The sequence below is a fragment of the Nipponia nippon genome, unplaced genomic scaffold, assembly GCF_047370975.1.
Source record: "Nipponia nippon isolate SJK-2023a ecotype South Korea unplaced genomic scaffold, ASM4737097v1 scaffold_34, whole genome shotgun sequence".
Classification (NCBI taxonomy): Eukaryota; Metazoa; Chordata; class Aves; order Pelecaniformes; family Threskiornithidae; genus Nipponia; species Nipponia nippon.
In genome coordinates, this window is record NW_028262352.1 from 352,987 (window position 1) to 497,165 (window position 144,179).

Below are 144,179 nucleotides of genomic sequence, written 5' to 3' on the forward strand. Positions count from 1 at the left end.
CCGACCCTTCTTGTAGATGGGTCTTTATTTGCCTTTATTTCATTGTGTAACACCTTTCTTCTGCCACTGAGATCTGTGTAAGTTTTGTGACCATAGTGCCAAGCATCTGCTGGCCACTGATGTCAAGAAAGAGACTCCTATTGTCTTCCATGTGTTTTGGATTAAATCTGAAACCACCCTGCTGGACTAAGCAGGTGTAGCGTGGCCTAGTGGATAGACTACTGGTTTCGGATTGAAGAGATCAAGGTCAATTTTTGACTGCAGTAGGTTTGCTGGCACATTCGGGGCAAATATTTTAATCATTGTGAGTGTTATCTTCCCCAGTCAAGGAATTATTAGGGCAGATGAGGTGAGTGTAGAGTTTCCTTTCCTTCCTTGCTCCAGCACTGCCTGTTTTGGAATCTTTTTGGATCACGTGGACAGAATAATATGCTGTCATTCATTTTTCTTCATTGTCCAGTTATGGCTATGTCTTTTCCTGTTTTCTGAACTCCCCAAAGATGTACTTTGAGAATATGCTGCTAAGAGGTAACCGTTTTTCACTTAGTGCTTCAGCTGGTGTTAAATATGGATTTGACCAGTTGTTCAGCAGTGGCTGTGGATTTCTGTTCTTACACAGGGAACCTATTCTGTTATACACCAACAAACACACCATAGAAAGACAGTCAATGCATCATCAGAAGAGGTACTGGGGGAATCAGACTCATAGATTATGGGAAACAGGACAGGTCAACAAGACAGACCTCATTGTTACCTGTGCTAAACAGGACAGGTGTGTCTCTAGGGGCAGTTCAGAAAAGGAGTTCAGGGGGTTTGACAGAAACTAATGGTAAGATGAAAAGAATGAAGTGTGGAAGTCCCATTGTTTTTCTCGCTGAGTAAACAAGTTGTTTTCTTACCGGTTTTATGTGACTGCCATGCCAGAATCTGATGATACTGAATATTTTTACTTAATATTAGTTCTGTTGCATCCAGCAGGATCACTGTCAGTAGAGTAAATGTGAGCACATGGTTTCTACTGTAATTTATATGCAACAATAAGATTGAGTTTACTGCTGACTGCCATTGAAGTAAGAATATACAGGATAATAATGACAATGTTATCTTTACTTGACAGCACACATAAGTCATTACTACTTAATAAATAGTATTACCCATCTCCCATTAAGTGCTCTTCCCCATATGAGCAAAGTTGCTCATGTATGTAAATAAATCAGTTCCTTAACTGATAGGGAGTTGCTTAGAAAAACAGAAAGTCCGTGTGTACTCTAAAGATAACAAGCTGAAAGTTGTGAATAAACAAGTTTGGTTAATCTGAATCTGACAACCACTTTTCCAACTGTCAGTGCTCTTAATAGAGTGTTCAAATAAGAAATTATCATATTGTCAGGGGTGCTAAAAGCAGTATTTATAAATGGGTGGGAAATTTTCAAGCTTTGTAGCCTGGGAAAGTATTCATGGGAAGTATCACTATGTGTTTGCTCTGTTATTCTGTGTTCTCTAGACATTCACTTCTGGAGACTGAGTCTTCTGATTTGACCCACTAGAGTTGTTTGTATGCTTTTGATGTATAACAGAATGACAATGCATTTGTTTCAGTGTGGAAATACATTGTTGGTTCTTGAGATCTGATGGTTCTAAGCAAATGTGAAGTGTGACTTCTAGTAACTTCCTTCAGTAGCTGTGAATTTGAGAACAGGTCGGGACTCTGCTATCCTCATTATGGAGAATCATGGGCATACAAGACCACGAAAAAATTATCCCAAATTTGAAAACATTTGGGAAAATTTACCAAGTCAAAAAAACCCTTAAGTAGCTTTTTTATCTGTATTAGTTTACCAACTGACGATAAAATATATGATGTCTGTGAGTTCAGGGAGATATTGCTTAAGTGTGTCATATTGGCAAAGTAGATGAGTCTGTATTTACCATTGATTTTTCATCATGTTCTCATGCTTGACTCTGAAGCTGCTCTTTATCTGGAATGATATTTCACGAGATTGCACTAGGAAAGAGGAGTGGCACAGAGGAGAAGCTAGGTTGTGCCTGAAATATTTGTATCTACAAAGTTTGCTTTGCTTCAGACTTGTTGCTAATGACTAACCAATCCCTCTTTTCTTCCTCAGCCCCGTGATTTTTGTTGCACAATTATCAGATCTTTTCTCTTGATTTTAGCTGTTTCCTTTTTGCTTTCTTCCTTCTTTCATGTTATTTCTTGTCTTCTCCTTTTAAAGGTCATCTTTATTGGATGCTTTTTCCCATTCCCAGAAATGAACCAAGGGTAAATTATGTACAGCTGGCTGGGCATGTAGGTGTAGAAGGTGGTACCCTGTTAGATCCTCTGATGTTCTGGATCAGTATTGTGAATTAAGGAAATTGACAGCAACTAAAATGAAATGGAAAAAAAAATACTGTTTTATATTAAATAAAACTGAGATTGAATTTACATAATATCAAAACTATAAACCAACAGTTTTTCCTCAATACTAGACTGGAATTAAATCTTCAAATTAAATAATTAGATTAAATAAAAAATAGTCCGTCCTCACGCATTCTAGAAGATCTCAGGGTTTTGGGGTCTATTACCCAGCTAAAGATGTGGACTAAAGCCAGTCTAATTGATGACTTGTAATTGGTATAACTAGGATTAATTTTGTATCAAGAGGGTCCCCGAATACCATATCTGTTTTCAGTCAGATGGATTAGTATTCTGGCATCTCTTTCACTACAAAACTAGCTGTTGATTTATAACCTGAAAATAACATATTATCTAAAATCTAAATCACAAGTTAGAACCAATTATAAAGCTTCCTTCTTAATTGTAATTCCTGTGTTGTGACTTTTCTTCTTATTCCAAGCATGGTGGTATAGTAAAGACATTTCTGATAACAGGTCTTCTCCAAAGTACTGAAGATGGCTTCAGGACTCTTAGGACTGGAAGTCTAGGACAATGAATGTGTTCACAAGATAATATTTAGGCATGCTTTTCCTGGTATATTCCTCAGGTACATTTCAGGAGAGTATTAGCATTCCAAAGACAAAGAACTGCACTTTCACGTTCTTTATGAATGAATGTAATAAAGGACAAACATCTCACAGAAACGGATCAGAGGGCTATGTAGCATTGTGAGAAATATAGTTCTTCCCAGACTTCTGCTCAGACAATACAATATAGCTTTGAAATACAATTCCTATAGTGCAATACTTGTGTTCTTGTTATTTCTTACACAAATCTCCAATTTTTAGATTTCATTGTGGTGATAAATCCAAAAGTGATGGCTATCTTCCGTTTTGCCACCTTTCACTTCTATGAAAAATATAGTCTTGAGTAAGTTTTAGAGTAATTTTTGAATGAATAGTAGTTAGAAAAACCATGCCCTCAATCTACAGTCTCTCTCGCCTGTAGCTGAAATGCTTTGCATTTTCATCTTTATCAGTATAAGTAACTTTAATATGCATTTATTTCCTTTAAATGCATATAAAGATCTATAGTCTGATAAACCTGTCCTCTTTTCCTTACCTACCATTTTCCATCATGTTAAAAAAATTCTTTTACAATGGGTTTTGCTTGTAAACACTAGGAAAATAGTGATAACATAAAACAAATATGAAACAGTATTTGAAGAATACTAAAATGCTATTTTTGCACAAAGGAAATGTAACTTTTATTTCTTTCTAGATTTATGAGCTGTTGGCCTTCACCTGATGTTAAGTGCTTCTCTAAAATAATGAAAACCAGACAGTGTAACGGCCATTGAAGTTGGAACATACTTTCCCCTGTGTGATTAATTCTCATCATTAGAAATCATGCCCTTCAGTAAATTTCATGCTGCTAACACAAATGTATGATCCTATCATTTTGTGTTGGGATTTGGCATTTTTTTTGTGTGTCTGCTTATACCAGTATCTCTAAGAATAGATTAAATCATATCAAGATTAGGATAAAGAGAGACAGCTGGGTAGTATATGTAATTAATTTGAGCAATAGACTTATGGAAACGAAGAGACGCTTGTTTTCTTTAGGCTCATGTGTCCAGCACAGATAGAGATTGTTTCTGAAATTGAAGAATTCTTGTGGCTTTAAGCTTTAGCTTTGTTTTCTTTTCAGTCTAGAAAGAGTCTAACAAATATGACTGAGTATATTAGAGGGATTATGAGACATGATTGCCTTCAGTTACAAGAAACTGAACTTGATGTCCCAGCATGTCCCGTCCAGGTCTGTATGTTCCTAGTCTAAGCAGAACAGCCTGCTCTCTTCCTAGTCTCTGTACATTTGCCCTTCACAGTATCCGTAACTGAGTTGGATAATGTATAGCTACTACTCACTGACAAGTTCCAGAGGAGGGAATGAATGCAAAAAGAGCTAGAATTGCATTAGGATAGATGTTAGGCTGTCGTGGCTATTTGTGTTCAGTCTAAAAATCTCACATCCCTTTTCAACCAAAATGTTCAACCATCCTTAACATCCCAGGGAAATTTTAATAAGACCAGTAGCAGCATATTATCTAGATTCCTCCTGTATCTTATAGCTGGATTCATATCTAAACAGAAGAATATTGGAGATCAGTTATGCCGGGCTGTGATTCTGGCAATGTAGGAGCCACTGGTTAAAACATGGGATGTAAATATGATGGGTAGCTTTTTTAGGACAGAGGTAGTCTTCCTGAAAGTCAGTGTGGCTAAGTAGTTTACCTTACTGGAGACAGGAGGAAGATGGTACTTGCATTTTCTTTACCTGTCACCATGTGAACCACTTATTTGGAAAAGGAGATGAAGATGAGTAAGAACAACAAACCTATGGTAGTGGTGGAAGACATCACTCAATAAAAACAACTTGGAATATTGTAGACAAATAGAAGAGACTAGCTGTTTTTCTGGAGATCTGGTTTAGTCTGGGAGAAATGACTGCTCAGTGCAGGAGTAACTGAACGTAAATCATAGAATCATTTAGGTTGGAAAAGACCCTTAAGATCATCAAGTCCAACCATTAACCTAACACTGCCAAGTCCACCACTAAACCATGTCCCTAAGAGCCACGTCTACACGTCTTTTAAATACCTCCAGGGATGGGGACTCAACCACTTCCCTGGGCAGCCTGTTCCAGTGCCTGACTACCCTTTCGGTGAAGAAGTTTTTCCTAATATCCAACCTAAACTTCCCCTGGCACAACTTGAGGCCATTTCCTCTCGTCCTATCCCTTGTTACTTGGCAGAAGAGACCGACCCCCACCTCACTACAACGTCCTTTCAGGTAGTTGTAGAGAGCAATAAGGTCTCCCCTCAGCCTCCTCTTCTCCACACTAAACAACCCCAGCTCCCTGAGCTGCTCCTCATAAGACTTGTGCTCTAGACCCTTCACCAACTTCGTTGCCCTTCTTTGGGCACGCTCTAGTACCTCAATGTCCTTCTTGTAGTGAGGGGCCCAAAAGTGAACACAGTATTCGAGGTGAGACCTCACCAGTGCCAAGTACAAGGGCACTATCACCTCCCTGGTCCTGCTGGCCACACTGTTTCTGATACAAGCAGGATGCCATTGGCCCTCTTGGGCACCTGAGCACACTGCTGGCTCATGTTCAGCTGGCTGTCGACCAACACCCCCAGGTCCTTTTCTGCCAGGCAGCTTTCCAGCCACTCTTCCCCAAGCCTGTAGGGTTGCATGGGGTCGTGATGACCCAAGTGTGACCTGTTCTAGAAAGAAGGGAAAAAGAAAAGATGTAGTAGTTCCTGTCAAAATGTGTTTTATCAAATGGGAGTGAGTGGAAGAGCTGACTTCAGAAGGCTTGCTGGAGAAAACATCTGATAATGTCAACGTCCCCCACTGAGTTAGTCACCTTGCACTTCCTTTATACTCAGTGGAGGGACAGATAACACTTCTGGGGCTTAAGTCATCTTACCCTAAAGCAGATGTCTAGAAATAGGTAAGCTGAATCACTCCACCTGGGAGCTGAGGACAGCTATCAGATGTTGCAGACATCTCAAGGGACATGAATCCCAGCCTTAAGGTCTTGGTTCTAGCTCAGTGTCTTGCACAAAGAGTTATTTGCCTGGGCAGTTTCAGTTGTTCATGTGATTTGGCAGGGCATGAAACAAACAGCTTGAGACATAAAATGCCCTTCAAAACTGAGTACAATGGGAAGCTTTGCTATATGAACAGCATGTAAATGAATATACAGCGGCCTTGGACTACAGAAAGCAAGCTTCAGCATTGCTACTGCTCACAACATGGTAAAGTTAGGCTGTTACTGAGGGACTAAGTAAATTTTTGGGAGTTTATTATTGATGAGACATGGATTCCTATTGATAAGTTCTGCTGACATTTCATTAGCTCCATGACAGGTCCAGTTATGACTCCGGGACACCTGAGTTAGTTCTGATACAGATACTTGGGTGCAGTACTGCCACTGCACTTCAGGGCTGAGACTGGGTAAGCGACGGGATGGGAATGTTGCCAACTTTCTTGGGTGAGTACAGACTTTTTAGAGTAGAAACTTCTGCTTCAAAGTTCCCAAGTCCAAACCATGCAAGGATATGCAATGATTATGATTTGAAGAAGATGGAGAGCTCTCTGAACATGGGCATAATGTAGTGATGCCAACTCACTCTGCTAAAGAAGCCAAAATGGTCTAAACGGTGACCGGTTTCCTGAAACAACTCTCACAAGTGTCTACAGCAGTAAACCTGATGTTGCTGGATGCATGCAGCTAGGATACCAGATATAATCCCCAAATTGTTGTCATTACCAATTGTGTGACATGCCACTGAAGTGAACTTGTAAGCTTTGGTTCAAGTGGATTACATGGCTTTTAGTTTCATTAAGTAATGTCTGAGTTATACAGTGTTTTCCCTTTCTCCAGGTACTTCCTATTATTGTTAAATCCCCTTACCACTTACTCATTTGCCGGTTATCTTTGAGCTTATACTGTTTTGTCTAGGAGCTAAAGAACAATATAAATAAGAAAAAAAGACAGCATCTAATAAGGCTGAGATAAATCGTGTTTAATCTCTGTTTAAGGTTTATTTTGATAAATGTCTAAGAGTATGGGTTTGGATGGCTGTTTAATGTTTGCACTGCAAGTGGAGTGCAAAGTGAATGTATTTCCAGCTCATTAGGCACATAACAATGTTACTTTTGTAAGTATTCATTCATCCATTCAAAAGTAAGCAGATCTGAGAGCAGATTGTGTGAGTATAAGCCAAATAAACCAAGAATATTTCTGATGTTCACCATGAGACGTGTTTTACGCTACCATGACATTTGATCAAGGTGTGATAACTGCACAGATAAGAAGCATGGGTGTAGGTGTGGGTGTTTGTATAGAAGCAATTTATAAGATGATCAGAGGAGAGGCAAACTGTCCAATATATTTTTAGCCTGTGCTTTCTAAGCAGTGACTGGTGTCACCGGCAAAATTTGGAGTTTTTTGATCGTGGGTCGGTCTACACGACACTGGGCCTGCTGGTGACGGACGGGGTATACCTGTCTCAAAGGGGGAAAAGGATCTTTGAGCAGGAGTTAGCAGGGTTCATTGAAAGAACTTTAAACTAGATTTGAAGGGGGAAAGGGATAAAACCAGGCTCGCTAGTGATAAGCCATGAGACAGCACACCAGTGTTTGAGGGATGGTGTGCTAGCGAGGTCCTTCAGTCTGCTCCACGATGTGCTGAGTACACTGGAGCGCATTTGAAATGTCTCTATACTAATGTGCACAGCATGAGAAATAAACAAGAGGAGCTAGAAGCTTTGGCCCGGTCCCAGAGCTACGACATCATTGGCATAAGCGAAACCTGGTGGGATGAATCCTGTGACTGGTGTGCCATGATGGATGGGTACAGGCTCTTCAGGAGGGATAGGCAGGGCAGATGAGGCAGGGGGGTGGCGCTGTATGTAAGGGAGGGGTTGGATTTTATGGCGCTTGCAGTTGGCGATGACACAGTTAGGAGCCTCTGGGTAAGGATGAAGGGGAAAACAAATAAAGCGGATGTTGTTGTGGGAGTCTACTATCGAGCACCCAGCCAGGACAATGACACCAATGAATTATTCTACAAGGAATTAAGGGATAACTCTAGATCAGCTGCCCTTGTCCTTATGGGTGATTTTAACTTCCCAGACATCAACTGGGAACATCATAAGTGGACACAAACAGGTCCAGGAAATTCCTGAAGCACACTGAAGATGATAACTTCTTGGTGCAGGGAGCCGACTAGGAAAGGTGCCCTCCTAGATTTCTTGTCTGTAAACAGAGAGGGACTTGTGGGCAAAGTGGTGATTGGTGGCTGTCTTGGTCACAGTGACCATGAAGTAGTTGAGTTTCAAATCGTTGGCGATGATAGGAGAAAAACTGCCAGCAAAACTTCGACCCTGGATACGGGGAGAGCGGACTTCAGGCTGCTGAAGGAGCTAGTTAGTAAGGTCCCCTGGGAATCTGCTTTTGAAGGTACTGGGGTCCAGGAATGCTGGTCACTTTTTAAGAGCCATCTCATAAGAGCGCAGGAGCAGGCAATTCCAAAGTGTCAGAAGTCAAGCAAGCGGGGCAGAAGGCTGGCTTGGCTGAACAGGGATCTTCTTCTAGAGCTTAGGCGGAAAAGGAAAGTGTACGGACATTGGAAGCAAGCACAGGCGACACGGGAGGACTACAGAGATGCTGTTTGCCACTGTAGGGAGAAAATTCGTGCAGCCAAAGCTCGATTAGAGTTCAAGCTGGCCAGCACTGTGAAGGACAACAAAAAGGGCTTTTTTAAATATGTTAACAGCAAAAGGAGAATCAGAGATAACATTGGTCTGTTACTTGATGAGTTCGGTCACCTCACAAATAGGGACGTAGACAAAGCAAAGATGTTTAATGCAGCCTTCGCCTCTGTCTTCAACACTGATGATGGGCCCTGGGGCCCCCGGAGCCCTGTGTTGGAAGACCATGACTGGGGGGATGATAAACTGGCAACAACAGACAAGGAGAAGGAAAAGGTACTCAAGAACTATTTTGCCTCAGTCTTCAGTGGCAACCTCTCTTCCCACACCTCTCGAGTGGATGGACTGCAAGGCAGAGACTGGGGGAGCAAAGTCCCTCCCACTGTAAAAGATCAGGTTCGAGAACACTTGAGGAACCTGAACATACATAAGTCTATGAGACCTGACAAGATGCATCCCAGGGTCCTGAGGGAATTGGCTGATGTAGTTGCCAAGCCACTCTCCATGATATTTGAAAAGTCATGGCAGTCAGGTGAAGTCCCCGGTGACTGGAAAAAGGGAAGCATTGCACCCATTTTTTAAAAAGGGTAGAAAGGAGGACCCTGGGAGCTACCGACCTGTCAGCCTCATCTCTGTGCCTGGGAAAATCATGGAACAGGTCCTCCTAGAAGCTATGCTAAGGCACATGGAGGACAGGGAGGTGATTCGAGACAGCCAGCATGGCTTCACCAAGGGCAAATCTTGCCTGACTAACCTAGTGGCCTTCTGTGATGGAGTGACTGCATCAGTGGACGAGGGAAGAGCTACAGATGTCATCTATCTGGACTCCTGTAAGGCCTTTGACATGGTCCCCCACAACATCCTTCTCTCTAAATTGGAGAGAAATGGATTTGATGGATGGACTGTTCCGTGGATAAGGAATTGGCTGGATGGTCACATCCAGAGAGTAGCGGTCCACAGCTCAATGTCCGGATGGAGATCAGTGACGAGTGATGTCCCTCTCAGGGGATACCATATTGGTCCGTATTGGGACCAGTACTGTTTAATATCTTCATCAATGACATAGGCAGTGGGGTCGAGTGCACCCTCAGCAAATTTGCAGATGACACCAAGCTGAGTGGTGCAGTCGACACGCCTGAGGGACAGGGATGCCATTCAGAGGGACCTGGACAAGCTCGAGAAGTGGGCCTGTGTGAACCTCATGAGGTTCAACAAGGCCAAGTGCAAGGTCCTGCACCTGGGTCAGGGCAACCCCTAGTATCAGCACAGGCTGGGGGATGAAGGGATTGAGAGCAGCCCTGCCGAGAAGGACTTGGGGGTACTGGTGGAGGAAAAACTGGACATGAGCCGGCAACGTGCGCTCACAGCCCAGAAGGCCAACTGTATCCTGGGCTGCATCAAAAGAAGTGTGGCCAGCAGGTCGAGGGAGGTGATTCTGCCCCTCTCCTCTGCACTGGTGACACCCTACCTGGAGTACTGCATCCAGCTCTCGAGTCCTTAGCACAGGAAGTACATGGACCTGTTGGAGAGGGTCCAGAGGAGGGCCACAAAAATGATCAGAGGGCTGGAACACATCTCCTATGAAGAAAGGCTGAGAGAGTTGAGGTTGCTTAGCCTGGAGAAGAGAGGGTTCCAGGGAGACCTTATTGCGGCCTTTCGATACTTAAAGGGGGCTTATAAGAAAGATGGGGACAGACTTTTTAGCAGGGCCTGTAGCGATAGGGCAAGGGGTAATGGTTTTAAACTAAAAGAGGGTAGATTCAGTCTAGATATAAGGAACAAATTTTTCACGATGAGGGTAGTGAAACACTGGAACAGGTTGCCCAGAGAGGCTGTAGATGCCCCATCCCTGGAAACATTCAAGGTCAGGTTGGACGGGGCTCTGAGCAACCTGATCTAGTTGTAGATGTCCCTGCTCATTGCAGGGGGGATGGACTAGATGACCTTTAAATGTCCCTTCCAATCAAGCCATTATATGATTTTATGATTCTGTGATAAACTCCCAGCCGACCCTGAACTTGTTCGAGACTTGCTGCTCCAGCTGGATGCACATAAACCTATGGGACCCCATGGGATTCATCCCAGGGTACTGAAAGAGCTGGTCGATGTTATCGCGGGACCTCTCTCCATTATTTTTGGGAGTCTGGAGAGGTCCCAGTCGACTGGAAGCTGGCAAATGTCCCAATTTTCAAGAAGGGTAAGAAGGAAGACCCTGGTAATTACAGGCCTGTCAGTCTCACCTCTGTGCCTGGTAAAATTATGGAGAAGGTTATTCTGGGAGTTATTGAAAAACACTTGAGAGACAATGCAGCCATTGGACATAGCCAGCACGGATTCATGAGGGGAAAGTCCTGCTTGACCAACTTAATTTCCTTTTATGACAAGGTCACCCATCTAGTTGACCCAGGGAAGCCAGTAGATGTGGGGTTTTTTTTATTTTAGCAAAGCTTTTGATACTGTCCCTCACAGTATCCTTCTGGAAAAAATGTCCAGCTGTGGTGGGTTGACCCCGGCTGGATTCCAGGTGCCCACCAAAGCTGCTCTATCACTCCCCCTCCTCAACTGGACAGGGGAGAGAAAATATAACGAAAGGCTCGTGGGTTGTAATAAGGACAGGGAGATCACTCAGCAATTTTACCGTCACAGGCAAAACAGACTCGACTTGGGGAAATTAATTTAATTTATTACCAATCAAATCAGAGTAGGATAATAAGAATTAAAAACTAAATCTTAAAACACCTTCCCCCCACCCCTCCCTTCTTCCCGGGATCAACTTCACTCCCAGTTTTCTCTGCCTCCTCCTCCCCGAGCGGCACAGGGGGATGGTGAATGGGGGTTGCGGTCAGTTCATCACACGTTTCTGCCGTTCATTCCTCCTCAGGGGGAGGACTCCTCACACTCTTCCCCTGCTCCAGCGTGGGGTCCCTCCCATGGGAGGCAGTTCTCCACAAACTTCTCCAACGTGAGTCCTTCCCATGGGCTGCAGTTCTTCATGAACTACTACAGTGTGGACTCCTCTCCACAGGGTCACAGGTCTTGCCAGGAGCCTCCTCCAGCACGGGCTCCCCACGGGGTCAACAGCCTCCTTCGAGCACATCCACCTGCTCCGGTGTGGGGTCCTCCATGGGCTGCAGGTGGATATCTGCTCCACCGTGGACCTCCGTGGGCTGCAGGGGGACAACCTGCCTCACCATGGTCTTTGCCACGGGCTGCAGGGGAATCTCTGCTCTGGCACCTGGAGCACCTCCTCCCCCTCCTTCTTCACTGACCTTGGTGTCTGCAGAGTTGTTTCTCTTACATACTCTCACTCCTCTCTCCGCTGCTGTTGTTGTGCAGAAGGTTTTTTTCCCCTTCTTAAATATGTTATCACAGAGGCGCTACCACCATCGCTTATTGGCTCAGCCTTGGCCAGCAGCTCTGTCAGACACAGGGGAAGCTTCTAGCAGCTTCTCACAGAAGCCACTCTTGTAGCCCCCCCCGCTACCAAAACCTTTCCACGTAAACCCAATACACCAGCACACAGCTAGACAAGTCCATAATATGTTGGGTGAGCAATTGGCTTATGGGTCAGGCTCAAAGGGTTATAGTAAATGGAGTTACATCAGGATGGTGGCCAGTCACCAGTGGGGTTCCCCAGGGCTCAATTTTAGGGCCAGTGCTCTTTAATGTTTTTATAAATGATCTGGGCGCAGGAGTCGAATGTACATTAAGTAAGTTTGCTGACGATGCTAAACTAGGAGGAGCTTTGGACTCCCTCGAGGGTAGAGAGGCCTTACAGAGAGATCTGGATAGACTAGAGAGCTGGGCAATCACCAACCATATGAAATTTAAGAAGAGCAAGTGCCGGATTCTCCACCTGGGACGGGGCAATCCTGGTTATACATACAAATTGGGGGACGAGAAGCTGGAGAGCAGCCCCGCAGAAAGAGATCTGGGGATTTAGGTTGATGGCAAGTTGAATACGAGTCAACAGTGTGCCCTGGCAGCCAAAAGGGCCAACCGTGTCCTGGGGTGCATTGTGCACAGCATAGCTAGCCAGTCGAGGGAGGTGATTGTCCCACTCTACACTGGTGCGGCCCCACCTTGAGTACTGTGCGCAGTTTTGGGCACCTCAATATAAGAAGGACATCAAACTATCAGAGTGTGTGCAGAGCAGGGCATCCAAGATGGTGAAATGCCTCGAGGGCAAGACTTTCAAGGAGAGGCTGAGGCCACTTGGTTTGTTCAGCTTGGAGAAGAGAAGGCTGAGGGGTGACTTCATCACAGTCTACAACTTCCTCAAGGGGGGCAGCGGAGGGGGAGGTGCTGATCTCCTCTCTCTGGTGACCAGCAATAGGACACATGGAAATGGAATGAAGCTGCATCAGGGGAAGTTCAGATTGGACATTAGGAAAAGGTTCTTCACTGAGAGGGTGATTGGTCACTGGAACAGGCTCCCCAGGGAAGTGGTCATGGCACCAAGCCTGTCAGAGTTCAAGGAGCGTCTGGACAGTGCTCTTAGTCCTATGGTTTAGTTTTAGGTAGTCCTGCGAGGAGCAGGGATTTGGACTCTATGGTCCTTATGGGTCCCTTCCAATTTGAGATATTCTATGATTCTATGATTATTGACAACCGTGTTCCTCTGGCACAACAGAGTCCTCCACAATAAAGGCCATTTTTTTTGTCTGTGAGAGGATGATGTATCTCCGAAGCTGGTCTGAGACTGGCAAATGAATCCCTCCTAAAACTCAGACTGTCAGAAGTACATGGTACACTTCACTCGCCTTCTCTCAGATCAATGAACAGCAAGGCGTACGTTTATCTTTTAAACCTAATTTTAGGTTTTAATTCTAGATACTCCACTAAAATGCTTCTCCCTCTGGAGGGAGGTTGCAATAACAAATGTGTGCCAACCATTATTCATGTTTATCAGTATGCTACTGGAAGACAGCTGGGGACTATGCCAATGAGGAGAGTGTAAAAACCTTACTAGTGAGAAAGCCACTGGGATTTGTTCTGTTATTTAGAGGGAATTCAATAGGTTTGCAGTGGATTACTTTTGTTGGTAGGATTTTCAAGAAGAGCACCTGTCCATGCACTCAGAACTGAATATCTCACTCCATCCTAGTAGAAGGCAAGTTTCCAGCTTGCATGGCTGCAGAGATAATCTTCTGAAACTCTAATTAAAATTACAAAATCTGTCTGAATCTGACAACAGCCTGAAACTCAGAGATATGAACTTTTGTGATCCAATTAATTTGGCCTCAATATGTCCAACTACTATTTAATCACAGATTACTTTTGGTAGATAGGTGTATGTGAGAAAGACGACAAACTAAAGACAAACTACAACAGTGGCCAATATGAGTGCTGCCAGAAAAGAAAGTCAGAGGAAAGAAGACACTAGAGGTAGAGGGGTGAAAGAAGGAAGGAAGGAGATCAAGGAAGAAGAAAAGCAGAAGCTGTAATGTAGTTGATGACAGCATGCTGTACAAATAACAAACAATTGCTTGGACAATATATAAAGGACAGACTTAACTTTTCTCCACCCCTTGCCGTGATCTCTCTGCCATCTTTTACCGATGAGTACGCAGTCCCATGTGACTTGTGGGCAAATATGGAGTCCAGAGTTCATTCTCTGCCTTGTGAATTGCATTTTCACAATGCACTGCAGTCCCTGACCCCACCGGGAATTCCTGCCATGGGCCCTGCACTCCCACAAGTACTGCAATTCCTCCGGCTCTGCAAAGGCAGGCTGATAAGGGTGTGAGAGAGACACCACTGGCATCTCAAATACGCTAACAGAACTACTCCTCATCTGTAATTCCTGCAGCCTCGAGCATGCTCTCCCAGCAGGTATCACTCCGAAATTCGCATGCTGCCCTTTCTAATGGGACCAGGTTTCTGTCTACTTGCCTTGTCCCTGAGGGGACCATCTCCTGTGAGGACTTTGATTTCCGCCTCAAACTTCTTCCTGAGGTTCTTACAGTGATTTTGCAGGATATGGGCTCCAACTCCCTTCCTCTGATCTTCTGTTCAAATGGACTTCATCACCATTTCTTTGTCTTCTCTTTCAGGATACAGCTTTCCTTATTTTCCTGTCTCAGCTTTGTTCCCACAGAGACATAACTTTTCTTCTGATCTCCTCCTGTTTTTTCCCCACATGTCATAAAATTAGAGCCTGGAACTCATTGAAGATAGTATCATCAGTGTTGCAAATTTAATAAAATTCAAAAAGGGACTGTATAAACATACATAATTTATATGGACATCAAAACCACTCAAAGTTATCAAAGTGAACAGCAAAACAAACACATGAAGCTCATTTCCAAAACAAAGTCCACACAAACTCTCAAGACATAGCAACTCTGATGTTTCAGGGTTTAAACTGATCTCTAACTAACTGAGATTAGGATGAGACCTAAAGCAGAGGGCAGATAATCCCGCATCTGCCTAATGCGAAGTTTCTCGTACCTTCCTCTGTCTGTTAAATTTCAAAGACAGGATACTGCACTAAACGGATTTGGTCTTTTGTCCCACCAACACTATATTGTTCTGAAAGGATGCTTTGGGCTTCTTCTTGCTCATCCCTGATTTTTTTGTGGGATCCTTGAACTCCATGACTTCCCCTTGCCTTCCTCCTCCACCCCTCCCCATCCCCTCTAATCTCCCCAGGGGTTTCTATATTAGTCTGAGTGGCTGGATAGGTCTCAGCCTCCATCTGGGTGTATTAAACTTAATTTATCCTCTTAACTCAGCAACAACTTCCTCACCGAATCCTCTCCTCAGCTTTGCCTTCACCCCATGACTTGGCTACCACTTCAGCCCCGTCCCTCCCAGGCAAAAAAAGAGGAAACCGTGAACCAAAGTGTCAATGCTGATGCCCCCTGGAGGGAAGAGAAGCTGAGTTGGGGTCCGTAGAGGGCAGGGCTGGGCTGGGGGAGGCCAGGCTGCATCCTGAGGGGTCTTCGCTGAGGAAGGGGTGACACACGGCCCCAAGGTGCCCTGGGGGGACCCCGAGTGTCTCCCCTGCAGGGCAGGGACAACCCTGGGGGCCGAGGGTGCCTCGGCGGAGAGGCCGCGGGCAGGGCCGGCCTGCCAAGGGCACGGGGGTCACCCGGCAGAGAACGCCCCGACCCCGAACAGGGCCGGGTCGGGGCTGGGGGCTGCGGAGCGGCGGTCGGTGGCGCCTCGCGGGGGAGGTGCCGAGCCGTACCCAGCGCCGCCGCGGCTGCCCCACGGGCTGCGGTAATCCCATCAAAGGGCCGGACCCAGCCTCCTCCCCCCTTCCATTCCCGTCCCTGCCCGGTGCGGGTAAAAGCCCCGCCGCTCCGCGCCGGCCCCAGCCCCGCTCCCCGCCCAAGCTGCCGCCCAGAGGGGACGCGCGGCGGCGCCCCTCGCCTGCGACCACCGGACCCCATCTCCCCCGCTCGGGCGGCGGCGGGGTAACGCAGTGCACATGGAGATGCCGGGCCGCTGCCACCGCCGCTGCCGCCGCCGCCTCGCCTCGCTGCTGCTCCTGGCTTCGTGCATTGGGTGCGCGGCGGTGCCGCGGAGAAGCATCCCCCGCCGGCAAGGTAGGGCGGACGGCGGTGCCCGGCGGGTGCGCAGGCTGTTCCTAGGGTGGGGAGATGCCCTTTCAGTGCCGCGCTTGCACCAAGCAAAGTTTCGCGTCCCTTTAAAACTGGCGTTTGCCGCAGAGCAGGGAGACGCCAGCGGGGCCGGGCGGGAGCTCCGCCGGCCGGGCAGCGGTGGCGGGACACTGCTCGCCGCCAGCCGCTTCTCGGGCGGCTGCTGGCGTTTGGGGTCAGGTCGTGGCGCTGTCGTGTGAAATGAACTTGTCCGTGAGCTCAGGACGGACAGAGCCCCGCAGCAGGGGCCGCTCCCCGCCCTTCCCTGCAAGCCCCTGCTTTGTCCTCCCATCTGCGGGTGGGAGAGGATGCCCAGGCAATGTCAAGGAATGTGCCATTGGAAGCGGTGAAGTTGCAGAATCAGTGTAAGATCCATTTTCTCTGGCATTTTCCACCCAATGCCGATGGGTTCACTCAAGTTACAGACCAAGACCCAACAGCTGCTGCAGAAGTAATCGGCAAAATTTTTATCCATTTTCCCTGGAGCCCGTAACCTGTGGTGCTGCTTGAGCAGAGTTAGGAGCCAGGTGAACCTCTGTGCCAGTCAGAGGTTTTCTGTCAGCAAGGCTGTGCTTTGGCTGTGACATTTATTTGTATGGTAGTGAATAATGTAAGACATAGAGTAGTAAACGTGAAAGAAAATGGCTAGGGAAGCAATAATTTCATTTTAAAACTTTAGTTATTCTGTACCAAGCATGATGTGGGGTGCTTCAAGGTCCTGCTTCTGTCTGGCTGAATGTTAGCAGTGACCTGCGGGAGAGTTCCCACTGCTGTTGGCAGGGTTTTGCATGTCAGTCGAGGTGGTACATGGTCCTTAGTGGTTGAAAGTTAAAAACTTGGACTCTGAGCAGCTTATGAAACAGTAAGGTAAAATGTAAATGGTGAGATGGGACACAGTGCATAGTGAAGTTTGGCGTTCTGCATAACTTAAAAATTGTGGTGCTAAGAGAAAATACTGATGCCCAAGACTGTCTCAAACACTGGGACTATCCTAGAGTCTTTGAGGCCAACCCCGATTTTTATCACTGACTTCACTGGGATCAGATCAATGGAAAATATAACAAGTTTAGTAAATTTTGCCTCAGCTGACAAAGCATTTGCAGGATCAGATCCTTTTTGTATATATTCCACAGTGTTAAAAGATTTGTATTGCTGTTTTTTAGAATCAGTATTGTGCATTCTCTTGCTCTTGTGAGAAAAAAAATGCCTGTGCAGTTGGAAACTTAATACTCCATCCAAAGGGTTGACTGGGGGAAGCAGTCAGCCCCACGCATTACAACGGCCATTGGTAAGAAAAAAAGAAGGTTAATTGTCGTAGGTGATTCCCTTCTGAGGGGAACAGAGGGCCCGATATGCCGACCAGACCTATCCCATAGGGAAGTCTGCTGCCTCCCTGGGGCAAGGATAAGAAACGTTACCAGGAAGCTCCCTAGGCTGGTAAAAGCTTCTGATTATTACCCACTAGTGGTTGTTCAAGTCGGCAGTGATGAGGTAGCTGATAGTGGCATCAAGACAATCAAAAGGGACTTTAGAGAACTAGGGCGATTGCTTGAAGGATCAGGAGCACAGACAGTGTTTTCCTCCATCCCATCAGTAGCCGGGAGGCACATGGAAAGGAACAGGAAGACCCACCTCATCAACACATGGCTCAGAGGCTGGTGCCAGCGGCGGAATTTTGGGTTTTTTGACCATGGGGCAGTTTACATGGCACCAGGCCTGCTGGAGACAGATGGGGTTCACCTGTCACAAAGGGGGAAAAGGATCCTGGCCCAGGAGTTAGCTGGCCTCGTTGAGAGAGCTTTAAACTAGATGCGAAGGGGGAAGGGGATGAAACCAGGCTTGTTAGGGATGAGCCTAGGGGTGGCATGCCTGTGTTGGAGAAGAGATCTATAGCCCAACTGAAGTGCATTTACAGCAATGCACGCATCATGGGCAATAAACAGGAGGAGCTGGAAGCCATTGCGCGGCAGGAAAACTATGATGTGGTCGCCATCAAGGAAACATGGTGGGATGACTCACACAACTGGAGTGCTGCAATGGATGGCTACAAGCTCTTCAGAAGGGACAGGCTAGGAAGAAGAGGTGGTGGGGTAGCCTTGTACGTTAGAGAGTGTTTTGACTGTCTAGAGCTCAACGACAGTAATGATAAGGTTGAGTGCTTATGGGTTAAGATCAGAGGGAAGGCTAACAAGGCAGACATCCTGGTGGGAGTCTGTTATAGACCACCCAACCAGGACGAGGAAACAGACGAAGTATTCCACAAGCGGTTGGCTGAAGTCTCACAATCCCTAGCCCTTGTTCTCATGGGAGACTTCAACTTACCAGATATCTGCTGGAAATACAACACAGCAGAGAGGAAGCAGTCTCGGAGGTTCCTGGAGTGTGTGGAAGATGATAACTTCCTGACACAGCTGGTAAGCGAGCCAACCAGGGGAGGTGCCCTGCTGGACCTGCTGTTTACTAACAGAGAAGGCCTGGTGGGCGATGTGGTGGTCGGAGGCTGTCTTGGGCTCAGCGACCATGACATGATAGAGTTTTCAATTCTAGGAGAAGTAAGGAAGGGGGTCAGCAAAACCACTGCCTTGGACTTTAGAAGGGCAGACTTTGGATTGTTTAGGAGTCTGGTTATCAGAGTCCCTTGGGAGGCAGTCCTGAAGGGCAAAGGAGTCCAGGAAGGCTGGACGTTATTCAAGGAGGAAGTCTCAAAGGCGCAGGAGCAGGCTGTCCCCATGTGCCGCAAGTCGAGCAGGCGGGGGAGAAGACTGGCCTGGCTGGACAGAGAGCTTTGGCTAGAACTCAAGAAAAAGAGAGCCTACCGCCTTTGGAAGAAGGGGCAGGTGACTCAGGAGGACTACAAGGATGTTGTGAGGATATGCAGGGAGAAGATCAGAAAGGCGAAGGCGCAGCTGGAACTTAAACTGGCCACCGCCGTTAAAGACAACAAAAAAAGTTTTTATAAATATGTTAGTGACAAAAGGAGGGCCAGGGAGAATCTCCCTCCTTTGTTGGATGCAGAAGGTAACCTTGCCACAAAGGATGAGGAGAAGGCAGAGGTACTTAATGCCTTCTTTGCCTCAGTCTTTAATAGTCAGACTGGTCATCCTCAGGGTATTCAGATCCCTGAGCTGGGAGATGGAGATAGGATGCAGAATGAAGCCCCGGTTGTCGAAGAGGTGGCAGTCACTGACCTGCTCCTCCACCTGGATGTTCACAAGTCCATGGGGCCAGATGGGATCCACCCGAGGATACTGAGGGAGCTGGCAGAGGAGCTTGCCAAGCCATTCTCCATCATTATCAGCAGTCTTGGTCAACCGGGGAGGTCCCAGATGACTGGAAGTTAGCTAATGTGACACCCATCTACAAGAAGGGTCAGAAGGAGGATCCGGGGAACTACAGGCCTGTCAGCCTGACCTCGGTGCCGGGGAAGGTCATGGAACAAATCATCCTGAGTGCCATTATGCAGCAAGTGCGGGACAACTGAGGGATCAGGCTCAGCCAGCATGGGTTCATGAAAGGGAGATCCTGTTTCACTAACCTGATCTCCTTCTATGACAAGGTGACCCGCTTAGTGGATGAGGGGAAGGCTGTGGATGTTGTCTACTTGGACTTTAGTAAGGCCTTTGACACTGTCTCCCACAGCATTCTCCTGGAGAAGCTGGCTGCTCACAGCTTGGATAAGTGCACTCTGCGCTGCGTTAAAAACTGGCTGGACGGCCGAGCCCAGAGAGTGGTGGTGAATGGAGTCAAATCCAGTTGGCGGCCGGTCACAAGTGGTGTTCCCCAGGGCTCAATGTTGGGGCCGATTCTGTTCAATATCTTCATTGATGATCTGGATGAGGGGACTGAGTGCACCCTCAGGAAGTTTGCAGATGACACCAAGTTGGGTGGAAGTGTTGATCTGCTGGAGGGTAGGAAGGCCCTACAGAGGGACCTGGACAGGCTGGATCATTGGGCCGGGGCCAACTGCATGAGATTCAACAAGGCTAAGTGCCGCATCCTGCACTGGGGTCACAACAACCCCATGCAACGCTACGGGCCTGGGGAGGAGTGGCTGGAGAGCTGCCTGGTGGAAAAGGACCTGGGGGTGCTGGTTGACAGCCGCCTGAACACGAGCCAGCAGTGTGCTCAGGTGGCCAAGAAGGCCAATGGCATCCTGGCCTGTATCAGGAATAGTGTGGCCAGCAGGACCAGGGAGGTGATAGTGCCCCTGTACTCAGCCCTGGTGAGGCCGCACCTCGAGTACTGTGTTCACTTTTGGGCCCCTCACTACAAGAAGGACATTGAGGTGCTGGAGTGTGTCCAAAGAAGGGCAACGAAGTTGGTGAAGGGTCTGGAGAACAAGTCTTATGAGGAGCGGCTGAGGGAACTGGTGGTGTTTAGCCTGGAGAAGAGGAGGCTGAGGGGAGACCTTATTGCTCTCTACAACTACTTGAAAGGAGGTTGTAGCGAGGTGGGGGGTCGGTCTCTTCTCCCTAGTAACAAGTGATAGGACGAGAGGAAACGGCTTCAAGCTGCACCAGGGGAAGTTTAGGTTGGATATTAGGAAAAACTTCTTCACCGAAAGGGTGGTCAAACATTGGAACAGGTTGCCCAGGGAAGTGGTTGAGTCTCCATCCCTGGAGGTATTTAAAGGACGGATAGATGTGGTGCTCGAAGACATGGTATAGTGATGGACTTGGCAGTGCTAGGTTGATGGTTGGACTCAATGATCTTAAGGGTCTTTTCCAACCTTAACGATTCTATGATTCTGTGTTTCTATGAAATACAACCTGAGCTTAAAGCCCTTACTGGACAGATGGCTAATTTTACTGGTCTGACCTTGTCTCTTAGGGATCTAGTCCTATGATCCTTATTTATCATAATAGCTACCATTAAGTACTTGAGGAAATTAGACAGACAGTAGTTGTGAATGAGATGATTAGTAGCTTATGTTAAAATACCAGATATGTGAAGTTGGGGATGGAAATGTGTAAATATCTTTTAAAGATTCCTCTACCGTATTGGCATACTTGTTTCCCCTAATCACAGCAGAATGACAGACCTAGTGGAAATGTATTCCTGTGCATTGAATGAAACCATTTTAAAACTTGGAAATAAATTATTTGTAGTACTGTGGTGGAGATAAATTAATATGCTAACATTGTGTTTACCTTACTTTTGTTAGCTACACATTTTATGTTCATTTTTTTTATAACATGTTATTTCAGGTTCACTGACTGATTCAATCATTGCTTTTCTATTTCTTTGTTGTATAAGAAGTAGCCAGTTTTATATGGGAACATTTTTTTCAAAATCTGTGCAAAGATTTGAAAATTCACTTGTAGCAAGATTTGAAGAGGGAAATCCCCCAGAGAGCTTGTGTGCAGCAGTATATAATTTAAATCCCATCTGCATTCTGCCAAGGGCTATTGGAATTGCAGGCTTCCAAGAATCCTGCAGCTGGGTCCCTACTGTGAAATGTTGCTGTCAAAATACTGAGAACAGGTATAGTTCCAGGTAGCTCACATCTCTGCCTTGTTCTGCAGCATATCACATGCTGGGTGGTTAAGTGTGAAAAGGAACTATCATTTACTCACACATCCAAAAGTAGTGAGTGAAGAAGAGATACGATAGTAATAAGTTCTTTAAAATTTCTTTTCCCTTTCACTTTGCCCTTTTAATAGCAATAGAAGTGGGACTTGTACAGGAATTGTAACTGAGGTGAAAGAAAAATATTGTATTAAGAGAGAAGTGATAAAACCAGTTCATCTTCAATAATGGGAGCTGACTGGCAGGTCCTGTGGGTCAAAAGAAAAAAGATAGTCAAATGCATCTCCATTTTTCCAAGTCTTTCATTCAGGGCTCAGCTTACAAAGATCAATTTTGTAATCCCAAGAAAGCAGCAGAGTGAGAAATCTGTCTGCGAAGTTAAAAATAAAATATATAGTAAAATAGCTTCAAATGCAACTTGTTAAATTAAACTGCAGGGAAAAAAACTGTTGTGCTCAAATTCAAAACATCCTGATGACTGCTAAACTCATTTGAACATTTATTTACAGTTACATGATACATTCACTGGAAACAAGGAAATGGGACGACAGACACTTTGGGAAGGGCTTAAAACAAATCCTTAGACACTGTGTGGTGAATAGCATAGTTGGGAACAGATTAGTCTGGGATTCTCTAAATCTTGTACCTCCAGAAGTTGGCACTCATGCTGCTGCTTTCAAATTGTTTTCTTGCTTTTGCCTTCTGCAAAGACACAGATTTTCGCCGCTTCTGTTTCAAGTTTTGGTCAACTGGTTGAAGGCTGGAGAGCCTAAACCTAGCCCCCAATGTGTAATGCTACTACTAATATAAATGTAATAATATTGAATTTTAATGGTTCTATGATTTTAGAGAATTATAGGGGAAAGAGCTGACCACTTAGCTGATTTTCCATAGATGTTCATGGCATGAACTTGTTGCACTATATTGCATTGTTACTTTTTTAGTATCAGAGTGTAAAGTTCCAACACCCTGTAAAATATTAAAATTGTTGAGTTGGTCTGCATGGAGAAAATAAAACATTCATATTTGACGCTTAGGAATCCTTTTTTTTATATATTATGCTTGCCAAGTAATATAAACAAAGAATTGGGCTTGAATCTTATCTATTTCCCAGATGTCCATAATGTTAGACATAACTGACTTCATGTGTAAATGCGGGAGGAATCAGACCCGTTAAAGTCTGAAGACTTTACAAGAGTGTAGCACTCAATATCAGGGCCAGATTTTAGAAAGAGCCCAGATCCCTGGTCAACACTACAGTAAATTAATTTTTTCCAAAGAACTTGGCACTGCGATACTTGTATTCTTTAGAAAATCTGGCTGTAATAAGAACTGTTGAATATGGAACAGTTTTGAAAGTCTAGCCTATTTAGGTATCAGAATAGGTCAAGCTACGTTGAAAATCATGTCTACAGATATGGAAAATGTAGCAGTCTTTGGCAAAGAAGGTGCTTATTTTAGTTTTTTAAATATTACAATTTTTTTGGACCAACAATAGAATGAGTTGTAATTCACTGTCATAATAAATCCTACATGTAAAGTGTGCAAGGATGAGGTTGATCTGCTGCTGAATTTGAAGTATCTATCTGAGAAAAGAAATGAGTCCGAAGCTGAATGATTCCTAATGCGAGGGCTGCAGAGCTGGTAGAGACAGTGCATATCTGTGAGCTAAAACTAATAAAGAAGATGTGAATAATTTATTTAGGGGAAGATTAATATAATTCTTTCTTTTATTGTTTCAGACATAGGCCAAAACGCGTGCTATCAGACTACACTGGTTGATGTCTTCAATGCCAATAAAATCAACCAAGCACTAATTATATATGTATTTGTTGTTGTTTATCGCATTTGGGTGTAAGTTGTTTCACAATGTTGTGTGACATATTTTCATTTTGATTGGACTTGCTGTCATAACTCTGGGGCTCGTACTCTGGTAAATCCTGCTTATGCTGATCAATCCCATCACCACCTCACATAAATACGAGAATTCCCCTAATATCCTCCAGGGCAGCAATGGGAATGCACTAAATTATTTCAGTTGAGCATGTTACTTGGTATGTCACTGTTAATCACTCATTTTGAAGTATGTTTTCTGATTTTAGTTAGTCTAAACGTGTTCCATCCTTTCCGTCCTGAAATCGCTCTTTCTCTGTAAAAGGAAACTTTCGGTAAATGTTTTTCTTGGGCACCATTTTGTCAATGCCCCCTCCAAAACTACTATGCAGACTTCCACCAGTGTTCAGAAAGGTAAAATTAGCCAAGAAATGTTTAAAAATTGGTGAAATTATACCTGTACCAGACACTGGGATTCCCAATGATGCTTTAGAGAAGAGGGATTGTTTTGGAGTTAAGGCACTAGAGTGAGCCTTGGGAAATCCTTCTGTCTTGAGGCTGTCAGAGACTTGCTTTGAGAGTTTGCAAGTCCTTCCCAGGCCAGACTTTCAGTTTTTAAAATGGGGTTGGAGTGGTTTTGCACTTTTATCCTTTTCCAACCATGCCACATTAGACAATAGGATTTCTGTACAGTGCTCAACACAGCTGTACCCCAATTTTAGTCAAGGCTGCTAGGCATTACCTTAGTAATAATATGTAGGTGAATGCCTCCATATCTTCAAGTGTGCCTTGCAGAAAAAAACCCTCTTTTTCTCTGGAAGATACACAGTGACTGGACTAGACAGGGCACACTGTATACTGTGCATAGCTCATTATGAGCAAGCACATCCAACATTCAGATTCACATTCTTAAACTTAATGGCAGGGATTCTGAGTATCGGTCACCCAAAAGACATCCTGAGGAGCAGGAGAGTACCCTGTTGTCTTAAAACAGTACATTTCGGTGGATGAGGTCTTTTCAGTGCCCCATGAACTCATCAATTAGCTGGGAGTATACTTGGGAGTTCCCATTCCTCAGATCAAACTTATATTGGGACTCAACCTTATGCCTGGTTTTGCTTATATCCCTTTAATATGTGGTCTTACTACAAATAAAAAATAAAAAAATAGGTGACTAACACTGTTGTTTCATGATGGAGACTCAAACCAGGACTGATAGGACCTTTTCACAGTTTTTCTGCCACACATGAGGTGAAACACTAAAATAAATGGTTATAGAAAGAAGTTTTTCTCATATTAAAAAGTTATAAAAATATATCAGAGATGCCTGTAATCTGAGTAAATTACCATGAAGAGGTCTTTGCAGACTTTATAATTTCATATATTAAAGAGTGTACAATTTGGTGCCATGTTTATTGGTGAACGTACTGCAGTGGTCTGTGATCATGTAATAAAGGACTTTCTAAACCACAAGTACATGGGAGACTATGTTAGCTATGTGATCTTGAATCAAATTTCCTTATGTTTTTCTCTGCAAACAAATGATCTATCTGAAAAAAAACCAAAACAAAACAAAATAAAAAAAAAACAACAAAACCCAAAACCTGTTCTTCACAATTAATTCCAACTGAAAGGAAATAATTTTGGGTAAGAATAGGCAAGATTTGATTTCCTTTTATTTTTAGTAAAGACGCTTACACATGAAAACCAAATTAGTTCTTTCATATAAAACAACACCCCCACAATTCCTTAATGTGAACATCCAAACCACAGCAAAAGATGAACATTATTTTTTCAGACTTTTCAGAGTTGCTGAGCTGAGAACAAGCACAGACGAATTCATCTTTGAAAGTAACTGTTTCAAGAGGGCATAAGCCGCTGAAAATTGGAGGCTTAGGGGGAAAGCTCAGTCGAAACCAGGTAACTAACTCAAACCTAGCTAATGATACGGTGTGTGGTGATCCATAAAACTCTCCAGGTGAGAGGTATATAGTGTGAAATACACTGAGTTCACACCAGTTCTTCTACTGAGTGCAGTGTAACTACACCCAGGAGTAAGGACTACTCATGAGGAAAGCTCCTCAGGATTTTGGCCTCCAATGAAAGAGAAATCCACACAATGTTGAACCAGGGAGCCTTTTATCCAAAAGGAAGAGAGCTATTGGGCCGTGGGAGAAACTGTTTCTTCTGTTAGTGACTTGCTGGCCATGTAATTGGATAATCAAAATACACTGGCTTTGTTTTCTTAAAAAGATCTTTCATTCAAACATTGGCAAAAGTTATCCTGGATAATTTTTAGACCTAAAAGAGATAAACCATGTGCAGGTACTAACATATTCTGCACCTGGCTTTCTGTGTGTATCACCGAGTGGTGATAGGGTGTCTTTCAATTTACCTTATTGTTAATAAACACTTTTAAAATAACAGTGCAGATAACAGTTGTGTTAAGGGCAGTTGTTCTGAGAAGGGGACACCGAGCAGTTCTGACTTTCCCTGTGTCCTCAGAGGATAGTCAGACTGGTGTAACTCACACAGAAAGATATCTGAGGCTGTAAGAATCCCAAGCCAAATTATTCTTCACACCTCTCTTGATTTTTAAAGTCATTTAAAATTGCTGGCACCTGTGAAAATGATGGTACAGTCAAATATCAACACCTGTGTACATTTGGAACTTGCAATTTAAATTGTCTTTCTCAAATGAGGGGAAATTAGCATCTTGTGAATGTTGAGCATGTTGCTTTCAAATAAAAAAATCATTACGATTCTTCTGATGTGTTAGAGGCATTATTGCACATGTAAAGTTTTAAACCAAGACTAGCTTTGTGTTGCTGAGCTCAAAAAATCTTCTGAAAAAATACTAAGCATAAAGACTATAGAGAATTTCACTCAAGCTAAATTCTTTCATGCATGAGAAATTTCAACTAGAAGATTATTTTAGGAAAAAACATAAGCAAAACCTGTCAAACTGCAAATGGAAAGTAGGACCAAAACTTTTATGGTTTAATTAGAGATAGCACAAGCCAGAATTTGTTACTTGGAACAGAAATGTTTCAGCTCTGCTTTCTAGATAATCACAGGAGAAGGCAACATGTTTCCAAAAATAAGTAGGCTTTTTATGAAGATGACTATTTACAAAGATGGTGGCATTGCAGCTGGTACTCCAGCCATGCACACAGAGACCAATGTCCTGCTGGCATTTTTAATTCCCGTTCCCATTTCATGACGTTCCCATTCCCACATGAACCCATTGCGTGCAGTTTGCTACTGTTTTCATCTTAATTGAACAGTCATAATGGCAGTGCTATTATATGGTGAACTATACAGTCAAGAATTGCAACTCTCTCCATATATATGCTAATGGACTTAGTAGGCTGAGATGAGAGCATTCAACCCATTTACCTCTGTGGAGTCATAAGATGTGATCATAGGGAGGATGAAAGAAGAAACCTGCAGAATACGAGGGGAAGAAAGCCTCTGTTGGAAAAAGGACTAGACAGCACCTAAAATGGGCAGAAAAGGGAAAAGCAAGCCGTTTGAACCAGCTGATGCCAAGAGAAGGGCATGGCTTGCATGGTGAGGCAGCCATGGTAAGGGTTGGTGCCAAAGGACCGGACTCTGCAAGCTGCAGAAGCCGATGTGCCAGTGGAACAGGGAACTCCTTGAGAGGATTAGGGAGTGTTAGATATTAGCTTTGTGGACATCGTAACTGTGCCTGGGTCATTCCCTCTCAGTCATTCTCCCAGCTTTCGCATCCCACTGCTTGTTATTGGCTCTTTGGATACACAGCTGTGTCCCACACTACATTAATGTGGGGATTCAGGTTTAAAAAACACATCTATTTCAGTCACTTAATAGACACAAAGAATTGCCTCTGTGGTTTTTTACTGATACTGCTGGTGAATAGAGAGATTTGCTGACTGCAGAAGGTAGTGAAATTATCCTGTTTCTTATGGATGAACTGAGTTGAAGAAGAATTTCCTGCTCCTTGAGAAGATGCCAGATTTCCTCCCTGACCAGGCATTCAGTAGCCTTTAATAAAATCACAGTTGCAATTGAGCTGATTTCTACAGTCAGGTTAGGATCACTGTGCAGTGGCAGCCCTGGTGGATGTGCCCTTGCAGCAAAGGCGGCCAGCAGCATCCTGGGCTGCATTAGGAGGAGTGTTGCCAGCAGGTCAAGGAAGGTGATCCTTCCCCTCTACTCAGCATTGGTGAGACACATCTGTAGTACTGGGTCCAGTTCTGGGCTGCCCAGTACAAGAGAGACATGGAGGTTTTTCTATCTGACATATTACCACTTTTCCAGAAGCTTCCCTTGAATTTTGTTTCTTATACCAAGTAAACTATTTCTTCAAGAGTTCAGTTTTGTATTGTGTATCAGCGAGAGAGAAATTTGTAGTAGATAAAGCAAAGATGTGGCAATTAAACACGGACTCCGCATATGAGTTTAGGCGAAGACAAGCGAAGACACTTTATTTTTACAATCTATCCCTTTTATAATATGATCTAGTGTTCACAAGCAAGCAAAACTTATTTCATTGGTTACTGTCTTGCATCCACGCGTCTCTTCAGCATTACTTATTGGTTCTTCAAAGTTGGTGCACACGAATTCCTCTTTCAGGGATGTATCCAATCTCATCCTTATTTTTCTGCCTCTAAGTTTCACAAACTTGTTTGTAACAAGCCTCAAGGCCACAGCTGCATTCCTGCGAACCTGTTTGTAACAAGCCTCAAGGGCACAGCTGCATCTCGTCAAAGTAAAACACTATCATCTCATTTATTCCCACACAAAGAGATTAAGAAACATCAAGGAGAGCATTTTTCAAGTAGCATGAGCAATTTTGCCATGGTTCCCATTGAAGATAATAAGCTTTGGATAGCGAACACATGAAAAATATACCCTTAAGTGATATTGACTGATGGGAAAAGAAAATTTTTATTTTATATATATATAAAATGAAGCTGTATTTTTTTATAATAAATACAAAGTCTTTGATATGTGCTTCTCATGTATTTTACCCATGTTATAAATGCTCATAAAATGTAGCAGGCTGACTTTTATCCTTATTTTTATCATTTCATTTCAGAACAGTAGTAGCCTACTTAGTAGAGTTTATTTTCACCAACAATGCTTAAGACTCAGTTATGAACTTTAAGCACTGTGTGATCAACTTCATTAATGTTTTCCTGTTTCTGCTTCCAGTAGTGTTTGGAGTGCCATGTTTTGTGGAGCTTCTCTGGTGTTCGTGCTTCCTAATACCTCAGATGCATAACTCACAAGAGAAAAGAGAACAGCCTTTTTTTTTTTTTTTTCTAGTGGAAGTGGGTTGAATTCCCTTACATGACACCCGAGTCAGTGTAAAAGGGGAGGGAGAAGCCCTGGGGTAGGAAGGTAGAAGTAAATATGTGAAAGGAGAGGGATGGAGGAGTGGGGAGGTGGCAGGGCAGGAGAAGGCGTGAGACCTTGCCCTTGCCACTGGCAGCGAGCTGCTGCTTTTGCTCATTGGTAGGATGAAACTACACCTCTGGATGACACAGTTTTTCTTGGGTGCAGAGTTTCCTCTACGGCTCACCAGGTCTGTCTCACCTGGGCAGCATGTGCAAACCCGCTGGGGTGCCTGGCTGGAAAGCTTCTGCTGCTCATCAGCTGAGTGGCTTTTTAATTGATTGCTGTTCCCAGTGTAGTCCCAGTATAGAAACTCATGGAGGGAGACGGGGTCAGAAGGGATACCAGGGAATGTGCTTGGCATGCTGGTTCTTATCCAGCCCATCCTACTGATTATTAAAGTTTATTGCACAGACATGCTAATGTGCTGTTGCTTGTTTTCAGCTACTTTCTAACACTTATGTTAAACCTCCCAGAGACTTTTTTTTTTAAGTTATTTAAGTAGCTGATGAGTTATTAAGTATATTAAGTTATGAAGTAGCTGATGGGAAGGCAGGCAGTAGCAGGGCAGGCAGGGCCCTGGCAGCAGGCAGGGCCAGCTGCAGCCCTCTGGCCACTGGACACGTCTGCAGGGAAGAGGCAGGTCTGATCCAAGCCAGGAAATCCCAAGCCAGGAAAAATCTTGAGCTTCATGCTCAAGCAGCCTGTAGGCTGGAGCACAGAGAGGTGAGCCTCAGTGCAGCCCCTTCTCCAGGAATAGGGACCTGGCTATCATTTTCCTCTGCCAGGCCAAGATGCTGCAGAGACATCAGGAATTAGGGCAGCTATGCACCAGCACTGAAGCTTTGACAGCCAAATTGCAAGCCTAGTTTTAGGAGCACGAATGCTGATGATTTTGACTTGGGCTTCCAGGAATGCACCTGAGGTTATGCAGCTGGAGTGTCTTGATGGGGCTTTTTAAAGGCATCTATACTACATTTATACTGGAAATGAAAAGCATTTCCATTATGAGAAATATTTCACCAAGTATGTCAGATGCAGGTACAGTTTATGCACTTGTGTTTTAGTTAGACTGGCCTCTGATCCGTAATTATCAAAGACACAAGCCTGTAAAAGTTATCCAGAGATTGCCCTGTCTGTTCTTCTTGACAAAGGCAGGACTAGACCTTTGCTCAGAGATAATGGTCTATCCTGCTTTTAATAACCTTCAGTACCAGGAATTCCCCAAAAGTGGTTGCAGTGTGTAACCATCCACAGCTAGAATTTCTTTTCTATATCTATCTCTTATAAAATTATTTTAAAAAAATCAGTTTCTGCTTTTCCGTCTCACACCTGGAAGGATGGGTCACTGTGCAGAGCTCCCCTCTGGGGAAAACCTCCTTTCTCCCTCCCTTCTCTGCAGAGTTGGAGCCTTCCCGGGAGCAAAGCCTTGCTTCAGGGAGGAGTGCGGGGTGGGGAACAGAGCTTCCCACCTCTGCCCTTCTCTTCTGCAAATCTGCAGGGCCAAGGCAAAGCAGGAAATACCGTGACAAAGTCGCCACTGACATTATGCCTCAGAAGTTGCGTTATCCTGGAAATTTGGAGTCAGTGAGGGAAGTTCTCCCATCCAGTTCTACATGGTGGAGTTTATCAGGCAAGTTTGCCAGTGAAGTCCGAATGTCAGTGTTTGTGCACTACAGTTTTTTTTTCCTAAATTGCTCTATTAACTGTGTATAGATTCTTCTCGTGATTTTTTTACTCACTGTGTATAGTACACTTAGTTTTGCTCTTGATGTGTGTTGAATTACCATGAAATTTTAAAGACAAAGCCAGAAATAATCTAATTTGATATAAAATCATCAATAAATCATACCTTCTGATTGAAGAAAATAAGGTCTAATTTGATGTGTTCCCTCTAATAAAAGCCTGGGTGAATGAAGTTTTAAGTTTCTCCTGTCATCGAACACTGTTGAATCATGCTGAGAAGAGAGTCTGTGGCAGAGCAGTTCCCCTGAGCAGGAGTACCCTGGGCTGTTATAGGAAATAATCTGGGGATTGCAAACTCAGTATGTTGGGCAGTTTTAACTGACAAAAGTCTTTTGGGTCTTGAGCTTGCAGGACTCAGACTTGCTTTGTTATCCTAATGCTAATCAAGTGTCCATGAAATGTTGGTCTTTCTTTTTAGGTGTTTGGTTGGGGGGGGGGGGGGGGGTTGGTGTTTTGTTTTTTCTTCTTTTATGTTGAACTCTCTAAAATTTGCAGTAATAGAACTGAACTGTCAAAAGTTGCCACTCAAGTTGCTTTTATAAGATGCATATGAAGGGTCAGGAGGAGGTGGCTGTATCTGCATGCACAAACAAGTATTCATACTTGACTGTTCATATGCTTGTGTAAGCTAATATCTGCATACAAAGCTATTTATTTTCATGTGCTTGCCCCTGTGTTTATCCTTACAGTGAATGCAAAATTCAACCTTTGGAAGTTTAATCTTTTGGGTGAACACTTGATGACAGGTTTTAGTTGAGGTTCATGGATAAGATGAGAGAATTGCTTCTTTAACTGCTCTGAGCTGTAAAGGTCAAAAAATCATTCTTTGGAAAAACACATTCATTTTTTAAAAAGAATTGTTGTTGTAAAAACAGACAGAATGAACTATTGTTTTGCAGTCCTTAAAGTATGGTTACAATCTAGAAGATACTGATATAATGAAAAGAATTCCTAGGCTGAAAGCCCGCTTGTGAACTTATGTTGCACTTTTTGTTTGAATCAAAATGCCCCATATTTAGTAGGAAGCCATCCAATGTTCATTGCACTGGGAGGCAGGACATGAGGGCTTGAAGTTATCTTATGGCCATCATGTAAACTCTGCTATAGAATTACCATAAAATTTCTCTAATACCTATTTTTCCAACACATTTGTTATCTTTCTGAGCCTTTCTCTCTTCTCCCCATCTCTCAACTCTCATTTGCTCAGTGGATGGGGAAGGGATTTTGTTGGGCTCTGATTGACTGAACTTCTGTTGCCTCCGTGCTTTTGCCAGAAAGTGGAGCCTGCAGGTTTATGTACACCTCTTCATAGCAACAGGGACCTGCTAATGGAAGAAGCAGCGGGCACCATCATCTCCATCTGACACAGTGAAAGTGCACCCTTGAATGTTTTTGTTCAGCTGGAGAGTGGAAAGCTGCCTTCACTGTTTAAGTCAAAAGAAGCGAGTAATTGAAATTTCAGTGTTTCGTTGTTTTAGACTTTGGGAAAGAATTTGCTAATGGCACAATGTTTTGATTACACTGTTTAGTTTGAGGTTTAAAGCTAAGCTTGAAGTGTATTATTTGTTAATTTTGGGATTATGCGCTCTTAGACTTGGAAGCCTGATTATATATTTGAAGAAAGTTCAATGAGCCATAACCCCTAATGGCAATTAGAGGTAAAGATTTAACTTTAAGCTTCATTGTCTTTTGCTGAAAATAGTTTTAATCATTATAAAATGTATTAACACAAGTTAAAGCTGTTGAAATTAAACCAGTGTAAAAACAAAACAAAGCAGTGCAAGTAAATTTAGAATTAAGCCCTCTTATGTCGAAGAAATACAATATTATCCTGTGCTTTTTCAAAATTAATAACTTTCTTATGCAAATCTATAATTTCTCTTGGGTGCAGCACAAACCTCTAGAAACTATGACATTGTTTAAATCATTTCAGTCCCCTTAGAACTAACTTAATTACTTTTACCCTAGAAAAACCATGCTGGGAGACTGAGATGAGGGAAAAACACCCTTTTCATTTGTTTAACTGTGATATTGGGGATTAAAACCTCATGAAAATTCAGTACATTAATTGTTTGCACATACTAGAATCTAATCAGAACCAGAGCTAACCTGCAGTCTGTTTCTGCTCGGGGTCTAAATTTGGGCCTTTATTTAGGCACTTGCATGGGTTTCCCTTGGGACCTTTTGGTTCACTATAGGCAGTGGAGGGCTGCAGGAAGTTTCAGATGTAGGATGGGCTGGGCTAATTCAGGCTCTGCTCTGCTGTTGATTATAAGAGAACGCTAAGGAGACCACAATCCCAACTTGGCTAAATGCTGAAAATCAGGAGGGTGAATCTAGGTCTTACTGCTCACTGCACAGTTCATAGGGAATGTGTAAAAGAATATGTTAAACCCAAAATAGCTAATGGTGTCTTTGGAAGCTTGCAGGCTCAGTGTTAATAGTCCATTGGTTTATGCTGAGAAATATTTTATGACAAGCGACATTCTTATGAAAGCCCCTAAAGCAAGACCTTGGACTTAAATATACTAGTTTGGGTCCTTTTCCTGAAGATACTATTAAAATTAATTCTCAAAAATGTCTTAGGTATTTTCATTTGAATACTCAAATTTGTAACCTATTGAATACCTACCCAGTCTTCTAAATTTGGAGACAAATTTATCCAAATTTTTATAGTCAGCTAGCTTCTACAGAACCACAAGTGTTTCAGCAGCATTTCCCTTAAAAGAGTAGATCAATTTCTTTTCATCTCCTTGATACGTAGATGGAGTCAACAATTTTCAATATTAATTTTGACATACAGGGGAATTCTTTCAATATCTCAGTAGTGACATGAAACTTCTGCTGCAATGAATTATGTGGGTTCTGCTGGGAAGATTTATTAGTATAACAATTTGAATAATATTTATATATTGATATTATTTAATAATATATGATTAATGTAATAATTTAAATAATATTTAATAATATTAAAACAGGGAAGATTTATCAGTATGCAGATGTTAGGATGGAGCACATTCAGCAGTGTTGTGGAAAAATTTCTTGATTAGTTTCAAGCCTTCCCCCCAAAAAAGGTCCTTAGTGTGTTTGGATTTTAAAAATTTGTAGCTTTATGCTTGTATATCCTGAATTTTTATGCTTGTTTTGAAATAATTAGTGGCTTTCCAATGCTTATTTTAACTGAAGAGCAAATTCCCGGCATTACCTCAAATGCAGAGGACCTTCAGGGTCTGTGTTGCATTGTGTCGAGTCTCTCACAGCTCTTCTAGGCAGGCTGAGACAGAGATGAGTCCTGCAGACACTGAGTTCACGCCACTTGGGGATTTTTTCTGCTGAGGTTTATTTCATTCTCATGTGTAATTCTCTCACTTTGTTTTTCAAGAGTGGCTGGATTTGCAGTACACCTGACTGTGCATTGTTTCAGGTCCGCATAGGAAACTGTTGTCTTTGTTTGCTAAAATGTTCCTCTGAAGGGGTGCTGACTGTATCACCTAATGTGACAGACCTCCCAAGGTCCTTGCAAGTAGAACATGTGGACTTGATTATAAGCAGTTACCCTCTTACCTAGTAAAAAATGCATGCTTGGTTTATGTTACATTGATCCATTTTCAGGGAGGAAAGAGAGGGCAAGTTTCCCCAAGGGTTCTCATTTATTTATGATTTGGTTTCATTTTTTTATAGAAGGAAATTATGTAATAAATCATTTTTTTGTTGCCTTTCTTAATTACAGATGCAGGTTGCAGGTATTTCATTTATATGGCTGTTGTTTTTTTGCTATATCAAATCTTTCAACGTGTCATGGACAATACTTGAAAACAAAAGATTTCACATATCAAGTTTAGTAACAACAAAATAAACTGTCCCAAAGAATCAAACAAAAAAAGTGTCATCACCCATCACCTGCATCGCTTAAATACCCTTCATCTCCTGGGGAAACAGATGGGGTTTGCACTGTGCCTGGAAGGTCACCAGCCTTGGGCTTTGTCAGACCAACAGAGGAAGCATCTTCTGTTAAAAATACCCTCCTGCTTATCTCCACAGAAAACATGACAGAAGTGACTGCTTAATCCAGGTACATCCCTTCCTCCAGGCCTGGCAGTCACCGCCTGACTTCTCACAAATGGGGGTATGCGTATGCTCCGGCTCATACTGAGCAAGGCATTGTCACAGGCACTTAAATATTCTGCACAGTGCTTGAATGTGTCAGCTGAGGCTCAGGCACAGGAAAAGAGCAGTCCCTCAGGCCCAAACCTTGATGTAAATGATAGTGATGTGTCTTGGAGATGGCAAATGGAGAACATTTTCCACAGAACTGTTCCCCGCACGTCTCCAAAGGCTTTACAAAGATAACATTTGTATTTATTATCCCCATTATATGGACAGGGACAAAAAGCAAGAGACAGGCCAAGCAATATGCAGTGCCTCACTGTGAGTCACTGACAAGAATAAAACTCAGATAAAAATGCCCCAATGTATTTTGGACTTAGACCTGTGAGGTCTTCTGCATGAAGGCGATCAGTCTGTTAATGTTTCCATTCAATCTGCATTGCAGTGCCTGGTGGTCTACCAGGATCCTATGCTGTTCTGTGTCTCCTGATCAGTATGCTGTCACCTAATCATCAAAACAAAAGTTTGTGTGACTTTCTGTTTGTTTTGAGAAAGATTTCTTTGGTATAACTTAATTCCTGATTATTTGGAAAGAAGCTGTCTTATGTTCATGACCCCCCCAAAAGTTTTCAAATTAATTATAAACCAGGATTATAGGACCTGGTAGAGGGTCTTAAACAGGCTTCATCTCCTTGTACACTGAAACACTGATTTAATGAAATATAGCACGCTTATAATCTCTGTTGTCATTGTTTTGGTATTTGCAGAGTACCACTTTGCTTAATTGTCCCTGATTTGCCACCGGTTATGAGATGAGCTCTCCACCAAAGCTATGCAGTGCTCTTAAGAGATGGGCTCGCATGGGGGGTTTCTCTACAAAAAGTCCTGTTAGATTCTCTGCTTTCTGTTTATTTCACAGTTTTGTTGCATCACATCACGAGGGGATTGAGTGCACCCTCAGTAAGTTTACAGACGACACCAAGTTGGGTGGAAGTGTTGATCTGCTGGAGGGTAGGAAGGCCCTACAGAGGGACCTGGACAGGCTGGATCGATGGGCCAAGGCCAACTGTATGAGATTCAACAAGGCTAAGTGCTGGGTCCTGCACTTGGGTCACAACAACCCCATGCAACGCTATAGACTTGGGGAAGAGTGGCTGCACAGCTGCCTGGCAGAAAAGGACCTGGGGGTGTTGGTTGACAGCCGCCTGAACATGAGCCAGCAGTGTGCGCAGGTGGCCAAGAGGGCCAACGGCATCCTGACTTATATCAGGAATAGTGTGGCCAGCAGGACCAGGGAGGTGACAGTGCCCCTGTATTCGGCCCTGGTGAGGCCCCACCTCGAGTACTGTGTTCAGTTTTGAGCTCCTCACTACAAGAAGAACCTTGAGGTGCTGGAGTGTGTCCAGAGAAGGGCAATGAAGCTGGTGAAGGGTCTAGAGCACACGTCTCATGAGGAGCGGCTGAGGGAGCTGGGGTTGTTTAGTCTGGAGAAGAGGAGGGTGAGGGGAGACCTTATTGCTCTCTACAACTACCTGAAAGGAGGTTGTAGTGAGGTGGGGGTATGTCTCTTCTCCCAAGTAACAAGCGATAGGACAAGAGGAAATGGGCTCAAGTTATGCCAGGGGAGATTTAGATTAGATATTAGGCATTGGAACAGACTGCCCAGGGAACTGGTGCAATCACAGTCCCTGGAAGCATTCAAAAAACATGTGGCTGTGGTGCTTAGGGGCATGGTTTAGAGGTGGACCAGGCAGTTAGGTTAACGGTTGGACTCGACCAAAGAGGTCCTTTCCAACCTTAACGATTCTATGATCACATGTGGGTATCATGTCACATCCAGTGAGCCAACACCAAATGTAGGGCAGAGTAAGACAACTGAGAAGCCAGTGGGCTAGTAGATGGTCTCATCATTTGTGTGTCTACTCACCTGTATAAATTCAAGCATAGTTAGAAGGGAGTACATCTCCATGTCTGCATTGCTCCCAGGTGCATTATGTGTTACTGTCGTGGTTTAACCCCAGCCAGCAACTAAGCACCACGCCGCCGCTCGCTCACTCCACCACCGGTGGCAGAGGGGAGAGAATCAGAAGGGTAAAAGGGAGAAAACTCCTGTGTTGAGATAAGACCAGTGATAAAAAAATTCACAGATGCTTCTCCTCACAGTCCGAATCTCCCCAAGGGAGAAACGGAGTATTCAGAGAGTCCCTGAAATGAAACTCAATAGCAACAAAGTTACTATTAAGCAGGTATTCTTTATTGCAGCCCTGGGCAGCACTGGGGATTCTCCACCATAAGTGCGCCACCGATTTGGTGGACTTTCAGAGATTATATACTATAAAATCCTACATATTCACAGGATTTCCGAGAAATCATTTACATAAACATGAGATTTCCTGGAACTCATTAACATCTGCAAATGTACGATCCGCATGCGCAGTTGTCTCCCGTGGCGGTCTTCAGGTGGTCTTTGGGGGTCTTCAGATGAAGGCTCGTAGTCTTCTTCACTGTGTTCGCTGATTGACCTTTGCTTCTCCGAAAACTCAGTGCTAGGATCACATAAACGGTGTCCTTCAATGCAGTGGCTTTGTCTATCTTGACTTTAACCCTTTCATTGGTGGGATATCTTTTTGGGATACTCACTCTCTGCAGAGAAAACTTTGAATGTTCTAGTCCACCCACTCTTGATATTATTGGTGTTTGTTATTATACTAACAGTCGTCAATTGACTTTTGTGATATAAGGTGAAGAAATTAGCTATGAGAGTTTGGGCCTTGCCTAAGGTGATAAAATATGAAAACTTAAGACCTTTGTAAAGAAATTTACAAAGTTTAAAGAAAAGGGGGGGATGAAAGCGTTAAAGCCACTGCATCAAAATGCCTCCTGAAAAGCCTAGGGGCAAGGAGTATATTTAAATATCTTAGTCACTTAACTAAACATAAGAAAGGCCTTTGTGATTTAGGGAGTAGTTAAGAATGGTTGTAAGATAAGGGGGCTCTGGGTTAATCCCATCTCAGACAACTGGGCCTTGGGAGAACAAATGCATGGAAGATAGGAAGTCACAATAGGATGACAACGACAGCCTTGAAGGACACAGTTTACGTGATGCTGGGACTGAGTTTGTGCAGAAGCAAAGGTCAGTCAGCGAGCACAGTGAAGAAGACTACGAGCCTTCATCTGAAGACCCCCAAAGACCACCTGAAGACCACCACGGGAGACGACTGCGCATGCGGATCGTACATTTGCAGATGTTAATGAGTTCCAGGAAATCTCATGTTTATGTAAATGATTTCTCGGAAATCCTGTGAATATGTAGGATTTTATAGTATATAATCTCTGAAAGTCTACCAAATCGGTGGAGCACTTATGGTGGAGAATCCCCAGTGCTGCCCAGGGCTGCAATAAAGAATACCTGCTTAATAGTAACTTCGTTGCTATTGAGTTTCATTTCAGGGACTCTCTGAATACTCCATTTCTCCCTTGAAGGGATTCAGACTGTGAGGAGAAGCATCCGTGAATTTTTGTATCAGTTTTGGCGACCCAGGTGGGACCCTCTCTGCTCAGCTGCAGGACCCGTTGAGAACGGGACTCCCTAGGGTACCCCCGGAAAATTTCCGGAGGGACTCCTTGCCTCAATCGGATCGCTGCAGGAGCAGACGAGGACCTTCTTCAGGAAAAGGTATTCTTTCTTAAATTTGGTTTGGGACTAGTCATCTGTCAGAAACCCCTGTAAGCCGTGAGTGGTTCACGCTTGGTGGAGTATACCGGGCTGCTAGCGCCTTAAAGGTATACACTGGGGGCACTTCTGTGCTCATCTGGGAGTATTTCGGTGCTCATTTGGAACTCTTGCATTTGGGTATATTGGATCTTGGCTTTGGAACTCGGTTATTTGATTTTGGGATTGTGTTTGGCATGTTATAAGGACAAGTAGTTGCTCTGTGTTTGCTTTTAGGATTTTTGTTCATTGTATTGGTATGTGAGCGTTTTTGTTGTCAAAAGTGTCTATACTGTCCTGTGCGTGTGTGAATGAGACGTACTCTTAGTACGAAGCGAGTGCGGAGTCCTGATCCGCGGTTTCGTTGTCCCGCGAGGGAAACGGCCGGAGACGGACGAAGCAAAAGAAAAAGATTGTAAGGATGTAAAACAGTAATTCTGTAACCCTCTAAGTGGTAAAGTGTGGACCGTGGAACTCACAGTTAAGATACTGCGGGAATACAGGAGAGAACTGGGACCAATAAAATGGGAGGGTCACAACAAAGTAAAGAGATACCAAAGAAATCTCCATTAGGTTGCATTTTATATCACTGGAAGGACATAGGGGGTCCTCCTGGAGGAAATGTGAATAAGAAAACTCTAAGTATTGTAATCAGTGATGGCCATTGTATAAATTAGATGATGAAGAAAAGTGGCCTGTGAATGGGACTCTGAAGTATGATGCCTTGCTGCAACTCCTGTTATTTTTAAGGAGGGAGGGAAAATGGGACGAAGCTATGTATGCAGATATGTTTTTCACCCTCCGAAATCACCCTGAGTGGCAGAAAGATTGTGGTTTTAATTTTGCTCCCCAAGATCCCATGGCGTTGGCTTTGGAAAAGGAAAATCAGAAAGAGTTAGGGAAGTTGAAGCGATGTTCAGCATGTAGTATTGGACAGAGGTGTTTGAAGGTGAAAGAGAGACCCAGAAAGGCGGAAGAAAAGTGCCTTTCCAGATGGATGATGTGGATAAGTGGAAGGATGCAGTTAAGAGGTCTAGGGAGGACCCAAGTGGGATTGTGAAAAGGTTTGAGTGGATTACTAAGAATTTGGACCCGGATTGGAAAGATGTGGATCTTATGCTAGATGCTATGACTGAAACTGAGAAGCAGCTTGTATTAAAGGCAGCCCGAGCTCATGTAGAAACATAGATTGAGGGATGAGTGTTACAGGGCACAGCCGAAGATCATGTGCCCTCCAGGGACCTGGGTTGGGACCCTAATGATCCAGCTCAGTACCATTTGTTGCAACCATACCGAACCTGGATCAAATTGGGAATAGAACATGCGATCCCAAAGGCAGTTAACTGGTCTGCTCTGTATGCTATCAAGCAGGGGCAGACTGAAACGCCCACGGAGTTTTTAGATCACTTATGGGCTGCTGTGAGAAGATTTACTGCTATGGAACCGGAGTCAGAAGCTGCCACGCAGCAGTTGGTATCTCTGTTTCTGGGACAATCCACTAATGATACCAGAAAGAAACTTCAGAAACTTAGGGAACCAGATATAAGGAATTTAGAAAAGTTGCTGGAGGAAGCGTGGAGAGTATATCGGAATGGGGAGGGGGAGGACAGAAGGAAACTGGGAAAGGAGATAGTGGCTGCGTTAGCCACATTCTCTGTATTGAATCAAACCTTGTTACCTATAAGTAAACAAAATGTTAATGTTGTGGGAGCAACTGGGCAGGTTGAAAAAGCTTTTTTCTTGAAACCATTAAAATTTAGAATTGGGAAGAGTGTGGGGATTCACAAATTTCTCTACCTGCCTGAGGCTCCTAGACCATCACTGGGAAGGGACCTATTAGAACAACTAAATCCCGACATAAAATTTAGAAATGGGGAAACTGAATTTAAAATACCGGACAAAAATCACATTGGAATTTTAAGCTTGGTTCTTACTGAACCCCAAATTAGAGAAGAAGAAATTATACAAGAAATAAACGACCAGGTATACCCAGGAGCGTGGGCCTCAGGAATACCTGGAAAGGCTAAAAATGCTGAATAGGTTGTTGTTAAACTCAAAGCAGGGGCACGACCTGTTAGGATAAAGCGATACCCCTTGAAATTGGAAGATAGGTGAGGGGTAAAAAGTATTATAGAGGAGTTTATAAAATTTGGACTACTAATTGAATGCTCTTCAGAATATAACACTCCCATTTTGCCCGTCAAAAAGCCTGATGGCAAAACTTATCAATTGGTGCAAGATTTGCGGGTAATAAATAGTTGATGATTTGTATCCGGTAGCGGCAAACCCATATACTCTGCTGACTGGTTTAAAGGAAACCTATGAATGGTTTACTGTGTTAGATTTAAAGGATGCATTCTTTTGCCTTACCTTGGCTCCAGAAAGCTGCAATTTATTTGCCTTTGAATGGGAAAACCCCGATACAGGACGAAAAACCCAACTGACCTGGACAGCGTTACCCCAAGGATTTAAAAATAGCCCTACCATTTTTGGAAATCAATTAGCTAAGGTATTAGAGACCTGGGAGAGGCCCCTAGGAAATGGGATTCTTTTGCAATACATGGATGATATCTTAATAGCCACAGAAAAGGATGAAGAGTGCAAGGAATGGACTGTGAGCTTGTTGAATTTTCTGGGATTAAGTGGTTATCGAGTCTCATTACAGAAAGCCCAAATCTTGAAGAAGGAAGTAATATACCTGGGATTCGTGATTTCCAAGGGACAAAGACAGCTCGGGAATGACTGAAAGGAAGCTATCTGCAGAACTCCAGAACCGACCACAGTAAAAGAGCTTCGAACCTTTTGGGGAATGACAGGTTGGTGCCGATTATGAATCTATAATTGTGGACTTTTGGTTAAACCTCTATATGAACTGTTGAAAATAGCCAGACACAATTAATATGGACTGATGAAGCTAAGAGGGCATTCAAGGAAGTGAAACTGGAGCTAATGATGATACAAAAATTCACGGGTGCTTCTCCTCACAGTTCGAATCTCCCCAAGGGAGAAACGGAGTATTCAGAGAGTCCCTGAAGTGAAACTCAATAGCAACGAAGTTACTATTAAGCAGGTATTCTTTATTGCAGCCCTGGGCAGCACTGGGGATTCTCCACCATAAGTGCTCCACCGATTTGGTGGACTTTCAGAGATTATATACTATAAAATCCTACATATTCACAGGATTTCGAGAAATCATTTACATTAGAGCAGTTAAATAGGCAAAGCAAAAAAACCATGCACGCAAACAAAGCAAAACAAGGAATTCATTCACTACTTCCCATCGGCAGGCAGGTGTTCAGCCATCCCCAGGAAAGCAGGGCTTCATCACGCGTAACAGTTACTTGGGAAGACAAACGCCATCACTCTGAAGGTCCCCCCCTTCCTTCTTCTTCCCCCAGCTTATATACTGAGCATGAGTCATATGGTATGGAATAGCCCTTTGGCCAGTCTGGGTCACCACACACCACCCCCCCGGCTGTGCCCCCTCCCAGCTTCTTATGCACCCGGCAGAGCAGGGGAAGCTGAAAAATCCTTGACCAGTGTGAGCGCCACTTTAGCACCTATTTAGCAACAGCTTAGTACTACTTTAGCAAGAACCAAAGCATCAGTGTATCATCGACATTGGTCTCATCCTAAACCCAAAACACAGCCCCATACCGGCTACCAAGATGAAAATTAACTCTATCCCAGTTGAAACCAGGACAGTTACCAAAACTGCTCACAGATCAGCAGGTAGAGTAACGTAGCGTGTGCTGGCTGAAACTCAGATGTAACCAGGGGGAGCGTAAGCAGGGATTTGGGGCCATATTAGAGGCCTGTGGATAGGATACCTTCTGAAGTTATAGTTTTCCTGGTTTAAAACAGTGGGTACATTTTGTCTCCCAACGTCTTCTGTTGGAACTGCCTGTGTTTCCTAAGTTACCAGACCTCATTGCATGCTGGTGGTTATTATGTAGTTTAGTGATAACTCCATTCAAATCAGGAGAGTTACACTTCTGAAAAACTGGCCTGGAATTAAAATCATATCTATACATGTAAGCAAGTGTGCATATCTGAATGCAAAATCAAGACCTAACATTTTCCTATGTGTTAATGTGAAGATACTTCATTCTTACTAAACCTAAATCCCGTTAAGCCAATAGGAAGTTTGCCTGAGAAGACAAAAAATGTGGCAGAATTTGAACTATAACAGATTTTTATTTTATAGCTTATGACCTCTAAATTAGAAAATGGAGTTTGCGTATCACAGCTTATTTGAATATAGATTAGATTGTTTTCCCTGACATATGATTGATCAGTAATGTGTGATTTTTTTTTTCCTTTCTTTTTCCCAACTTAGTTTTATTGCTTCTGTTACTCTTAGGTAAATTACAGTTTCATCCATTAGAAGAACTGAATTAGTTCTGAAATAATTTCAGACACACAATATAAAGGCAATAAGTAATATTACAGACCTGACTTAAAAACAAGAGTATTCCAGTGAGCTGAAAATCTTGCTGCATCTGCTGGGAGCTGAGTTAGTGCTGGGCTCTGCTTTATTCATATAATTTCAATTAAACTGCGAATCACATTTATAATGTTTATGTTTGGGGTTTTGCATATTCTTTTGTAGAAATGCATGTCTTATAAAATCACTTTTGCCAAAGAAGGAGATTCTGATGCAGTGATGGATGGAAGAGAAGTGGCCAACCTTCCTACCTTCCTACCTGGAGTAAAATTATCCTGTGGTGGTGATTAACCTGAGTGACTATTCAAGTGAATACTAGGAGTAAGAGGTTTTGCCCACATTTTGATAATACCTATTGTTTTCCATAATGAATGCAGGATTGGGACCGGTTCATAAATGCAGTCTGTTTCTCCAGTAGTAATCCTTTGCCTGTGCATTCACAGTCACTATCAGAAATAATCTGGATGCAGTTTGTCCAGTTGGCCTCATCTCATTACCAATCATAAAGCTATGAGTTCTCTACTTACCTCAGTTGCTAGAACTCTTATGCTGAATACTGGTTTAATATACAGTTAAATTGTATTATTTACAGATTATTAGGTATACATGTTAGAGTGGAAAGGCTTATACACATTCTCTCCTGGTCTAGCATGCTATTTTGGTTGCAAATGTGTATGCCTCATTACCTCTACTCATTTGCTTCTGATTTTTCTGTATGCTGATATAACATGTAAAGCCCGTTGATAAGTAACTCCCACAGAGTGTATGGTGGGTGGCCAATTAGCCAGCCAGGGCATGCATTCATATCTGGTGAACATATGCTTAATTTCATAACTGTCTGCCAGGATTTCTGGGTTGCAGTCACAGCAAAGGAAGAGAGAGTACAAAAAGATTTAGACAAGTGCTCTCCTGCCTGAATCAGGTCAGTGCGATACTTTCCCTTTATTCTCCACCGAGGTGGGAGATGGCTGACCCCAGTTAGTCTGGCTCAAACAGTGCGTTAGCACCGTGCCCACACTGCTCTCTCTGAAAGTCTGCTGAGCTTTGTTAGCTTTTCCTGGCTCCATCAGGTTGTTCAGTAGTGGTAGTGAAGCTCTCACTACCATCAGGTGGTTAGCTGAGTTTTCTGGCTTGTCAGGTCTCCTTTCTGCAGACGGCCACTGCCCAGCAAGACTTTGCATTTCTGTGTGTTGCAATGTGAAGGACCTGCTAATTCATGAGAAAATAATGGCAGCTTGTGGCTGCTAAAATAAACAAGCACATATGGTCAGCCCATACAGAGACTTAGTAAAGCAAGGATTACCTATGCTGTTTTTAAGTGACTGCAGAATATTTTATGGAAAATGCAAATGTATGAATTCCGCTGTTTCACTGGTTACCAAATGTGTTATATTCTTAACCTTGCTGAAATGACAAGAAATGGTAGTGATGAAGTTACCCTTATTATCTTTCCTCATGACTTCTGATAAACTTTAGTAGCTAAAAAGCATAAACCATTGTTTAAGCAGAATTTGCTGTGTAAAGTGCAGAAAAACACAGATATTTTCCACAAGGATCATCTTACTGTTTAAACTGGCCATTCCCAGACCAGAGTCCTTCACAGTGCAGTTCAGTGCTCCAGAGAGAGGCAGAGGCAGATTATGCACATGAAAAGCACATGATGTTTGTGTGTGTTCCTTTTTTCCAGGTGCTAAATTGCATTTAAAAAAAAACCCTAAAAATACACTTAGGATGTTAATTTCAGGAGCATTGGAGCCAGTGGAAGTAGGTAAAGGCCTAAGCAGGATGTGCCAGAAAAGCCCTACCTAGATGTATCTCTTCTGCTGTTCCAGTAATTTGGTCACCAGTAGGGTGGATAGAGGACTCTATTTATAAAAGGGAAAAGTTTGATCTAAAAACAATACAGCTATTACAATGTAGTCCATGCTGAAAAAAATTCAGAGCCACTCTCCTGGAAGAATGATAGATAAAGTCAGTTTGCAATGGGAGAACTGAGCTTTTCCTGCTTTGTTAAGGAAACACAGTAAGTGACTAAATGAAGGTCTTCACTTAGTTTCTTTTAAGTTGCATATGCATCACTTGAACAACGTCTCCCATCTTCAGGCTGACACTTGCATTTTCTACAGAATGAACATCATCACCACTTCAGATTTTAATGTGTTGGAGCAGGGGGAGGTAAGAAAGATCTGAGTTGCTGTGTGTAAAGTGAAAAAATTTATGAACTGAATATGACAGTTGTGTCTTTTTAGGCTCTGAAGAGTTAGGAAGTGGAAGCTATGGGCATCAGTATATCACAGACACAGTGACTGGTGATGATGATGGATTTGATATTGATGACTCAGACTACGACATTTACACAGAAGAGGTAAATTTCAAAATTTCACTTTGACTTTTCTGTTTTCTTTATAGTCTTAATATTTTAAAGTGTCTGGTCTTGTCAGAAAGTTTAATATCTGATATTGTATGCTCAGATATAATAATGTGGTTGTTTCTTTTTCTTCAGTGAGGATGAATTTGTTACCTCAGATCTGTATCTTGGAAGGTATTTGTTTCATTTCCATGTAGCATTTTAGGTTTTACTGAATTTATGTTTCTTTATTTCCTTTCATCTCAGACCACTTCCTACTATCAAAGGAGGCAACAGAAAATTTCTGGTCGAAACTAAGGTCAGGCCAGGGTCTAGTCCCAGGCTCCTATCACAGGTCCTTACAACCACTTCTGAACCCACTACTTCCACTCCCACCACCACACGGCCTTCAGCCACAGCAAGGGCGACTACAGCTAGGGCAACAAGGAGGGGCGGCACATCTTCTGCAACGCACTTTTTTGATCTCTCCTGCAATGAGACCATCGTCAACGACTATGACCAGGGTGGCTCACGCTGCCACTGCAACTTGGGAAAAGGAGGAGAGACATGCGCGGAAGGTAGGTTTCCACATGCCCACAAGTCTGTGGGACTGCACTTCCTCAATGACCCTAGACAAGGCATCCCTCCGGCATCAGCAGGCTGAATGTCTGTGGCCTCTGCGCAGTGACAGCTGCCTTGGGGAGCACCAGTCTGCTGCAGGCCAGCTGGGGGCTGGTTGCTGCTCTGCTGCTGGCTTCTGTTAGCCTGGGGCAAGGAGTAGCTTTGTGGTAAACCAACTGTCCTGGTTTCAGCTGGGATGGTGTTGATTTTTCTTCCTAGTAGCTGGTATAGTGCTGTGTTTTGGATTTAGGATGAGAATAATGTTGATAACACACTGATGTTTTAGTTGTTGCTAAGTAGTGCTTACACTAGTCAAGGACTTTTCAGCTTCCCATGCTCTGCCAGGTGCACAAGAAGCTGGGAGGGGACACAGCCAGGACAGCTGACCCAAACTGGCCAAAGGGCTATTCCATACCATATAACATCATGCTCAGTATATAAACTGGGGAGAGTTGGCCGGGGGGCAGCAATCGCTGCTCGGGGACGTGCTGGGCGGGTGGTGAGCCAATTGTATAGTGTATCACTTGCTTTGTATATGATTATTTTATTATTATATTATTATTATTATTATTACTATTACTACTATTCTATTTCATTTTACTTCAATTATTAAACTGTTCTTATCTTAACCCATGAGTTTTCTGACTTTCACCCTTCCAATTCTCTCCCCCATCCCACCTGGGTGGGGGGAGTGAGCGAGCAGCTGTGTGGTGCTTAGTTGCTGGCTGGGGTTAAACCACGACAGTCCTTTTTATATCCACCCCTTATTCCATACCATATACGTCATGCCCAGGTCTTACACTTTCCAATACATTCCAATTAACCACCACCACTTTTCCAGTCTTTTGACATAGATATAGATAGATAAAGATATATATAGATATAGATATACACACACACATAAATATAATTTCCTTAGTCTACAGGCTAGCCCTCTAAAACATTTGCTGAATTCATTTAGTCCATGACTTTGGGCTTCATCCATCATAACAGTCTTTCAGGGCAGGAGAGATGGTGTGTGGTGTTGGATTGTTGCATGCTGAAGCCAGTTCTGGTTCCATCACCACTGCACTTTGCTTGGTTTCCTCAAAGTTCATTCTTTATTAATTTGGGTGATTCTTACTGTATACTGTTGATATGGCACATAGTAATCATTGAAGTGATGACATCCAGTATTATATAGCAACTAACATTATACAATTCAGTTCATTGGCTATTTTCACCCAAATGTACAGAGGAATAGGACTCCTCATCCTTCCTTCCTCATTAGACTTAGATCCACTGCAAAAATAAGAATTCAGGCCTGAAACTGGGTCTGTCCTCAGTGCTTCTTAGGAAAATGAGCTACAAAGGTAGCAGTAAGACATCTCTCCATTTTTATTTTTTTTTCTGTGCTAGAGCTGGGATGGTCCTCTAACATAAGACAGTAAAGGGTGTGGATCGATAATGCCAGCTGACAAGAGCGATATGAAGGTCCACTGTTGCAGCCAGGGATGGAGAGATGCCTGCGGGGACCCTCTTCTCCCCATCACTCCCTTTACCTTCTGCCCTGAGCTGACTAGAGGGAAGCGCTGGGAGCAGATGCTGGATGCAGCAGCTATGGAGCAGCAGTGACTAATGCAGTGTGGAGTCTGGCCCAGTGCACATTTCCCACATATGTTTTTATAATCCTGCAAAACAGAAAATTACTTTGTTGTCTCTGTGTTATATGAATTCTTAAAAGGAGATAAATATAAAGTAGATGGGTTCTGTCTTCTGTAACAAGGATGAAAATCTGGAGAAAGTTCCACTGAAGCCAGCGATTAAACTGTTGAGCAGTATTTGGCCCTCAGTATCCTGTTTCTTTCCAAGTTCACCAGATCCTTGGGAATAAAGGAATTAGTTATGAAAGGTGGTGGGAGGACAAGGCAATAGGTTAACTGATTGTTGACCACTGCTGACTAATGGTTGTCTCTGGAGGAACTCTGACTTGCATTTTCACCTGATGTTATCTAGTGCTAAATGTGTATATCAATTTTTATAAGGGAGAAAACTGCTAAACAACATGTTTCTGTCTTTGCTTTTCGATATTATTATCCAGTATCCTCAGTTCTCTGGCTACTCATACATCACCTTTGAACCACTGAAAAACTCCTATCAGACATTTCAAATTACCCTTGAATTCAGGGTAAGTTTAAGCAATTCCAAACTCACATAGGAGCTTTAAATTTTATTCACTTATTCTGATGCTGTGGACAATGGAACAGTAACTTAGCTTCAGTATAGCTTATAATGTAATTGTGGTGAGCCTATACATAATCTTCATCTCTAAAGATCTGTCTTCACATTCAATGAATGCAAATGAAGTTGGTAAACTGAGCTAAAATATTTGTATCCATTACTGGTAGGCAGTGCATGAGAGAATCCCTGGGACTAGTAATACTGGCATTGCAGACTAACAGCAATGTACATTGGCAGGGTTATAGCCATGTGAATGAGCTACAGGCTGAAGTACACCTGGACTTTTTGTGAATTACAGTTTGGAAGTGGCATGCAGTATCTTTACATATAAGAAACTGTGATCATCTTGTTGTACTGAGCAAAATACTGCCCTATATCCAGAGTTCTTTTTCCAACCCTGCAGGATTTAAGTAGGCATTATTTTCCACCTCTGAAGTTTGGGTCACTGGCTACTAATACATGCAAGATACTGGACTACTTAAACTACAGGTCTGAAGTGGTGGGGTACATCCCACACTGGCTTGTGTTAATGCTGTCTGTGTATTACAGACGGAGCTGGTAGGGCTGCCTGTAGGGAGGGTGGCTGAGCAGGTGTCATAGGTGAGCTCTCAGATGCACCCTTGCTCCCACGTAAGGCAGAGTCGCCAGCCTCATAGCCTAGGTATGACACTGTCACTAGAGCAGCAGCAATCTTTTGCCTCATGTGGTGATCTAACACTCTTCTGGCAATTTGTCAGCTTAACTTGCAGGATGGCTGCAAAAAGAAATCTTGCCTGCACAGATTGTTCAGCTTGAAAAGTGTCAGGATCACTGAACATGTGAAGCAGAGTGTGCGTATTCATGTGCAGTAAGTCTGATGTGTCTACACTTAACAGGCTTGCTAGGATATCCTTGCTAGACTTTGTGCTCAGAGGTGTCATATGGGACGTCTGACAGTTTTTAATGCTTTCAAGCTTGTTTGTAGGTCTGATAGTATCACGCTGTAAATAGAAGAGATGTTCTTAAACCGTTTAAGCATTAAGGCAATGGTTTTTTTAGGTTCTTCAAATGCAGAATTCAAAATTGATCAACCAGTTGCTGATTTTGCAAGTTAAAAACTCCATCTGAAAACTGTTGTCCCTTTTCTGGAGAAAAGTGTCCCAGTGCTGCTTGCATTTATCTGTCACTGTGAGGCTTAGACTTTGATTTTTCATGTTGATGCTGTGATTGCAGGCTGAATCAGAAGATGGTTTGCTGCTATACTGTGGAGAAAATGAACACGGTCATGGTGATTTTATGTCACTAGCAATCATCCAACATAGCATCCAGTTCAGGTAAAGCATGGATTTCTACTAGGCTCACCACCACCCTAAATCTGATGTAAAGAGAAGGGGCCATTGCTGCCTTCTGAGACTGCTTTATGTGATGAATATCTGTCGTGTCTGACTTCTGCCCCATGCAGTGCACAAAATGGATAGTATTACTTAATTTAACAGTTCTTCAATATTTTGTTCTCTCATCCTTGTTTAGTGTGTGGACATGTGTCCTGTTGAACTCTTTTTACTCAGACCTTGGTGTAAAGGCAAAATGATCAGTTTTCTTCGAGGCATTAGTCCGGGGCTTATTGCTATGTTATCAGAAATGCCAGTAAGCCACTGCACTTGCTAAGCTTATGCTATATCAAGCTGTGCATAGTCAATGTTTTGGCTTCACAGCAAAAGGACCTGCAGATAACATAGCAAAATAAAGGATTTAAAGCCAGCAAAGGGTCTAGTACTTCATTCATATCCCTTGTTTAGATGGGAGTTGCAGGTTTTTTAAATGAAGGTGGAGGGGGTTTCTTGCAGTCCCATAGATATGAAGCATGTGAAAGAGTATCTCCAGGATCTCCATATTTGTGATGGTGAGTCCTTTGAAAGTGGGGAAAAATAAAGTGGGTGATGTGGCTTAGTTCTGTTTCTGTTCACCTCCTGCACTGAACGGCAGTCAAAGAAAATGGCATGTTTTGTGCACATTCAGCTCCACAGAGACTCTCCTGAAGGTCTCCTTGTCACTCAGTACTGAGTTTCATATAGAATCACGGAGTTATTAATATAACTGCCTTTCACCAGGGAGCTAGAAAAATACCCAAGAGAAATTACTGTGATAGCAGGAACTCAGATTGTAATACCCTGCATCTTGAAACAGTTTCAGCTGTTGGCAAGCTTTGCGATGCACTTGGTATGGCCAGAGGATGCAAAATCTTCTCCATGGGAGAAAGACAGATAATGAAGTTTGAAACTTAGAACAGATCATACGTAGACCTGCTGTCTAATTTTCCTGTGGCCTGTTAATATGCAGTGTGAAACAGAGAGCTTCCCAGGAGCGAAAGGAATATTCAAAGTCTAAAAGTGACTTTTTGTTATTTGGTTAATGTAAGATTGTCACCCTACCCTCTCTGTCTTATGCTCCCAGGTTCAGCTGTGGCACTGGAGTTGCAGTCATAATGAATGAAAACAAAATCAAGCTGGGGAACTGGCACAGCGTCACGTTTTTCAAAGATGGGATGAACAGCTGGCTCAGGATGGACAATGACACTCCAGTCACAGGAAAATCTCGGGTAGGTAATCCGGCACCTGCAGCTTGATCTTGGGCTCTCTCAAAATTATGGTGACATTTTTTTCTTGTCAGCAGAAATCTGATCAGATTTTAAAGGTATATTTTTATTCATCAGTGTTGGGGCATTTAGTGAACCAGGATCAGTGTACAGATTACTCTTCCACATTTTACATTTTAAAATATAAGTAGCCTGAAAATACAAAACATTATTTCACCCAAAAGAATTTTGTATTTTTTCATTGAAAGCTAGAAAGTTTTCAGGTGTCCCAAATAGCATGGTTTCTGATTTTTCCAGCTTGACCAGAGAATCAAATACAAGTTTTCATTGCTCCTGGAGGAAAGGCTGTAAGAAATCATTTAGACATAAAATGTTTTAACCAGTGTAGTAAAATGACATTTGAAAATAAGATACAAAGTTCTGCAGAACTTGTAAAGGGGAATGTGGTTTTGCCCTTTATACAGACTGCTATTCATATTAGTGTTGAACTAATAAAGATTGTAAGAACAGTTTTTAAATGCTTCCTTTGAGACTGGTGAATGCTTTGCACAACGGGTTTATTGTTCCTAGCCAGGATCTCATCGCATCATTAAGATCATATTTTAGTTACCTCCCCTTAATGTACAGCAGTCGGGCTGTGCGCATGCGTGTGTGTGTGTGCGCGCGCAGATGTCACTGTAACAGGCTGCATAAATAGAGCTGATAAGCCAACACAAAGTAGTTCTGTTTTAAAAGAGGATGAAGAATGTGGGACTAGATGGACCATTAGGTGGGAAGCTTTATCTCCAGGCTTATGTCATTGTGAAATGAGGATGTATAGCTGAGACAAAAAATTGTCTTTATGCATATAAATGATTGAGCAGAAAAATTAGTTCAGTGGTAGATGAAACGCATGCTGATTACAGAAATGTTTCATTTATAAATAAAAGTAGAATGCTTGTTATTTGCTATAAGAACATGGTCTTACTTTCCTTTGCTGATAGGGCTCAGAAATTATGTTACTTCTTTATAAGGAAAGAAACACAGTGATTTATTTTTATTTTTATTTTTATTTTTATTTTTATTTTTATTTTTATTTTTATTTTTATTTTTATTTTTATTTTTATTTTTATTTTTATTTTTATTTTTATTTTTATTTTTATTTTTATTTTTATTTTTATTCTTTATTTAGAAAATCATCCCAGAGGACTTGACTTTTTAACATGACAGCAATATCTGAAAATATCAGAAAGGCAAAAGTGTAAAATACTTAAAAGTTTTCTTCCCCTTAAAACAGGAGTGAAGAACCTGTCAGTCTGAGTCAATGGCATGAGTTGTGAGTGTCTCGCACAGCAAAGAATGGTATCCTACAAGTGGACAAACAAAAACCAGTGGAAGGGATGGCAGAGGTGAGCATATGGCATGAGTTGTCATGAATACGGCTGTTAGATTATAAAATGATTGCATGGTAAACTACACGGGTTCTTAAGAGCTAAAAAAAGTATACACATTAGAGCAACATTTTCTTAAGCCCAAAACTGGAAATTTGCACATGAAGTCTTCCCTCTGAGGACAGGGATCCTGTAAAGGCAGCTGAAATACAACCTTACCTGCTCTTGCTGTGCAACTGGACTCACATTTTTGTGTTCAGTTCATACATGTTCTTGAGGTTCTTTTCTTGGTACTTCGTGGTTGTGGCCAAGTCCACTGAACAACATATGCACTATGAAATGCGTCATCTGGAGAAGGATGAAATTGAAAAATATGTGCACAAAGTCCTGCTTTTACACCTCTCTGAATATTGCGCTGGAAAGATAGGCCAAAAGAGAATTGTTTCTTTGTCTTCTCCTTGCAAAAGTAATTTTCAGGACAGAGTAAGGGCTGGAATACTCAGAGAGTTGATGACTTGCATTTTATTCTTCCCTAAGAGGTCATAGTGAGTCAAGTTTTTAATAAGGTGAAATTTTGCTTGCAAGGATCCGAGCAGGATATTCACTCTAAGCACTCAAATGCTTACACAGAGGTACTTTTTTATCCCAAGAACCTGAGGCTAGAACTGCTTAGAAAATGTCTTTTATTCTTTCCTAATGGAAAGTCTGGCCAGAAAACCATTTTTTCCTGCAAATTGGGAAACTATTTAAAGCTTAGACTTGTAAATCAATTGAAATTCCAGTTGTCTGTCAAGAAACAGATTCAGTGGGAAACATTCAAACAGAGCAGTCGAGACTTCAGATAGATGGGTCAAGATGAAGACCCCCATTTTTTTTCTCTAAGTAAGTGCAGCTGCAGAAGGAGGTTGTCTGGGAGCTGCCAACAAAGAAATCACAGGAGCTTCTGCAGGACTGGAATTACACAGTTATCCTGTCCTTAGCTGTTAAACGTTTTCCAGTTCACTCCAGGACCCTGACTAGTCCCATCAGGTATCCTGAGCAACTGCTTCTGGTAACTAATACAAACCCAATATTTCATTTCATTTAGCCTCGTATCTTGCTATGGATTAGCTTTTCAGATGTTGGAAACATTAAATGAGTCTCTGTTCCATGGACTTTGCTCTGATTTTAACTTTATGAACCTCATTCTGGTCCTAGATTCACATCAATGTACCTCAAGTCATTGCAAATAGAGATAGATGTGCAGTCAGAAGTCAGAATGAGTCAGTCTTCTTTCTTTCTTCCTTTGGTTTTCCCATTTTGAAATACTTGAGATTTCTCAGCTAGCTCTGATTACAATAAAGCACAGTCAGTAGAGAGCGTCCTATGGTGGCTTTCTTGAGAGAATTGTACAAAAAGAAATGCAATTAACAGAAGTAATGAGGCATTAAAGTAAGCTGTAACATCTAATGTAAGCTAATCTGATCAAAGCGTGGTTCCAGCTACTCTAATAAAATCTTATTCCTGGGTTTCTTTCAGGGGGTTCTCACACAGATTAAGTGCAGCTCTGAAATATTTATTGGTGGAATCCCTAGTCATGATGCTGTGAGGAAGAATTCTGGGATCCTCAGGCTCTTCAATGGGAGCATCCAGAAGGTATGTGCCCAGATTAACACACTGGAAGCATTTATTTTCATCTCATCATATATCCTGTCCAGTGGACACTTCAGGTGAAAACTTGCCCTTATAGCACTGGCAATATTCAAAATAATCCAAGATTTCACCTCAGAAGCCTACCACAAAGTGCTTAAACATGTATTTCACAGTGAAAAGTCATTCTAACTTTAATAGCCAGTAAGTATTACCGTTGCCATTCTCCCTATTAATTTCCATACTCTACTAATAAGTAAGCAAAAGTCATACGGGATCAAATTCAGAATGATGCATAAAGCTATGTCAAGATTAGAGTCCTCAGTGTGCCCTTTAGCATCATATATAAATAAATGAACAGAAGAAATGTTTAAATACTTCAATGTATGCACAATGAGGCAGCTAAATGTGTGATGTAACCAATACAGTAATGAGCAAAATAGAAGGTGCAAATTAAAGTGGATCCCAGTCCAGCTAGCATATTCTTATACCACACATCAGTTGCTCACCTCACTGCCTTCCCCTCTTATGCTTTTATATGGGGCACATGAATGGAGAAGATCTTTTTCATTTTTGGCAGACTTCAGGGATGATGTTCCGGTACAGCCAGCTGCACATTGGTGCAATTCTTTTCTGGAAAATAAATCTGTAAATTCATAAAACAGTCCTAATAAGTACTCAAAAGAAAGTTCAAACTGAACTAACATTTGCTCTCCCTAGATTAGGCATACTTTGGATAAAGATGAAAGGTTGACCCCTGAATCCTTAGAGTTTAAAATGAGTAAAGTATTGCATCAAATTTAATTAACAAATTAAAAAACCTAGTAGTGCATCACTTAATAATTGGTCAAGGACAGAAAGGTAATTGCAATTCAGTGTAAATGGTTTCATCACTTGGTCCAAAATTTTTCAGTATCTTTGTCAGCTATCTAGCAGAAAACCTGAAGTGCAAGAAAACTGGGGGAATGTGTAATAGTGATGGGAACAGTTCAGTCACATGAACATCTGGAAAGGTAGGCTTGACTAAACATTGTGCATTTTGGAGAGCAAGATAGGGAGCCTTGGAGCAATGAACATAGGTCACACTTACAAAGTGAGGGGTTGTACCCTAGAGTACAAAGGCACTGATAAGGATTAGGAAATGCTGAGTGTGAGTTCTTACTTCAGTGATGTAGTTAAGAAGGTGGATTTGCCTTCTTAGAGGCCTGAATGGGATGTCAAGGAAGAGTATCGCCTGCCTTTTGGGCACTGGGAGACTATTAGTTGGCTGTCGTGTTCACACATAGCAGGATTTTGGAGAATTGTATAGAAATAAAGCTACAAACATCACCAAGTACTGGAAAACATGCCATGTATAGAAAGACCTAAGATCTTAATCTATTTAGTTTACTCAGATAAGGTTAAGAATTTATTGTGATCTGCTAATTTCTACATGAGGATGAGCTTTCTTTGAGTAGCTGGCTCTGAAATGATGCAGAAAAAGGAAACAATGGCTGGAAGCTGAAGATAGTTTAAGTCCAGAAATAAGATATACATTTTTAAGAGTGGGGGCTTGTTAACCTCTGGAACAACGTAGCCAGAAGTTAGAAAGAACCTGAAAAGGTAGTGTACTCTTTGCCATTCCATTTTTACGACAGGACTGGATGTTTTTTGAGTGTTGAACTTGTTTAATGTTGTTTCAAACAGAGCATATATGCTTGATGCAACCCCTTCCCCCAGTAAGCCTCCCTAAGGTACATTGTCTGAGTTATGCAGGAGCCAGAGTAACTGTTATAATTCTCACTTCTGGCCTTAAAAATCTGTTTGTGAAAATGGACTTCATATTTTGATGTAGCTGAGATCAGAAGCCATACCCACATGTAATCTCTCTGCCAAGATATCAGCTGAGATTATACAAATGTCGGTTTACATTGGAGAACATATGTTGCTGACACATTGGAAAAATCCCAACATTTAATAATTGTCTTCGGTTTATATACAAACAGTTTTGTGAAGTCATTAATTATGTTTTTCATCCATTCTTAACTCTAGCTTCTTTCAGGCAAGATGAGATACTAGAAAGCAATAGAAAATGTTAAAAGCAAGCTGTTCTGCTTAGTATTTCTGTTATCAACACTCATCTCCTGGGGGGTTTCCTGTTCTCAGAAATGCTTTTCCTCAGCAGTGCTCATCTAATTTTACAGTACTAGCTCACAGCTCAGCTACAAAGTATTGTGCTTGTGTTCAGACATGACTGGTAAATCCCACACAGCTTCTCTCCATATGGGGGTTGCCTAAGGCTGTGTCACAAAACACAAAAGAAATTAATCTCCAATGAGTCAGGATGAGCAACAGAATGAGTTGGACCTCTGCGACTGGAAAACACTCATCACAAGAAATAGGTTTTTGGCCAAGTTTTAAGGCCTACCTTTCTCTGAAGTCTTTTAGAGAAGTCTTCTGCCTAACAGTGCAATTCTGAAGATTTGGAAGTTTTTAGTATACATTTTCCTCCCTTTCTTTCTTTCCTTTTTTTTTTTTTTTTTACCACATAGATTATCTTGAATGACCGGAGAATTGATGTGAAACATGATTTCACTTTTGGAGTCAACCTAGCAAATGCTGCCCACCCCTGTGTGAGCTCACCATGTGCAAATGGAGGCATCTGTGTTCCCAAGAAGGACAGCTACAAATGTGACTGTCCCCTGGGGTTCAATGGGCAACATTGCCAAAAAGGTAATGATGGCTGCATTTCAATCCAGAGATTTGGAGTCAATCACAAAAATAAGAGAGATTTAGCACCTACAACTGCTGTTGTACACATCCCTTGAACTAGAAACCCTGGAGGCCAGAGCTCCCTTTGCATCTGTGCACATTCCACATACCCAGGGAAGAATTCGTTTTGTTATTTAGGAACATTGTAACTGTTATCCCAGCACAGAGCTATGATCCATAGATAGCAGCCTGGTATCTGGTTGCTCATGGTGGCCAACACTGAACACTTCATACACCTCCCTAATTATGTAGTGCTATACAAAGAGGGAATTCCTGCCAACATCCTCCAGCCAGTGATTATGTTACGTCCTGAAGCATGAGGATTGATAACCCTTGTAATTTTATCCTCTCTAGTGTTAACAACAAACACTGTTCTCATGTACGGAAAGGTCTAATCCTTTTTTAGATGCTGACTACTCTGATGGTAATTTCGCCATCTGCACAAATCCTGCCTCAGTATGGCAATGGAGACCACCAAGGAGGAAAATCTGCCCAGATGTGTGTCATTCTTCTTTCCTCAGAGCCCCTGTAATAGTTCAAATCTTAGATTCAGGAAAGTGTTCAGCTTGCATGGAAAACATTAAAAAAATGCACTTTGGGTTATTCTACTAGATAGAGATGTTTCCCTTCTGTCAGGCTTGATCTTGAAAAATTCCTAAGGGAACATGTTGTAATGTAACAGCAAACTAAGTTCAAAAGAGCTGAGTGACGTTATTGTCTTCACCCACTCTTTCATTTCTCACAGGCACAAACTTCAAAGTAAAAAGTAGTGGTTTTGGTTAAATTGTGATGAATAGACTGGCCTTTTCTTCCAAAAAAGACAATATCTTAGAACAAAAACATTTTATTAAAAAACTATGCAAGAAAGCCCTTCGTTTATGTTATTGAGGTCTATAATAGCATCATTTATCCCAACTTCTGTGTGGGGAGGAGGGAGAATTGCAATTTTGGCTTTCTAGGTATGTGCACAGTGCTAAGCTCCTGACTTCAAGATGGTATTTGCAGCAATACCACGGTCTCCAGGGGGAGTCAAGGCAAGTGAATGCTTTGCAGCTTGGGTGTGTGACTGCCTGTCCATTCAATGAGCTTCTGTACATTGCTTGGGCCACAGCTCCTCACCGCTCATCTACTTCTGACCTGTGCTAAGCCCTGAAAGCAGTGTGCCAAGCTGCCCGCTGCTGCACCTGCTTCACAGGCACTGGCAGTGCTGCCACTCGGCTGGCATGCTGCCACTCTCCTCCCCGTCATAACCTGAATAGGCATCCAAGCTTTCACAGTCTGAAGTGCCTTGCACCTTTGACTTAGACTTGATCCTGGGCATTGCTTCCTTTGTGAATCCAACCTTAATTAATTTTTAAGTGTCCAAAAGCCTGAGTCATCTGTTCCTGCTGCCTGTGGTTGCTGTTCAAGTGCCTCTCAACCCGCCTGCACTTGTGCAGCCTCAGCTGCCACCAAAAATCTAAGTTTTTGCTGATGGATGTGCAGAGAGCATGGAGGTCCCACCTCCTGAACCTCAGTCAAGGACAGCCCTGATGAACCTGGAACAGATTTCTCAAAATAATCATTACTTGTGTGTATTGGGTTTGCATGGCAAGGTTTTGGTAGCGGGGGGGGGGGGGGGGGGGCGCTACAGAGGGGTGGCTTCTGTGAGAAGCTGCTAGAAGCTTCCCCTATGTCCAATAGAGCCAGTGCCAGCCGGCTCCAAGACGGACCCGCTGCTGCCCAAAGCTGAGCCAATCAGCGATGGTGGTAGCGCCTCTGGGATAACATATTGGGGAGGGGGGGGGGGGGGGATGAACGACACTGCTATGCAACAGCAGCTGGGAGAGAGGAGTGAGAATATGTGAGAGGAACAACTCTGCAGACACCAAGGTCAGTGAAGAAGGAGGGGGAGGAGGTGCTCCAGGCACAGGAGCAGAGATTCCCCTGCAGCCTGTGGTGAAGACCATGGTGAGGCAGGCTGTCCCCCTGCAGCCCATGGAGGTTAATGGTGGAGCAGATATCCACCTGCAGCCTGTGGAGGACCCCATGCCAGAGCAGGTGGATGCACCCGAAGGAGGCTGTGACCCTGTGGGAAGCCCACGCTGGAGCAGGCTCCTGGCAGGACCTCTGAACCTGTGGAGAGAGGAGCCCATGCTGGAGCAGGTTTGCTGGCAGGGCTTGTGACCCCGCAGGGGATCCACGCTGGAGCAGTCTGTTCCTGAAGGACTGCACCCCGTGGAAGGGACCTATGCTGGAGCAGTTCGTGAAGAACTGCAGCCCGTGGGAAGGACCCACATTGGAGAAGTTCATGGAGGACTGTCTCCTGTGGGAGGGACCCCACACTGGAGCAGAGGAAGAGTGTGAGGAGTCCTCCCCCTGAGGAGGAAGGAGTAGCAGAAACAACATGTGATGAACTGACTGCAACCCCCATTCCCCGTCCCTCTGTGCCACTTGGGGGGAGGAGGTAGAGATATAGGGAGTGAAGTTGAGCCTGGGAAGAAGGGAGGGGTGGGGGGAAGGTGTTTTAAGATTTAGTTTTTATTTCTCATTACCCTACTCTGATTTGTTTGGTAATAAATTAAACTAATTTCCCAAATCGAGTCTGTTTTGCCTGTGATGGTAATTGGTGAATGATCTCTCCCTGTCCTTATCTCAACCCACAAGCTTTTCATTATATTTTCTCTCCCCTGTCCAGCTGAGGAGGGGAGTGATGGTAGAGCAGCTTGGTGGGCACCTGGCATCCAGCCAGGGTCAACCCACCACACTGTGTTTCTTCAGTAGGGTGTAGACACGGCTAAGGCAGGATGCACATGTGTATCCACTCCTACTTCAGAACAGGGTTTTGGTTAGTGCACTCAGAGGGTATGTGAGAGGCCGAAGGTGCAGTCTCCATCCTGCTTGCTGGTGAGCTGCTGTAACCCCATGCCCTGAAAAAACAAAGTGCTTGTTGAGGGACTGTGCCTCATTCTCCAAAATTATACATGCCACTTACAAAAACTCAAATGATACTGGTATGAAATGTGTGAGATATTGATTGATATTGTAATGGATCATTGGCCAAGGATTCAACAGAGTTTCTGCTGGCATTGCTGTGCTTTATATCTTCTGTCCAAGCTGTGGGAAGTATTAAAGGTATTGATACTTAATTGTAAGATGGAGTAGAACAGTGAACTGTTGCTTTCCTCTGGTTAGAGCTGATCCCTGTGTAAACCATGGTGAGTCACTGGGATTTGAAAACTAGGACTAGTAGAGGGGTTTGGTGCCGGTCCTACCTGACTGTACCTTTGTGTGTTTTGAGCAGGCAAATATAAATACTTGGGCAAAACACTAATAAAAGAGTGCTGCCTTCATAGGTGATTATAGTTGCCTATGCAAAAGGGAAGTGGGGATCACACAGTTGCAGAAAGGTGGGCATGAAACTGGTCATTGGAAGGGAGACTTTTATGCTACAGAAAAATAAAACCAGAATGTTCTTGTTTTGTTTTGTGCTGACTCACTGCAGAATGTGGAAGTTACTGCCTAAACAGTAAGTACTGCAAATGATGTGAAAACTGCTCTGTCATTGTGTGACTGTGTCTGCTCTAGGAAGCTGGATGCTGGATTTCCATTAAGCCTGGCAAGCTTCTGTCAATAAGCCAAAATATTTTCTGGGGTTATATAGTACTTCCTTAAACATCATCTTGTTGATATTTTAAACTGCATCCAGAGCACCTGCCAAGTGCAGAGTGGTGGCTGTAGAGCTGGTCCCTGTATTCGCAAAGCAGTGGGGCCAGGCAGCCGGATGAGTGCTTTGTAGGGGTAGGTGCTGCTTCAGGGTGCCCTGCAGTTCAGAGCTCACTCCCACTTGTCATGAGAGCTTTGGTGCCTCTCTGCCAAATCGTGATGAGCAGAGAGTGAAGGTGTTTAGTCCTAGATCTCCTCACTGTCCCTATTCCCTTCCAGTTGCAAAGATCCTGCATGCATCAAGGGTACTGCTAAAATTTACTTGGTTTTCTAGGGTCAAATTCAGTGCAGCAAGTGAAGAGCATACAGAAGAGCAAGCAGAGATAAATGCCCATCAAGCTCCATAGAGGAAATCAGAGTGCTAGAGCAAGGGCAAGGGCTGCTGCACAGCACAGGCACCTCCCCCTGCTGAAGGCAAGAGCAGCAGGGCTCTAGTGCCAGTGCGGGATGTGACAGGGGAAGAAGGGCTCCTTTCATGCTCTGCTGCCATCCGCCGTGGTCAGAGACCACGTGCAAAAAGCGTCAGACCTGGCAAGGAATGTCTGGCCAAGTGTAACATCTTTTGCAATCTTCCAACAACGCTGGCAAGCTGCAGGCTGTGGACCACCTGTGGTGGTTTCTTTAGACACATTAGGCAGCTTTCCTGATTTCACTATGGATGAAAACAAGCATTTGTCACTATCTAAAATTCTCAGTCTTGGCACTTAAAGCTAAATTTTGTATTGCTGTTGTTGGCTGCCAGACTACACCAATTGTTGCATATCCATGTTACAGTGAGCTCGTAAAGCCCAGCCAGCCTCTGCGTTGCACAAAGACAGCAAGCATCCATGCCCTGAAAAGCTTGAAATTTATATAGATGGGATTAGCTGTGGATTAAAGGGATTAGTTCTTTCTCAAAAAGAAAATAGGATGAAGTCAGCTATTTTAAGGAATTTATAAAACTGGCTTATATTAATGCAGTAGTCAGTTATGAGAGATCAGCAGCAAACTGTAGGATGTTCACTCGAAAGAAAATCTATTCAGGCCAGTGCTCATAGCCTACCGAAGACTCTATATCAGGGATGTTCGGTGATTTATATCACATATGAGAGTTATTTTGTGAAAGTTTTCTCCATGGGCAGCAGTATGCCAGCTCCAGGTCTGGTTGCAATGCGTGCTGCCGTCCCAGCAGCTGTACACCACAGCTGTACCAGGGACTGTCCCTAGAGAAATGGGAGATGCTGTGTGTGGGATACCAGTGAGGTCTGAGCAAAACTCACCCTCCAAGGCAGCACTGCAGCATGTCGAATGCATGCGCCGAGAGGCTTTGCAGCCCCTGTCATATAGCCTTTAGCATAGTCTCAGTTGCTTTCAATAGGGCTAAATTTATTAGGGGCATCCTGGATGTCCCCCCTGGAGCTAGCTTCCCTCTGCATTGCTCCCCAGAGGTGAGCCCTGAACGGCGGCAGCTGCTCTGTACAAAGACACATACATGAAAGGAGAAAATGGTTGCCTGTGTGGCCTCCCTGCCTCACTTTGCAGGTGCGAGAGGTCCCAACATGTGGTCTGCGCATGGTGCTCTATTAGGAGCTGGGGAGGAGTTTCTTAGACTAAGAACAAAAGGTGGTTAAGGCATGAGCTTTGGCAGAAGGGTGGCTTGAACCACACAGAAAATCATGGAATGTGGAAACAGGGATAAAAAGAAAATTTGCAACATTTTTCCCAATACTTCATACTTTCCTGCACTAACATTTATGGTGGAACAATACATTAGGCCCATGACATGAAGACTGTAAGTAGAGGGACTGTCAGCAGTTTAAACTGCCTTAACTACTGCCCCTACATTTAGGTACAAACTGGCTGTGCCTTTTTGCAAACCAGAGTGAGTTCAGCTCAGTTCTGTGCCACAAATCTTGTTAAACCACTGTTGCATTTACTATCAAACTTTGTTATCAATAAACATATTGCTCCATCCACGACAAGGTACCTGTCAATGCAGGAGTAAATCAATAAAACAGTTTTGTCTTTTTTTCCTTCCATTTCCATGTCAGCTTGAAGGGAATGAGACATGGACTCCGCATATGAGTTCAGGCGAAGACAAGCAAAGACACTTTATTTTTACAATCTATCCCTTTTATAATATGATCTAATGTTCACGAGCAAGCAAAACTTATTTCATTGGTTACTGTCTTACGTTCACGCGTCTCTTCTGCGCTGCTTATTGGTTCTTCAAGTTGGTGCACGCGACTTTTCTCTTTCAGAAGCGTATCTAATCACATCCTTATTTTGCTGCCTCTAAGTTTTCGCAAACTTGTTTGTAACAAGCCTCAAGGGCACAGCTGCATCTCATCAAAGTCAAACACAGCCTCATTTATTCCCACATCAGTTGACATGCTTTTTTTTTTCTTTTCAGCCATTACAGAAGCAATTGAAATCCCACAATTTATTGGTTGCAGTTACCTTACATATGATAATCCAGATATACTGAAAAGGTAACGTATCTCCTGTGAACATAAATGATTGTGCTGTTTGTTTACCATTATAATGCTAGGAGCCTCATGTGGGAGGAGGATGTATATTTAAGTGTTTTTAAGCTGTATTTGCCGTATTTGTAAGTTTCAGGAAAAAATACATTTTCTATGCATATGCTTATGGCTCAATTTGTTATAATATCCAAGCATCTTGCAACCTTTAAAGAAATGGCATGCACAGCATATATCTGACATGGAGAAGGAGTGGTGCGAGCTTTGAGAACAAACAACAGACATACAGAGCCCATATCCATGAAGAGACTAAGGATTTTAACTCCTGCTTTAGCCTAAAATTTAGGTCCTCAAACTTCTTTTTGGCTGCTCTGTACCCTAGAAGATGCCCAAGTTCCAGCAAATTTTGAGTTCTTCCAAAAAATTCCTCCATCTGCCTGTATTTCAGCCACTGCCTAGGAAAGGCTTCGCAAATGTCCTCACCTGCAGCTCAGTACCTCTCACCTACCAGGACTTTCTGATTTGCCCTTTTTATGTTTCTTCCACTGGCTTCTGAGGGCAACAAACTTACTGGATATTCTCAAAATTTGCTTGTTAGACTGGATTTCACAAAAGGCTTGGGGAGAAAAAGTATTTGCTCTTATTTGTGTGGAGTAACCCAGTAGCTATTGTGTTTGGGATTCTGGAGGGCCAAGTTCAATTCCCCCACTCTGAAATGCTGGAAATGGGCATGTGAACCGGAATCCCTCACAAGTCAGCACGTAGGTGAGTTGCAAGACAGTAACCAGCAAGACCAGCAGAGTCTGCCATCATCTTTTAGGCTTGTTTGAAAGAAGATTGTCCTAGTTCAATATTTTACTATTATTTCCTTCTTTTAAACAGGGTATCAGGATCAAGAATGAATGTGTTCATGAGGTTTAAAACCACAATGAAGGAAGGTCTTTTGATGTGGAGGGAGACAGTCCCATGCAACCTAACAGTGATTTCATTTCTCTAGGCCTTCAAGAAGGAACATTAATATTCAGGTAAACTATTACTTCCTTATTTTTATTGCACGCAGTACATTCAGTGCTTGAAGGAATCGCCACAACACATCTAGTGCACTTGTCCTTTGGTATATTGCAAGACAATTACAACCTCAAGGTTTTGTTCAGTGATAGGTCCTGGTTTTGTTTGGGAAAGGATGTGAGCTGAAGAGGTAACATGCTGCCAGATTTGCATCATTCCTGCTCCCTCCCCCCATACAAATTCTTAAAACATCAGATTTTTAGCATGGTTTTCTAAAAGTCACCCTATGAGGGTATGAGTACTGTCAGTAACTCCCCCATGCCTCTTGAAGCACTTGCCATCTCAGTTAAGCAGAACAGGTGTAGGGTTTGCAGAGAGAGCAGGGGTCAAGGAAAAACCCTGCTTATGCCCATGCTCACTGTAGGCTCACTCTTCATCCGGCACTGGAGAGTGCACGTGGAAGCAGAACTCCCACCTTCTCAAACCCCAAAATATCCAACCCTGTGACACAAACCCAGATGGCACCAGGCTTTGCTACTGCCAACACCCACCGAACCACTTGTTTAAGAAACAAATAATATTAGTGTCAAAAAGCTGAAACTGGGGAGTGTTGGGAAATAGCTGAACTTGTGTTCTCTCTCTCCAGAATCACTTTCTCCCTTGCAGACGCTTAGGCAGACTCCATGCAACTTTTTGCATGGTGCTTTTTGGGACTCCTGCCTTTTGAAAGCCATATCTTTCCTCATGATCCCCTTTTAGGTTGTGTAAGACAAATATTGAAACAGCAAGCTACAAATGCCATCATTATTACAGATTGTTGTGAGATACTGTTGATTAAATTACAATGATTTTGTTAATCATTTAAGCTAATTTGAAGCTACCTTTTATTTGACTTACCTGGTGGTTGTTTGCTACCATGGACACATAAACCAAGTTGCACATTTCTATTTAACTTAATTTCTTTAAAGCTGTTTTCTTGTGGTTTCTTGTGGTTAACTTTGCAAAAACTCTTAGCTTCCTCATTGTTTTACAAACTAGGAACTGACTCTGCAGAAATAGTGCATTTTGTAAATGTCTTTGGGAGAGCTTGTTTTTCCAAGATGTTGGGTAGTAAGTGGCCAGTCTATTCTGTCTGTTTTCGAGGCACAGTGCATTTTTATTAGGGTCATTGGTATCCCCAAAAGACAAAAATACACAAAGGTTTTAGACTGAAACAGCTGAATTTTATTGAGATATCTGTACATTCCACACGCATTTAGGAAGGTGTAAAATTAAGATTCCCAAATTAAAGGGAGCACTGAAGAAGATAGTGAAAGGACAAATCCAGAAAAAAAAAAGTATCATCGTCTTTCAGAAAGAGTGACCCTCATGTTACTTTTGCAACTTTTGAGAGGTCAGGTCAGGAGAATATCCAGGGCTGTGAACTTGAATTGGTCAGAAGTATTTTCCTGTCCAAAATACATTATCTGTGTTCTGGTCCAGTTTGAAATTCAAAACACACCTTTTCTTTCCTGTGGCTTAGCAGAGTAGGTTCCCTTTACAGCGTAGCTGCTGCTGTAAATCCTTTATGTTGTTCTCTGCTTCTGTAGAAGGCTATATCACTATTGTAGGGGATCTCCATTCATTAGGGATATGAATCTAATTTTTTTATCCAAAGGTCTAACACTTAGATACAATCCTGAACACCCAAATCCTTCTGTAGCTCTCAACCTAGACTGGTATCTACATCCTGGGTAAAAGGAGATGCTTGTTTGAGACTCACTTAAGCCTCTGGGGAGGAGTCAAATTTAGGACAACTGTTTTGCTCTGGGCAGCTCACGACTTAACATGCTGTTCTCAAGTACCTAACCCTGTCCATGAATGTAATTCCAGGTTCAGTCTTTTCTGAAGAGATGATGATGTTGGCTTTAAACTCTCAAGCTTGGTACAGGCAGGTGGCCAGCAGCAGCAGCTCAGGCTAATTTATCCTGCTTATTTAGGCAGCTGAGCACCCAATAGCTCACTGTGTTGTAGCATCTACCTTCTCTTCGTGACAGTTGGCCCAAGTGTCTGGGACCCAAAAATTAAGATGCCTGAAGTGTAAACATGATGGGGGCGTTATGTCTGCTGAGTAATTTTAATAGCAGTAAACACAAAGAAATAATGAGATACAGCTGAAGCAGAGAACTTCATTATTATCTTTTCGTTTACATCATTAAGCTTCATCCTTTCTAACATCACAGGTCTCAACCTTCCCTATAATTCAAATGATTTGTAGATCTGTTATAGGTCACATGCTTATTTGCTCTTGTAATAGTTTATTTATTAACCATGTTTGCAACCTCCCACTCCTCTCTACCATTAATCGTAGCTACAATTTGGGCAGCGGTATTGCTTCCATAATGGTGAATGGCTCTTTCAGCGATGGCCGGTGGCACAGAGTCAAGGCTGTTCGGTAAGTGGCCACGCTTCATCTCAGAGGTGTTTTGGAGACATCCTGCCATTAAAGGTGCTGGCTGGGATGGATTAGGAGTTGAACTGTTAGCAACTTGTCTGTTTCAGGGCGATGTACACAAAGATTATTGTATTAGAGGTGACAGTGTCAACTCTGAAACTTAGCGCAGCTCAAAACAGGCTGCCAAAGTCATGCAGGACTATTCTGAGGCTGTGACAGACATTCTCTTAAACCCATACCTTTTTGGGTTAAGAGTCTTTTTCTTTAATGTCTGCTTTTTGAAATTCCCTAGTGAGCATTTTGCAGGCTGGCACAAGCACTGGAGCACAGACAGTGTATGCCTACTTTTTCTATTTGGAGGAGGTGCAGACATCTTGCAGTGTATATATAACTCATTTATAACTCATTACCTCATGGGAGGCAAGTGTGCCCAGCAAGGAAAGCATGCATCCCTCTCTTCATGAGATGTCAGTTCCCTGGAAATCACAGACTGACATTAGCACAACTTGTCACCAAATTCAGTGAGAATAGGAGACCACCAAGTGGCTCTTCTGTCAATGCACTTATTGACCATTTATAAAATGGAAGTGGCCTAAAAGCTCTAGTAAGAAACAAACCTTTTGAGCAGGACACTCCTTAGAAGCATGTTTTACCTTAGCTTTCCTATTTGTTCCCTTGTTTAAGCTTCTCCTGTTTACTTTTTATATTACGCCTGATCTTTATCTCAGAACCTGTCCGTCCTGCCCTCTCCCCCAGCTGTGCAATTTACTTCTTTCCCAGTTTTTTTCTCCTCCAGAAATGTGTCCCCCACCTTTTGCAGGTCTCTGACATATTAGTCCCTGGAAAAAACCCTGAAGGGTCTGGATTGCCATAGCACACTGCTATCTGTGGGGCTCCCCAACATCAGTCCCAAGCCTTCGCCGTGAACCCTGCCAAGCACTGAGTCACCCTGGTCTCCTGGCAAGGGGGAGATGCTGCTGCTCCTCCTCCCGCCTGGTTATAGGCTGGATGCATGAGAGTGGTTTGGTTTTCGTTTCAGGGATGGACAGTCTGGCAAAGTAACCATGGATGATAATGGTGCCAGAACCGGAAAATCCCCTGGAAAGATGAGGCAGTTAAACATCAGTGGAGATCTCTATGTAGGTGAGTGCTCACCGTTCACATTCAGGACCCAGACGCATTTTTGTGTTTGCAAGGTTGGCTGCAAGCTGGGGCATCCCAGCTCCATCCATCTCAAGGTGAAGGCTTCATGCAGCAGCCTCTGGTCCTCCACAGCCTGTTTTTTGTGGGGAGGCATCTCCAGGCAGGATGAGGGGACTGTGGTATGAGAAGGGGCCAGCACCATGGGGTGCACTGTGGTACCCCCAGCAGGTACATAGAGAAACAGCGAGTGTCAGCTGCAAGCCCTGCACCTTAGTGGGTATCTGGGCACAAGCTTATTCAGCCCTTACCAATACTACAATTTCTGCAATAAATAATTAGCATTCTAGTTTATTATCTCCTGCTTATCCCTTCTGTACTTTCAAGTGCTTAAAAGCTGTATTTAAAAACCACAGAGCAATCTGTAAATTAAAATTCACTTCTGAGGTGTGCTAGGAAAGCTAATGGTGTTGCTGGGCGTGCAGTCTGCCAAGCAGAAACAGACACCTGTGTCGGTGAAGAGTTTTTCATCACTGCCTTTCCCCCAGGTGGCATGAAGGAAATAGCCCTGCACACGAACAGGCAGTACATGCGGGACCTGGTGGGGTGCATCTCCCACCTCACACTTTCAACCAATTACTACATCTCGCCGGTGGAGGATGCTGCCAACGGGAAGAACATCAACACGTATAGGACCAAGTGACAAGAGAGGAATCCCGGTGCTGAGGACCCATCGTGTGCTTGCGTGTGTGGCCGAGCGCGAGCTGGCTGCCACAGCCCTCTACGGCCAGCCCACGTTCACCATCTGGGAAGGTGACAGAGCCAAAGGGAAACCCTAAAAAAAAAAAAAGAACATTTTTCCCTCTCCTTTCCTCTGCTGACCAAACCAAAATGAGTATTCTGTGTAGGAACCGTCCCCTCTACCCATTAAGTGTTTAGTGAACTCTAAAGATTGTGCATCATTGCAAATGGAAAAAAGAAATGTGTGATGTTATGAGTAGCTCAATGACTGTGTTGTGGTCCATAGATTATCTTTTGTAATATCAGAGAGAGCAGTCTTGAAACACCTGCATTCATTCCACCCTGCAATGGTACAATGACTGTATTGTTCAACAAATACACCATCAGGCAGTGTATCTATGCATTCAAATGTATGTCCTAAAAGTAGTTCTTCTTACCACTCTGATTTAGCTAAATTATGTTTCATTCTGTGTAAATAAAAGCTATAGTGACTGGTTTCAAAATACTGTTGTTTTTTGAGGAGGAAAGTTCTTAAAGTCTACTGTTTTATTACAAGCAACAAAATCAATGAACCAATTTTGTAGAAATAACTTTGTACTTGTATATTTTTTTATAGCAGCAGCAGATCTGCTTACATGGTATAAACTTTAAACATTTAGGTGTACTATACAGTTAGCCCTTTGCACACTTATCTAAAAATAGCGGTGACCTGTGGTTTCAGTTTGTTATACAGGAGGCTTAATGTCTGTATTATATAGTTTTGGTGGAGATATTTGTGAGTTATAACCAGTTTTAAATCTGACTTTTTTTTTTTTAATTTTGACAGTTTAAAATTGTACATTATGAAGCTTTCCTGGCTTAAACAGATTAAAAGATTAGGGAAAAAAAGAGCAAATGCTTGCTGCTGTGGTATTTTAAATCACTATTTTTTTTGCTGAAAAATGAGAAAAGGGATGTGCAAGAGACCTTGGTGGGTCACAGTCCTCTCAAAATGTTTTCTAGGCACTGGACCAACACTTATGCAACCTTGATTGCCAAACACTTAATTTAAGCAGGTGAACAGAGTGTTCTCGAGACACTAAGGAAATTATCCAGACTTTCATAGTTTGGAGATTTTTCTTCCTTAACTCTTTGTTTGAAGTGGAACAGTGAGCTATAGGGGGATGTATTTGGTTTACGTGGCAAGGTTTTGGTAGCGGAGGGGCTACAGGGGTGGCTTCTGTGAGAAGCTGCTAGAAGCTTCCCCTGTGTCTGATAAAGCCAGTGCCAGCCGGCTCCACTGCTGGCCAAAGCTGAGCCAATCAGCGATGGTGGTAGCGCCTCTGGGATAACATATTTAAGGGGGGGGGGGGGGCGGGGGGAACGACTGCTGTGCAACAGCAGCTGGGAGAGAGGAGTGAGAATATGTGAGAGGAACAACTCTGCAGACACCAAGGTCAGTGAAGAAGGAGGGGGAGGAGGTGCTCCAGGCACAGGAGCAGAGATTCCCCTGCAGCCCATGGTGAAGACCATGGTGAGGCAGGCTGTCCCCCTGCAGCCCATGGAGGTTAATGGTGGAGCAGATATCCACCTGCAGCCCATGTAGGACCCCACGCCAGAGAAGGTGGACACGTCTGAAGGAGGCTGTGACCCTGTGGGAAGCCCACGCTGGAGCAGGCTCCTGGCAGGACCCGTGGGGACCCACGCTGGAGCAGTTGGTGAAGAACTGCAGTCCGTGGGAAGGGACCCATGTTGGAGAAATTCATGGAGGACTGTCTTCCATGGGATGGACTCCACGCTGGAGCAGGGTAAGAGTGTAAGTAGGAAGGAGTGGCAGAAACAATGTGTGATGAACTGACAGCAACCCCCATTCCCCATCCCCCTGTGCCGTTCAGGGGGAGGAGGTAGAGAAATTGGGAGTGAAGTTGAGCCCAGGAAGAAGGGAGGGGTAGGGGGGAAGACGTTTTAGGATTTGGTTTTATTTCTCATTATCCTACTCTGATTTGATTGGTAATAAATTAAATTAATTTCCCCAACTCGAGTCTGTTTTGCCTGTGACAGTAATTGCTGAGTGATCTCCCTGTCCTTATCTCGACTCATGAGCCTTTCGTTATAATTTCTCCCCCTGTCCAGTTGAGGAGGGGCAGTGATAGAGTGGCTTGGTGAGTACCTGGCAGCCAGCGGAGGTCAGCCCACCACAGGGGAAAAAGAGCCGCCATGCAGTGGGGCACCCCACGGCTCGCTGCTCCCGGCAGTGGGAGAAGCACAAACCTTCTCGGCAGCGCTGGCTCGTCTGAATGCTAATGGGTTAAAAGGACCTGACGTGGCAAAAGCAATGGACATCAGGAGGTTTCTGCTGCATTTTTACTGTGCCCGGTGTGCTCTTGTCTCCGTGGGAGTTAAAACACGTTCCCGAGGCTTGTCCCACCTACAGGTGACTGTGAGCAACTGCAGACTCGAGTGGAAAAAATAATAGCTGGTACTTAGCACATGGAAATAACTGCCAAGGAGACCCCAGCCCCTCTTCTGCATGCTGAAAGGGACACCCTGATCACTTAGGTGAAAGATCTTGTGCTCTTTGTAGACATGGCAGCAGTGGTCAAAAACAAATACTGGGACTTGTTAGAAATAGAAAGAAACAGAAAAATATATGGTGGTGCCAGCATGTAACATGCACCTGTGCTCTGCCCCTTGTTCAAATCACACTTCAGAAAAACTGTCTGTAGAAGAAATAGGCAGCTTGCAGAGGAGCTGGAGACACGCATGGCTCTCCTTCCAGGAGAAGCAAAGTTTTGTTTGGCTTGAGGAGCCCCATGGGGAGAGAGAAACCTGTGCATGGTCAGGAAAAAAGCAGGATAAAGTATTTGATCAAGATGTGGCTTTAAAATGAAAGTAAATGGAATTTGATGCCATGGGATGTAAAGGGGAAATGTGCAAAGAATTTGAAAAGGGGTAAAAGCTAAAATCTGTGGAGGCTGAAGGTCCTGCTGTCTGCTCGCTGCAGCAGCTCTATGGTGGTGGCCAGGACACAGCCTGTGCTCGGGTTGCATCTCAGCTGCTGGCTGTTGGAGAGGAAAGAGTCACGTTTTATGTGCTTGGGGGTGTTCCCAAATGGTAGTGACCTGTCCTGACTTGGCACAGGGTAGTGAGATCTGGCCGGCAGTACCCCTAGTCCTGGGGACCTGCCATGCTGCCAGTGATGGGGGGCAACACTGGTCCAGAACCTGCATTAGTCTCCGCTCTGTCACATGTGCCTCACCTTTCCCATCCTTTCATTTCTGTCACAGGGTTTGGGAAGCAGCTCCAAGACAAACATCTGGCAGGAGAGGTCTCTATTTTAAGGTAATTTACTGCAGAATAACAGGTGGTTTTGTACAAGGCCATACTTCTCCAGAACAAAAGATGCTCTTTCTTTGAAATGTGTTGGGGGGGGGGGGGGGGCACAGGAAATACCTCCATTGTTGTTGTGGAAAAGGAAAAGCAACAAACTACAGCTCCCCAAACACCTGTTCCCATCTGTGTGTATCACCACATGGGAATTTGGAGCTGGCAAACCAAGCAAGAGCGGCAAAGCCACATGGTGCCAGCAAGGCTGGAGGGGGTAATAGCAAGGATGCTGTAGAGTTTGAGAACTTTAAAGAAAAAAAAAATTGTCCTTTGTGGATCCTTTTAAAGATCATTTGAGAAATTTCTGAAGAGGGAAGCATCCCCACATTTGCTTTTCCAGTCTACCCAGTGAAGCTCAGCTGTGCCTCCAGGCTGGGTTAGAGGCAGGGGTTTCCACTCAAGGGGTTGAGCAGGAAATAGGTGCCAGAAATGCAGGAACATCTGACAAGACATGGAGGCGCAGCCACCCTCTGATGCCAGGCTGGAAAAGGAGAGGGGAAAGGCAGATGGTGTATGGCAGAGTGCTTAGTCATTTTCCCATGAACTGGCCTGGGATGTGCTGTTCACTATCTCTGAGGCTGTTTATTAATCATGTTATTTATTGCTTGGGTCATATCAGATGCTTGGCATGAACCTGGCGCTGCAGGACGAGCTCATGCCCGTTGACAGAGCCGTGTCCTTTTGCTGCAGGTACCTGTGCAAACCGCTGGCCCATCCTCGTGGGCGGTTTTGCTGAGGCGAGCTGCAGGGCACAGAGACCACCTGCCCACCAGCCATGGTCCCCGAACTCTGACTCCCCAGCACCCAGGACAACCCTGTGTTGGCTGCAACAGGCACCTCCAACACTTGAAAATGCATAGTGGCATTTTGCTGTGTTCCTTGGGGACAACAGGGTTTGGGCACAGTCTTGGGTGTTAAAAAAACAAACTCATCCGCCCATCCCCCAGCTTTTGAATTTGGGGCACATGCTGTACACCTTCATGAGCTTTTGCAGGAGTGCAGCAGTTCTGCAGGCTCCAGGCCTCCCACCTTTCCCCCAACCCTCCAGCCTCCCTGGAAACAGTCCCTGGCCTGTGGCCAAATGTTCCCATGCAGCCTGAGGCAGAAGCAAATATACATGTTGCCTGTGGACTGGCAATAGCAGTTGTCTGGTAAAGGTGAGGAGCTGAGAGTTCCCTGTGTGTTTCTGAGCATGTAGGTGGAGAATGGGCAGTTAAAAAAAACCAAAACCCTAAAAATGCTAGAAAAGGGAGATGGAAATGAAGCCAGCAGTCCCAGGTACTTGTGCCTTTCTTTGCAATTTAATCCCCTTCCTAAAACCACAGTTCTTAGATTGTTTCCTGATTTTCCACATTCATTCCAAAAGACATCCCCCTCCACTTTCTAGGCTAAACACTCCCCTTGGCACCAGCCTTGGATGGGCCAAGTCAGGCTTTGTGCCAGCGCACCAGTGGTCAGGCAGAGCTGCTCCCAGCCTGCCTGCCCCTCACCCTGCCCAGGGCACAACGTATTTCGTTGCTCTCCACCATTGGTCCACCTCCCTGGGGACCTTGGGAGTCTGCAGTTAGGTTTACTCAGGTCATCCTAAAGCAAAAAAAAAAAAAAAGAAAAAAAAGAAAGAGAAAAAAAAAAAGCAAAAATAGACAGCAAGGGAACTAAAGCCAGACAAGACATGGCAATGGTCCCTATGGTAGACAAATTCTTGCTGCACTGGTGTGTCCTGGGTGGTCAAAGGTGAGGAGCCAGGACCTCTTTTCTATCCCAGTTGTCCCAGCCTGGCCCCAGGGAGCAAAGAAGCGAAGAGGAGGAGAGGGCTGCCGGGGATGGGGAGCTGCCCATTCCACCACATTAGCCTGCCACAGATGCCTGTTAAAGTTATTATTTTTGTCAGCCAGGCTTTGTTTTTGAGAAAACATTTTCATTCTGTTGATAAAGCAAAATAAGCCAGATGGGAAATGCATCGCCCTGGTACCGCCCAGCTCTGCATGCGCAGCAACCTCCGGAGTGGCATCACCCCTCAAGAAGCAAACCTCCTCGCTCTAAAGGACTAGATAAAATGCAGCTGTGGTTTATTCATGGAGACCAGCAGCCACATCCCATCCATCAGACGTGTCTTTTTATTGGCATTTTATTTCTTGGGTGGGGAGGGATGTGCACACAATGGGGTTTTTCCCCTCTCTGAAGCAACACCTTGCCCTGGTTGTCTGAGTCAGGCCATCGCCTTCTCCAGAGAGTGCAGCCCTTCTGCCTGCTTTGTTTTTCCAGCAGTTTGAGTCACCATGGGCACCCCCAGTCCCCGGTCAGGCAATGATGTGTCCCCACCCCTGCGCTCAGAAATCTCACACATGAGTAACAGCCCAGTGCTGGCACCTGCAGTCAGTGCATCTCTGTGAGGGCCTGGCTTCTCCACCCAGCCCAGCAGTCAGCGGCTGGTCAGCAGGCAGCTGCCATCAGTATTTCCTCTGCACAGGCTGGGATAGACCTTGCACCAACCAGGACAGACTCTGCAGACCTGGGAGCTGCACATTCGAGAAGCATCACTTGCCAGGGTGAGGTGCTGACCAGGATTTATGTGCAAAAAATATAAAAGCTCAGCTGTCCGGTCCCTTTCCGCCCCCAGGGACACGACCTGACTCTGTCTGTGACTGCCCTCTTCCTAAATCCCCTGCGATGGAGATGATTGCCTGGCAGTGCTGCAGACTGATTGCCCTTATTTCTCTCAAATTTCCTTTCACTGTCAGAGCATTATTCTTTGTTTATTTTGCACAGGACAAAGATGACGACGTTCCTCCCCCCTGCCTCCCATATTTTTTTTTAAGCTTCCCTCAGTCTTCCTTTCTAAGAAAGCAATGGTGCCAGTTCTTTCAACGTTGTCCCCACAGGTTGTGTTTTCCAGCAATGTACATTACTGTGAGACATCAGAAACACAAGTGGGAAGGTCGCAGAAATTGCTGTATAGGTCAGAAGGCCACAAAACCTGATGTATGGGGATAGCATGAAAGAAATAAGGCTGCTGAGCACAGACGCCCCAAGTTCAGGCTCACAAACCAGAGACTTTTCAACCTTTTTTTGGTTTGCAGGCCCTCAAATAGTTTCTAGTGGCAATAGCAACAGCATTTGTGGTCATTTTTTCTGGACACGTTAGAATTTTCCTCAATTTTCCTGTCTTTTGAAGACACCAGAGAGGCAATATTTAATATTTTCTTTACAATTTCTCATTTCCATTTTTTTTCCTCACTACAGTTTTTAATTTTGGTGTCAACAAAGCAGAATTCAAAAATGAAATAACCAATTTATCATCATGTTTAGGCAGTTTTCATTTGAACTTCTGATTGCTCTTACCAAAACACAGTGGGTTTTTTTAAGCACTAACAAATGCCACATACACAGGGACTCTGTAACCTTTATGTGTTGAGAATAACTTTTTGCGGTTGCAAAAGTGAGGAAACACTGGACGCAAATGCTACAGTCAGTGTCGCGTTAGGAGCAGATACCATTGACAACACAGAGAAAAGAGAGTTAAGCAGAAGATAACAATACATGCTGGAACAAGGCCAGGAAATACTGACTGTTTGAGTCCCTCTCTCCACCCTCGTCCTGATAGTGAAAAACAAGGTAGTCCAAGCACGCTGTCATTATCCAACCTTCAAACTCAGTTGGTGCGTTTTTGTTGCACAAGTTATTTTCTTCAAAAGGCCGCAACACCGCGTGAAACTGAGACTCCTCTTGGCTCTCTGATTTTAATTATTTTGTAGAAGTACCTGTATTCATAGTTCCCAGGTACCGCATAAATGCACTCAAAATTAAAAGCTCCAGCTCCCAACTGGCTTGAAGTATTTCATCTATAGTGGCTGTATTTTGTAAATGCGACACGGCAGGATATCAGTAACTGATTTCTGTGCTAGCATAGTGACTAGAAAACAAATGCCCCACCCTGAGGGGTAAATCCACACAGGCATGAGGCAGCACATCTGTGTAACCCACACCCAGACCGTGTGTGTGGGGCAAGGCATGCGGCTGGGCCATTCGCCGCACCTGAGCATCCTGCACTAGGACAGAGACAGTGGTGTCTGCGGAGGGTCAGACCCAGCTCACATCTCCAAGGGCCAAAGCTCTCTCAGCTGCTCTTGCACATTTGCTCTGCAGTGGCAAAGCACAGCCCAGGCTAACTGGTCTGCATCCTCTGTGGACTTAGCACAGCTCTGTCCCTGAGAAGAAACCTGCTACTTCCATGTTCCTCAGGTGCTGCCGTTGCATGAGTACCTTCATGCCAATGCATGGTGAGCCCCAGCTATCCCTGAGCTGTGTTAAATACCAAACCCAACAAGCTGGTTTTACCAAGGTTTGAACGAGCTATATCTGAACAACTGCTGAACTCTTCAGAAGATATTGCAAAACCATCATCCTTCCATTTCTTTTAAACCTGAGGTCCAGATGATGGAGCGAGACCTGTCTTGAACTCATCCCTGGTATTCATGCATCGGCCAAAGCAGTCACAGGGCTTGAGAGAGCAGCTATTTGGTTTTCACCTTTGGAACAATTGAAGCCTTTCCTCATTTCCACAGCTCTACACGTTGCAGTCTTTGTACTGCTTAAAGGACTTAGTCCCCTTGATCCCGCACCTCCCCAGTGCTCAGTGGAGCTCACACATCCTGGCTAGCTGGTGTTATGCCCATAAGCTGCACCAACCTGTTACTGTGAAACAAGGAATTGACTCTCTGACTTTCGAGACTGCCTCCGAGGAGATGAAGAGCGCATAGTGCTGCTATGCAACGATGGCTTCACATGACGTGCTGTGATGTGGCACCTGTCCGTCTGCACACTGCTAAGCCCATGGGTCACTCCCTAGTTCAGATGCTGTGGTTAGCTCAGCACAAAATTCCTTGGCTGTCGCTAGGACAACAAATAAGTGCTGCGACATAAATGGCCTCAAACATAAGGTCCATGTTACAGCCACCACAGAAGTTGATCATCTCCATTCCACTAAAACACACTGAGAAAGTGTCCTATGTCACCCAAACCGACCCCACAGTGCGCAGCCTGGGCCCCTTCTTCCTGCCGCTATGTCATTCATCCTGGAATAGGGATGTCCACCACACAGACCCATCCATCACAGAGCCTCCGGCTGCTCATCTCTGCAAGCCCTCAGCCTAAGCCTGCAAGGACATCACATCTCAAAACCCCATCTGTGTTAGAGCCATATGCTGGGGATGACATGGGTAAGTCAACTGGCCTTCTTCCTATCATCACATCGCATGGCAGGAACCAGGAGGGCTTCAGTGAACCATGTATGTACGCACTATGGCATGCTGTGCTTAGGAGAAGCTGCTCAGAGACTACCCACTGCCAATCAAGAAGCCACGGCTGTGCTTGCCAGATCCTGTGGTTATTTACTCTGGCACAAACTTAAAATAACTCTGTTTGTACTGGAGCATGAGTAGAATTTACTTCTGAAAAATAAACATGCAAGCAAGGAATATCAAAACACGTAAGAGTGTAAGAAAATATATTTATTAAATTCCATGGCAATACTATGGTAAAATTGTTAAATATATGCGTATTTTTAGACACCCAAGCAATACAACAGGAGTTACAACAGCCAAGCAAACTAGGTTTAAAACGTATGCAAAGTTGGTATCTTAGTGTTAGGTTAGTCTTAAATGTCATCTGCCACACTGGAATATTATTTCCCCAACATGATCCCATGCTTCTTTTTTCAAGCATACATTTGTTTAATTGCTTAGCTAATAAAATATTGATTCAAAGTGTATCAACAAGAAAATTTACTTGGTATGCTACAACTTTAATAAAAGTGCCTTGTGATGATTTTGCTTAAATTGTGAAAGAAATATTTTTTCAATAACAGATTTTGAAGTTGGAAAACTTCAGTATCATTCAGCAACAGAAATATGTTAAATGACTGATTAGATTTAGTGTGTTAGGATTACTATTTTGTCAGTTTGATTTATTGATTTATTCCCAAAACTAATTTCAAATTGGCAAACAATATTTTCACTAGTATTAAACAAAAGTCCATTAAAATCTTTGTAAAAACAGAACATAAAAACATCTCTAAAAAAATTATTTATGCTGTAAAAAAAGGTATAAAAAGAGCTAAAAAACCCTATTGAACCTGTTCACAGTATATATTTTAAAAGCTACAGTATTATAGTACAATGTGGTTTGGTTTTTTTCAGGTGACCTGTATGACTCCACCAGCTCTGCTGCTCTGTGTGCCGCAACAGGATCAAAGTTTAAATTATTGTTACCTTCAGGTAGGATTTCAGACATGAGTCGATTCAGTTATCTTCTTTTTTGGCTGTCCCCTGCTTTACAAACTTTTCTGACACGCTATGAAGCATAAAACGTTGTTCATCCTAAGCTACTCTTAAATCACATTAAGGAAACGTTGGCAAAGTGACGTTAAAATATTTTTTTTTTATTTTATTACTAGTAAAAAGTGTGAGACCTTACCAGTTTCTATTTTACTTTGCTATTTACTTTTGGGCTATTTATTTTTTAAAGTTTTTCTCATTTCATTTTTTTGCTCAATCTCTCGGTACGTTTTACTCTCTGGGTACTACATTTTGCACAACATAAGACCAAATGAGTTGCAAAGGTATTGAACCTTGTGGCAGTCAGCATGCTCGTGGAAGGTGTGCATACACTTCCACTAGAGCTTGCTTTCATGTAACAACAGTCAAAGTGCACATTTGAGACCGTCCAAAAACCTACCTAGAGATTCTTTTGGGTAGCACATTAAAAAATAAGGATGCCATCTGCTCTGGCGCACCACAAAGTCACCTGGGCAGCACTGGCACAAGGAGATGGTGAAACTGGAGAGGAATTAACCCCATCCTCTCATGCAGCACACTGCCATTAGACCAGCTCACCTGCACTGGGATGCTGAGCCCCTGTCCTCCAAAATACAAAAGTTCTCTGGAGACTTTTTTGTTGTAAAAGCAAAAGGAATTAATAGACATTTTTGTGGGGAAAAAGTATTGTTATGCACCCTGGGACAACTTGTAAAGTTATAGAAACCCCTGCCAATATCATCTGAGGTTTGTTTGCATAACATGCAAAAAGGAAACAAACACTGACTATCTTAGAAACACTGAGGAAAATCCAGAGTTACATAAATGGGGAGGAGGAGAAAGAAAATTGTTATGGAAGAAACTGTTTTCCAGCTTCTAAGAAGATATTTAAAAATTTAAGACAGGCCTAAGCATGAGGAAATTAGTTTTTAAACACTCCAACATTTCTGAATCTGTGTCTGGCATTTGGGGTCTGGGACTGTGTTTCCAGGCTTGCTAAGGAAAAGACAAAGAAAAAGCCAACAACAAATCTTGCGAACTGTCAACAGCATCTCTGAGCATCAGCCACACAGGGCACCGCTTAATGCACAGCAGCACAAACTCCATGTAGTGTGTGGGGAGGAGCACAGAGGGCAGCTGTTTCTTCTAGACAAAACTGTGTCTCAGAAGGCATATATTCAAGTACAGGGCTCCGAAAAAAATCGCTTTGGGAATTGCAAACTACCTCTGCAATATACACCTAGGTACATAATGATGTAAGCACATATGTGCATAAAGGGTTAGGACTTAGTGTTAAAAATATTAATGCCATTTGCACTGAAGTCTTCATCAAAGTCTGTGGCGGAACAGAGGATGCTATTTACATGGGAAGCTCTTGATAGATTTACGGTACATGGTGCCCTGTTTAGCAATCTGATTCTTCAAACGTTACTCACATTTTTTCTATGTATTTAAAATTCTTTTACTATATTTCTATCTACTCATAGATACAAATATTCTATTTACAAAGCAATAATTGTCTAAAAATAGAGCACACTATTTCTCATTGCTTTTTCAGAGGGATATCCAAACACCTTCTCCCTCCAACACATTCAATTGCCTTCATTTTTGCTACTATTCATGTTCAACTGAGTGCCCTGGAGGACAACATCACAGGGAACACCACAGCCCTAAGCTTTACCCAGCTGAACGAAAAGAAAAAGAGAAAAGAAAAAGAGAAAAGAAAAAGAGAAAAGAAAAAGAGAAAAGAAAAAGAGAAAAGAAAAAGAGAAAAGAAAAAGAGAAAAGAAAAAGAGAAAAGAAAAAGAGAAAAGAAAAAGAGAAAAGAAAAAGAGAAAAGAAAAGGCAGCTTGAACATGCCTCTTCAGAGCAGCCTAAAACTTGAGGTCAGCAGGAGCTTGCTGCTGCCGTATTCCCAACAAAGGAAAGCTCTGGTCCCCCACATAAACCAAAGATGAAGAAACACACTGCATTTGCCCATCATGCTGTGATGGACAACACAGCTACTGGTTCCCTTTGGAAATGGTTTACCCATGAAAGCAGCAACTACAGATAATAAAGACAGCTACCACAGCAAATGTCAGTCATTGGGTCCATAGCATTCTCCTGGAGAAGCTGGCTGGTCACAGCTTGGATAAATGCACTCTGTGCTGGGTTAAAAACTGGCTGGACGGCCAAGCCCAGAGAGTGGTGGTGAATGGAGTCAAATCCAGTTGGCGGCCGGTCACAAGTGGTGTTCCCCAGGGCTCAGTGTTGGGGCCGGTCCTGTTCAATATCTTCATTGATGATCTGGACGAGGGGATTGAGTACACCCTCAGTAATTTTGCAGATGACACCAAGCTGGGTGGAAGTGTCGATCTGCTGGAGGGTAGGAAGGCCCTACAGAGGGACCTGGACAGGCTGGATCGTTGGGCTGGGGCCAACTGTATGAGATTCAACAAGGCTAAGTGCAGAGTCCTGCACTGGGGTCACAACAACCCCATGCAGCACTACAAGCTAGGGGAGGAGTGGCCGGAGAGCTGCCTGGCAGAAAAGGACCTGGGGGTGTTGGTTGACAGCTGCCTGAACATGAGCCAGCAGTGTGCTCAGGTGGCCAAGAGGGCCAATGGCATCCTGGCTTGTATCAGGAACAGTGTGGCCAGCAGGACCAGGGAGGTGATAGTGCCCCTGTACTCGGCCCTGGTGAGGCCGCACCTTGAGTACTGTGTTCACTTTTGGGCCCCTCACTACAAAAAGGACATCGAGGGGCTGGAGTGTGTCCAAAGAAGGGCAACGAAGCTGGTGAAGGGTCTGGAGAACAAGTCTTATGAGGAGCGGCTGAGGGAACTGGGGTTGTTTAGCCTGGAGAAAAGGAGGCTGAGGGGAGACCTTATTGCTCTCTACAACTACCTGAAAGGAGGTTGTAGCGAGGTGGGGGTCGGTCTCTTCTCCCTAGTAACAAGTGATAGGACGAGAGGAAACAGCCTCAAGCTGCACCAGGGGAAGTTTAGGTTGGATATTAGGAAAAACTTCTTCACCGAAAGGGTAGTCAGGCATTGGAACAGGCTGCCCAGGGAAGTGGTTGAGTCCCCATCCCTGGAGGTATTTAAAAGAAGGGTAGACGTGATACTCGAGGACATGGTTTAGTGGTGGACTTGGCAGTGCTAGGTTAACGGTTGGACTCGATGATCTTAAGGGTCTTTTCCAACCTTAATGATTCTATGATTCTAAGTCTGCATATGCAGCCACCACATAGCAGGGGAGGTAATTCACTGCCTGCCTGTAATATTAGCTTACTATTGTCTTTATATATTAACTAGTAGTTCTGTGAGGTATATCACGTGTCAGTCTACCATCCCAGAATTTAACACACAAAACCAAGATCCCAGATCCCCCCACATCAGAACAACAAAAATAATGAATGTGTCAAATAGGAGAGCGCATGATGTTACATCAAACGTGACTGATGTCTCACGCATAAAGTGACGGTACAAAAACCCATTACAAAAACCAAATTGTCACATATGACAGGCATGGCTCAAAAATAAAAAGCAGCAGCACCGATAATTTGCTTCAGAAATTGCTTGGCATTAACACCCTACATCTCTGAACACTGATCCAACCGGAAGATTGAAGCACTGAGTTAGGACTAACAGTGTTTTGGACACAACCCCTTCTGGTCACATCCCTTATGCAAGTTCGTTTTTTTTGTTTTTATTTGTTTGTTTAAAAAAAGCTGAACTTTCTATTTTTCTAGGGGAAAAAAAAAAAAAAAAGCCAAAAGAACTAAACCAAAAGAGATGTTCAAGAAAGTAATAAGATCTTTCAGAAAAATGATGGTTAGGAAATGCAGTACTTTAAGTTTCCTAAGATGTTTTTCAGAAAGAAGGGGAAGGGATTCCACTCGTATCTAATTTGACTGAAGAGGCTCACCAGGAAGCCCAAAGGCACTAGTACAAGGAGTATGATCCCCTCTGAAGCCCAAAGTTTTAGTCTTATGATTGTTATCAATGCATTTAGAGACTAAATAGCACCATGCTTTGAAAGTGAATTTGGTATGGAAGACATTCCTAAAGATGCTTCACTGGTTTAACATGTCACTCAGGCTCAGAAAGCAAGTCCATTCCCTGACAGTCCTTGTCACTCATTCTTACTGCTCCATACACCTAGGGATGTCTTCACATGGTCACTAAATTAGCACACACCCTCTCACTACCCATCTGGTATTTGGATTCGCTGCTGAAGATTTAAGATGGGCATTTGAAAGGAGTCCTCACTGGCAGCACTGAATAAGACTCAAAGGAAACCACAGAGGTGAAGCAGCTGAGCTTTCAAGTGCTGGAATGACAACTGCTTACTGGTTCATAACCATTAAGCAACAGTAAATGATGCTACATATGCTGCACAAGCCTGTGTCTCTCCCCTATTCGCCCCACTCTGGTGCTACCGATATAAGATGATACATATGGTAAGCCATTGCTATTAACAGAACTCTTCTGCCCTACATCCTGGAAGTCAGAACACCAGTAAAATAAAATACATATTCAAAGTTTTTTTGGTGTTGTTTGTTGTTGATTTTTTTTTAAAAAAAAGGATAATTACATGAGAGTGCTTTGATAACATTGAAGGAGACCCTGCATTTGTGAACCTTTCCCTTACCTAATCACTAAGAAGTAAATCAATTTAAAATGCTGTTCCCTTTACTGAATAGGAAGAGTAGCACAAAGGAAAACCTGAGTATGTGATATTTGTGTTTAAGTGATTCACTATGGGAGCACTGCTGCCTGTGAGGTGTTAGGCTGGGTGTTAGGCTGCTCCCTGTGAGCTCTGTGTGTTTTCTGCAGTTGCCCTGGCTTATATTTGTGGCTTATAGCCTGCTGTAGTCACTAAGTCTATTTCTGGCTCCTCCTCTGGTTTAATTTGAGGTTGATACATTGACTGGATGTCAATGTAAACCACCTGAGATGACTCCACAGGTTCATCCATAGAGGGATTTGAGATCTCCTCTTCAATGATAGGGGGGCAGTAGGACACAACCACATGGTTCTCTATTTCAGAGTCAGAGCCATCTTCCAGCACAGTGGTGTCTGCTGCCAGGGACATAATTTCCATGTCTTCAATTTTGGGAGCTGCAGACCGTGTTTCCACCACTTCAACACTATTGGGAGTACAGGGGTTCATTTCCAGTGTCTTATTCCCCTGAAGTGAGAAAAAGGAGAAGGGGGAGAGACTAAGCCAAAAGACCTGGAAATCCTGAAAGCCAACAACTTGCCCAAATTAAATCAGTATGTTGGCTTGTGGCTTGCATTCATCCCACTGCCATTAGTACAATATTAAAAAAGCATTTTGATTCTCATTTTCTGGCTCATCACATATTCCTGTTAACATTAAAAGTATTTCAGCCAACTTAAAGAGACTCCAGATCTTGCAGTAAGTGTTTGAGAACTCTTTCCCCAATTCTCGGCTTTGTATAACCCATTCCAGAAGGTTATTTAAATGTTACGCTCAGTTCCAGCTATGTCTACCAGAAGGTTGGGGATGTGGCACGTACACTTCTCCACACTTTCTACTTCTCCTAAGGCTATGACAAAGATGGGCGCGTTACTCCCACATCGTTATCACGTACTGAGACTTCCCATTAGTGCAGGAGGAGAGAAATGCAGCAGTCCTTTCCTAGTTCAAACTTTGCAAGTAACTACATTAACAACAATGACAGCTCTAGATAGCACCTGACAAAAGTTACTCAGTAGCTTGTCCTGTTCCCCCCTGCCACAGAGGTTTGGGCTTTTTTTGTTGTTTTCTGTGTGGGTTGGTTTTTGGTTTTTTTGGGTTTGGTGGGGTTTTTTTGGTTTTTTGTTGGTTTTTTTTTTTTTTTTTTACACACAACTGGAGCAGAAGACTCAAAGTTTACAAAAGACTTCTTTACTCACAATAACTTTTAGAAGTTTAAAATACTAGATTTAAAATGAGGGTTACCTCACAGATGTTCTTCCGAAACTGCAGTGCCTTACTGTTCTCAGGATTTGGGATCTCTGGATAAAACATTTCTTTAATCCTTTAAAGAGGAAAGAATGAACTTTTAAAAGTTACCAAACCCTGAAACAGATTGCCAGTACACTAAAGGAGTCAGGACATTTCCCTTTAATTCAGAATACTGAAGACATCTGGCACAAAGATTTAGCACATTACACTTTCACTAAGTACTTAATGGAAAGAACAGCAAACCCAATTTTTATTTTTAAACTGGGGAACTTGATATGCTATGTTTACAAGAGGTTGAAGATGGGATGTCCACCTGAGTGTGGATGGCTCACAAATTATAATGTCGCCATCTTATTTCCATTTGGGAACTATTTATAAATGGTTCTCACTGGGAGACAGGCTCCTGCAAAACCTTTTTGCATTCCTCACTCTGACCTCTCTCCAACTCAATTTCTCCCTCACCTTCTACAATGTGTTTTTGCCATCCACCTTCACACAAAGGTCTGTAAAAGCCCACTGAAATTTTTAGGTACTTGGAAAAAAGAGAGAGTAACTAAAAACATGGAAAACTATCACTGAAGCAAACACATCCAGGAAAAAATCAGAACTGAACGCATTTACCATTCTCTCTTTCGGTAGCAGAAGATGCTGGTCACCACTCCAAGCAGCACAACCACTGCCATGGGGATGAGAATTGCAATGATTAATCCTACAGCTGGGGGACAAAAAAAAAAAAAAAAAAAAAAAGAAAAGACAGTAAATATATATCCAAAGTTACCAGCAAGTTTTATGCCTTTTCTAACATTCTCACAGATTAGAGACCGTTTCATTAAACTCATCTAGCAGTGGTCTGCAAACAGTGACCTATACTGTACACTTCCCCTTTGCCGAAGAGCAAAAGTCCATCCATAAACAGAGCTGATTCAGGGATAACTACAGGAATCAGCAGATACTTCTCTCTGATTGCTTAATTGTGAAAGGCTTCACGTACAACACAAGACATTGCCACTGTAATTTCTGTTCTCAGTAAGCACTGGAATTGCACTTTCGGGTTACTTGAGCTGGCCAAATCTCTAGTAATGGCTCTTAAAGGCCAACGACTCATTGCACAAATTGTATTGCCTTTTATATGGTTTACAATGCTTCTAATCCCCAGGGTTTCTCTCTGATACATTCCAACTATCTTCCATCATTGATGTTAAGTGCCTCAAGTTTGATTTTTTGTGTATTTTAGTTGCACCCCAGTGTTTAGTCTTTCTTCCATATGAAATACTCCCCCCCCCGCCCCGTTCCCCAAAGTCAATCTCTTTTTTTTTTTTTAACTGTCTTTCTGGATTTGTTTCTGTCAGGCGATTGATAAAACTGAATTCAAAGCAGAGGCATCTGTTTATAATTCTGAAACTGGTAAATATTTCCACAATGTCTTTCTTCCCACCATGTATTGATACAAAAATTCACGGATGCTTCTCCTCACAGTCCGAATCTCCCCAAGGGAGAAACGGAGTATTCAGAGAGTCCCTGAAATGAAACTCAATAGCAACGAAGTTACTATTAAGCAGGTATTCTTTATTGCAGCCCTGGGCAGCACTGGGGATTCTCCACCATAAGTGCGCCACCGATTTGGTAGACTTTCAGAGATTATATACTATAAAATCCTACACATTCACAGGATTTCCGAGAAATCATTTACATAAACATGAGATTTCCTGGAACTCATTAACATCTGCAAATGTACGATCCGCATGCGCAGTCGTCTCCCGTGGCGGTCTTCAGGTGGTCTTTGGGGGTCTTCAGATGAAGGCTCATAGTCTTCTTCACTGTGTTCGCTGACTGACCTCTACTTCTGCGCAAACTCAGTCCCAGCATCACGTAAACTGTGTCCTTCAAGGCTGTCCTCATCCTATTGTGACTTCCTGTCTTCCATGCATTTGTTCTCCCAAGGCCCAGTTGTCTGAGATGGGATTATCCCAGAGCCCCCTTATCTTACAACCATGCTAACTACTCCCTAAATCACAAAGGCCTTTCTTTTGTTTCGTTAAGTGACTAAGATATTTAAATATCCTCCTTGCCCCTAGGCTTTTCAGGAGGCATTTTGATGCAGTGGCTTTGTCTATCTTGGCTTTAACCCTTTCATTCCCCCCTTTTCTTTAAACTTTGTAAATTTCTTTACAAAGGTCTTAAGTTTTCAAGGCCCAAACTCTCATAGCCAATTTCTTCAGCTTATACCACAAAAGGCAATTGACGACTGTTAGTATAATAACAAACACCAATAATATCAAGAGTGGGTGGACTAGAACATTCAAAGTTTTCTCTGCAGAGGGTGAGTATCCCAAAAGATATCCCACCAATGATGGGAGGTATCATCTTTAATTTGACTAGACAGTCCAATAAGTTTCCTTAGTTATTATTGGTTCAAGATTTTGTTTAATTTTTCCAGAGATATGTTTGCACGACTTATATTTAAGCCAAAACATTGCCACTTGTTCTTCTGTATATGCGAACACATAAAGGGAGTGATTAGGTGATATTCTTCAACTACCGATGAGTTATTAGTCACTAAACACACACGTCTGGCATTAATTTCTACAAACATTTCAAACACATCAGGAAACAGGATCATCCATTTGCAATTGTTAACAGAATGTTCTAATAAGCATGGTTCGTATAATTGAGACTGTTGTCCACATAAGATACCGTCAGAGGTGGTTTCACAAAGATCTAAATCATATGTTTGTCTCAGGTAGTGGCAAAGATTTTTCAGGAATTATACTTAATACCTCACCTTGTTCCGCAGCTCGTCTTGCCTCGTAATCAGCCAATTTATTTCCCACTTCCCTGTCCGTGTTACCTTTCTGATGCCCTTTGCAGTGCATAATTGCCACTGGTGACGGAAGTTGTACAGCATCTAAAAGTCGCAAAATTATATCAGCATGTTTTATACCTTTCCCTTGAGCAGTTAAGAGTCCTCGTTCCTTCCAAATTGCTCCATGGGCATGGACTACACCAAAGGCATATTTTGAATCCGTCCAAATATTTACTCACAGCCCTTCAGCCAGCTCCAACGCTCTCACTAGGGCAGTTATTTCAGCTCGTTGAGCAGATGTGCCCTTAAGGGGTGACTTTGCTTCCACCAGTCGGTCTGTGGTGGTTCCAGCATATCCTGCCATTCGAACTCCATTCCTTAAGAAACTGCTCCCATCAGTGTACCAGGTTCGGTCGGCTTCCTCCAGCAGCTCCTCCTTCAAGTCTGGTCTGCTTGCATATACAGTTTCAATAGTTTCTATACAATCGTGCACAACAGTCTCCATTTCCTGTTTATCGCTTATGACTTCTATATCATCTAAAACGGAGGTTACAGTGTGGGAAGTGTGCGCAATCACCTTTTGTCCCAAAGTAAATTTTCAAGCTTCTTGGATAATCAAAACAATGGCAGCCACTGCCCAAAGGCATCCCGGCCATCCTTTGCTTACTCCATCCAATTGTTTAGAGAAGTATGCTACAGCTCGTTTATAAGGACCCAGCTTCTGGGCCAGAATTCCCAGAGCCACTCCTTGCCTTTCATATGAGAACAGCCAGAAAGGTTTCCTTACATCTGGTAGGCCCAAAGCTGGAGCCTTCATTAGCTCCAGTTTCACTTCCTTGAATGCCCTCTTAGCTTCATCAGTCCATATTAATTGTGTCTGGCTATTTTCAACAGTTCATATAGAGGTTTAACCAAAAGTCCACAATTATAGATCCATAATTGGCACCAACCTGTCATTCCCCAAAAGGTTCGAAGCTCTTTTACCGTGGTCGGTTCTGGAGTTCTGCAGATAGCTTCCTTTCAGTCATTCCCGAGCTGTCTTTGTCCCTTGGAAATCACGAATCCCAGGTATATTACTTCCTTCTTCAAGATTTGGGCTTTCTGTAATGAGACTCGATAACCACTTAATCCCAGAAAATTCAACAAGCTCACAGTCCATTCCTTGCACTCTTCATCCTTTTCTGTGGCTATTAAGATATCATCCATGTATTGCAAAAGAATCCCATTTCCTAGGGGCCTCTCCCAGGTCTCTAATACCTTAGCTAATTGATTTCCAAAAATGGTAGGGCTATTTTTAAATCCTTGGGGTAACACTGTCCAGGTCAGTTGGGTTTTTCGTCCTGTATCGGGGTTTTCCCATTCAAAGGCAAATAAATTGCAGCTTTCTGGAGCCAAGGTAAGGCAAAAGAATGCATCCTTTAAATCTAACACAGTAAACCATTCATAGGTTTCCTTTAAACCAGTCAGCAGAGTATATGGGTTTGCCGCTACCGGATACAAATCATCAACTATTTATTACCCGCAAATCTTGCACCAATTGATAAGTTTTGCCATCAGGCTTTTTGACGGGCAAAATGGGAGTGTTATATTCTGAAGAGCATTCAATTAGTAGTCCAAATTTTATAAACTCCTCTATAATACTTTTTACCCCTCACCTATCTTCCAATTTCAAGGGGTATCGCTTTATCCTAACAGGTCGTGCCCCTGCTTTGAGTTTAACAACAACCTATTCAGCATTTTTAGCCTTTCCAGGTATTCCTGAGGCCCACGCTCCTGGGTATACCTGGTCGTTTATTTCTTGTATAATTTCTTCTTCTCTAATTTGGGGTTCAGTAAGAACCAAGCTTAAAATTCCAATGTGATTTTTGTCCGGTATTTTAAATTCAGTTTCCCCATTTCTAAATTTTATGTCGGGATTTAGTTGTTCTAATAGGTCCCTTCCCAGTGATGGTCTAGGAGCCTCAGGCAGGTAGAGAAATTTGTGAATCCCCACACTCTTCCCAATTCTAAATTTTAATGGTTTCAAGAAAAAAGCTTTTTCAACCTGCCCAGTTGCTCCCACAACATTAACATTTTGTTTACTTATAGGTAACAAGGTTTGATTCAATACAGAGAATGTGGCTAACGCAGCCACTATCTCCTTTCCCAGTTTCCTTCTGTCCTCCCCCTCCCCATTCCGATATACTCTCCACGCTTCCTCCAGCAACTTTTCTAAATTCCTTATATCTGGTTCCCTAAGTTTCTGAAGTTTCTTTCTGGTATCATTAGTGGATTGTCCCAGAAACAGAGATACCAACTGCTGCGTGGCAGCTTCTGACTCCGGTTCCATAGCAGTAAATCTTCTCACAGCAGCCCATAAGTGATCTAAAAACTCCATGGGTGTTTCAGTCTGCCCCTGCTTGATAGCATACAGAGCAGACCAGTTAACTGCCTTTGGGATCGCATGTTCTATTCCCAATTTGATCCAGGTTCGGTATCGTTGCAACAAACGGTACTGAGATGGATCATTAGGGTCCCAACCCAGGTCCCTGGAGGGCACATGATCTTCGGCTGTGCCCTGTAACACTCATCCCTCAATCTATGTTTCTACATGAGCTCGGGCTGCCTTTAATACAAGCTGCTTCTCAGTTTCAGTCATAGCATCTAGCATAAGATCCACATCTTTCCAATCCGGGTCCAAATTCTTAGTAATCCACTCAAACCTTTTCACAATCCCACTTGGGTCCTCCCTAGACCTCTTAACTGCATCCTTCCACTTATCCACATCATCCATCTGGAAAGGCACTTTTCTTCCGCCTTTCTGGGTCTCTCTTTCACCTTCAAACACCTCTGTCCAATACTACATGCTGAACAACATCGCTTCAACTTCCCTAACTCTTTCTGATTTTCCTTTTCCAAAGCCAACGCCATGGGATCTTGGGGAGCAAAATTAAAACCACAATCTTTCTGCCACTCAGGGTGATTTCGGAGGGTGAAAAACATATCCGCATACATAGCTTCGTCCCATTTCCCCTCCTTCCTTAAAAATAACAGGAGTTGCAGCAAGGGATTATACTTCAGAGTCCCATTCACAGGCCACTTTTCTTCATCATCTAATTTATACAATGGCCATCACTGATTACAATACTTAGAGTTTTCTTATTCACATTTCCTCCAGGAGGACCCCCTATGTCCTTCCAGTGATATAAAATGCAACCTAATGGAGATTTCTTTGGTATCTCTTTACTTTGTTGTGACCCTCCCATTTTATTGGTCCCAGTTCTCTCCTGTATTCCCGCAGTATCTTAACTGTGAGTTCCACGGTCCACACTTTACCACTTAGAGGGTTACAGAATTACTGTTTTACATCCTTACAATCTTTTTCTTTTGCTTCGTCCGTCTCCGGCCGTTTCCCTCGCGGGACAACGAAACCGCGGATCAGGACTCCGCACTCCCTTCGTACTAAGAGTACGACTCATTCACACACACACAGGACAGCATACACACTTTTGACGACAAAACACTCAAATACCAAGTACGTCTCATTCACACACGCACAGGACAGTATAGACACTTTTGACAACAGAAACGCTCACATACCAACACAATGAACAAAAATCCTAAAAGCAAACACAGAGCAACTACTTGTCCTTATAACATGCCAAACACAATCCCAAAATCAAATAACCGAGTTCCAAAGCCAAGATCCAATATACCCAAATGCAAGAGTTCCAAATGAGCACCGAAATACTCCCAGATGAGCACAGAAGTGCCCCCAGTGTATACCTTTAAGGCGCTAGCAGCCCGGTATACTCCACCAAGCGTGAACCACTCACGGCTTACAGGGGTTTCTGACAGATGACTAGTCCCAAACCAAATTTAAGAAAGAATACCTTTTTCTGAAGACGGTCCTCGTCTGCTCCCGCAGCGATCCGATTGAGGCAAGGAGTCCCTCCGGAAATTTTCCGGGGGTACCCTAGGGAGTCCCGTTCTCAACGGGTCCTGCAGCCGAGCAGAGAGGGTCCCACCTGGGTCGCCAAAACTGATACAAAAATTCACGGATGCTTCTCCTCACAGTCTGAATCCCTCCAAGGGAGAAATGGAGTATTCAGAGAGTCCCTGAAATGAAACTCAATAGCAACGAAGTTACTATTAAGCAGGTATTCTTTATTGCAGCCCTGGGCAGCACTGGGGATTCTCCACCATAAGTGCGCCACCGATTTGGTAGACTTTCAGAGATTATATACTATGAAATCCTACATATTCACAGGATTTCCGAGAAATCATTTACATAAACATGAGATTTCCTGGAACTCATTAACATCTGCAAATGTCCGATCCACATGCGCAGTCGTCTCCCGTGGTGGTCTTCAGGTGGTCTTTGGGGGTCTTCAGATGAAGGCTCGTAGTCTTCTTCACTGTGCTCGCTGATTGACCTTTGCTTCTGATTGACCTTTACTTCTGCGCAAACTCAGTCCCAGCATCACGTAAACTGTGTCCTTCAAGGCTGTCCTCATCCTATTGTGACTTCCTGTCTTCCATGCATTTGTTCTCCCAAGGCCCAGTTGTCTGAGATGGGATTATCCCAGAGCCCCCTTACCTTACAACCATTCTTAACTACTCCCTAAATCACAAAGGCCTTTCTTTTGTTTAGTTAAGTGACTAAGATATTTAAATATCCTCCTTACCCCTAGGCTTTTCAGGAGGCATTTTGATGCAGTGGCTTTGTCTATCTTGGCTTTAACCCTTTCAGTATTAGTAGATATTCATGGTGGGGAACTTGACAATAACAACTAGTTGCTTGAGAAGACCAAGTTCAGACTCCACCATATTTAGTAGTAGTTTAGAAGTTATTTTTCTTGCATACATTACCATGAACTACAAGGTAGCTGTAATAGGAAAGGATCTTTTCCTCACCCTGAGCTGTACCAATTTTTGTATTTAAAAATAAGCAACTAAATAAATTAAAAATTAGACTGTAGGCCCAAACTACCTAAAGGGACCAGAAAAAAGCCAAGATAAGTTCAGCTTTATATACGTTGTACAGGCCCTGTGCTAAAGAATATTAATGAACAGGGTTATTCAACTTACAGTCCTCCTTTGTCACCACATAGAGGCTGTTTGGAGGGCTCAACCCACCAGCAGTGTAGGCTTGTAGGTCCAGTTGGTAACTTGTTTTGCCTTAAAGATCAAGTATTTTAAAAAAATTTTTTGTTAAGTCAGTGATATTCTTAACTTTAAGTTCTGGATTCCCTGTTTGTTTGGAAGCAGTAAGAAAAGCATACCTTGTAAGAAAGGATTCACAAAGCCTCAGCTTTAGCAAGACTTTCTTGAAGTCAGCATATGAAACCCGAAGAACAGTCTGTGTAAAGGAAAACTGAAATAAAGAATCCCAGCAATGCTGCTTGCTTTCACAGCAAACAGCACAGGAGTGTGTTGTTGCTGCAGATTGGCTTCAGGTTTTTTTTGTTTGTGTGTTTATTTGTTTTTTCTTTTCTCACTCCTGCTTGTCCTCTTATGTTAATGTGAGTCAGGCTTCAGTTCTGTACAGAGATGTCCTTACAAGATGGGTACTGGAAGAATATACCAAATTAAATATAGCCACATAACCTCCCCTATGTCTCATCTACCCGGGATATCTGTACACAGGGCAGTGTGTCACATTGCCACTTAGTCACTGCATAGCTTTATAGACTCTGTGAGTCAGAGTTTTCTCCGACTTTTCCCTTATATTAAAAAACAACTGTGCTACCCACACAAGGAGCTGATTATTTCAAATGCCTTTGTCACATATCAGCAGCCAATTATGCCAGTGAAGTAATGCAACTGAATTATGATAAAACCATCTTTTTTTAAAGTTAATTAAAAAAAAAAAAAAAAAGCTTGAGCAAGGAAATTGCAATCTATAGACTTTATATTTTATAGATTTTTATTTACCTGATTCTGAAAGTCTAGGCTTTAAAGCATCTTTTTCACCTTTTGCAAAGGAAAGCCAATATCCCTCTAAAAACCCCTGACAATCTTCAATAGGAACGTCTTCCCATTTTACTAATATAGAATCTGAAGAAGTTTCTTCTACAGTAAAATTTGGTGCACGTTTTGGAGCTGTAGGGAGAATTATGAAGGAGAAAGCTAGTAAGAAACCATCCTATCATTAAATGCTGAATCCTCTTAAGTGTTTCATCAGTTTTATTTCAGGGCTAGCATGTTCAACTTTTTCCTGAATACATTTTTCTCAAGAACATGTGAAAAGTCTGGGCAGGTGATATTACAAAGATACAAGTATGTTGGTCAAATTGCTATTAATTACTGCAGTATTATCTACTAACAGAAGCTGAAAGAAAAATCTCTCCTTAGGCAGCCTTCTTACAGACCCATACATGTAAATACCCTTCTACCTGCAACAAACCCCAAAAGACTGCATAACCATTCAGAGCATACAAATTGCTTAGCTTTTAAAGGCTTTAACTCTGTGATTGCATAGCTTCTCTTCAAATTAAGCAAACTCCACATTCCTATCACAGAAATCTATCTCAACTTAAAAGAAATAGTCTTAGCAGGCATCACAAGTCCTTATTCCAATACCTGGACCTCACTGAAAGTGTTACAGCAGATATTGTGTCAGGTCACGTAATAGGACTGTCTGACATTTGGCATTGATCTGTAACTACCTACCAGTGCTGAACTCATGCAAGAATACATCTATTTTGTCTTAATGGTTATCTGTCCAAAGGCAAATTCAAAGTTTTAGAATAAATCTATGCTCTTGTGCAAAGTGAATACATTTCTCAGTTCCTAAAAAGTTTCTTCTGCATGTCCAATGCATTTTTATTCCCCTAAAGTCTTTATCTTTTTACCCTGAAAGCTTCCAATCTATTGAGAACACATATGGAAAAATCTTCTGGGAAACTGTTCAGGATTTTTAGAGATGCAGATGACTGAAAGTTGAGTTTCTGGTAAAATTGCCTTAACCTCACCTTCAACCTTAGCTATGAAATAAACAACAGCATTTCCAAGGGCTCAGATTATGTCAGCAGCTCAGTTTTCCAAGCAAACTATTCTAGCAGAAAACATATTAAACTTCAAAGTGAAATGGGTACTATAATTACAATACTCTTCACACAAGAGTCGTGATGTTAAAGGGTAAAGCCATGTTCAGATTCCTGGGAATAGAAAGCATTCAGCCATTAATGCATCTCCAGGCAAGCAAAGCTCAGCCCTGGGTCAAACAGCAGTTAGCTGGATGGGGTGAACTTGGTACAGGAAGGAACGCAAGTGCACTTCTCAAAGTGGTTTGTGCTCTAGGATGTAGTTCTGGTCTAAGAAGTGCTTTTAAACAGGAATGTTGTGGACATCTTTTATATTTGCTGAGCTGTACCAAATGTGCTCAGAAGTTTACTTTGACTTGACAAATCAAAAAAAGTTGCCTCCTCTCCTGTGGAAGTGACTCCATCCCTGTGGTTCAAATTATGCCTGTGCCTTCAACTCTGAAGACCACTGTCTTCAGAGCAAACTTCTGTGGCACCCTGTGCCTCCACACAAGCTGGAGGACACACGGTTATTGCATGCTGGGAACTGGAAGTGGCTGGAGAAATGTATTACCATTATACACAAAGAACAGGCAGAGAACAGGCAGAAGTCAGTAGTACTGCATGGGGATTCTGGTCTCAATCTTCTGCTAACACTGAGCTAAAAATAGACACAGTCTAAATTCACTTTGTGAAGATCCTGAATGATAAAGTACACTTACGCAGCTCTTTCATATACCCGGTTATGTTTTTCAACAACTGATACCCACTGGATTTGCAGCCATACAGTGAAAAGTTGTATCTCACACCAGGTCTAAACAGAGCTGCAAGAGAAAATTGCTGTAAGAATATTTCACTTATGAAGAGCGATGCTTTTAGCTTTCACATGATGCAGACATATAAATAAGTATTAAAAAATTACAAAGTCTTAGACCACAGTGTTAGGTATAATTACTATCCCTACTTGTAATTCCTATAAAAGCTATACCATCAGATGTGGTTTAGAAGCAGTAAGCAAATCTAGCTCCCAGAGAAATTTTGGTTCTAAACAATTAGGATTCAAAACAGGCTACTCAAATTGCATAAATTACTCTTTCTGTGAGGAAACACAAACTGAAGTTACCAGAAACAATCCCCTTCCTTTCCTCCCATGGCAGCCACGTAGATCCTGCCTCTTCCTCAGAAATACAAATGCATTTTGAAATACCCAGACTTATTACAGAAAAAGTACAAAAGAAATTCAGAGAACTCTCAAAAGTAATACTGAAGCACTTCAGCAATGAACTCCAGGCCTGAACTGACTCTACAAAACACAGATAGCCATCAAATTTCCATTTCACATGTCTTTGATGGAGGCACAGGTGTTTGATACTACAACGTGTAAATTATTTACCACTTCCTGGGATTTCCTCAAGTCAGGGGTGTACACTACTTTCAAGATTTTTTCTAAACAAGATGCCACTGTGAACCTCTACAGAAGACAAGCGGGTTTTGCAAGAGTTCAGGTCCAGCCTGAGAGATTCTCCTGGCAGAACTAAGCGCAGAGGTGAATTTGCCAGCTTGAGCCCAGCCCTAGCAGCCTGGTAACTCCCACAACATGCTGCAAGAAGCATCCCAGGAAAGAGCTCAGGAGTAGAGCAGTGCATCCTAGGACAGACACAGCATTATCTGCTTAGAAAAAGCAAGCTCTAGCCAGCACAAATGAAAACAACATGGACACAGGCTTTCCTGCCTGTAATTACAACACCATTGCCCCCTTCCAGGTCCCTCCCTCCCAACTTTCCTGTGTACACAGCTCCAATTTGTTTTCTCTAATGGAGACTAAACTCTTCTAAAAAGCAAATATATACCCTTTTAGAGAGCAGAGAAAAATCCTACATCTTTCTTGGGTCCTCTTTCCTCTTCTGCTCCTACTAGTCACACCACAGCTGAGTTTCATTTCCCTGATCTGCCCACCAGCACCTAGAGACCTGGAACGTGCCCTATTCCAGGAGACTTCAATTGCTGACAGCAAGCCAACACACAGAGATCACACTTAAAAAAAAAATCTACCTCAAGTAAAACCAACAGATTAGTCTTCCCCCCCCATCCTGAGCAGTGCTGTTTATGTTTAGAATCCAAATAAAACCCCAAACCCTAGATTAACCATTATGCATTAGGCTGAGTTAGAAAGTTGTTGGGTGTAGCTAGAAGAGGTAATTTCAAAACAGTTAATAAACATAGGATGATAACAGTTAAGTAAAGACTGATATTTGGATTTGGCAAGGCTGTGTAAGAAATTAAAATAAACACAGTACCAAGAAGGGGTTCATTTATATACACAAGCACACAGCAATGCAACAATCCTCAATCTATAGCATTGGTGCTGTTCTCATTCCACTCGATGCTCAGGCTCTCAACCAGAAAGACTCACAAAAAACAATTTCTGACTTACCAGATTTTATCACTGCATCTGTTGTATTTGGAGGAAATTTCTGCCAGTCCACACTACAGGGTTCAGACCCAGATGAATGACACCATTTTACTATGTAGCCACAGGTCATGTTGGGGTAAGAATTCCAAGAAATATAAATTCCATTCCCCATTGCCACAGCCCAATCTGTTTTGACATTGTCTGCAACAAAGACGACACAAAAATCCATCAGAGAACAGACACTTATCTGTAGTCCAAGCTGGAAGAAAGACTTCCAGCCACAGCACAAAGGTTTTATAAACTGCAGTAATTTCTAAGAATGAGAGACGCACTCCTGGTACTGTGAAATTTGAAGTGGTGCACTCTGTGCTTTCTGAAGTGCTGGAAATCAGATGTAGCCTGCAGCAAATCCCTCAGCCAGCCTTAAGTATGATGATGAGAAGTGCTGCAGTTCAGGACTGGCTAAAAAGCACTTTTTCAAGGTAAGGATTTACAGAAGATGTCAGGTTCAAATCTGACTTGACACCAATTTGGCAGGAGCCTCCAGCTATAAATTCCTGCTGTCATTTCATCAGTTTGCTTTTGTTTCCTTCAGCATCTTGCTGTCACTCGCCTGACCACAGACAACCATTTTTCACTGAAAATCAACAGCAAAAGTCAAGTCCCTGGTGAACTTTACGGAGGCTCCAGTCTACCAAGTGTAAATAAAAAAACCCTGCTTTTCCTTTAGACTTTTTTTTTTTTGTTTCTGATTATCAAAGGTTTAGCTGCCCTTGAAGTGATCAGATCTGGGAGTGACTTCTGATTCCTGCAGCTTCCCTCCACAGCTGTCTGTCAGATGGGACCCTGCAGAGCTAAGGGATGTTTTCCAAAGGCCACCATTACAGCTGTGGCCCCACAACAGATCTGCAAAAACAAATCTCAGGGTTACAGTTTTTCCTTTTTCAGTGTTCTCATTTATGCTCCCTATTGAGTCTATTATTTCATGTTATTAAAGCCATAAACTATGGAAGGCTGAAGGGCAAGGGCAGTTTTTAAGAAGCAATGTTGTGAAAACTTTACTCTCACAGATGTGCTGTGAATGTTGAAGAACTGTCTATTTCTAAATAATCTTAACATATAGCAAAGTGTACAATCCTTTTCTAGCTTGCTCATGGCAAGACAGACACACATGATTAGAAAGACAAGTCAACTCCAGAAGTCTTTCAATACTTTTCCCTAAAAAACTATTAGTCATCCAGTGAAACCACACTTCTATGATGCTGGAAGAGAGCATGTTTCTAATTAGACTGCTTTAATTTTCCTATTTACAGGAAAGACTTTTTATTGACAGTGAGCACATACTCTCTAAAAAAAAAAAAAAATGCTTAAATACGCCACACTCAATTTTATTTCCTGAGCTAGATGACTAGAAATTCACCCAGGGCAGTACTGCTCATTTTGGTGTATTTATAGCTGCAACCTAGAGTAGTAGAAATAACTACTAGCACTATAGTACTACTGTGGTAGGGGAGCCTGTAACAGCCAGATTATACACCCCGACTCTCTGCAGAGCACTTTTCAGAGACCGTGACAAATTAATTAAGGCAGAGTACCCTTTGTTTGTGTTTTCACAGCAGATCTCAAGCTTCAGGGCCACTGCTCTCTTACGGACATTAGAAGAACCTACAGACTGTACACAGGAAGCAGCCAGAAAAGATGTTTGGGCAGAAATGTCATCCAGTTCAGTGAATGAGTCATCTTTCATGACTCCAGTCAGTGACTCAGATAATCCCTATATCAACTTGGGAGCAAATTTTCAACAAGTACAAGTTGGGTAACACCAAAGGGAACCTCAGACATCCGAGAGAAAGCTATAAATGAACACAAAGCTCCAGCTGCTATCAGCTGTCCTACACCACAAACTTATTACAGAGACCTCCCCAACTCCCAGAGTCTAGTTCTCTTACTGCTGAAGGAGAGCTATAAAAGCATTTTCATTCATTCAACTGTCCCGTACAATTACTTTTCCCTCCAAGGAGCAGATTAAGAATATATTTTAGGTATTGGTGTTTTGGAGAAGCACAAGAAACATTAAGAGCAATGGTTTTCCTTTGCATAGAAACAAACTCCGTTTTTCTCTCGAAGTTAATCTCAGTCAAAGCATGTTTCTTCCTATGAGAGATGGCACCGTCTTATCAGAACCTGAGTTGCAAGACAGGCAACTGTGATACCTGTTCTCTGGGTGGGGAAGGAGAAGCAGCACCATATATGCTCCTGGCAAACAAGAAGAGAGGGGCCTCACTGTGTAAATCTGTCCTCCCTGCAGAGCATCAGCCAGATCTGGAGCTAAAGGTTTGGGCTTTGGGAGATTACACTCTTCCTGGCATGCAGGGAAGCATGGACTCTCAATAGCCACATGCAATATTATCTTCTCCCCAAACTCAGTGTTAGGAGCAGAAAATCATTATCTGGCTCAGCTATTTTCCCTTTACAAAAGCCCACAGCAAGAATGACTGTTTTAATTGGGAAGCTAAAGTCCTACCTCCTTTTCAGACCTCAGCTCCTAGCACAAGGATGCCAATGCTTTACCAACCAGCCCAATTAATATTCTCCTGCAGAGCTCAGAGGCATTGAACTGACAATTCTCCTCTTAAAAAGCCACACAACACTCCCAAAACTTTATTCTGATTCTCTTTAACATGTAACACTTTTCAACATCTCAACAAGAACACACAGAAATAAACTGAGCTCCCTAAACATCAGAGATCAACACTAATGCTTTGAAGCCTCATCCTTCTTGTTCCTGGGAGTTCTCCAGAGAAGCGCAACATAGTTGCAGAGACTGCACACTATCACCCTCCTTTTATGCAGAGAGCACAATTAATTGGCAAGATGCTACCCTAAAAGCAAAGCAGCAATTTTTTTCTTCCCCCACCCAGTAGATTTGGGTGGGGAAAAAAAACCAGAAACCAAACGCAAACAAACAAAGCATGCATCATCTTATTTTTCCATAAAAAATACTCGCCCAGATATTCCCCAAGCTTTGAAGGTGTTTAGCTCTCTGCTGGGAGCACTCACCACTTGGAAGTTCTATGCTCGTTATCCTTGAAGGAGGAGACAAACCTGCATGGTTTTTGGCTACAACGGTAATTACACAGTCATTTTTTCCAAGTTTTTATCTCAGTACTGTTTGAGGGTTCAGTGACTTCTTTATACTCCAATGGTGTCTCTAGCAGGTAGCAGGACACTTCATGAGACACTATTTTTCCATTGGCTTCAGAAAGGGATAAGGGCTATGAACAGACAAAGAACGCATTAAAACCAAAATGAAATAAACAAAAGGAGACATAGGATAATATGAATTTAATGTCCTGACCTAGTCTGATGAATGTATAGGACTACAAGGCAGAAAAGACAGTTACTCAAGCGTGACTTTGAGAATTAACACAGTTCGTAAGTTCTGTGTTCTAAGTTTTTCATTTTCAGCTGGAATGTATTAAAAATGTAATTCTTCATGTGGAATGCTTCTCAATACGATGTTTAAATTATAAAACTTCAATAATATTCTAATTTGAGGAAAAATATTTATCTCAATGGGTGGTTCTATAAAAAGTTAAGAAAAGCAATCCAATTTATTGACTGTAAACTTCACTCATTTATAAATGTGTAAAAAAAAGTTTTTTCATAGAGTTAGATTATATATTTTAAAACTTTAAGTGTCCTATCTACCTTCCAGAAGATTTTTAGACTTTTTCCAGAAGGACTTCTCTCTCTCCAGATATCTGGTCCTGGGGGGGGGGGGGGGGGGGGGAAATTTTTTTCCAAGTTGCATAGTGGACAATTTACTATCTGTCAAAAAGTTAGCTTTTTAGATGGCTAATTTTAAAACATATGCCTTCACAAGTTCAACATTTTATCATCAAAGAGTTAAATAAACTTACAGGCTTCCAGTGTTGTGTGCTCCTCTATCCTGCTCCAGTCACTCCATCTCCAGAAGTGGTCAGCAGCCGAACAGCGCACCCTGAACTGGTATTTGGTATATGGGTGCAATATGTTCAGCTGAGCCGTGTAAGTTGAGAATTTTCCACCGGGCACAGAGACATTGTGCTGTTAAAAATGTATGGAATTTGACATGATACTTATATATTTTTTGCTCCTAGATTATGCTGAAAGTCAATGCCTAAAAAAGGTGATATTTTTCCCCAAGAATATTGACAGTGTGAAAAAGAGCTGCAGTCAAGCCCTACAAAGAAATTAATGAAAAAGGAAAATATTTCCTATGCAGTCACCCTAAACAAAGGAAAAAATTTCAGAGGTCTGCCAAAATAAAGTCATATATAGCACAGAAATTGAAATATCACAGTAGGTAGCACTTTTGAGATGTAAAGCATGAAAAGGAGAGATAACACTGATGAGCCTTCAACAGGATGAGTTCTGCACACAGTAGCAGACTGCTGCTTCCCATCTAGTCTCCCTCTCTCCCATGAGCAGCAAAACTTCTGCTCACATGAGGCAGGCCAGGATTTCACCTCTGGTATTCAGAACCTGCACTTCCACTGTGCACATGCACATCAAACTGAGTGGACAAAGGCCTTTTTCCTAAGATGTATGCACAGTCCATCTGAACAAGATGCTTATCATGAAGCCTTCTTCCTAAGCAGTCCTTTTTCCTTCAAAAGATAGTATCCAAGTCTTACCCAGGTGATCTCTGTTCACAGCTCTTATTGTAGGACTAGTCTCTCCTGTTATTCTTAAAACAGTGTGAGTCTAGGGAGTATTTCAGTTTCATAACTACTTAAAGAAGCCCTAAGCCTGGGAATATTTTTTACTGAATCTAATTATAACACATGTGCATCACAGCTGCCAAAACCTGGACTCCAAGTGACTTTAAGCTGCAACTAATTGTGCATTTCTAAAGCCAAATGACAACTTGAAAAATATCAAAAAAGCCAACAATCTCTCATACATATGGAAAAGCTTCTGAAAACATCCTCAAAATGCCATGTAAAACCCCATAACAATTTCACAGCTACTTTTGTTTATTACAGAGAACTCTTGGGGTTTTTTTTTATTAAGCAACCAGAGACAACATAACAATGCTGTAAAAACTTCTACCAAGCTGTTTGCTGTGTTTCAAAGTATCTGTAACTGAGGACTCTGATACAGGTGCAGTGAATCAAACTGCTGTGGCAGCGTAAGACCTTACCATCTCCCACTGCCCCAGATTACTGACCTGGTAGCAGAGTTCACAAACAAGTATGTGCCCGAGGCTTCAAGCAGCATAACTGTGGATAGAGCTGTGCAAACCTACTTTTTTTAGCAGTTTAAGCTAACTGAGCTGAGAGTGTTTGTTTCCCCTGCTGACTGCTCCAGAAGCAGTAACTGTTGGGAGCAGAGAAATGCAGACAACTGTGGTTGAGGGTATCTCAGACTACTACACCAAAATCCAACACAGCTCATCTGTCAGAGCTGTTATTTACATCTAAAAGCCAGTTCCTTCTCCTGTTAATTCCCAAGATATCTATAGTTTTCTTTGCAGTGCCTAATATCTGGGTATTACTTAACACATGCCATTACGGATAAAATATAAAAGCTTAAAGCTTCCACACTCTGTAAGTGCTTTGAAAGTATTTTAAAAATACTCTTATAGAGCATGCAGTAACTACCACCCTGTTATTTTAGGGACGATGTATATAATGATTACGTTCAATCATCTTAGCTGCATCACTTCTGTGGCTTGAGGGACTTCATTCAAATGCCCAACATGCAACTAAATGCAACTGGGTAATAGAATACTCCTGCTAAAAATCAAACTGAGGAACAAGCATTGTGAAAAGCAGCCTCTGAGGTTAATGCGTTCAAATTACAAATTCAGGCTCTGCGCACCAAGACCTGGTAATTCAGCATGTGCCTACCTGAGCTGGTCAGAGATACTCCATCTGAACACGCTAACACAGAATTTGGGGGTAAACCTCAGGCCAACTGAACATGCAGTTCTGCTATTAGGCTTCCCCAGTGACACAGATCACCCCCACGCTAAGTTAGGCAATACGGAAGAAGAGCATATATTCACACCACCTACACTCAGTATCTGATGCTGGTGTCCAAATTAGTATCCTAAGCTCTCTGACAGTCAGCAGAATAAGTATGCGGCTCCAGTCGGTGATGCAGAGCACCAAAGCCGGGGAAGCGGCTGGAAGCCTGAATGCTGGAAAATCTGAACCCCACCCAGAAATACCACCTTCTCTCCAGCTGCAGAGGTCTTCACTAGGGATTACCCACTGATATGCCCAGTGGGAGAATTCTTCCCTATCCTGTCTCTACATCACTGACATACAAGCAGGTTTAGCAGCTCCCTATTACAGCCACATGCATGTCAATTGCTGGCAGCAAACAAATGAACTGTTCTTTGGGGGGAGATGACACATGGACAGATGGACTCAACTACAGACTGCAAGAGGCAATCCAAAACAACCGCTGTAGAAGTCTGCAGGGCAGCAGCACATCCTGGAACAAGCGTGTGTTAATACAGTTTGCACCAGGAAGGACAAAACACAAGGACTGTTACCTAAAGTGTCAGCATAAAGCATGATGCACCTTCTCCAAGTACCAAATAACATGGTGGGTGATTTGACTTTCCACTAAATTGTTTAAAACTAACAAAAAAAAGCAGGCAACAACAGAGATGAGCAGAACTTTTTCTGATTTTAGTAGATGAACTTCCAGTCATTACCACATTAATCATTTAATAAGATGATCAGAATGAAGCTCTTAAAAGAGAAAAGAATTTGAAATGTGATTAGTTCAGTGAAAAAGATCAACATTTGAGCCAAAAAAAATTCCATTAAAAGCAACACTTACCAGTTTTTGCTCAGAGTGACCACTGCTAATTTCAATTTGACACAGAAGCCTGATGTCAGCAAAGCTGCCATTTATAAACCAACACAGATGGATGCTTGTAGAGCTGTTCCCAGAAACAGTTAACTTTTCTGGATTTTTTGGATGAACTTAAAAAATAAAGAAAAACCTCTCAGTTCTAAGAAAAAACCCATTCATTTCAGTTCAGAAAGATCTGGTTTTAAAAGATTAAAGAGAATCAGAAGGATAAATAATCCAATCAGCAACTAGGACAGCCTGGTGCTGGAAGGCACCTGCAAGCAGTCTCATTCCTGATGCTCTTCTCATCTATCAAACATGGGAACAGATTTACTTAAGGCTGAGTGTGATAAGGAGTTAGAGATACAGAAAAACACTTCCCCTCCTACTGACTTTATCAAAAAAGTGAAACGTGGGCTATTTCAGAGGACCACAGCAATGGATGAAATTCACCCAACTTTGTTCACCTTTTGGGAACTTTGTAAGTTAGAACTTAAAATCTGCAGACTAGGACAGGGTAGGACTCCCAAATGACCTCTCCCTCCCCAAAACTCCCTTCATGGAACTTTTCAATGATATTCAGTACTACTATTTGTAGCTATCAGAGAAAAAAAATCTCTGCTGTTGGAATTGGTCCAGTTACCCTTAAGGAAATAAGTACTCTATGTTGGGAATTAAGTGCACAGTGAGGGAAAGAAAGGAAAGGAAACAAATAGGAAATAACAGTTGTATTGACTGGGTGCAAAACAGCCCAGTTTATAATTAATAGAAACAAATTATGCTTTTCTAGGACCTGTCAATTTACTCTGACAATTCTAATCTCAGGCTAGATGAACTGGGATATGGGCAAAAAAACTGCACCATCTTCAATTTCAAATTCAGTTTTTCAGAGAGAACAGCAGAATGCTGTAACCATTAGGAACCCCTGAACCCTCAGCTGTGGTTGTGGAGGCAGATGGAAAAGGACAGGGAAGACAGCACCAGAAATGTGGTCATCTTCTCCTTTTCCTTGTTTATACTAAAGGTCTAATGAAAGAAGTTATTTTTTTCTACAAGCCACGAGAGCAGATGATCATGGCTCTTACACCAATAGCAGGTAATACTCCTGCTATTACCTTTTACCTTTTAGTGCTACTTTTTTTATGCTCCAAATCCTGCTGTTGTAAACCTGCATAATATTTTGCCCTATAAGCAGGCACTGAAATAAAGGGTCATTCACAGTTCATAAAGTTACACCTAAATTTTAATTATTGATGCATAATAGAATATGAAGTAATACATAAACAGCAGCTGGCTAATTATTAGATTGCAAGTAGCATTTATCCACACAGCAGTGTATCCAATCTGGTAGCATTACTGTGGAGAACTGGCATCTCTCTGTACACCTAATCTTTGCCTCAGGACATATCCTAAGCTTTCTTTTCTAAGTTCAAATTATCGAACACAGCAAAACACTGGTGACAATAAAGCAAAATAATGACAAGCATACCATGTCAGAGTTCTTCCAAACCCAAAACAAACAAATGGTTAGCATGCAGTAAACATATCTTTTTGCCTTTGTAATTCTTAAGTACTTACCTCTCTGAGTTAAATCAATCAAAAGCGATGACTCTGTTTGCCCGATAGGATTGGAAACGCCTAATATGAAATCATAGGTTTTTTGATCAGCCAATACTGGAAAGCCACAGACACGCTCTCTGTTCATTTCATTTACTTCCCATGAAACATTTTTACCAGATATTCTACAAAGTAAAAAGTGGGGATGACACAACTTAATTTTTTTGATAAGATAATTTCTAGGAACAGTCAGAAGTCTAGACTGAACACACAGTAAAGAATGATGGGTTCACTGACACATGGCTTACAGAATGATTTGATTGCAGAGGCATATCTAACACCACAACACAGGTTAAAGTGGCATCAGTCATGACTTGCCCTGTTCTCATGTGAAACTCCTCTTCCACTAGCATAACATTTCCATCCTCTCGCTTCTCAAAAGCCTGGAAAAGAGGTAGGTCCTGTAAAACCACCTCACAAGTCACAACTAAGATTCTTATTTAAAGTATCTTTGTTCAGATCAGCATACATTTGCATTTAAAGAATGTTCTTAATTGCTTTCTGAACTAGGGAGATGCAACATGCATTACATCTTTCTGTCAATCCTACCAAATCTAAACTAAGGTTTATTACCTGGGATACATCCACTAGTCCTAGCCGTTTTTAAATCAAAAGCAGGAGAGGCAGTCTGGTAACAGCCAAGACCAGAGTTACATCTTTAGGGGTAAAATCCAAAGTGTATATCTGTATGTATGTACATATGTAGAAGTTGCTTTAATTACAGTCTGCATAAACCTCTCATTCAGTAGCACAAGTTTAATTTCTTCCTTCGGGCATTTTTATTGTGTTCTAGCTGAGCTCTGAGCTCTCTTCACACCATACTCTCCATTTCAATAGCTCAGCGTGGCCTGAGAACAAGGATGAGAATATTTACCCTGAAATGCATCATATTCATCTCCTCACAGCTTTAGGCTGAGCAAAACAAGTCTGAACTACATCCTCATTTATGAGCTGAATATGGGCAGTCAGTGACTGGAGCTCCTTTCCTTTGAATACCTGCTCTGTTTTGTCCACCTCTTTGCACCTTACCCACTTTTTTAGCACTAGCATCCTGGACGACACGTGTGACCATAACTCCATCCTCATTCCCTCTGACTTGCTTCAAAGCCACCATGAGACTCTATTTCCCATCAGTTTGTGTGACTCAGGCCTCTCCTGGCTCCCTTCCCTGACTGCTCCTTTGGCATGATGGGTAAGCCTCCTTGCCATAGGAATTTTGTTAACTCCTCACCAACTTCTGATCACAACTACCAAGGAATCCCATTTGCAAGTGCTATTCCAAAACAATGATTCTTTGCTTTTAAGGCTTTGCACGGCCTAGAATGTAAGACAAACTAGTGGAATATCAGCCTTCACTTCTTTCTGTGGATGATGCCAGTGTTATTTGTCCCTTTCAATGTTTTCCAGGTAACATGCACTTTGCCTGCTCTACACTATCTAGTTCTTGATGCTGGGAGCAGAATGGGTATAGGCTTATTACTATTTTCCCTAGTAGCATTTGGGTGATGCCCCATGGCCTGTCTTACAATTGTTCCTCAGTGAGTTTCTGTCATCCTGCATAGCAGAAGCTCAGTAAATGTCTGACAGATGAGCTGACACAGGTTGCATATAAAAAAAAAAAAAAACAGTGAATGAATCCCACCATCTCCCTGTATTCTCATATTCCTATCCACATGTTGGCAGCAGTCTGACACACTTAGCCCTTTATTTTGTCATAAGTCCATATGGCATAAGTCTTTGGGAAAAGCTACCCTTAATTCCCATTGCAATTTTGCAGAACTAGACTAGGGTTCTCCAATTTTGTTTTTGGAGTTTAGTTCCAACTTCCACAAACTCTTGAAAAGTACTTTAGGCTCTAAACAATGGAGACTATCTCATTTAAGCAGGCATGGTGCAGCAAGTCACAGGCAGCAATGGATATACTCCAGTTCTACCTTTTTACTCCTTTTAGTGCTGAATTGTTTTACCTTTCAAATAAACTGTACTTTGTTCTTCATTTTCCATATAGTCCACTGGATCTTCCTGGTTTCCAGATGCATTTTATTATCAGGAAGTTGGACGTTTCACAGCTGAGGTTTTGGGGAATATCAGGGGCATCTGTAGCATGAAAGGAAACCAAAACAGTTGATGTTTTGCCATCCTAGTGTGACAGTTGGGCTGCTAGCTCCCTGAAAGCGTCACCATTCATTTCTGCTGAGACTGTGTGCCTCACAAATACATGGTAATAGTCATGCTCCAACCATATAAATAATATGCTTCAAAAAAATCCCAATAAAACAGATGGATAATTATTATCAGCCCCATCTGACTCTAGGCTTCTAAGTGGGTGGGTAATCTGGTAAATCACATGCAAATATGTTCACAAGCTCCAGGCTCTGACCTGGAAGTGTTTCACTGAAACTCTGCCAAGACTTTTCCAAATTCTGAGTGTCAGTTTAGCTGCTGAGCAATGTAGGAATGCTGTCGGCTGTGCGTCACATTTTCTTACATGCCAGCCCCACCACTGCTTTGAATTCTCCAAGCAAGTCATGTCAAGGAGATGTTCCCTTTAGCATGAATTCCACCCTGAATTTGAAAGTTAAAGCAAGCCCCAAATGGCTCGTCCTCTTCACCATTGCTTTGGAAGTTCCCATCTTTTTCTTTTAAATCTTGTTCTTTACTCCCATACTAGAGCGGTGTTGAATGCCTTCCTGGAGAAGATGGACAGTGCTCCCAACAGAGAGGGTAATCATGCTAACGTGAGACTAAGCAGAGCACTTATTTCAAGTATCATACACTTTTCCCCAAAAGGCAGCACAATAATATCCGTGTAGCTGCCCTGGAGTAGGGGCACTAATACAAGAGGCCACAGTGGCAGGCTTAGTTCAGATTATGAGCAGCAGGCCAAAAAGAACATTTCTTTTGCCAGACCTGGGCTTAACCAAGGTGGTGCGCATACACATTTACTTCTTCTACCTTTTCTTACCCAAATGTCTCTCCATCAGCAAGAGCATCCTGACAAGTCCCCTTCCCACTAAGTAGGTACCACAAGAAGAAAGAAACACTGGCAGGAAACAGACTTCACCACATCCCAGCTCTTCAAAAACCACTGTATGGGAAAACCCCATGGGATTATCACAGCCTTCGTTCATGAACCACTGACTTATTTACCTGGAAGGTTCTCCCATAACAGCAAATACTGCACAAATAATGTAAAAACAGCATCTCACTGAGAAGTCATAAAGGGTTGGATTCTGTTTTGCATTTTCTATCACACAGTTAATACACAAAATCAATGACAGGAGGCACAGGCTGGAGTTGGGAACACACTTTCAAAATGAGTCCGGTCTTTCCTCTCCTTTCCCTCAACCCCAAGGACCCTAAGTTCAAAGGTAGGTGTTTGTAATGGGAAACAGGATTCTAATGGGCAGCTATTGGAATATGATAACTCTCAAAACCCCTGTGGGGAAAACACACAAAGCACTGAAGTGACCAATTACAGGAAAGAAGAACCAGGTACTTTCAATAGTTTGTTTTAAGAGGTATCTGTATCTGGAAGATATTTCTGAGGCTGGCATGGTTACACAGAGAAGATACGTGATGACTCAGTATCTTTAAAGAAAATATTAAAAGAATGTTTAGAAGATTTTCCAGGAAAGATGAATTGTCAGGCAGGTTTCTTTGCTGTAATTAGCTCCCAGGGAGCTACTGCCCTGGATGAGCATCTGTTGTTGCTGCAAGTCTAACTGTTTTATTGTCTTCATTTGACTGGTTGGTAAATGAATGTTTTCACTTACAATTCTTGCTCTTACTCTTGCCTTGTCAAGGACCAAACTGTAATAATGTAAACCTAAATTGATAGAGACTGAGGATGAATCTTCACATGGCAATAAACTACTAAGTATTCCAGATCATGAAGAAGTGCCTTAAGAGAAGAGATCAAGGAGAGAAGCACTGGGCCAGGTTCTAAGAGAAGAGGTGCTTACATGGGTACCTCCTCATCCTCCCAGCCCTGGTGTCTTCTCCATGTGCTGGAGTTTCTATGGTGAAATCGGTCAAACAAGTAAAATCCCAGTTCATCCTCAGAAACCAAAGGCCAGGAAAAAAAAAAGCCACAATAGTATCTGTTTCCTAGCAGAACCCTAAGAGTCTCAAAATAATTTTGATTTTCCTAAGGTTAGGAAACATAATTATACATACATCCTACAAACAAGACAGTTCCATCCATCTCATCTTTGGACAGTATGCACACTAAGTTTGTCCCGCTGGTATCTGAAGCACTGGCATTTAGCACTCTGATTGCACTGCTCCAACTGCTCAGATGTATCATTTGGTATATTTCTGGTCCATAAGTAATCCATTGTATTTGCTGTCCTTCTTCATGGACACAAAAAATTGTCACATCTGAACCTACTGCCACCACGGTGTCCTGAGGAAACACCCCACTCCCATTGGACTCGGTATCTTTTCCTAGCAGAGAAGGAAGAACAGAAAACAAAACCAACCAACCAACCAAAGCCACATGAACAATTTGCTATAAACATGGTGTTGATCAGCTAAAATGTGACTCAGAAGCACTCCAGTGCATACAAATCAATGTTTACTAGGTTTCATTAACTAACGATTACATTATTTCTCTAATCAAAACACCCCCAAAAGCAGCAGGCCATCACTGCCTAACACTTCTCCTCTGACTTTGGCTTACTTTTCATAAAGCAATCAAAGTCCATGTGGTAGCAAGGGAACAAACATACCAGGGACCTCTTCTACTGGGCTCCAGTCACTCCAATCCTTGGGGCCAACAAACTGTGTTACATTAATGTAACAGTGAATCTTCACATAGTGCGATGTACACTCCAAAGGCATATCTGATGTCCAGTTCCAAGAAAGAATGTCTTCATGAGTCAGTTTTGAATAGTAAGTTACCTACAAAGTTTTCCCCAAAAAAAAACCCAAGAGAGTTTATGAACATCTGTTAGCAATGACATATAATCCCCCAGGTGTCAACAGAATGGCAAATTAAGTGAAGTAAATCATAAAATCCCAATAGATAGTTGGAGTATCCCACCTAACTTTCAGTTGCATTGTGAATTTACTTGGACAAAAGCCTAAGATGCTAAACAGCCCATCAGCCAGGTAGACTGCCATCCAGAAATACTAGAGGGCAGGCATTTGAGGGAGAACAGGAAGCTTGCCAAGCATTTCAAATGGTATACATCGCATCCCAGTATTCTGAGCCTCTCCCAGGCAGGGAAATGTTCCAACTTTTCCAAAATGAAATGCTTCTAAATATTAGTCCCAGGCTGCACATTTCATCTTTTCTTCATTCCTAAAAATTATAGAACAGAGCTACAAATTGGCCTGGAAAAACTGTGGTTGCAAAAAAAAAAAAAAAAGCAAACTGAACATTCAAAGACCACCAAGACTTGAGACACTGTTGGAGAAGTAAAGCAGAGATAATGGTATAAAATATCTGCCAAATTCATAAGCAAGTTCTAATTTAAAAAACCTGTACTAGATTAAAAAAAAAAAGCTGTGATTGTGAATAAGTACTCACAGTATAGCATCCATTGTCTTCATAACTTTGAAACTTAACAAGAAGTTACCTACCAGCAGTATGACTACACTCAGGTTCTGCAAAGCTCTACAATCTGCATTATTCTCATCTTTCTCATCTTTCTTCAAATGACCTCCCAGAATATTAGCGGGGACAAAAATTGTATATATTTTTCATAAAGGAAGAAAAGGACTTACTTGTGTGACTTTTTCCATTGCTTCTTTACAGAGTATCTCAATCTGCCAAAAAGCATCCAGTCTGTATGGGAAGACTGATCCGTTATCACTCCACTTCAGATTTAACGTGTAAGTTGGAAAGTCAGGTAGTTAAACTATGAATGTGTGGAGTGAGAGGAACAAATGCTTGAAAAAGAGAGGGGAAAAAAAGCCCATATTCAAGTCATTAGTCAGCAACACCAGCCCTACAGGTGTTTAACAGCCACATTTCTCTGCTCTGAACTGGCTAGTAGCCATACAAACATGTAACTCAACCTCTGTAATTAGAACAAGATGGGTTCTGTCATTACTTGAGCATGAAAGTTCCCAGGAAAGCACAGGTGCTGATGAGTCATCAGGTAGCATTTTCTTCTAACATCTCAGCATGCAGATGTGTGAGTAACTGATCATGAATATGACTCTTCATAATGCATAGTAAGGAAGACATCATATCTTTCACAACCTTCATTCAATGCCACAGAGATAAAGGAAACAGGGTGACAGTCTTTGACGTGTACATGAGAACACATCTAGGGAGTCTTCCTCCAAAGGAAGAAGTAGGTTTTGGAGACCAGCAGGGAAGAGAGGACTCACACAAAAGCGAGAGTAGGGAGGAAGGAGAGCAGAAGCACAGGGTGGAAGTAGCTCACATGAGGCTCTGAAGAGGATCATGAGGAATGCGATTTTAAGTTACAAGAAATATTAAAGGCATGACATGGTGATGGGGACAGGACAGGAAGATTAAACAGAAGCATCTCTTCTATGAACGGGTGGTGGTGAAGCAAGACGAGCAAGAGGCTGAGAAGCAGGCAAGGGTTATGGCAGCTCAAGTGGAATTGGGCCTGGTGCAGGATAAATCCTGTTTTTAAAATGTGTGATTTATCCATCTTCAGTTCTGGACAAGGCTCTGAGAGACTGCAAAGTGTTCAGCACAGTCAACATGCTACCCAGGATAACCTGTGAAGAACCTGAGAGACCCATCCTGCCTGGAGTCAGCAAGATGCTGGAGAACCCAGTGTGTTTCCCACATATTTTTGAGATGTGTTTTGTTAAAGTTCCTGAGCTGCTCTCAAGTGAAGAGAAAACTGAACCGTGGATAAGAAGTGCTACTGACTTTAGATTTTGACTGCACTAAAGGAATAAGCAGGCAAACCGAAACCAAAGACTAAATTACGAGCAAGTGTGGCAGATGGTGTCAATGCCATCTTCAGCTTACAACTTCCTCCTTTGGGAGGAAGGAAGTGGGGAAAAAGCCTAATTTATCTATGACTCCAATATGATGCAGCCTACCTCCCAAGCATAAATGTATTTGCTCAGTTTCATATACATTCGAACAGAATCGATAAGTTGGGCATATATTAAGAAAATATGATCCTGTCAGGAGTGACATATGATATAACTACCTTCAAAATGTTGTGAAATTGCAGGAATAAACTACTTAATTCTGTAGCGGTTCAGCATTTAAGATGGGAGAACAGGCACTAGGAAGTTTATTCTGCCTTTCCCAAGTCAAGTCTGAGTAAATGTACTTTATGCCCCATGCAGGTACTTCAGTAAGTAGATTAGGAACTTGTTTACAAATCCTTCCTAATTTACAATTAGGAGAACAAAGGCAAAGAGTGATTAGGAGGATGTAACAGTGTTGTACTTTGTTTTCCTCCTCACATTCTGCCCTTGATTTCTCTGCTATGATCTATGGACAGAGGGGTTTTCTTTCCCCTGAAGGGGGAGAAAAAACAACGTATTATGTATGGTAGATTCATATGGACTCAGCACATCAACATTTTACATACAGGAATGTAGTAAAGATAAGGGCTGGCGACCGGAAGATCACGCGCTGTACGGAAAGAGTTAAGGGTCGACCCTCCCTTGCCTCCGCCCCTTATAACATGACACGCCTACTGCTGGGAGTATAAAGGTAAACTACTGCGCAATAAACGTTGAAGCTGAACACCCACACTGTGTGTGCTGACTGTTCCTTCCCCAGCCCAGGTCGGCTGGAGATCCGCCGGTATAACCTTGATATGTAACGAACGCTACATAGTGGTGACCCCGACGTGATCGGCTGCAGGTAGCAGTGATGGAGCTCGCGGAACTCATAAAGGTACTAAAGTCGGTAGTGACGGAGGTGGGCGAGGATGGGGCGATAAGGAAAAGGCCCATGGGCGACCGCATCCAATGGATGCTATGCCGGGGAGTGCTCGGCGCTCCCACAGAAGTTTTTGGACACCCCAAATTGGGGGAAAATACACAACGAGCCGACAGAAGCGATCATAAGCAATGTTGGAGGAGCCAGTGACCGGCTTCGCGCCTGGGGAACAGTAAAAAGGGTGCTCAAGAAGGGGTTTGCGGCAAAGCGGCGCTGGCTTGCCGCACGTAGCGCGCTGATGGGGCATGAAGTTCCTGGGAACGAAAAGCCAACGGGTTTAGTCTCGGAGGGGACACAGGCTGGCTGGGAGGGAGCACAGCCAGGGGGAGCTGACCCAGACTGGCCAAATGGCTATGCCAGACCATATGACATCATGCTCAGCATATAAAGCTGGGGGAAGAAGAAGGAAGGGGGGGACGTTTGGAGTGATGGCGTTTGTCTTCCCAAGTAACCGTTACGCATGATGGAGCCCTGCTTTCCTGAGGATGGCTGAACACCTGCTTGCCTATGGGAAGTAGTGAATGAATTCCTTGCTTTGCTTTGCTTGCGCGCGCGGCTTCTGCTTTACCCATTAAACTGTCTTTATCTCAACCCATGAGTTTTCTCACTTTTACCCTTCCGATTCTCTCCCCCGTCCCACCAAGGGGGAGTGAGCAAGCGGCTGTGTGGTGCTTAGTTGCTAGCTGGGGTTAAACCACGACAGTTTTTTTTGGCACCCAATATAGGGTACAAAGCGTTCGAGATAACGACAGATTTAATTGGAATGTGCTAGATCAAAGTTATAGCTGGTATTGCTGTTTAGCTATTAATCGGCAGGTTTCTGTGCTTGCCACGGGGCTTGCTTGCCTTACTGTATATTAGAGTCTAATGCTCGTTAGTGGCTGCTTTTTGCTTTCGCTGCTTGCTGTACTGCTGAACTGCTTATCATCTTACTCCGCTGTGCCTGGGAACATTTTGATAACAGCAATGGCTATGTGCCTGGGCTGGCAGATGGCCAGGGCATCTCTGCTGTTTTTCTGTACTGCTGTGCTGGACAGGCTGGAACTCCAGTGTGAACTCGAGTTGAAGGGGTGGCCTGTGGGGCACAGATGGGGCCGTCGTTACTGGGGACTGAGCCAACGGAGGAAGGGGAGGCGCAGGGAGGCTATGGCGCAGCGGGAACAAAGGAGTCGGGAAAGGTGTTCCCGTTACGAGTGGGGAGTCTAGAGCAGCCGCCCATGGAACCTTCGGCACCTTCTGCACCGGCGGATCCGCCACCTACTCAATACCCCTGGGGCGAGTTGCAACAATGTGTGGAAAGGGAGCTGACTGATAGGTTGCTGGATTGGGTCCCGGGGGCCAACGTGGGATCCCAGCGGTATTGCAAACTACGTGAAGGAAGATGGCGGGAAGGAGAAAAGGAGGGCAAGACACCATCACCTTCTGAGGACGCCCCGTTGCATCCCAGTGATCGACGGGTGCTGGACACACAGAGAGCAGAGCGCAGGAAAAGATCTGAGGAACAAGGAGAACCGGCGTCACGGCTGACGACATCTAGGGGGGGTGGTAGGGCTCCCCCGGCACTGCCAGTGATACCTGAGCTACCAGAGGGACCCCTTACCCCTGGGGCAGTGGGAAAGCGAACTGGTATTACTTTGCAAGGTGCTCGCTCTGTGATTGTTGCTTATCCTGTGTGTTCCAAAGGTCCCCTCTGGGAAGCAGGGGTAAACCCTCGAGGGTTGCAGCCCAACCAAATATGGCAGTCTGATGTTACGATTTATGAACCTTTTAATCCACGTAAGTATCTGCATGTTACAGTTGATACCTGCAGTGGAATTATTTTAGCCACTATGCATGCTAAACAAAATGCTCTCGCAGTTATTTTACATTGGCAGGACTGTATGGCGCAACTTGGCATCCCAGAAAAAATTAAAACAGATAATGGAGCAGCATATGTCAGCAAGAAGACAAAGGACTTTTGCGTGCGCTGGGATATTCAGTTGAGTCATGGCATTCCCTACAACAGTACGGGCCAAAGCATTGTAGAACGTGCACACCGCACATTAAAAGAGTTACTCGACTGACTTAGGGAGGGAGAAAAGATAAGCCCAGGAACAGGGGTTCCCCCTCCCCTTGACCCTCCCTTATTTCGGGCACAGCGTCTGTTGACGATGGCACTAATTACCTTAAATCATACCATTCGAGGGAACACCTATAAAACCCAGACTGCAACCCAGGCACATTTCCGGCTCGATGAGAACGAAGGGCCTTACCCTTTGGTTCAAGTACGGGACCTGCAAACCCGTGAATGGAAGGGCCCGTATTCCCTCCGTTGTCTGGGACGTGGGTATGCGTGTGTGCAAACCAAGAAAGGGATGCTAGAATGGGTACCAAGTGAAAATATTCGACCATATAGACATTAATCAATTTATTGAGTCTTATCTTGACAGGTTACCATTTCCCTATGCATCCTGATGGTGTGGGGGAGCAATGAGGGAGCCGCAACGAACTACTGGCTGGATTGGGCAAAATCCATGAACGTAATGGATGCGTGTCTGTATATGCCGGCTATTGGACAAGCCTCTACCTGTCTATTGTTCACCCCCTACTTCACTAGCGATAAGGAGGACAGTTGCTGCCACAAGTCAAACCAGAGCTCCACTATCCCAGGCTTACAAAACTGGAATGTTAATAACGCCCAAACTTTTAATAACCGGGCTCATAGTCTTGTTACTTGTTCTTGACCTTGTTGTGCTATTACCCTGTCTGTTACACTTAATTATGCGTTCTATGAGTCGTATATTAAGAAGTCTTACCACATATCGATTATTTTATGCGCAGCTTCCCCAGCGAGACCCAGAGCTACTGGAGCTAAGGGAGGGGGAAATGTAGTAAAGATAAGGGCTGGCGACCGGAAGATCACGCGCTGTACGGAAAGAGTTAAGGGTCGACCCTCCCTTGCCTCCGCCCCTTATAACATGACACGCCTACTGCTGGGAGTATAAAGGTAAACTACTGCGCAATAAACGAGGAAGCTGAACACCCACACTGTGTGTGCTGACTGTTCCTTCCCCAGCCCGGGTCGGCTGGAGATCCGCCGGTATAACCTTGATATGTAACGAACGCTACACAGGAACACTGCCAAAGAAAACTGCAAGCATATACACTTCTGGAGCATTGTTAATCATAGTATAAAGGCCTTATGTACACACATAAAACCTGATACTTACAGATGTCTGTCTTGTGAATTTCAAATTCTTTGGTAGCAAAACCAGCAGAAATGCTGTTTGTGCTTATTGTCACCATGGTGGAGCTCTCTGGGACTGGAATCTCGACCCTTTTCTCCTTAGTTTTAAAACACACTGGAGGGGCAAGGTCACTGAAAAGACAGAGAGGATTAAGCAGGTATTTCAACTGATGATAGGAAGCTAAGACAAGTCAAGTCCTATTTCCTAGGACACTAATAAAACACAAATTCTCTGTAATATAACAGAGAGCTCCATATCAAGTCTGTGAAGGAGTAAGACTTGCATGGGCTTTGGTTAGTATCAGATTAACAGGCATTCCCTCGTCTTTCAATTCACTTTTATCATAGTGGCAGACTGTGCACTAGTTATATAATGCAACTACCCAGTCGTTAAGAGAACACCTCAAAGTGAAAAACTGACTTTTTAATGAAAAGACACATTTCTGAAACCTCCAGTCACCACGAATCAGTATTTCAAAATAAGCAAAATCAAAAAAAACCAAACCCCAACAGTATCTCCCCCTCCCTTTATGTTTCCTGACTCCCTCTCCCTCCATTTCTTCCTAAAGTGATGGCATATGGGTGCAAAGAGTAGGTTCACCCATCTGTGTCCCCATCTCAGAACAAATCTTTTAGCTCCTTTCTGCTGCTCAGCTCGTAGGGAAAGAGCAGAGGGTAGGGGAGAGAACTGCTAAGATCCTACATGGAAATACAGTCTGCACATAATGTTTGTGCAGTGCTCAGCACAATGTGATCTGGCCTTTGTCTGGAGGTCATAGATACGTACAGGAAACAATAATGGATGGGTCAAGTCCCTTTGCTCATAATCATTGATATGCAACCAGAAAGGAAAAAAGTTTGTAAAAATCCAGAGCTTCCTCTTGGGGAAATGATGGGAGGAAGGAAAGCAAAGAGAACAATGCCAGACTTCCTGCTGAGGGACTGTTACTTATTTATGAACTGGAACAGGACCCTGGAACTCCCATCAGCTGGAGTCAAGAGCTTGGGTTGAACTTTTAAGATTCATGCAAAAGACTGGGCTAGTGAAGGCCAGCTGAGACTTGAGTGCTCAGAAAAGCTATTCCTATTCTGTACTGAGATATTATTAGAGGATGTTTGGGTAACTGAAAAACAAAATCTCTTTCCCTCAGGGAGGTCTGTACTAAGCTCAGCCCTCAGCCTCTCTGCTTCGGGGACCCAAGCCTGTTCTGCTTTGCTAAGAAGAAACAGCAGCAGCTACATGGCTGTTCTTGTTTAGAGGGCCATACTTCATGAACTCTGCACTCCTGAACTCTGGCCACAATGTCACATATATATTTTTGGGGTTTTTTTTTTAATAGAAATGATAGCTGGCAATGCAGAAGGAATAACTAGACACAGAAAATCAAGCATGTAGGCGGAAGAAGTGCAGCCAAGCCCTGGGACCCTAAGGACAAGTCTGGGCTGCCTGCAGAATTTACAGGAAAAGAGACAGTACAAATATCTGGATTGGGTGCAGGATCAAGACGCAAAAAGGATTTGAACTCATCCCTAGCACATAAGTATTTGGCAGACCCACAGCATGGGGAATTGCACATGTAGTTCTCATTCATGAAAAACATACTTAAGATTTAAGGTTTTTTTAACGTTTCATGAAATTTTCAACTTGCATTCACTTCAGAAAGGCTATTGTAATTATGGAATTATTTTCACGTTTTCTCTAATACAATACTCTCCAGACAGCTTTAAATTCATAAAGGTTATAAGACAGCCACCAAGAGATTTTTCATGCTTTTCCACATTTGAACACTTATGTCATATATTCTACTGCTTTGGCCCATAACATCAGGATCCGCTTATTCCAACTATCATTTCCTTTTGGATTGAACCTGGTATGAAGACGTCCCTTATGAAAACTGTGAGCAAGGGCTAGGCAGACACACAGAGAAGTCTGAGTAAATGAGAGCATCTTCCAGTCTTTGAAGAGAGCAAGCAGGAGATTTTGGCAGAACTGGTAGCATGAAACAATGCTTTTCCAGAAACCCCGTCATTGCCTGAGTTAACAGTGCCTGGAGTGAGCACCACCCAAGGAAAACTGAGGGGTAGATGCTGGGAAACAACAGCATCACAAATTCCATGGGCAGTGACTGAGGAATAACTATACTTTCATCACAGTTCGGAAGTTTTAAACCAGGTATACAGGGGACTTACTTGGTAGTGTAGCAAAAGTCAGTTTGCCCATGTCTTCCTTTAGAAGAGACATCCCAAGTACAGGCCATTTTACGTAAATTGTGCGTTACACATTTCAAATTCTGGGGGTTCCCCAGAGAATCTGAAAACATATAAGATATACAGTCACAAACTGCAGGTCAAAAATGACCAACTGCAAAACAACTGCTATTGTTCACATATATAGCCATTCTTTTGACATTTTTAATGCATGCATGTCTGGCCAATATTTTAAAACTGTTGAATGATTTGTGTGCCTGATTATAGATAGCCACAGACTGCCAGATTTCTAGAAGTACCTAAAATCTGGGTTTATACTTGTGTGCAATGACATAGGCAGCTGTCTCTTTCCACAATACCCATTCCTAGCCTAGACTAATAAGCAGGCTTTGGGCCAACTGCAAAACCGCAAGCTTTGATGATAAACTTAATGAGGTTTTTTTTCTCATTTTTTGGGGTTTTTTTGGTTTTTGTTTTTTTTTGTTGTCACACATGGAGGGCAATTAATGACAGAAGGGCAATTAATGATAATGTGTGAAATTGTCGCAGACAGCCGACATATACAGCAAGGTCTCAATGCAGACATTTACACCAACTGCATATGCAGATTATCACAGTTGCATTATGGAGAATTTAACACCCAACTTTGCACTGGTTTACATGATGCCACTGGGTGCTGGAAAGCAGAGACCAGGCCTGGTAGTACCTTCATCCCTAGGATGGTGTGGGACTGCAGAGGTGATGGTTTTTGAACATACATATGGTAGGAAAGCAACGTAATTAAATGGTGCCAGTACAGAAGCTACAAAGTAATCAGTGAATTACATTGCAATAAACTCACCTATCTCTTGGCTATATATTAAGCTTCTTAAACATAAAATAGCTAGTGCGAAAAGGCAGCGGAGGCTTGAATTCTTCCACATTCTTCTACTGTTTGTTTTCAGAACAGCAGCTTCAAGCAGGAATAAATGTCATCTTCCAACAAGCTGGTCAGTTCTAAAACTAAAAAACAAAACCGACTTTGACATTCCAGAGCTGGTGCTCCACAAATGCCACTTTTTGTTCCATCTACTTTTCTTCTTCAGTGCTGCTCCCAGGCATAGCAACTCCTTTCCTTTCTTTGTCTGACAAGCAAACCTTTTTCACTGTCCCAACCACATGCATATGTTTTCAGCGACACATTTCAAAGATAACCTCAAGAATCAGACACATGTAAAATTGAACTGTCCACAGGCCTCCTTCAGGACTATCTGAGGCCAGAACAGAATAGACGTGGAAGGATATTCATAGAATCGTTAAGGTTGGAAAAGACCCTTAAGATCATCAAGTCCAACTGCTAACCTAGCACTGCCAAGTCCACCACTAAACCATGTCCCTAAGCACCACATCTACATGTCTTTTAAATACCTCCAGGAATGGAGACTCAACCACTTCCCTGGGGGGGCCTGTTCCAGTGCCTGACTACCCTTTCGGTGAAGAAGTTTTTTCTAATATCCAACCTAAACCTGCCCTGGCACAAATTGAGGCCTTTTCCTCTAGTCCTATCGCTTGTTACTTAGAAGAAGAGACCGACCCTCACCTCACCTTTCAGGTAGTTGTAGATAGCGATAAGGTCTCCTCTCAGCCTCCTCTTCTCCAGGCTAAACAACCCCAGCTCCCTCAGCCGCTCCTCGTATGACTTGTTCTCTAGACCCTTCACCAGCTTTGTTGCTCTTCTTTGGACGCGCTCCAGTATCTCAATGTCCTTTTTGTCGTGAGGGGCCCAAAACTCATGTTCAGCCGGCTGTCGACCAACACCCCCAGGTCCTTTTCCACCAGGCAGCTCTCCAGCCACTCTTCCCCAAGCCTGTAGCTTTGCATGGGGTTGTTGTGACCCAAGTGCAGGACCCGGCACTTAGTCTTGTTGAACCTCATACAGTTGGCCTCAGCCCATTGATCCAGCCTGTCCAGATCCCTCTGTAGAGCCTTCCTACCCTCCAGCAGATCAACACTCCCGCCCAACTTGGTGTCTTCCTGAGGGTACACTTGATCTGCTCATCCAGATCATTGATAAAGATATTGAACAGAACTGGCCCCAATACTGAGTCCTGGGGAACACCACTTGTGACCAGCTGCCAACTGGATTTAACTCCATTCACCACAGTATTCTCCTAGAAGAGGTCTCTTCAATTTAGATGAAATGTCATTCATAAATGGTCCTGTATACCCTGAATGGAAACATCCCCTGCTTTGGATATGGGTTTAAGGGGACAGGAGATCCCATCTGTTTTCCTCTCCCATCTGCTCGCTCTTCATATTGTTGCTACTCAAAGCTATGAGATGCCTGAGACACTGCAGAACCATATCTGATTGCCCAGGATCACTGGTTCAATCCAGTGTTAAATAATAATTTCTGGAGGAAAAAAAGAAAAAAAAAAAGAGAGCCATTTCTCTACCCAAAGATACTTGTTGATGTAAATATTTACCTTAGGGTAAAAATTATCTAGAATATTATGTTTAATGTGTTCTTTGAAGATTAATGGGTTGCATGTTTTCAAAAGAGAAGTTCAACTGTTCAGTGGGATCTGGGGAACACATTCTGTTCCACCCACACATCAGCCACCATCAGTTTTTGTTCTCAGAAACAAAACTGCAGAAAAGCTTATCCTAAAGCCCAGCCAATCCCTAATGCATTTTTTCCCTGCCACCTGAAAGCTCTGAAGTCTTGAGCACCCTCCCAGAGACCATAACTCCCATGTAGCAAGGGGCCTTCTCTCAGTGACAAATAACAGGAGCTGGGTCATTTTCACATTAAGAATATAGCTGAGCCAGCCTCTCCTACAGAGCAGTTTTCTAAACCTCACATTTTGTCCCAGCTACTCCTTTTAAAAGTTTCAAGTGGAAAGGCTCCTGACCTTGTCTTAGAAGTCTCTTCCAAAGCTAGATGTACATCATTGTCAGAATAACAGACTTTGTCTAAAAGCCTCTGTAATTTTAAAAGAAGCCTCCCTTCACTGAAGTCCTCTGCACCACCAGGAGGATGTTCCCTCATCCTTGCAATACAACCATATATTTTTAATTACTTTTTTTTTTTTTTTTTAGGAACTCTCCCTCAGGGGACAGCTGGAAATGCCACAAATGCTCTTCTGTCCCTCACCAATCTGTCTGCACTGTGCAAGGAGAAATGTATCAGCACCATGTCAAATAACCCAGAGCTGTTCACAAGGGGCTGCTTCTTTCTCTTGGTCTGCAATAACCAGACTGAGGGAAAGTCCCAGGCAGCACAGGAGCTGAGAGAGATGTTATGGTAAAGGTCAGTGTTACATCTGGAGGGAAGAAACACCCTTAAAACTTAACAATTATTTTATTTTCACCATGTTCTCAAGCCACCTGAAGACGTCACTAAACACATACTAATTTAAGCTATACTACCCCCAGACACATTCAGTTCTTCTTTTTATATATTCCTAAACTGTAATATCCATGCCGTGTAACTTGTTAAAGGCCAAATCAAGAGCGAGGGTTGACAAATCCATGTTCAGGTAAAGATGAATCAAGAACCTGCCAGCACTTATAACAATCTCAGTGCCAGAAGTCCCCCACTGTATTTTGGCATCTCTCAGGGGCTTCATATCATGTTTGCCCATGTTACTAATGAAAAACCAAGATGTCAGCTCCAGATTTAAACTTTGCTCACAAACCTCTCACTTCATCAAAAACATGAAGACCACTCAGGCAGACCTGGGGTTTACATGAACAAAATGACCAATTTCCATTTGATATGTACATGTAAATTATAACTGTGAGTACTTCAGGTATTTCTTCAAAGGCCATTTCTGGTTTGCAGAAAAGCCCATAATCAAAACTCAAGTTTTACATCAAAATTAGTTGACAGTCCCCTGTTAGCTAGCAAAAGCCAAGGAAAGAATAGAAAAAAGGGAAAGCACTGATGCCACTTGAAGGAGAGAAAACTGCATTGTGAAGTTAATTAAATCCCAAACCTCTCACTTTCTAAACACATCATCTGTACAGGATTGTGTAAAACCTGTTTGGTCATGCCAGGTTTCTGAGGCAGATTCAGCAACTACATGTGTGTGTGGTTCAAGAAAATCTGATTTTCTGTACACTCTTTCAATTTTTCAAGTTTACCGATTAGCCCCCCCTACTGCAGAAGATTTAAGAGTAACATTATAGCAGTGAATTACAAGAAATTCAAGTCATACCAAATTCTCCTAATTCAAGCACAATTTTAGTTTCTGTTTCAGAGTCAGGCACCAAAGGGAACCTATATACTTTCATGCAGAGCATGATGAGTGTCTTGTAAACCACAATCTTTCGTAAGAAGTGTAGACTCTCTGGCTCTTGTCTTCTCATACATGTTTTATAGCTTGCTGAAAAGTTGGCAATTCAAAGCCTCATGTCCCATAATTAAATGCCATTAGTCAGAAGAAAAAAAGATCTCCATTTATAGGCTTGTTTTAATTATAAAGTTACAAAATAATTGAAGTAATTTTAAAATAGGAAGTTCACTTTCTTTGTATGAAAGCTGCCTTCCATCAGTTCAAGACTAATTCAAACGAGACATGGAGGTTTTTCTGGAGAGATATGAAAAGCATGTTATCCTCTAGGCAGATGTACTCTTAAAATGGCATAGGACAATACAGGAGTTAGAGACATTTATTTAGGACAAGAGAGCTCAACGTTGTCAGAGGAAGGCAAAACCTTGACCAGAGCTGGCTGGAATACAACAGGAGCAGTTGCTGCTAAGTATAAATGTCTTCACCTTGTAAGTCTTTATTTTTAAAAAATGAGATGAAGGGGGTCAGCCCAGTCTCTCCACCAGAAAGAGCAAATATAACTAAACCATTTTTAACAGAAGTCAATCTTAAAAACCATCAGCAATAGGACATCCCATTACAATCTCATCTCCCTGGGCAATCTATTCATGTCACTTCACTGGCACTATCATTAGTGCTCCCAATGTGCTACACAACTATCTCTTGCTCCTTTTAAGCACATTACTCCAGCAGACAAAGCACAGTGTATCATCTGCCTTGCAGCAACCTTTTACATAGAATATGACTGATACCAGGTCTGTAATAGCTCCTCCTTTAAAAATCTCCAATTTTTTTCACCATTTCCCAGTCCCAGCTTCTAGATTTCTGATCATTCCTGGAACATTTTTCTGTGGCCAAATCTGCTGTATTGTCAATTTTGAAATATTTCTGCCCCCTGAGGCTTAAGCATTATCAAGCACAATGAAGGAACTTTTCTAAGGCAAACCTATGCATAGTATGTGTTTACACAGCCTATGCAATATTTGCTTTTCTCTCAATATTCAGTCCTTGTTGACTCAATTTCAGCTTGTGATCCAGCCCCGGATGCTACTGTATAAAGCTGCCACGTAGCTGTTTATCTAATACTTCAGACTCCAATCTCATCCTCAAAAGGACTGCAAACCTCCTGACTTAGCATGAGTATATTTGCACAGCAAATTAATCTTAAAGACCTTGCCTGCAAAGGTCTTTCACTTTTGAAATTTTAAAATAAGGAAAAAGCCTCCCATAAATCTATGCTAAGGAACAACATTGTGTGTGTGTATCCAAAAAAGTATTCACATGCAAATTCATGCCATACCAACAGCAAAGACACGGCAGGCTTCAGTATATAATTGCCCATATTTAAGAGCAGCTGCTAAAAACAGGATTCCACAATAACTGTTGGAAGCTACAGTACATGGAGATGTCCTGACTTCTGCTCAGGGCTTTATGTTGTGCAGAGGAACTGACCTTTGTGCCTGTGGTCAGAAAGAAGTAATTTTAAATTGCTTTTTATGCAGATAAACTAACAAAGGAACAATTAGATTCAGATTCTTAATTACTGAAGCCAATGGATGGTGGCCCTTATTTAAAACAGCTCAATACAAAGTGTGGACTTTTAAATGACTTTTAAAGATGTTTTGATGCATACAGTACACCTACTGGTGGATCAGACAGATAAGAGAGGAAAAGTACTCCCAAGTCAATAATGTTCGCCTGGGAAAATATCTATGGACAACTTTCCTTCAAAACCTTGTCAGCTGTAAAGAAGGTAAAGGTTCTGTGAAAAGCTGAGAAAACAAGTGCAGCACCAGCTGTTTGACACTGACATGCTAAGACGTTCCCAGGCTCTTTAGACAACCTCTCAAAGGGAAAAACAGAAGATAACCGGTATCTCTCCTACTGACTGTGTTCCATATTATGTATTTCTTGGCTTAACTGGTTCTGCGTATCTTTTTTAAAGCATAGCTGACCAAATGCTCGATTCTCTTTAAAGAAAAAAAAAAGTATTTTCTTAGTCAATTGTAACAGGTCAGTTCTCTAAGCACAGAAGTTCTCCAAAGCTCTTCTACTTTTGAGTTTTCTGGTCTCCAAATGTATTTCATTTTCAAGTGCTTGGAAACCACTTTGAGAACAAACCAACCAGATTAAAAAAAAAAAAAAAATCAAAAATCTTTCTGGCCTGCTTTCTGCCGGCAGTCTGATCTGTCAGTCACAACCCTCCAGATTTGGTTTAAAAAATAAAAAAAAATCTATGAATTGAGGATCAGTGGCCACACTTTTCATGCCTATTTTTGTGTTCCACAAGCAGATACCTAAAAAGAAAAGGTTAAAAAGTCAGATTAGACAAAAGATTTAGGAAAACTGTAAGCAGAGGATACCAGATGAAACCATGAAACCATTAAAAACATACATATTAAACATAATAGAAGAAATCTGTTTGTCAATAAATTTTCTCAAGTTAAAATTTATTTGTTTTTCCTCCACAGTTAAAGGTATCATCATAATAATTTACCACCAAATGGAACATTAAAAGTTCTCAAGGAAAATGATTATATAGCACAACACCAAAAAATTGTAGACTGATAGCAGACTGTATTTTCAGCAATACTGAACAGCCATCATCCCAAATACAGACAGGCAGAAATGCAGGTGCTAAGTATGTGCCAATGTTGTGGTTTAACCCAGCAGGCAGCTAAACACCACACAGCAGTTTGCTCCACCCCCCCGTGGGATGGGGGAGAGAATCAGAAAAAAAAAGGTAAAACCTGTGGGTTGAGATAAAGACAGTTTAATAGGACAGCAGAGGAAGAGAAAATAATAATAATGATAAAAGACTATACAAAACAAGTGATGCACAATGCAATTGCTCACCACCTGCCGACCGATGCCCAGCCCGTCCCCGAGTAGCGATTGCTGCCAACTCCCCCAGTTTATATACTGAGCATGACATCATATGGTATGGAATAGCCCTTTGGCCAGTCTGGGTCAGCTGTCCTGGCTGTGCTCCCTCCGCAGCTTCTTGTACACTGGGCCGAGCATGGGAAGCTGAAAAGTCCTTGACTAGTGTAAGCACTACTTAGCAACAACTAAAACATCAGTGTGTTATCAACATTATTCTCATCCTAAATCCAAAACACAGCACTATACCAGCTACTAGGAAGAAAATTAACTCTATCCCAGGACAGCCAAGATCAAAACCTTATTTCTAGAAGAAAAATTATTCTGTTTTGCAGGTGGAGAATGCTCTGCCCAAAGATACTAATTTAACCTTCAAAGTGAAAGAAAACACTCCTATATCCAGATAAAAATGCACATATCAAGTTACACGTCCTATTATTGCCAACAGAAAGGTTCCAAAAAATTCCCCTATCTGAAAGTCCATGCCAGAAGTACACATTTCTGGGAAACCAAGAAATACAGCTGACAGTAAAGATAATGAACACAGAAACAGAAGATGAACTGGCTTTCTTTAGAACAGCTTTGCTGATCCCACAGCCTTTAGTCTTTGACTTTAAAGCTAGCTGAGTAATAAAAAAAAAAAAGGAAGTAGAATTAATAAGATTTATTTGAAGTGGCTTGGCTGTTTTTCAATAGAGTACATTCTTCCACCTCCTTAAAAAAAATCCCAAAGTTGAGACAAAAATCTCTCTTTAGTAATCTAAATGCAGGCTTTCCCTCGGTTTTATAACATGGCAGTATTCCACGTTGATTTGCAGGACATGAATCACTAAAATTTGTTTATAAATGAAGGCTGAATCCCATTTGGGAATCTGGCTTTCGCCAGTTCTGAGGAATTAATGTAAGAATCTGCTATTTCTCTTTCTGAAAGCTGATAAAATAATACAAGCTGCCTATCTGCACCAATGCACCCCCCTAATCTGCAGCAGAGGAAAAGGAAACAAAGACAGGGTGTTAAGATATTATACAGTAAATGTGCAGGAATGCACAAGGCCACATTTTCAGTCCTTTGAGACAATCTTTGTTTTGTTGTTTTTTTTCCTGCCAAGCATGAGGAGCAAAACTCCCTCCTCACTGCTTCCTCTAGCTGCCAAACAGCAGCATTATCTCTGAAATGCTGAGAAGCCACGGCAGTTACCTTGCAGCCACCCCAGGCTTGCTCTGCAAGTTGAAGTGAAATGTCAGGATGCAACACACAAGCTCAACACAAGGACCGACACTTTCACAAACTCATTTTGAAAACTCCTGGTCACAAGCACCATCCACAAAGGCAAGCATTTTGGCAAGAAATGTTACCAACAAGAGTAGAGGTGCACCCTAGCTGGAACAGTAAACATTTCACCTGGCTCAGAGTCTAAGGCCAATGCGCAACTGCACCTGCTTTCCAGTATTTCCAGTTCTTCCTTTCTTCCAATCCCAGGACTGTTAAGCACTATGGAAATACAAATAAGCAAGCTGCAGACTGGAAGAGCTGGTGGGTACTTCCAGGTAGCGATTAGCATGAGAAACACCCTCACCTGGCATGGAGATGAGAGAAAACTCTTTGAAAAGGATTTCCTGACTTGGGGGGGTGGTGATGCATGACAACTACATACAGGACAGGGATCAGAAAGGTTTGAAGTAATTTGCTTAAGAAATCCATGAACAAGCATCACAATTTAAAGGTAACTTTACGAAAGCATTTAGTATCCATTGGACAGCACAACACAGCACACATATACATACAGAAACTGAGACCCTTAAGATCTGCCTTTAGAACAAAATGAAAATATACAGAAAAAGAAGATGTCAAATAGTTTAATCATAGCAATGGATACAACCTTGAGAAGGATTTAAGAAGTACAATGTAAGACTCCTTCAGGTTACTCATGTCAACAAAAAAACACCAAACAAGAACAAATCGGGTGGCTTATAGAGACACTTGGGAAGAATTTTCTTGCTGGGACAGCCAGGCTGGAGAGAAAAAAAAAGTGCAGTGATACTGAAGAGGCAGAGCAGCCAGGCAGAGCAGTGGACTGAAAGGGCAGAACAAAGCAAAGAGATGCTGTAGGAATCAATGATTTATTTTTACCACAAGGAAAACTGAACTTAATAGATTACATTTTTTGGATTTTTTCAAGCTAAAAATACATTTTACACACTTCGCTTTTGTTCTCACTGAACTATTCCTGTTTTCAATTAATCCGTAGGCTAATTTGGAAACTGTTAGTCCTACTGGAGTCATTTGCCATGCATTGTCCAGCGTACAACATGTGAGAGTGGTCCCCAAACCAGCCGTTGCGTTTGACGTTCCCAGCGTGAGATTTTCAGAACAAAGACACTTTCAAAGGAAAATTGACTAACTCCTGAGTTTGGAAGTCCTTGCCCATATCAATTAGCCACCGAGCACGTGGTTAAATATAAGCATATCCATCACTACTAGGAACACAGCACTGCTCTCCAGATGGTAACAAAAGACAACAAACTCTTCTGAGAAACACAGTGAATGCTAATACTACCAAAAATAGATTAAATATGTTTTTTGATATCTGCAAGCCTGTTCATGATTTATTGTTGTTATATATTAGCCAAATGTTAATGCAGAGTGAAGCTTATCCCCTAAGCCTTATTAGACATCAGAGAAGGCAGGCTAGAGAGGCCTGGATTGCAGTCGAGTAAAGGTTGACTTCACTCTGCAGCCATTTCCTCAGAACGGTCTCTCCATTCAGCTAAGGACTTCCATCAAGCTTGTAAGGTCATAGTATGCTGAGACCATACCTCCTCGTTCTGAGTGAAATGAAACTGGGCAGCAAGTTCAAAGGTTATTGCAGAGGTAAGAGGACAGATAAGCATTATCAGATAAGCCCCACTTCCTTAGGAAGTCAGCCCAAAGTAACAAGCACATATTCTTCTCCCATAGAGAAGAATGGGTTTGCCTTTGCCCAAGGCAGGAATAACCCAGACTGTCTTCCCCAGCATATTTTTTATGTGCACTACAGGGACTTTATCCCCCTCTACAGTACGTAAAAGACTTGACTGGGCAGGGCCAGCTCGATTGGCAGATCCCCTAGTGTTGACTAACCAAGTGGCCTTTGCTAAATGTGTATCCCAGTGTTTGAATGGCCCACCACCCATTGCTCTCTGTGTAGTCTTTAACAGTCCATTGTATCCTTCGATTGTCCCGGAGGCTGGTGCATGATAGGGGATGTGATATACCCACTCAATGCCATGCTCTTTGGCCCAGGTGCCTATGAGGCTGTTTCGGAAATGAGTCCCGTTGTCTGACTCAATTCTTTCTGGGGTGCCATGTCGCCATAGGACTTGCTTTTCAAGGCCCAGGATAGCGTTCCGGGCGGTGGCATGGAGCACAGGATATGTTTCCAACCATCCGGTGGTTGCTTCCACCATTGTAAGCACATGGTGCTTGCCTTGGCGGGTTTGTGGGAGTGTGATATAATCAATCTGCCAGGCCTCCCCATATTGATATTTCAGCCATCGTCCTCCATACCAGAGAGGCTTGAACCGCTTGGCTTGCTTGATTGCAGCGCATGTTTCACATTCATGGATAACCTGTGCAATAGTGTCCATGGTCAAGTCCGCCCCTCGATCACAAGTCCATCTATATGTTACATCTCTTCCTTGATGGCCTGAGGTGTCATGGGCCCACTGAGCTAGAAATAATTCACCCTCATGTTGCCAGTCCAGATCTACCTGAGCCACTTCAATCTTAGCAGCCTGATCCACCTGCTGGTTGTTTTGATGTTCTTCAGTGGCCCGACTCTTGGGTACATGAGCATCTACGTGACGTACTTTTACAACCAGGTTCTCTATCCGGGCAGCAATATCTTGCCACAATGTGGCAGCCCAGATGGGTTTGCCTCTGCACTGCCAGTTGCTCTGCTTCCATTGCTGTAACCACCCCCACAGGGCATTTGCCACCATCCATGAGTCAGTATAGAGAGAGAGCATTGGCCACTTTTCTCGTTCAGCAATGTCTAAAGCCAGCTGGATGGCTTTCACCTCTGCAAACTGACTCCATTCACCTTCTCCTTCAGCAGTTTCTGCAACTTGTCGTATAGGACTCCATACAGTAGCCTTCCACCTCCGATGCTTTCCCACAAGACGACAGGACCCATCAGTGAACAGGGCATATTGCTTCTCATTGTCTGGCAGTTTGTTATACAGTGGGGCCTCTTCAGAACGCGTCACCTCCTCCTCTGGTGATATTCTGAAATCTTTGCTTTCTGGCCAGTCCATGATCACTTCCAAGATTCCTGGGCGACTGGGGTTTCCTATTCGAGGCCATTGTGTGATCAGTGCGACCCACTTACTCCACGTAGCATCAGTTGCATGATGTGTACAGGGGACCCTCCCTTTGAACATCCAGCCCAGCACCGGCAGTCGGGGTGCCAGGAGGAGCTGTGCTTCAGTACCAATCACTTCTGAAGCAGCTCGAACCCCTTCATATGCTGCCAATATCTCTTTCTCCATTGGAGTACAGCAGGCCTTGGATCCTCTGTATCCCTGACTCCAAAACCCTAGGGGTCGACCTCGAGTCTCCCCTGGTGCTTTCTGCCAGAGGCTCCAGGGAGGGCCATTCTCCCCAGTTGCGGTGTAGAGCACATTTTTTACATCTTGTCCTGCCCGGACTGGCCCAAGGGCTACTGCATGAACTATCTCCTGCTTAATTTGTTCAAAGGCCTGTCGTTGCTCAGGGCCCCATTTGAAATCGTTCTTCTTCTGGGTCACTTGATAGAGAGGGCTTACGATCAGACTGTAATTTGGAATATGCATTCTCCAAAAACCCACAACACCCAAGAAAGCTTGCGTTTCCTTTTTGCTACTCAGTGGAGACATGGCTGTCATTTTGTTGATCACATCCATTGGGATCTGATGACGTCCATTTTGCCATTTTTTTCCTAAAAACTGGATCTCCTGTGCAGGTCCCTTGACCTTACTTTGTTTTATGGCAAAGCCAGCTTCCAGAAGGATTTGGACTATGTTCTTCCCTTTCTCAAAAATTTCTTCTGCTGTGTTGCCCCACATGATGATGTCATCAGTGTACTGCAGGTGTTCCGTAGCCCCACCCTGTTCCAGTGCAGTCTGGATCAGTCCATGGCAAATGGTAGGGCTGTGCTTCCACCCCTGGGGCAGTCGATTCCAGGTGTACTGGAGGCCCCTCCAAGTGAAAGCAAACTGTGGCCTGCACTCTGCTGCCAAAGGGATTGAGAGGAACACATTAGCGATGTCAATGGTGGCATACCACTTGGCTGCCTTTGACTCCAATTCATATTGAAGTTCTACCATGTCTGGCACGGCAGCACTCAGTGGTGGTGTGACTTCGTTCAGGCCCTGACAGTCTACTGTTAGTCTCCACTCTCCATTAGACTTTCGCACTGGCCATATGGGACCGTTAAAAGGTGAGCGACTCTTGCTGATCACGCCTTGGCTCTCCAGTCGACAGATCAATTTATGGATGGGAATCAGGGAGTCTCTGTTGGTGCGATATTGCGCTGGTGCACTGTTGTGGTGGCGATTGGTACCTGTTGTTCTTCAGCAACCCCACAATAGAAGGGTCCTCCGAGAGACCAGGCAGGGTAGACAGCTGTTTAATTTCCTCCATCTCCAAGGCAGCTATACCAAAAGCCCCCCAGTACCCTTTTGGGTCCTTGAAATACCCTCTCCTGAGGTAGTCTATGCCAAGGATGCACGGAGCCTCTGGGCCAGTCACAATGGGGTGCTTCTGCCACTCCTTCCCGGTTAAGCTCACTTTGGCCTCCAATACAGTCAGCTGTTGGGATCCCCCTGTCACTCCAGAAATACAGATGGGTTCTGCCCCTTCATAGCTTGATGGCATGAGGGTACACTGTGCACCGGTGTGCACTAGAGCCTTATACTCCTATGGGTCTGATGTGCCAGGCCATCGAATCCACACAGTCCAGTAAACCCGGTTGTCCCTTTCCTCCACCTGGCTGGAGGCAGGGCCCCTCCAGTCCTGGTCATAGCATTCGTTACTCACTTCTTGTAAATGCGAATCAAAAATCCCTTTATTAAGATCAGGAGTAAGATCAGCCCTTCTGTTCTGTCTGGGGAACTGCTCACTGGAAACTGGAGCAGCTTTTTTCCTGGGAGAACCCCCTTTTGTAGTTGTTTTTCCTTGCAACTCACGTACCCGTGCCTCTAGGGTCGAGGTCGATTTTCCATCCCACTTCCTCATGTCCTCTCCATGGTCACGCAGATAAAACCACAGAGTGCCCCGTGGTGTGTATCCACTATATCTTCTCTCTTGAACAGAGGGACGCTTCCTCCTAATGGCTGAGATACTGGACCGTACAGGTGAGGAGTAGAATATATCTTCTTTGAGTTGCTGGACCTTCTGGGGCAGTTTCTCCACTGCTCGTTGTCCAGGTCATTATAAATCACTTCCAGCATGGCTAATTCCCTCAGGTACTGGATACCTCTCTCCATGGTGGTCCACTTGCCTGGGTGACATATAACATCTTCCTTGAAAGGATACCTTTCCTTCACACCTGACAGGAGTTGCTTCCAAAGGCTGAGGGCTTTTACCCCTTTTCCAATCGCTTTGTCAATGCCCCCTTCCCTAGAAAGGGATCCCAGCTGCTTGGCTTCCCTACCCTCCAATTCCAGGCTGCTGGCCCCATTATCCCAGCATCGGAGCAGCCAAGTGATGATGTGCTCGCCTGGACAAAGACTGAAATCTTTTCGCGTATCTCACAGCTCACTCAGGGATAGGGATCGGGTTGTTACCATCTCATTTATGGGTTCTGCCTCTTCCTCCTCCTGCTCCCTTGATGGCCCTGGCTCATCATCAGCCCTTACTAAACGAGTTGATTTTCTTGTGTATTTTTTCTTCTGTATACAAGCAACCGATACTGGCACAGGTTGGTTCTCTGGATCAGCCGCAGCGCCTGTGGCAGGGGCTGGCACAGCCGCGGGGGCTGGCGCAGGGGCTGGCACAGCCGCGGGGGCTGTCATTTTGTCATCAGATCCAGAGACCTTCTCTTCCCCTTGAGGGTTCTGAATAGTGTTGAATAGGGCTCCGTAGGCATGGGCCAGGCCCCAGCACGTTGCAGTGATTTTTGTCTCTCTGGAGTTGCCAGGGTGACAGCATCCTTTTTCCAAATACTTTACTAGTTTTTCAGGATTGTGCACTTGTTCAGGGGTGAAGTTCCAAAACACTGGAGGGGCCCACTGTCCTAGGTACTTGCCCATGCTCTCCCACACACCCTGCCACTCATAACTATCCAGCCTTGGGGCAGATCTCTAGATGATATTCTTAAACTGCTTATTGACCTTAGACAAAACCAAAACAATATTCCCAAGAACTACCAATAGATAGATCTTAACTACCCAAGGATGTTCAAGATACTGAAAAGTTGTTGTAATGAAGGAGGAAACATCACAGAAGAAAACAACAAAGGTGCCATTCTGTATTTCCTCCATAAAAAACCTCTCAGAGGAAGAGGTATAACTGCTAATTGTCTCCATGAGGTGGTACCCAAAGTACAGTAATGGCTTTACTACAGAACCCAAATACCAGATAATGCTCAAGGTCAGCATTTTAATAACAAATCTCCCAGGCAAAACATCACTAATCACGGCAGAGCACAGCAATCTGCAACACCCAACACCAATCTTTAACACGTACTGCAAAAACAAGAGCATGGTACAGATCAGGTAGACTAATACCGAGAACAGATGAATCAATATTATGACCAGTAACTGTTAACAGATGCAAATTTCTTAATACACTCCGGTTAATCTGTTTTTATCTCAAACCCTTCGTGCCCCACGTTGGGTGCCAAAAAGGACTGTTGTGGTTTAACCCCAGCCAGCAACTAAGCACCACACAGCTGCTCGCTCACTCCCCCCACCCCACTGGGGTGGGGGAGAGAATTGGAAGGGTGAAAGTCAGAAAACTCATGGGCTGAGATAAGAACAGTTTAATAATTGAAGTAAAATAAATTGAATAGTAGTAATAATAATAATAATATACAAAGCAAGTGATACACTACACAATTGGCTCACCACCCACCAAACAATGCCCAGCACATCCCCGAGCAGCTATCGCTGCCCCCCGGCCAACTCTCCCCAGTTTATATACTGAGCATGACATCATATGGTATGGAATAGCCCTTTGGCCAGTCTGGGTCAGCTGTCCTGGCTGTGCTCCCTCCGCAGCTTCTTGTACACTGGGCCGAGCATGGGAAGCTGAAAAGTCCTTGACTAGTGTAAGCACTACTTAGCAACAACTAAAACATCAGTGTGTTATCAACATTATTCTCATCCTAAATCCAAAACACAGCACTATGCCAGCTACTAGGAAGAACATTAACTCTATCCCAGCTGAAACCAGGACAATCCAGTACCAAGTCGATTTATATGCAGAATCAAATGGTTACTTTAGAGCAGTTCGGGTCTGGGAGATAGTCTGTTGTTGCAAAGCCTAAAACAATGCAACTATTTAGTTTAATGAGGTTACTTGATCACAGTTCTCAATTACCTACACAGAGAAAGGATTTAAACATAGCCCACAATATATGAGATACAAGAGTCAATGCCGTGTAGTAGACCTTCACTGACAAGTGCATATTGTGAAAAGTAAAGCTAATTAAGTGTTGGCAAAGCTCTTCAAGGATGGGGTGAACTGATCAAAATCAAAAATAAGGTTGGATGTATTCCTAAAAAAATTCTAAATATGGACTCAACACAAGTGTTCCCAGAATAAAGCCTTGGGTTCACGTTACACCAATGTTCAACTAGATTAGCATAAATCTTGCATAGATCTTATATTAAGAACTGTTTTAATACTGAAGGAAGACAATATAAAGGGGATAAACTATCAATTTTGAGGTAAGATTTAAAATAAGGGTCACGTGACAGGTTGCTGGATTTACATCCAGACTGATCCTGTCATTTGAAACATGAGGCATTTGGTCAAAAAATATCTTCTTTTTGAAAACTACCTAGCATTTTGGAAAAGAAACAGGCCGATCACATTTAATTTGGAAGAGAAGGCTGTTCTATATTGGGAATCATGAAAATGCTGTTCTAGCAGATGAATTATGAGTTACGTGCCTAGAAACCTGTATACTAAAGACTTCTCATAGCCATGACCTTTGGAAGAGTATGGAGCAGGAGGAAGAAGGGGAAATGGAAAAGGAACAGGTAGACTCTAGGGAACAGATATTATTATCCTCAGAACCAGCAGAAACCCTAGCAGAAGTAAGAGAGTTTGATGTTTATGTCCACCTCACACACAGTACTTTGGTGCTTGTTACACATAACTCAGGACAACACTGAAGTCTACAATATAAATAAATCACACATTTGTTTTGTCTTTTCTCTCTCTCCCCCCCTCTCTCTCTGCCTAAGATTACACATTAAAAGCTTATCTCCTTAGTTTTAGCTCCAGAGTGGCTGTAAAACCTCTGAGGTCAAACATCTCTTTTGCCGCAAGTGCTGAACTTGATCCAAAACACGAAATATTGTGAAAATTAGTTGCAGTTGGAATACTTAAAACTTACATTCACCTTTGGGCTTCAGAGTCTGCAGAAGCCACTGACCACTATAATTTCCTTCTGAAGTGCATTTGATTTAAGCAGCATTTTTGCCCTGCAGTATTATTAAGACAAATTATTTGAGAAAGATATTTTGAAGCTCTGTCCTCAGTGATTTTATATTTAAGAGAGGCCATTAGATCACCCAGTTCAAGAAGGGCAAAATCCATGGTCAGCCATACAAATAGGGTTACATCACATGATGAACAGCAGAGCTGTCTTGGCACAAGAGCTTCTGGGTGACCACCTAAGTCCTGATTGGAAGGAAGAATGGCTGCCAGGCTAAGGCAGATACCACCAGACAGCCCCAAAAGGCAGCTGCCTGCCCAGGCCAGCCCCACGCTGAGCAGAGCCATGCCTCGTCTCCCACTTGTCCAAATCTCCCTCTCCTCTGGGCTCTCCAAGGTATGTGGGATATGCTGTGCAACTCTCAAACATGTGAGTAATTTGAAATGCAGCTTGTAAAGTTGAAAGCATGAATATCAGAGATGCTTAAACCACCCTGGTGGACTGCAATGCGGAGGTATCTTCACCTCCAGCCTAAACACTGCAAACTGTCTTGCCTTCACACTAATTGGGACCAACATGTCCAAGTCTGGACTAGACCGCTTTGCAGCAAGTGGCCCAGGTCACCATCTGGCTCCAAACCAGCTTTCTGTGTGTTTCTCCATTCAAAGTGTTTGAAATAAAGAGAAAGTAGTTTTTAAAGCTTTAGGCCGAAACATGTGGCATGCCCAAGGGCACAACGTGGGGGGCATTTGAGGGCATAAAGCCAGCTGGGATAGAGCTGGTTTGCTCTGCTCACCATGCTAGCCAAGCTTGACATAGGCCATATACACACCATCCAGAATAAACATTTAACCATGTAATCCAGTCAACTGAGCCTGCATTTCCTCTTGGAGGGAAGTAATTGATTTATTCAGGGTGCAAAACTAGCTTAGATGGATGGCTGAAGCCCAGAAGTAAAACACGGACCATTTCTGAGCCAGATTGACAGCATAAACCATCTTCAACCGTTACTTGCACTTTTTTTAAGTAACTTGAGCAATAATGACAAAATTATGCAAGCATAAGAAGCATTCCAGCATACTTTTCAGACAGCATTTATCATCTAAAGAAATCGTACAAATACATTGCTTTATATAAATTTCATGATTATGCACTACAAACTACCAGGCTACCTTGATATGAAGCTATCTAGGTTCAGTCAGTATTACAAAGCTATTACGAGTGCAGCTATAAGTACACAGCAAGCACAAATATATGCCTCTATTTTAGGAATATATGTATATTAAAAAAAAAAGTGCTTTTGACTGATGATCAAAATGCAGTAAGTTATACTGGCAGAGAACACTGGTATAATGTTGTTCATCCATATAGAAGCATCAAAAAACCCCACAGTAATTCTCTAGCCAATGTTACTATATCAGTGGAACTTTTTGGCTAGCCAGGAAGATGCTGCAGCATAAAAGCAACCCAAAGAAATCCATCCTTTAGCTACTTAAGACTTCAGGAAATTTGAGGAGGCCAAGGCTGGCTGAAAGGCTGCGGTCTTTGGTTTTTCAGGAAGTTGCCCCTAAATTGCTGTGTTTACAGGTGAGAAAGGAGATTCTGCTCCCTGACAACACATGGCCCAAGAGAGGGGGGAGCTGTCCTGCTCCCAAGTGCTCCCCTAACACCAAGCTGGCAACAAAGGCTGTCCATCCTCTGCTGTGGGCTGTGCTGTGGGTCTGATTTTTGGCAGGGTAGGAAGTGAGGCAGAAGGAGCAGGGAATTGCTACAGTGCTGTCCTTGTTTCCATGACACATGCTTTTATAACTTGTTCTCCCTGAGGTAAAAGGCATAATTTGGACTCAACAGCTGACAACTCAGCAGTTCTCTGACTGTGGGATAAGGTAAAGCTGCTTCTGTTGTAGCAACAGTCTTTGACCTCACTCCAATGCCAGCTCCAGACCATGCATGGGAAGGAGGGGAGACATATGCCCTTCAAAACCTTACACCCTGACCAACATTCATATCGATAGGTTAGGAATTATTTTTAGTTTAAGCACTTTCTCCTTGCAGTGAAACCCACTACTAGGAGTGACTTCAGAGACAGCAGCAGGGAAAGGCGGACAGCAGCAAAGTGGCAGAAGTCCCTGCTAAGAGTTTCTAGTTCTTGCAGGAAGTGCAAGAACCTTATAGACGCACAGCAGGAGGGCTCCCACAGTCTGCAAATTTAGGGATTGCAAATTTTCCAGAGGAGGGAAGACAGCAATGATCAGCAAAACCCTGATGGTGCATATGAAAAACAGTCCCTGAGTATTCTTCTCAGTGTCAGTTCAGAACCTCTAGATATCGTTCATTCTAATTAACATCTGCTAGTTTATAAGTCAGTAAGTAAGGCAGGCAAAGAACATGGGAACCTCTGTGTTTGCTGGTGATCAGTATCCTAGCTGCCCCTCAACCCCAAAAAGGCAGGTAAGAAAACAGCTCTGGCCATCTAGGAACTTATATGGCCCCCATCACTGCCATGCTAATGACTCTGGAAGAGATCCATAAGATTCTGGAAGAGATCCCTGGGGACATTTAAGCACCTATAAAACCAGAATTTTTGATGCTTAAACCTAAAACAAACATGTTTCAAAATCCCATTTACCTGCAGATAAGTATTAGTGGGGGGAAAAAAAAGAAAAAAAAAAAAAGAGAGGCGATGATAAATTTTGTAAGCATCAGCATGCACAGATGCACAATCTCATCTTTGACAGGGCCACAACACCTGACTGATGCTTAGACACTTAAGATTCACAAAGCAATTATTCACTGCCTGTGTCTGCCGATAAAGCGTGTGCAGAACCAAAGAACTGGGTTCTTCAGAAAAAGCAGAAGCCATCACTTGTGTTTAAAGACATAGTCAGAAAAAGAAAACAGCAGTGGTGCTCCCTTTTCTAAGGCAGCCCAGCCACCGCAGCACTCGCTGGGGTATGGGAAACACCTCTGACCACTCCAGAGAGTACTCAAAGTAACAGACGAGTCAGGATGGAGACTTCTCCAGCCTTTCTGTAGATGGCATTTCTCTCCATGGCTTAAGTAACCACTGACTCGGAGCAGGACTCTGTGTCCTTGTGAGAGGGCACTCACTGGAAGCGAGGGACCACGGGCTCCAGGTCCTGCTCCCAAGGATTATTTATATCTTTTTACATTAAACTGTTTATAGAACAAAATACATCAACCAGCCTTGGGGCATAGAGCATAATCATCTTTCAAGCCTTATCTAGAAGAAAGTAATTTATTTTTCTTATTTTTAGACAGAAATTTGATGCTTAACAGTTGAAAAGGATTTATAACTAAATCTCAGGGAAAAGATGCATCAAAACATGAAATAATTTCAACTAATTCTAGCTAGTTATGGTAATGGGAGTAAAACTGACTTTCATACCTGTTCCCCATGTCCCCCTGCATGTGAATCGATGTCTAAGAGCAACAGCGTCCCCTCTCAAAGAGCCACCAGTATCTCATTTGAGTTCTCAACCCTTTCACCTATGCAAGTATCTTTAAACCTCCCTCATCAGACCTTTCCTTGTTCTGCTAATTAACATCCTTTCACTTGAATCATCTCTGTATTTCAACAGTCTAAGATCCCAGTGTTTCTATTATAACTGCATCCTAGATGAATATGTATTATTGAAAATGGAACAAAACTAACGCCAAGAAGTTTCCTGATTTCTTTTTTCTGTTTTCCCTTCCATTATTCAAAAGCTGCCATTAAACAGCTTGAATAAGCTCATTACAAGATAATATAAACCATCATTTTAAAAAAGTATTAGTTCATTTTTATTTTCATCCAACAAATGTATCAACACAATAGGAACTGCTGAATTTAGCATCCTCTGCACTCCTCTGAGCACTAGTACACAGTGTAAGTGGAAAAGAACCTCATTTACCTGGTCACATCATCTATCGAGTCATTTGCAGAAAAACATAATCCATCTGCATCAGCCTGCACTCTGCAAGATAGAGTCAGTATTTATAAAAATCTAGATTGTTTAAGACTGCCAGACACTTTTTTCTTGAGGTACTACTTCATCTTTCAGGTAGAATTCTTACTAAAATACTGAGTTTAAATACACCTTCTCACATGACACAAAACTTGCTGTCAGTTACCCACTGGATTAAACAATGTAATAGTCATGCTCTAACAGAGCTGCTTCTAATAGGTTTACAGACTCTGTTCGAGCATTACATATGGAGATTTATAAATTCAGATTTTTTTTGGACGTTTACTAAAGCCCTGAGCTGCATGATGTTGAAACAGATGTGACCTTATAGCCATAGATCAAGCACTTGAAAATTAAAGCCCCATGAATTCCGTGCTAAAGTAACAGCAGCTTTGCCACCTGTGAAAATAAGATTCTCTTTCTTGGAGAGCATCTCCACCCATATGGCTGTTCCCGTGTATTCCTGAGCATGCCCTCACCTAAAGGTTAAGTCTCTCCTCAGCACACCTGTAAAGGGATTTTGCACAATCTAACTCATAGATAGTGCTTGCCACTGTTTGCTCTAAGTGACTAAAATGATATGTTTGGAGAGTGCACAATGGAAACTGTTATCACTTAATAATTGTGATAAAATTTTGAAAAGGTGAAACAGTGATAAGATGAAAGGATGCGAAGACTAAGTAAACAGAAAGCAAAATCAAACAAAATCTGGTGATCTACTGACTGCCTAAAAGCTATACTCGAAACCAGCTCCAAGTTAGTGATTTTTAAGGTTTCAATTTGTGGACTTCTACAACATTTTCCAGTTTATATACATAGCCCTGCAGCCTACTGACACTAGACTGTCTTTTCTTAGTAGCCTCAGCAGACCTCTCAGAAGTAACCTGCAGACCCCTATCCAGCTAATGACAGGCAACCCATGCCGAGCAATACCAACCAACTGCAGATACGGCACTACTCGTTCTGTGGATCCACTCCCTGCATTTGCTTCTGTCTCTTCCATGTCCTAATCCTTCCCCTTATCAAACATAATTTTTGTTTTGATCTTGATTCACATTGGGGCCAAATCCAGGAGGCTTCTATGCGCATGCTTACCTTTATCACCAAAAGCGTACAGAAATCAAAGCTTATCTTTATCACTAAAACCATACAGCATACAATGGTTGAGAAGCTAAGGACAAGCAGACTTTTTGCAGATTGAGGTGTTCATGCATTCTTCCCTATAGGATGTGCAAAGCATTATTTATAAAGCACATATGCACTGATGGATCTACATTAAACAACATACTGTCTCAGCTAGCATTGCCACACGCTGATTTGAGAGGGAACATGGCATGACGTGGACCTTAATCTTTCCCACAGCTACTAAACCTGCTAAGTCTGATTAACAGTCTGGATTCATGCTGCAGAGTCGAACTAAGGGTTTAAGAAGAATTTAAAGAATTCTTTTACAGTAAGGAATAAAGGCAGAACAGACTTCCAGGTGAGATGTCAAAGGCAAGTCACATTGCCTTACTTAGGTAACAAGCTGGGTTTCAAATACAGCAGAAAGCTACCCTCAGTGCCCATGCTTCCCTGAAGGGAATTTGACAGGACATGGCCAGCTTGATTATGGAATATGAATATTTGACTATTTTTGCAATGGATATTTTAAGTGTGAAAGTCTGTATAAGAGAATCAAAGTGACAATTCCTACACAACAGCTCCCAGCCTAACTCTCCCTGACACTAGGTGATTACAATATCTATCCGGAGCTTTACTCCCATTTATAGCAAAGTTCCCAGACATCCACCACCAATTATAATTAAAAAACAAACAAACCACGTATATCACCAATTCTTACTAAAGCAACACACAGCATGCCAGCACAAAATGCCCAGATCAAATTTACTTACACATGTTGAATTTTAACAAGGGAATGACATTTTTTCCAGAACCACCGTAGAGGCTTAGAGAGATCTTTTTTAAGCACAATCTCTAAACATATCAGAAATTCAATCACTTAAAATAGACACAGCAAGCGGCCACTGTGCCGGTGTCCCTGTATAGCCGGCGTGTGGCGAGGCACACAGCGTGTCCGGATGCTCCCCAACCGCAGAAGGGGTTCCGGATTCGCCTCCCAAGCTCCCCTTTTTTGAAGGGTGCTATTTATTTAAAAATTAAAAAAAAAAAAGCACAAAAAGAGGCATAAATATTTACCCGCTGTTCAGTCCTTGAACCAACCAACCTGCCGGCCAGCAGAACGAGCTGTTGACAAAACACAGCCTCTATTTAAGCCGCAGGCTCCAGGCAGCGGTAGAGAGGAGTCGCCGGTCTCCTCCCCTATACCCCCGGGGAAGGCTGCCGTGCTCTGCGCCCGCACCGGCTCCGACCCCCGTCGCGGCCCCGGAGCCGCTGCCACCTGTCCCCCAGCCCCGGCCGCTGCGGAGGGAGACTGCTCCTGCGAAACGCCACCGCGCCGCAGGGAGAGCCGCGAAGTCCCCCCCACGCCAGCAGGAAAGCAGGCGAGGGACTTGGCAACCCCCCGCGGCCCCCCACGGGTCCTGGCTGGGCTGCCCCCCCCTTCGCCCCTCCTCGCGGGCACCTCCCCGGGGCGGGCGGAGGGAGGGATATAGGGGGCATTTCTCATCCCAACCCCTGGACCGCCCCCTCTCAGGTGTGAGCGGAGCGCCGCCACGACGCCACCGCCGGGAGAAGCCGCCCGGCCCGGGGGGAGGCACTCACCCGCCGCCGCCTTGCCGTGCCCTGCGGCAGCCTCATGCCTCGGGGGGTGCGCGGGGCTGCCCGCGGTGCGGTCCGGGCGGCTCAGCTCCGGCGGCCAGCAGTGCGCAGCGCCGACAGGAAGGAGGGATGGAGCCGGGGCGGGAGGGAGGAGAGGGGCTGGCGGGCTGCCTGCGGGAGGAGCACGCGCCGCACACCGCCCGGCGCCGCCGCCACACCGGCCCTGCCGCGGGGCACCGCGGCTCCCGCCGCCCGGCCCGGCTGCTGCTGCTGCTGAGGCTGCGCTCGGTCGGAGCAGCACTGCCGGTAGTCCTGGTTTTATTGGGCCGAAGCTATCCAGGATTTCAGGCACGCTCCCGAGTCGCTCCGCCTGACATCCGCCTTTATTTGTATTGCCAGGGTGTAGTCGGGACTAAGTTGTTACAGATACTTTAGTGGCTGGTGGTTTTGTTGGGTCTCTAATGGCCTATTAAGAGCATGCTGCAGGAGTAGATGAAGTCATGGATCTGATCTGATCGTTTCAGGTTCTCTCTGTGACACGGTCAAATATCCTTCTTAGAAAAGTATTTTGAATGTTTCCAATGCTGCCAGCCCTCCAGGGTTTGAAGTGGTGGGTCTGGCCCTCCAAACCCAGGAGATTCTTGATTCATTTTATCTTTATTTTTGCCTCTAGCTTTTGAGGTCTAGGACTTGACCTCCAACATTTCTTTGAAGCCACAACAGCTACATGCCAGCCTCTCTTTTAAATGAAATTTGAAATCCTCACAATTCCACAGTCTCAAGAGTCAGACAATATATACCATGAGACCCATAAAATCAGAAGAGTTGGCAAGCCTGTGGCTCCTCTCTTGTTCCCTAGTAAACCACAGCGGGGGGGAAAAAGGTAACTGTTCAGTTTCCCTTGCATTTTTCTGCCTACATTTTCTTACAGGGGTTTTCCAAGTTGCTGTAGATTGTTTTTCTCAGAACCTAGGTGATTGATAAAGAACTGCAAGTACTTATATGTGTATGGAGGTCCTGGGCCAGACTTGTGTCCTGTCTTGGCTAAGTAGATGTATTCCAGGTCCCCAAAGACAGTCTCCTGCTATCCTGCACATTCCCTGCTCAGGCTAAGTGAATATAGGCTATTTTGTAGAGAAGAAATCTTCCACTATTTCTTCCCCTTTCCAGTGTTTTTGCTTGTGCAAAGAGAATTGAAGCTTCAGTAGGCCAGCAAGAGACACATGAACCTTGTGGTTAGGCCATGCATCAAGAGACATGAGTTCAGATCTCTTCTGGCTCAAGAGCACGCTTGACTTCAGGCCTTGTATCCTGAGACAGTTGTCTATCAGTTGACCTGTGTTACCTTCTCAAGAGGAAGGATTGAATCTCCTTATACACACACCATTCTTTGGAAAGAAGGGGTTTTTTAAACAGTATTTGGAGAGAAGCCCTGGGCTGTGAATCCCAAGCAGAAGATGATGTATCCTCCTGATGCATGTTGAAACATTTATAACTCCAAGGATGGAGAGACTTTAAGAGAGTTCTCCTATGGGGTCTTCTACCCAATAGTTTTAAGCAGTTACCTTCCCAGCATGTCAGTCAGCTCTTTACAGTCCCAAATCTCTCCCCACTGGGAAGGTCTGCTGGATGGCTAATCCTGTGGTCTAGACTTCACTCCAGGCACCAAGAGGTTTGGTATGTCAGCTGCTTAAGACCATTTTTGCATTTAGTTTCCTGTTCCCATTCTAGCGCTGAAGCCCTCCTGCCCCTCTGCCAGGGCTTCAATGAAACTGGGAATATCCATAGCACCAGAAGGCTTGGGGAGAAGTTGGCCATTTCACTGTACTTGACCCATCCAAGGGAGGACTGCCTTCCTCCGTTTCCAGACCTCATTAATTGGAGCCTGGTGCCCTACCTAGAGTCCTCATCCAAGACTCAGGAGGATGCAGCTTGCCCCTGTGCCATGGATGACAGACCCACAAATGCAGGTTTCCATCCATGAAAGGGATGCAAGAACTTTCTTTCAAAGGCATTGAAAATGTTAAATGAAATTGTACTACCTTTCTTTTCCGCAGCTCATGTTATTTCACCTTCAGCAAAGGCTCACAGGCATTTCACCTGTCAGGAAGCCCTGCTGATCAAGGAATGCGTACCATGACTAATTGTGGAAGATCTGGCTCATTTTCTATATGACAAAAATCAAACAATAGTCATTTTTACTATTTTCTCTTTTAAATTAGCAAGGTAGCTTCCCTATAATTCACAGACATTCCATACAGAAACTGGGAAAAGAGGTATTGGTTTTTTTAAATGGGAAAATGTGATTGTGAAGTTAGAAGAAGCTGCCATGAGAAATCAGAGGTAGGGGTAGTTCCTGAAGTTACTTTAAGATTTTTGATAATGTATTTAATGACTCAATTTTTAATGAACCAATTGGAAGTTAAGAAACTTTCTAGACCTGATGCTATTTAAGACAAGTCTGTACAGTACAACTTTCAAGGTGTAAAGCTACAGATGTTTGGGTATCAGTTATCTGTTTTTTATACAGTGAAATATGCTAATTTTAATATAAATATCCCCTAGATGAATGGCTGGTCTAATTACCCTACTACTTCTAATCTGCAGAAAATATGCTATCTATGTATCCTGTCTCATTATGAAACCTTCCCTGTAAAAGATCATAGCTGCTTGTCGTGGTTTAACCACAGCCAGCAACTAAGCACCACACAGCCGCTCGCTCACTCCCCCCCGGTGGGATGGGGGAGAGAATCAGAAGGGTAAAAGGGAGAAAATTCGTGGGTTGAGATAAGAACAGTTTAATAATTGAAGTAAAATAAAATAGAACAGTTAAATAGGCAAAGCAAAAACCGTGCACGCAAACAAAGCAAAACAAGGAATTCATTCACTACTTCCCATCGGCAGGCAGGTGTTCAGCCATCCCCAGGAAACCA

At 43.1% G+C, this 144,179-nt stretch overlaps 3 protein-coding genes and 1 pseudogene across 15 annotated transcripts; 3 read left to right on the forward strand and 1 right to left on the reverse strand.

Moving 5' to 3' along the window:
• Nucleotides 1-16,128: 16,128 nt before the first annotated feature.
• LOC104022823 (pikachurin-like) lies at nucleotides 16,129-68,018 on the forward strand (annotated as a pseudogene).
• Nucleotides 68,019-69,427: 1,409 nt separating this feature from the next.
• Nucleotides 69,428-82,484, forward strand: LOC148054074 (uncharacterized). 11 transcript variants are annotated; one of them, XR_015707686.1, is made up of 6 exons: nucleotides 69,428-69,491; nucleotides 69,633-69,843; nucleotides 71,323-71,377; nucleotides 72,113-76,641; nucleotides 77,620-77,697; nucleotides 79,295-82,472. XR_015707686.1 is itself a non-coding variant. In XM_087770906.1 (4 exons), exons 1-4 carry the CDS (start codon nucleotides 69,607-69,609, stop codon nucleotides 79,619-79,621), a joined length of 705 nt encoding a protein of 234 aa, XP_087627032.1. In that variant the 5' UTR covers nucleotides 69,436-69,606; the 3' UTR covers nucleotides 79,622-82,484. The 11 variants fall into 11 exon arrangements, 2 of the variants coding, with proteins under 2 accessions (XP_087627032.1, XP_087627033.1); XR_015707690.1 differs by having other exon boundaries at nucleotides 69,436-69,851; nucleotides 75,851-76,641; nucleotides 79,295-82,477; XR_015707688.1 differs by having other exon boundaries at nucleotides 69,436-69,851; nucleotides 75,665-76,641; nucleotides 79,295-82,476.
• Nucleotides 82,485-82,494: 10 nt separating this feature from the next.
• Nucleotides 82,495-120,760, reverse strand: LOC104018644 (LIF receptor subunit alpha). Its single transcript, XM_087770878.1, is given in 24 exon segments — nucleotides 82,495-82,914; nucleotides 83,692-83,770; nucleotides 84,319-84,412; nucleotides 91,571-91,732; nucleotides 92,417-92,584; nucleotides 94,230-94,331; nucleotides 95,942-96,121; nucleotides 98,981-99,077; nucleotides 99,079-99,195; nucleotides 99,632-99,705; nucleotides 99,847-100,009; nucleotides 102,764-102,909; nucleotides 104,357-104,520; nucleotides 106,363-106,492; nucleotides 108,575-108,844; nucleotides 109,129-109,300; nucleotides 110,129-110,257; nucleotides 110,259-110,293; nucleotides 115,505-115,653; nucleotides 117,712-117,832; nucleotides 118,571-118,667; nucleotides 118,670-118,731; nucleotides 119,314-119,473; nucleotides 120,659-120,760. Coding segments are annotated over 24 exon segments (3,318 nt in total). The 3' UTR covers nucleotides 82,495-82,569.
• LOC148054075 (uncharacterized) lies at nucleotides 112,073-115,320 on the forward strand. Of its 3 annotated transcripts, none has more exons than XM_087770905.1 (3): nucleotides 112,073-114,071; nucleotides 114,153-114,273; nucleotides 114,725-115,320. In XM_087770905.1, the coding sequence occupies exons 1-3, from the start codon at nucleotides 113,384-113,386 to the stop codon at nucleotides 114,747-114,749; spliced, it is 834 nt and encodes a 277-aa protein (XP_087627031.1). In that variant the 5' UTR covers nucleotides 112,073-113,383; the 3' UTR covers nucleotides 114,750-115,320. The 3 variants fall into 3 exon arrangements, 2 of the variants coding, with proteins under 2 accessions (XP_087627031.1, XP_087627030.1); XR_015707681.1 differs by having other exon boundaries at nucleotides 112,074-112,250; nucleotides 113,979-114,071; nucleotides 114,153-115,320; XM_087770904.1 differs by having other exon boundaries at nucleotides 112,073-114,273.
• Nucleotides 120,761-144,179: the final 23,419 nt, after the last annotated feature.

What these genes read in the sequence shown, in the direction of transcription:
- LOC148054074 (XM_087770906.1), top strand. Translation starts at nt 69,607, where the DNA reads ATGGTGGAGCAGATATCCACCTGCAGCCCATGTAGGACCCCACGCCAG. An exon ending in GGAGAGGTCTCTATTTTAAG is followed by an intron (nt 71,378 to 77,619) that starts GTAATTTACTGC and finishes GGTTTTTTTCAG; the next exon opens with GTGACCTGTATGACTCCACC. An exon ending in TAAATTATTGTTACCTTCAG is followed by an intron (nt 77,698 to 79,294) that starts GTAGGATTTCAG and finishes TTGCTTTTTCAG; the next exon opens with AGGGATATCCAAACACCTTC.
- LOC148054075 (XM_087770904.1), top strand. Translation starts at nt 113,384, where the DNA reads ATGGGGCCGTCGTTACTGGGGACTGAGCCAACGGAGGAAGGGGAGGCG. An exon ending in TGCGTGCGCTGGGATATTCA is followed by an intron (nt 114,274 to 114,724) that starts GTTGAGTCATGG and finishes TTATCTTGACAG; the next exon opens with GTTACCATTTCCCTATGCAT.